This window comes from Sphaeramia orbicularis, chromosome 13 (assembly GCF_902148855.1).
Source record: "Sphaeramia orbicularis chromosome 13, fSphaOr1.1, whole genome shotgun sequence".
NCBI classification, from domain to species: domain Eukaryota; kingdom Metazoa; phylum Chordata; class Actinopteri; order Kurtiformes; family Apogonidae; genus Sphaeramia; species Sphaeramia orbicularis.
The window spans coordinates 1,602-145,780 of record NC_043969.1 but is presented as its reverse complement, the minus strand read 5'-3'; the positions used below and the strand labels follow the sequence as shown (position 1 = coordinate 145,780).

At 41.3% G+C, this 144,179-nt stretch overlaps 4 protein-coding genes, 1 long non-coding RNA gene and 2 other non-coding genes across 7 annotated transcripts; 3 read left to right on the top strand and 4 right to left on the bottom strand.

Annotated features, from left to right (window-relative positions):
* Positions 1–47,800: 47,800 nt before the first annotated feature.
* Positions 47,801–50,088, bottom strand: LOC115431707 (uncharacterized). Its single transcript, XR_003937129.1, has 2 exons — positions 48,764–50,088; positions 47,801–48,091 (listed from the first exon to the last, which is right to left on the bottom strand). It is a non-coding gene; the product is annotated as an uncharacterized LOC115431707 (long non-coding RNA).
* Positions 50,089–56,087: 5,999 nt separating this feature from the next.
* On the bottom strand, positions 56,088–78,145 carry LOC115432250 (dehydrogenase/reductase SDR family member 13). Its single transcript, XM_075353509.1, is given in 7 exon segments — positions 56,088–56,565; positions 60,439–60,705; positions 60,708–60,764; positions 61,353–61,370; positions 61,373–61,474; positions 72,320–72,459; positions 78,000–78,145. Coding segments are annotated over 7 exon segments (969 nt in total). The 5' UTR covers positions 78,128–78,145; the 3' UTR covers positions 56,088–56,308.
* Positions 78,146–81,686: 3,541 nt separating this feature from the next.
* Positions 81,687–81,757, top strand: trnaq-cug (transfer RNA glutamine (anticodon CUG)). Its single transcript has one exon. It is a non-coding gene; the product is annotated as a tRNA-Gln (tRNA).
* Positions 81,758–82,501: 744 nt separating this feature from the next.
* trnaq-uug (transfer RNA glutamine (anticodon UUG)) lies at positions 82,502–82,573 on the top strand. The gene has a single exon. It is a non-coding gene; the product is annotated as a tRNA-Gln (tRNA).
* A 5,110-nt stretch (positions 82,574–87,683) lies between these two features.
* LOC115431704 (probable RNA-binding protein 46) lies at positions 87,684–111,791 on the bottom strand. Its single transcript, XM_030152327.1, is given in 13 exon segments — positions 87,684–87,908; positions 92,083–92,282; positions 92,547–92,557; positions 92,695–92,774; positions 92,986–93,258; positions 95,451–95,542; positions 102,060–102,189; positions 103,038–103,141; positions 103,144–103,191; positions 107,298–107,420; positions 107,423–107,498; positions 107,763–107,885; positions 111,774–111,791. Coding segments are annotated over 13 exon segments (1,503 nt in total).
* Positions 111,792–119,778: 7,987 nt separating this feature from the next.
* On the top strand, positions 119,779–120,873 carry LOC115430958 (gap junction delta-2 protein-like). The gene has a single exon (XM_030151163.1). The coding sequence runs from the start codon at positions 119,779–119,781 to the stop codon at positions 120,871–120,873; it is 1,095 nt and encodes a 364-aa protein (XP_030007023.1).
* Positions 120,874–124,092: 3,219 nt separating this feature from the next.
* On the bottom strand, positions 124,093–141,115 carry LOC115430957 (NLR family CARD domain-containing protein 3-like). Its single transcript, XM_030151162.1, has 11 exons — positions 141,056–141,115; positions 140,749–140,828; positions 140,028–140,142; positions 139,705–139,824; positions 134,717–134,836; positions 133,513–133,736; positions 131,236–133,033; positions 130,434–130,589; positions 128,362–128,535; positions 125,566–125,736; positions 124,093–125,411 (listed from the first exon to the last, which is right to left on the bottom strand). Exons 2-11 carry the CDS (start codon positions 140,807–140,809, stop codon positions 125,402–125,404), a joined length of 2,949 nt encoding a protein of 982 aa, XP_030007022.1. The 5' UTR covers positions 140,810–140,828; positions 141,056–141,115; the 3' UTR covers positions 124,093–125,401.
* Positions 141,116–144,179: the final 3,064 nt, after the last annotated feature.

The window sequence follows — 144,179 nt, the reverse complement described above, 5'->3', positions numbered from 1 at the left end:
TTATTATTGTCTTATTGATATTTTTAATGAAAAAGGAAAAAAACAAGTTCTTCTGACTGATATTTTTATTTTATATGGAATTAAAATAGTTTTATAAATGGGTTTTTCCATGAAACTGGGTTTATTTTGGTATCTGGCACTTCACCAGATTTTTTAGACCCAATAATAAAAGGTAAATGTGGACATATTTCCCCCCAGGACGGACCTAATGATGACCTCAGGTAAATGCAAAAAAAATTATACTCTTGCTATGAGCCATCCTAAAATTAATCAATGTTTAATAAAATATTGAGGAGGTGTGAAAATCCCACTAGATCAGGGGTGTCAAACATACGGCCCAGGGGCCAAAACTGGCCTGCCACAGGTTCCAAATCGGCCTGCGGGATGAATTTGCAAAATGAAAAAAAGAAAAATTAAAAAAATAAATAAAAAAATAGATTGACTATGATCTGTACGTTGTGTTTATAATAAGATGATATTCTGAGACATAATATTGTTGAAACTTCCCTTTTTTTGTTCTTTTTTTTTCAGCTTTTATTTATTTAGTACTAGACAAATAGTGTGACAGGAGAAACACAAACAAACAAACAAACAAACAAACAAACAGACCACAAAAAAAAAAAGTTTATAAGACATGAACATTAGGCAAAACAAAGACAGGTGCAAACGTGTGTGTGTGTGTGTGTGTGTGTGTATGTGTGTGTGTGTGTGTGTGTGTGTTTGATTATTTATGGTTAGTTTGTGTGAGTTGGGCGTTTTCAGGTGGAAACAGAAGAGGGAATGAAAACAAAATGGACAATCTGGTACGTAGAAGAGTCAAAAGTGAAAAATCAGTAAAGGTTTTTTTAACAATGGTATAGAAAGAAACTTAAGGGGAAAAAGAGGACAGAAAGAAAGGAAAGGAAGAGGGAAAATGAGAGACAAAAAAAAAGCAAAATCAGTAATCCCAAATACAATAACAGGGACAGCCTTTACTCCCCCCCCCCCCCCCCCCCCCCCCCCCCCACCCCACACACACACACACACACACACTTATTTTTCTATAGAAACATCAGGTTGGTCATGGCTGTTCCGCTTCCTCACATTTTCACACTAAAACAAATGGAAACATCTGTATTATTATGTAAAGGTTATCATGTCTATTTCACTGGTCTACAATTTTTTAGAAATGATTTGCTTCAGACATTAAATGTGCTAAGTGTTACGTATTTTAATGAGATTAATTGGAAAATAAATGACAAAAGTGCAGGTTTGCTGATGTTTTCAAGGTATATGATTAAGTGTTATTCCACATATATATTGGTTTATGTACATTTCTATAATAGTTTTATAAATCTTCCACTAAATCGAACCTGTAAAGTGAATGTATTCTAATGTGCAGACAGTGTTTTGAAGTAGATCTTGTAGCTCTGACACAAATATTCCTTTGGAGTCAAACCCATTCTCTCGTTAATTCTTGAGTTTCACATTTTGACCCAAGGCTGTATCTTGGGAACTTCAGCCAACCAGCATTTTTGACTGGATTTTTCTTTATCAGTGACTCTCATGTGGTAAAGTTTCATTACTTTTATTCTGGAAGCATTTTCCTTGTAGACCAGTGTTATCTGACTGGTCCGGCCCACTTGAGACCACATTGGACTAACTGTGGCCCCTGAACTAAACTGACTGTGACGTCCCTGCACCAGGTCAACAGTTTGTGAAACACAGCCCTGTTCCATTTAACCCACTCCCCGTTCTGATGCTCAGGTTGAATTTCAGCAGACTGTTTTTTTTTTTACTATAGTCTGTGTGTGTGTGGCCTGTGATTGGCCTGTTCAACATTTGCATTAATGCACAGATACATAAGTGCACCTCATAAAGAGTCCTGAGAAAATCCTGTCTCTATCACCCCATTGTGTCTGTCTGCAGGACAGGTCAGATATCAGAACCCCCCCCCCCCCATCCCCATATGATTCTACTGACTTCCACATATAGAATATATCATGTATCCAACTCATTTTATATACGGGTGATTTTGGTCTTTACGAGACTAATCTTTCTGATTTGTTTTTCCTGAGTTATTTCACATGACAACAGGTGATTCACAGCTGTGATGACCAGTCAAACAAGGCTGGACTTTTACAGACTGGGTTGAAAAATGTCATGGTGTGAATGTTTTTATTCAGTGTTCGGCCGTCACAGTAAGAGTTACAAATAAATAATAATTACTCTCCTGTTTCTTTGGTGATGACACACACATCCTGTCACTAAAAGGTGTGGAAACAGTGGATGAAAGAATCAGAAAAGGTCCGCACAACCTGTGAGCTCCAGAAAAGTTTTATTCACCACAAGTAGAGTGACGTTTGGGGAGACAGATCATGACACACAGCTGTTTATGTAGAGTACGAACTGCAAAATTACATGACAGGTGAAGCAAATCATGTTATCTGTAACTTTTAAATAAGGTTAAATGTCTTTAAATACATAATTCATACAAGCATGATAATCAACTTTCTTTAAATTAATATAAATATACTGAGTTAGGGATGCACCGATACCACTTTTTTCCAGACCCAGTACAAGTACAAGTACTTACATTTGAGTACCTGCTGATACTGTTTGATGTCTGATGATGTATGTGCTTCCATTATCTTCTCTGTTCTTCACTGCAAAAGAAGAAAGGGTTCTGGGGCTGTGTGACTAGGTTTTGCTGCTGTCCAGAACATTGAACTCCATTTCATTTGCTGTACTGTACATTGTACTGTGGTGTCAAATGACAAATAAATTCTATTCTATTCTATTCTATTCTATTCTACTGATCCTAGTCCTTAATAATCCCATTCCAGTTGTTAGTTCCTTTTGTAAATGTGCTTTATTGTCGTTGTCATTAGTCTGACTGGAACAAAGTGCTGCAACTGACATTTAATGTGTTGGAATGAGCGTTTGTCAGTTAATCCACCAGGGGGCGCCGCTCTGAATTAACCATACTGGACAAATACCACGAAGAAGAGGAAAGTTTAATGAAGAAGAAGAAGAAGAAAGTCAATAATAACAAACCTGTAGACGACAGAGAGAACACTACTGTGATACTAATGTTAGTGTTTTCTCTGCTAAGGTTTAAAAGTTTAGCTTCAGCAGGAAGAGAAAAGACAAGTGAGTGACAGGTTTGGTTTGCACTTCCACTGGCGGCGGTCCGCACCGCTCCGTACCTCCATAGTATTATCAGTAGGATTTAAACCAGTCCAGTCCTGGGTAGTTGTCCTAAATGTGTCAGTAGTTTTTCTCTTTGAACAGATCCTCTACCTCCACAGTTCCGCTGGTATTCTGTGTCTGGGTACTCATCCTCCATCAGCTGGAAAACAGATGGAATGTAGTCAGATTACAGACAGAAGGCTGCGTCTGTATCTGTCTGTGTCTGAACGGTACTGTCAGTCAGCCTTTCTTTGATCATTTCTTTGGTTCACCCTCCACACTCTTCTCACTCACACACATTCTTCCTCCTCCTCGTACCTGCTGCACTGAACTGGGAATGGCACACGGACAGAAGTGGGATCGGTGCATTTGTATCAGATTACTTTTATGAGTACGAATACGAGTACACACACTGAGTATTGGAATCGGTGCATCCCTACACTGAGTCGTGCAAATGCATACAAACACAATGACTCCAAATTCATGCACACTCATAAACATTCGACAGGTGGTGACTGAACTTTGTGGGAGCTCACAGGTTGTGCAGACCTTATCTGACCCTTTCATCTCCTTTTTCTTTCTCAAGTGGACTTTCTGCAAGGACATATGTCAGACAAATCCTAAGTAGTTAATTTATAGATTTTCACTAAGAATCCCTTTTCAGATCACACTATGTTCTTATTACATTTGAGTTCAGACTCATCCTCTTTCACAGCCGTAGTCAAACCTCCTACATGATTTATTAGTCGTCAAATGATCAATTTGTTGCAGCTGATAATCCTTTAGAACCGGTGCTTTGTTCCAAACAGTAACGCCCTGAGATGACATGAGGTTTGTCCTCATATGAAGGTGCTCATATGAAGGTGACGTCACATGAACCTGAGTGAAGCTTCACATTTATTGAAAAATTGATTATGGACATGGCCTAGAAACCCTTTAACAGGCAGCTTTGAATGGCCTACATTCCACATGCTGACAGTCCGCCGGGTGCTGCCGTCCCCGGTGGAGTCTCAGTAAATGAAAAACAAGAAGCTTAGCCTGTTCAGATGGGACAGTTCAAGGATTTAAAGAAGCAAGGTCACTGAAACACAAACTGGGACTGCCACAAACAGGTGTATTTGATGGTGTATGTGTGCAGAAACAGAGGTACACAAAGTCTTGCAGGGTCAGCGGGGAGTCTGGGAAGGCAGACAGCTGTTTCTGTGTGCCTGTAATTGCTTGTCTTAAGAAACATGCCGGAGAGCTCCAGGATCTTACACCTCTAATATTACAGCTTGTGCTTGGATCAACAAAATCAAAAGCCCTCAAGTTTACAAGTGAGACACTTGACCTCACCATGTTTTCACTGGACTTTATGGGCCTGAAGCCTGAAACAAATGAATAAGCACTTCCTTACAGACAGAGGTTTTGGTGGAGGGAGTGGGGTAAAAAGGCTGCAGTGTTCGCCGCTACACTGAGCACACCTTCCACTGGAGCTGTTCCATGGACCGCCACGGGATTTACACAGTCCTAGAAAAACCCACTGGAAGTCCAGATAGACCGAGACAGTCAAGATCCAACTGATGCAGAATGAGCTGGACTTGGGTCTTTCTGTGGAACTGGGTTCATTTTAGTACCAGGCACTTTTCCATCTGTTTAGACCCAATAATAAAAGGTAAATGTGGACGGATTTCCCCCCAGGATGGACCTAATGATGACCTCAGAGAAATGCAAAAATATTATTCTCTTGCTCTGAGCCATCCTATAGTTAATGAATTTTTAATCAAATATTGGGGCCAAAAATAGGACCCAAATATGGACATTAAATCTGCCTAGGTGTCAGTGCATTAGATGTGAAAATATGTGTAAATGCTCTTCTATAGACTCTAAATACAGACACTGTGTTCAGTGTGTGGATCCTAGTGGTTTTTCTAATCCACACGTGGGTTTTTCATCAGTCTCAGTCTCATTCCAGGTTTGGTGTGGAACCCATCATGTCCACTGGTGTTACATACGGAACCTGCTCATTTAAATGTATATAAAACATGAATGATTTTTCACTAGTGGTCATTTTTGTGAAACACTCTGCTTTGCATAATTAGTTCAATCCCCCAAATGTACCTGTGAGAGAATAAAGAGATATTTAAAAAAAAAAAAAAAAAAATAGTAGTAATTTTCGTGTCCTTTTGACCGTGTTCCATGTGGACTTTTGTCTTAAATATAGTGTAAAATAATATAACAATGTGTTATATCTGAAAATAGTTTCTCTTTTATCTCAGTAAGTATTTATGTCTTAAATCAGACCCAAAGTTCTTCCAAACCTGCTTCAGAACATTCGTGTACATCTGGTTTGAATTTTTAGCCCCATGTCCTGTTTTTAGGACCAGTTTCATAGAAGCACCCTGTTGTAAATCTGATGTGTTTTTGTTTTTTTTTTAACTCAGGTTGAGGCAGGGACGGACTGAGACTCATTTTCAGCCCTGGAGTTTCATACCTCAGACCGGCCCACTTTAGATCACGACCAATTCTTATTAAAATCATGGAATTCTAACCTTACATGTTCTCTTCATCTGTGTCATTTGTGCCTAGTGGTTCAGGGTTGTGCTGCTGAGCTGCTCCTCTGTCATCAGAGTCTGTCATCATACTGTCTCACTTTTAATGATGAAAAATAAAACAGGTCAGGACTATGGTTTGGGTCTAGACAGTGGTTTTAGTGGAACTACTGCTTGTTCACAGTCTGTTCCAACAGCTCACCTTTTCCTTCCATCCTGACAGGAACAATCCCCTCATCACTACTGGCTCCTGGCTCTGCTTCTGACACTAAAGCACAGTTTCAAAATGCTCAGAATTCTCAGCACAAACCTTCTGTTTTCAAAGCCTTGGTGTCAGTTTCATTCATGTAGTGCAGAATCATCTCAGATACCTTTCATACTGAACAGGCCTACACCATACTCTTCATTGGAGCCTATTTCTTCTAATCCTCTTCCCTCTGTGATCAGTCCTACCTGCCCACTCTGGACTTGTGGGCTCATGGCTGCTGTCTGCTGCTGGATCTGCTTTCTGACTCTGAGGAGCTACAAGACAAAGTTTACCACTTCTGTGGCCTCGCATCATATTATTATTTAAACTGCATAACGTTATGTTCCACGCCACAATGCCACACAATTCACTGACTCGATAATTAACTAACTTGAAAGGTGGTTTACCCGGTTCATCGTCCTCATTAGTTGTTTCCAACCGGAGGTCGTTTTTGTGAAAAAGTTGCAGATTTTGTCACATTTGGCTGCATTTGCTTCCAGAGCTTTCCCCTTTTTAATTCTTGCTTCTCCACACCACCCTTGCTCTTTCTATTCTCCATGTTTCAAACAGTAAACACAGCTGAGCATCCACAGCCTACAGAGCACAGATCGTATATGCTCCACTGCTACAGTATGGAGCTACTAACTGTATGTAAGGACAGATTACATCAGGTCTCGGTGCGTCTGCAAAAAAGAGGAAGAAAAAAAACCAAATTGCTAGTAGAGGGGGTGGAGCCCAGGAACAGTGGCTGCAGATTACGTGATCAACCCAGTGCTATGACTGATCACCCCCCCTCCCCAAAAAAAAAAATAAATAAATAAATAAATAAATAAATAAAATATTAAATATGTATTTAAAGTAGGGCTGGGTATCATGGCCAATTTCCATAATCGATTCGATTTCGATTCATAAGGTTCTGAATCGATTAATCACGATTCGATTCGATTCAATATCGATTCGATTCAGTATTAATTGATTGATTCAGAGTAATTTAGTGATACCAAAGTACAATTCTGAGATGTAACCTGATTATTTAATATCACAGTCATGCAACACATCAATACTGGTATCAATATTGATATTAGAAAGGAAATAAATCTGACATTTCAGCAGTAAATTGCTGAATGTGTTCTTTAATAATTAACAGGACAGAAACATTGCCATGTTTTTACAGTGGTTAAGAACGGACTTCGTCACCTGTATTCTGTTTTATGGCTGGAGGCTTCTACTCACTGGGGGTGGGGAGGGGCTGGGGCGTGCACGCGCTCCGTGAATGTTGGTCGGGGGGTAGCGTAGCAGTCGGACATTGTCGCTTTCCTCTTCCTTTAACTCCATACTCAGCCGTAGGTGATAGTATGGATCCAAGTTATTATTCCAAGAACAACCGGCTTCTGCGACTCCCCGGGCGGCCACTTCCTTCACACTGCGGGTTCGAGTTTGAGGCCAGAGGAGCTCCAGTGGAGGGGGTTTCCCCTCCGCGTCTTTTTCGCGAGCGAGACCAAGTCTTCCCCAGGGGTTCGCAAGACGGAGCCACCTGCGGTTCTGCATACTCCCGGTCCTGCTCTGAAAAATCGATTTCATCCCCTATTAATCGATTATGCAAAATTAAAATGAGATCGATCTAAGATCGATTAAATCAATTTTTTTTCCCAGCCCTAATTTAAAGTGAACTCTGGCCCTCGCGGCCTAAATATTATACCGGCCCACCGGGAATTGTCCCGGTCCTCCCGATTAGCCAGTCCGGGCCTGGGTTGAGGTAATCCATCTTACTTTTTCAAACAAACATTAAATTGGATAATTTCCTTTTTCCAGATGCAAACATTTCATGATTACATTCAGTCTCCAGGACACCAGAGCTGCAAATAGAGTTAATATCAGAGGAAACTAAGCAGTACAGCCACTGCAGTGCACTGTAGGTTACATTATATTACAAATCATGTTCAAAGCAAATAGAAATACCCTGGCAGGCAACGTCCAGGAAAAGACACAAAGAAAAAAGAAAAAGTCACCACAATCTAAACAGGAAAAGACATCTTCAAAAAACTAAGATTCAGGACAAAACTGATGGAAGGTTGTATTTCTGTGAAAGGCTGAAAGATATAGCGTTATTGTATCTATATCTACATATGAACATTCAAGATATTAATTTTGAAAAAGCAACGATACAAACGATATCGATGTCCCCCGGGCTCACCCTGCATGTACAGCTCTAGAAGTCACAACAAATTTCATTTTTACAGCTGCCCTTGAATGCACCGCTAAGGCCAGCCAACCACAAACCTTAGTTGATGCTCGCTGTGGATCGACAGCTGAAGCCACTGCACTGTCCACAGTCTTTTGTATTATGATGTTTGTATTTTTCTGAAAAATGCTTAGTTTTCAGCGAGCCCGTAGTCATATCGTATCGTATCGATATCAAGATATCTGGCATGAATATCGAGATTTGAAATGTTGTCCATATCGTTCAGCCCTACAACTTATGGAACAATCAGAATAAAACCAAAACAACTGAATCAAATAATAAAATAATCAAAACTAATACATCAAGGAAATATAATGAAAGTATTAATTAAGATGTATTATGTTATATTAATAGAAATAATGTTTTATAATGTGTATTACTATATGTTGTATACACAATTGTTTTATAATGTTGTTATAACATCGTTTGATGTATTAATATATAATGTATATAATGTGTATGATATTGTACGATTATGAATAATGTACTATGATATGCAGTGTATATAATATATAATATGTGGAGTAATGAGAGCTTTAATAATGCTGCTATGAAATATGACATGATAGTTTCTGATATATGGGTTTTGATGTTTTAGTTTCCAACACAGTGGGACGCTTGTACATGATCCCATATACTGTCACCTACTGGCCAGACATGGGAAGTGTTTTTTTTGGGTTTTTTTTTTTTTTACTCATAACCAAGATGGCTGACAGGAAGTCAGAAATGCTGAAGATCCCAGGAATATCTTGTAAATCCTTCTATATCAGGACACCCCTGTAGGTAGAAAAATATGTGAGCATCCAGGAACATCTAAGGATTAATATCAGTGTTAAAAATTCCAGATATTTATTTCATATTAGAAGAAATTTGCGATTAATCAGGTCCGCTAAATTGGACGCCATGCATCACTGGCTGTATTTCAACTTCAGTTCATAGCATTAGTGTAACTTTACTGTTAATCGATTGATCTGCAGTAACATGTTTTAGTGTAAATCAATTGCTAATTGTTCTTAGAGTGTAATTAACAGTTGTTTTGTTTTGTTTGTTTTTTTTGCATAATATCTCCATTAAGTGAGTAACAACTAGTATTAGAATATGTTAAAATGTGATAAAACATCAGATTAGGAGCATTACAAATGTTTAATTGCATAGTCTTCCTGTAGTAAATCATTTTCTGATGTTGTTAAATACACATTTCTTTGCTTCAAAAGTTAAAAGTATGGTGGACATTTTTTAACGCCATGAAAAATAGGCTCATAAATAAAATATTAAAATAGCAATTGCATTGTTTTTACATGCCTAAAGACAAATAAAAACACTCCAGAAAAAAAATCTTGATTAAGGTTCTTATAATTCACGCATGAAAGAGTTAAACAATAGTCTAATGAGGCAAACAGAAAAATGTAATGTGTGTGCAAATATGCTCTAAAGCAGTTCTGTCAAACTCTTGTTAGTTCAGTTCCACATTCAGCCCAGTTTGATCTGCAGTGGACCCAACCAGGAAAATAATACCAGTGAAAAAAGTACAATTATATTATGGTCAGGTTTACATCTACAAAGTTTCCTTAAAAATCTGAATAAGATGAGCAACTTGAATCGTCTTAAGAAAAACAAGTGCAATTTTAACAATATTCTGCCGTTTTATCAGTTTATCATTTACACATATGCGTTACAATCACACAAAACATTTAGTAACAGACAGAATATTGATAAAACTGCATTTACTTTTCTTAACACATTTCCATTTGTTCATATTTGTTCAGGTTATTCACATTTTTTGTAAAAGTGTTGTTTGGTAATGTAAACATTTTCATTTAATTTGACTGCTTCTTTAATTTAATTTAATTTAATTTAATTAATTTCATTTAATTTCATTTCATTTCATTTCATTTCATTTAACTGCTGCTTCTTGTTTGACTACTGTGGTCAGACACACCTGGATTAACCAGTGTGTCCAATAATGAAAAACAGGAAATAAAGGAGCGGCCTTAAATTCAGGAAGTAGTGGGGCTGTGCACAGAGCCCACTGGCAAGAATCTGCCGATACAATACAAATCACAATCCTAGGATCATGATACAATATATCATGATACTTTTAAAAAGACAATTTTTTGTTTGTTTCTTTTTTTTAAATGATTATTTCCTTGAAGAATTGAATTACAGCAGAAATCTGCACAAATACTAAACACATGTTTATTTGATCCCAACAGGATCTAATGTTCTATCACCAAATGTTCAAACTGTGTTCAAATTTAAATTCAGTTTTACAGACATTCCAGTTTCAGATCCTGTTCAAATGTTCAGATTCTATTAGTTCACAACTAACATCAGAACAGGATTTTAGTGTGATACGAACAAAGGAACTAACATTATTGAATAAAAGAGTGTGAAATAAGAATAAATAAATTATAAACAAAAAAACAAAAAACAAAAAATGAACCTCCACAATATCTGCATTTGAATAAATACCTAAAAATATCAATACAGTACTTTTTAATATCGATACAATATTGTGAAATGAGATTTTGCGACAGACTGCAGAACCAGTATTTTCTTACAGTCCTAATAACTGACACACAGCTGCATGAACAGAATATGACACAACTGTCAGTCTTCACAACAATAAGGTCCTGAGCAAAAACACAATCCTGAATGGTAACTGTAATCCTGTGGTAGGAGTATCCAAACTAACCAGCCCCTCACACTAGGGTTAGCTGAGGTTTCTCACAAACTGACCCCCCCCCCCCAGGCTGACCTGGCCCACTAACACTGACCCTCCTGGCACTGGGTCCAGACTGGAGGCTTAATTTTGATTGACAGCTTCCAAATGACAGAAGTCCGCCACATATCGACCTCTGCTGCTTGTTCCCATGGAAGGCGTCAGCTCCGGACCTGGGCTGCAGCTGGTGACCCCGATATCAACACACACGCTGGCCCCGCCCCCCTTTTCCACTGCCACCCAAACACACACTGACACTACGCCCATCCTCATCAATACAACAGTCAATACATGGTGATTGATATTGGTGACTCCTCCTCTGTGTGTTCCCAGCAAGTGCCAATGAGTCACACACACACACACACACACACACACCCACAACACACACACATACACACACACATACACACCACACACATACACACACACACACAACACACACACACACAACACACACATACACACACATACACAACACACACATACACAACACACATACACACACACACATACACAACATACACACACATACACACACACATACACACCACATACAACACACACACATACACACACATACACACACACATACACACACACACATACACAACACACATACACACACACCTACACACACACACACATACACACACACATTACACACACACACCTACACACACACACATACACACACACATACCACACACAATACACACACACACATACACACACACATACACACACACATACACACACACAGCATACACACACACACACCACACACATACACACACAGCATACACACACACACACACATACACACACACATACACACACACACACACACACCTACACCACCATACACCACACACATACACACACACCTACACACACACAACATACACACACTACACACACACATACACACACACACACATACACACACACACACACACATACACACACACACATACACACACACACACATACACACCACAATACACACACACACAACACACCCACATACACACACACACACACATACACACACACACACACACACCACACACACACACACAACATACACACACACACACATACACACACACATACACACACACACACATACACACACACACACATACACACACACACACACACACACACCTACACACACATACACATACACACACACACACACACACACACATACACACATACACACATACACACACACACACACATACACACACACACATACACACACACACACATACACACACACACACATACACACACACACACACACACACACACACCTACACACACACACACACACACACACATACACACACACACACACACACACATACACACACACACACACACACACACATACACACACATACACACACACACATACACACACATACACACACACACACACACATACACACACACACACACACATACACACACACACACATACACACACACACACATACACACAACACACACACACACACACCACACCTACACACACACACACATACACACACATACACACACACACACATACACACACACACACACACATACACACACACACATACACACACACACATACACACACACATACACACACATACACACACATACACACACACACACACCTACACACACATACACATACACACACACACACACACACACTTGTTGAGGACTGCGTCCCTGCTGACCGACGGACCACACTGAAGATGGACAGTCACTCAAACACTGAACTGGACACTCAGATGTTCATGCACCCACAGACTCAACAACATGTTGGACCAGGACACAAACGAGCCGCAGGTTCAGAAAAAGAGGCGAGTCCGTCCGCTCCAGTTCAGGTGGAAATCACAAACATTCAGAATAAATCAGTGTTCAGCTCACAGCGACAACACAAATGCATCCAGTTCTGTGGTTTAGGTTTAGTGTCAGACTGTTGACCAGTTAGCATTAGCATTAGCATTAGGTGAACTGACTTCACTGACTTCACTTTGAACTAAACAGCTGATGTTCCGCTGACTACTGTTACAGCATGGAGCCAACTAAACAGACGTTAGTAATGATCACACATGTGCGAAGCATTGGAGTGGTGCCAGGGCAAACCAATCAGAGGAGACGTTGGCTGTGATGTCATGACATGATCAGGCCTTCAAAGCAATTCAGGATGAAAGAAAAGAGACTGTCTTACATTCAATGGTGAAATACAATTTATATTCCAAAAAAATTAGAAAAGAAACATTTAAAATAAACCTTAATTTTATAGTGTTGCCCAAAATTGTAGTTTACAAATTGAGTATTTAAACTACAAAAAAATATCCAAAAAGTGCTTGAACAACCTGACGCGGCACAAAATATGAATGCAGTTGAACTACCAGCAGATTACAGCCAAATGTAGTTGAACTCCATAGTTCTCTGAACTACAAGTCTCCCCAACACTGTTTATGAGGATGCCGTTTTTTCAAAAGATTATTTTAATGTTCAAAAACACTGTTTAGATTTCACACCTGTTAGATCCTAGGAATGTGGTGGACCAATCTGTGATGTTCCAGATATTTTTATGAGATCTTGCAACTGTCACTTTCGTTCAAAAATACTTAAAGTAAAAAACATCTCATGTCACAAAATTTAAGGAAGATGTAGGAGATTATATTCTAACAATGCAATGGTTACTCCTGATGTTTTTGTTCAGTGAACTTTTCAAACCTCTGTCTAAAAGCACAGGCAAACCTTGGTCTAATGTGTTTCGTTAAATACAACAGGTAGTGCACTTAAAAGGTTCTTTTCCCATTTCTATATAATTTGTAAACAGAAGCATGCATGTGACAAACTGCGCTGGCATTGGACAGAAAAGTCGGGGGCGGGGTGAATCAGAGACAGCAGGTGTTGATCAAAACAAACATGGAGGTCCTACATGACCACTGACCAAAGGTCCATGAGACATTCAGTGTCCTCATCGGTCCACGTCTGCCCACGGCTCATGGCTGCTGCTGTTAGCTCTGACTACCCATGAGGCTCGGCTTCTTCCAGTTCTGTTGATTACCCACAATGCTCCGGTGGCTCATCAAACACAAAAAGGCACATGGTTCCTTGGTTTGGTTATAAAGGGTTATTCAAAAAGAATGAACCGCTTCAGTTGTAAACCATGGTCACAGAATGAGTCAGTGACCGTTTGAAAGAGGAGTTTTCTAAGTTTGAGCTTTTTGAAAGTGTCCCAGTGATGGACTGGTCTGCAGGGGGCTCTACACCTTGCTCTTGGTGCTTGGCCTGTGAGATCCTCAGACCACACTGTGTGTGATTTCTTCTTGTGGGGATACGTCAAAGATCGCATTTAAGTTCCACCGCTACCCACTAACCTTAATGACCTGAAACATCGAATAACAACAGCGATCATCTCAGTGGATGGTCATCTGCTGACACGCGTCTGGGAGGAATTCTCTTATTGCATTGATGTTGTCGGTGCTGCAGGTGTGGACACATTGAACACTTGGAAGACAGGAAAGAAAAGCTGATTGTGAGTAGAACACTTATGACTTGGCTGGAGTTTTCTATTACTTTTCCTTATTAAAATATTGCGAAATGACATCAGTTCATTGTATTCACTCCAGAAGGGAAGCGGCCCAGAGTCCATTTGGACGCAGACTCAGACCATCTAGAAGAGGTGGTCTGCTTGTCTGGTTCAAATCAGAGTTTGCATGTTTGTGTTCAGACTTATATAAGTCTGTACTTTTGGGGGAAACTAAATTTGGTTGGTTTTAAACAGACCAAACAAAGTAGGTGTGAATACACCCTAAGACTCCCAAACAGGCTGACACACTGTTATTAAAGCATCAAAGTAAAAGCAGCTGAAGTAGTGACAACCAGTCAGAGCAGAATTAAACTGCAGGTCACCGACAGCAACAGAAGAAATCTAGTGGTTAAACAACATTTATGAGGCCAATAAATGAGAGTCAGTCGTTTCCAAGACTTCTGACGGGCTGCGGTTGATTTTTAATTTTTTAGCCAAGACACACTGAAGGCCTATCCTGTTTTTACTGATGGTCACTTTATCACTGTCCCGGTCAGAGTCCAGTGTTACCGCTGACCCCTCCCTCAGTAATCTGATTCCCTGCACCACACAGCTGCAGCCCCTCACCACCAGGAGCCAGTATATGAGTACAGACTCTCACCCCTCTGCTCTGACTTTTACCAGTTAGGGCGTGGAAACCAAAGGAAGCTCTTCTCTTCTGGTTGTGTAATAAAACAGACTGAGGCTCCGATGCTCAGAAATGATCGAAGACCACAGACACAGATTTAAACCACAGCCGGCAGTAGGAGGCAGACAGACGTACAACAAACAGGCCGATGTGTAAAAGGGCTGCACACCTGAAACACAATCACACCTCACAAATAATAATAATAATAATAATAATAATAATAATAATAATAATAATAATAATAATAATAATAATAATGATAATAATAATAATAATAATAACAATAACAATAATGAATAATAATAATAATAATAATAATAATAATAATAATAATGATAATGATAATAATAATAATAATAATAATAATAATAATAATAATGTGAAACAGTATGTTTGACGTCATAGACTTGTTTTTCTACAGTTAGGGTTTGGGACAGTATCTTCTCTTCAGTGCTGTTTTGTTTTTGTTTCTTTTTGACTTGTCCTTTCACAAACTTTTCAGCAAGTCAAACAAAAGACAGTAACAAATGAAAGAAGTCCTGCACCTCACCAGTCCTTTCTTCCCTGTTTTGTCTCCACTTAGATCTTTCTAAGAGTCCTCAGCCTCAGTATCAGCCTGAAAGCCTCCATTGATGAGTGTTGTATCAAAGTGTTTTGACACCAGAGAAAGAATCACTCTGAAAATGGTCACAAATTATTGGGTTCTATTAATAATTGCTGCTTTTTTAATCAAGGCCAAAATGTAAGAGACAATGCATGTCAGTTCCATCTGAGGTTACATCCAATGCACTTTTTTTTCACTCACACTGCATTGATACAAATCTGTGTGACTTCTACCACACCTTTTTGAATATGCAAATAAAGTTATTATGTTGTTAAAAGGTTTATTTATAGGCACTAGTGTAGGTTTATTTATTGTGCTGCATGTTTGAAATAAACTGAACTGAAACTTCTACCATCCCTCGTACATGAGCATCATTTCTAGGAGGCAGGTTTGGTTTGTGGTAAAATGTTCCATCATGTGGAGGTGAGGTGTCACCTCTAGACTTCAGCTGTGAGGATAAACTTTTCAAGGATGCTGTTCAATATGGTATACACGGCACATACTGCACTAACGGTGTGTCAGCCCAAGTGTTGTGTGTCCTTCTGTGGAACCTGACAGAGTTTGATGTTTTGTTCACCACCCTTCTAACCAACTCAAAGCAACAAGAGAGAGTTCAAGGCTATTCAGTGTCTTAATTGTGAGTGTATGTTTAATCTGTTCACCTCTTTACAGACGAAGTAAACAGAAGAAAGACAGAGAGCTGTTGTAAACAAACCCACATTACAAGGAGTACCGAATTCCTGCACTCAACTGTGAGGAAAAAACGCTCCAGATCCAACAGCAGATGCTTTCATGCAGCTATTGTATATCCAGGGTGGTGTTAATTGTGCAGAGAGCTGACTTCGATTCTCTGACTGCCAGCTCGAGAGTTTTGCTCTTCTCACCCTTCACAATCAGGCTCTAAATCAATGGCGGCACTCTTGTGGAATTTCTTAATCAATTTTCAATGAAAGAAAAGCCGATGTTGAGACTGAAGGAGCCATGTTGCCGTGTCTGCACCACGTCCCTGTTGTTGTGTTTGTATTCTGTCTGCAGCCTCACATAACACTGAAGCATCGGTACATTCAGTTCTTATGGACATATACAAGTGAAAAAATGACAGCAATAACAACAAGAAGCACCGTAGTCTTGGACCACATAGCTTTCTTCACCCGTGTGTGCTTGGTTTCTATCTCACCAGCCAATGAACGATTGCGAAGGCGCTGTGTCCTTCATGTCGTCTTCATTTTCATCATCGTTGGCAATTTCTTCAAACATCTTCTCTGACAAAACTACCAGTGGGACTCATTTCAAATTTTATATGTACCTTCAATGTCTAAAAGTTTGATCACAGTTTTGAGAAATTTAGATTTTTGGTAAATGGACTGAACTTCTAGTGCATTTTCTACACCTTCATGGTGCCCAAAGCGCTTCACAATTCCTCACACTCACCCATTCACACACACACTCATACACCAGTAGGCGGCTGCTGCCATGCAGGGCGCTGCCAGGCTCTACCAGGAGCAGTTTAGGGTTCAGTGTCTTGCCCAAGGACACTTCAACATGTGGACAGTTGGAGCCAGGATCCAAACGCTGACCCTTCGGTCAAAGGACGACCCGCTCTACCAACAGCTTTTTAAACTAGAAAAGCATTCGGAGAGCGCAGACCTCCACCAAGGCAGATCAGTGCCCCCCCCGATCACCACCAAAATTTAATCGATTCTTCCTTGTGCCAGTATCAACATTTACTGAAAATTTCGTGAAAATCCGTCCATAACTTTTTGAGTAATCGTGCTAACAAACAAAACAAACAAACAAACATGCATGCAAACACACAAAGCAAAGTGATCCCAACACCTCCTGGCGGAGGTAAAAAAAAAAAAAAAAAGAAGTCGGGAGGCGAACGTTGAAAGCATGTTAAGTTTAGTTTTCATTTTCACAGTATCGTAAGTGATGTTGTTTATGGACCGCACCCCCACGTACATACCCCATTAATTAATTAATTAATTGATTGACTGACTGACTGGACTGATTGATTGATTGATTACTCAATAACCTCAATTACAGCAGAACTGTCTGTCAAGAAAACATGTACTTTATTAAATTCACCCAAACTCAGCAGAACAGATTTGTTGATTAAAGCTGCGTCTGACTTTGATCACAAATGTCTGTTCAATGTGTCCAGCCCCAGTCAGACCTAATACTCACTAACCCATTAGTCTGTCTGTGCTTATGCACCTGAATCACTTCCCTTACGGTGAACAACTTTTTTTTCAGAAATTTTGTCACTAAGGGGCCGTTTACACGGCGTTGGATTCAGTCGACTCCGGGAAGATTTCATGGCGGATTAGCCTTCTGTTACCATGGAAACGGTGCATAGAGTGCCTGAATCGGAAACTTTTGATACCAGGGTCCAGGGTGGAAAGTTATCGATACGCTCCGCATTTCAGCTCCGTGTTAAGCGAGTCGGAGCGTTCTGGGGTAAAATATGACGTCACCGCATGCGCGCGCAGCCCATGAACCGCCAGTTAACCCACTCCGGGCCAGTTGGTGGCGGTAATGCGCCTCCAAGCTGGTTTGCCAGCCTCCATGACACAATAAAGCTGCAGAAAAAGAAGGAACAACCACAACAACAATGGCCGGTTTTTCAGAACAACATACGTGCTGCTAACTGTGCTCAGCTCGTCTGTCCAGACAAAGAAGTCCTGAGTCTTTGTACGACCACTCGCCATTGTTGTTTGTAAATAGTGTTGTCCGCCTCTTCTTCTTCTCCTCATTTAAAGGCTTGTCTAACCCGGAAATCGTTTGTGCGCAGGCGTGTGTTTTACCGCCACTGTTTCACTACAGCTCTACATCGCCAGCTACTGGTCTGGCATGGACCATACAGCGTATTCAGCCGTCCTCGCGGACTCATGTTAACGCAGATCGTTATCATAGCGGCTTCGTCTTAACGTGGAATGATTTTATAACGCAAAGGAGAAAATCTTTGCGGAATTGGATCTTAGTGTTGCCGTGTAAATGTAGCCTAAGTGCATTGTGGGAATGGGCATTCCACGCAGCTGCAGCAGGAACAAACATGGAGACAACAAGTAATGAGCCCATGTCTGTTACACGGGTCAGAAGAAGTGGAAGGAATCAGTGTAAGTCAATGGTCATCTTATAAAGGGGGGGTGTGATCATACTTAGACGTCAGTTTCATTGGCATTTGCAGAGTATGTATGTACAGGGTTATCATACTACAGTACTGTAAGGAGTGAGTGGCACTGAGGCCCCGCCCACACCCTGCGTGCTTGTGAGGCGTGTATGATAAACTGACACAACGACATTGTTTTACATTGTGACATTTACAATGTAAATGCCCTAAAACTGACGTCTCAGTCTGATCACAACCCCCCTTTTATAAGATCGACCATTGACTTACACTGATCCTTCCACTTCTTCTGACACCGGTAACAGACATGGGCTCATTACTTGTTGTCTCCCATGTTGTTGCGTGGAATTCCCATTCCCACATGCACTTAGCGACAACATTTCTGACAAGGCCCGAGTGATGTATCAGTTTGGTATGGTAAACAAACAGACTGTTTGTGATGGGTCATCTTCAAAGTCGTTCACTGTGACAGAAGTGAGTGTGGTGCCATAACAGATAATTAGGACTGACTGGGGTTGGACACATTTGAACAAACGTGATGAACGTCAGATGCTGTTTTAAAGTTGACATGGCGTACATCACAGATGAAAAAGTCAAAAGATTGGCACCAGACACTTAGATTAAATCCACTAAATTTTTCACCTCTGGAATGGATATAAAATCAGACAACAGTTAGTCTACATGGACAGAAACAGCTCCAAAGGCGACAACAGCTCATTATAATACTGAGTACTGTTGGACTTTTAGTTGAACGCTTCTTCCACACTAACGAAAAAGAACTTTGTAATAAGGAAAGCACAGCAGGGGACTGTTCAAGGCATCCTCTACAGTAGAAGTTGCTAAAGTCTTTCTACAGTTACTGTATATTCACCTCCATTTACACAGAAGCCTCCGTCACTCACTCCTATGTTTTATTCTTGTTGAGTTTTCAGTGCATTTTTCTGGTCAGTTCATCGGACGCCGTTGGAACCGGATGGATGGACATCACACAGATCACTTTACAAGCTGTTTTTCTGAGCTGCTAAGTGGCAATTTGTTACCATAGCAACCCACAAATAGCTTTTTCATTTCTAACTAATTACTAGTCTCTACAGCGGTAAGATCTGTGATATGTTACCGTTTTACAGTCTCTGCTCAGCAAGCAGCATTTTCTCATTATATTTACAAACTAGGGAAAAGGCTGAGAGGGCCTCATTTACCTAAGTGCTGGGATGTTTAAGGGCTGTTATAATACTGGAGGTGTTTTTTTTCTCTCCATGTGTGCTTCATATTGCTTCCCGACACCATGGGTAACAGGCAAGATAATTAAAACACCAACAAGACAAATGGAATAGTTTTATATGATTAAACTTCCATTAAACACCTGCACACTGACTCCCCACAGTAATGTGCACTGATTTTCATAAAACTGAAAATTGGTCTTTGTTTTCCGAGACAGACTTCCAGTTGAAAAGTGTGCACCTTGTGTCTGTATGCGTCCTATGGATATCAAGCACAGTCTTTTGTTGATGTATCTATGTAAACAGAAACGAGATCTGTCCTACAGCATGGAATATGAGTTCTATTGACATATAATGTGCAAATTCATGCCATTCAGTCAAGTTGGATTGCTTATGATTATCAGCACAGATCATGAATAAGGTCAGATAAATAAACTAAATTACTACTATCAAGTTTGAAGTTGTGTCTGAATAAATCCACTCTTCTGTGGAAACCCTAAACTAGAGTTAGGATTCAACAGAAATAGCTCTGAGTCCACTGTGCATGTTTTAGCTTCATTTAAAAGTTTCTGTATCTGACTGGTCAACCAGCTAAACAGCCACCAGTAACCAAAAGTGTCTCCGGATTTAAATGTTAAATTACTCTGGAACTATTAATTTCCATCAATACATAGAAATAATTCTGGTAAAATTCAGTTTCTCATCTTTTCAGCATCATCTGATCTGATCCACTCTGTAAAAAAAAAAAAATCTGTAATTTAACAGAAATTTTCACTGTTTATTTGACAGATTTTTCTTGTACTTTAAGATACAGGAAAATATCATGAAATGACCAAAACAGACTTTGATTTTACATGTCAAATGGAAAATACTGAAAAAACTGTAACTGTGAATAACCCTAAAATTTCCATTTTTAAAAGATTTTTTCTTTTTTCACAGAAAAATACAGTTAAAATACATTTGTAAATGTATCCTAATTTCACAAATATTTCTTTTCCTTTATAAGATTAAAACTGTTTATTTAAAGTTTAATACTGTAAAAATAATAATAATAATAATAAAACGAGATAAAAATTCCTGACAGTTAACGGTAACAGAAGTATTAGTTCTGTCAATTGAACCAGACTTGTTTGTTAATTGACAAATATATTGTGTAATTACAGGAGGTTTCACAAACAAAATGTTGAAAAAATTATATTTTTGTGAATGTATAACATGTATAAGCACTGATAAACTGTCCAAATACAGTTTTTATCAGTGGATTGGACAACTGAGTCTCACTGAAAATGATTTATATATATTTATAGGGAATTGGATTGTTTAAATACATGTAAATATTCTTTATTAAACATTAAAAAGCAAAAAAAAAAAAGTAAAATCTCATGTAAAGTTAGAGCAAAAAACTGTATTTGAATTATAGAAAATTACCGTATTTTATCAGATGGTTATTTTCCATTATTTTACAGTATGTTTTCGGCACCCTGCTGCCAGAATAATACTGTTTTTTGACTTTTTTTTTTTTTTTTACAGTGTGTTTAAAGTTTAGTTCTTCTATCGGTGACCCTGACCACAGGACTGATGATGAGCAGGAGTTGGTCCCTGAGTGCCTTCACTGGACGTTCATGCTCTTCATGTGTCTGCTACTGTATGTGCTAATGCTAGTGGGTAAAAATGCAAACGTCCCCACAGTGATAATAAAGCCATTCAACCTTTAATTTATATGTACCTAGTTCTGGTGGATTTGAAAACCTGCTCATGAAGGCAACCCGGCCCCTTCTTGTGTGGCGTAGGTGCTACCCACTACTCCACCATGCCACCCAGTCATATCTGATCATCATTTGGGTGTTCAGAGGCTCTGTAGTAAGTATGGACACACTGCAGCATTGACTGACCTGCAAACCCACAGTCCGACACATAACAGTGGACGTAGACGCTTGTTTTTGGGTTCAGTTAAAGGTGGGGTACCAGATCTTAGAAAAACGGTTCGAGCAAACTACATTTTGAAAATACTCAATTCAAAAGTCCAAACCCCTTTCTTCAGACGTCCCCCTGAAGCCACGCCTCCAGAGTACTGGCATGTGCAGTGCTTGTTCCTGAGGGTTCACGAGTGTTGCACAGAAACAATTCGCCAGCCCCGCCGAAGCTCAGGCTCCGGCCCCAGCTCTGTCCCTGGCTCCGGCTCCGGCTCCGGCTCCGGCTCCAGCCCTGATCCAGTCATACCTCATTCAGTCGTCCAACCCCCCCTTCCAGAACAGCCCCAGTTCAGACCGATGTGACTAATGTTTCATTTCCTACTGGTTGTGTGGTTTATGTGACTAAACAGTCTTCCGGTGAACTTTGTATCCTAATACAGCTAATACAGCCAGGTTCTGGCTCTGGCTTCATTTCCTGTACCGGTGCTTCAAGCCTCTGAGATTCATGAATGAAGAGGGGTACGAACAGAGGGGGGAGGGGGGATGACCAAATGGCAGTTGAGTTTGATAGACATATCAGCGTTCAGTGTCTTCGATTGGGCGCTCAAAATGATTGGATGGTGTTTTTCAGTCCTGTCCGTTCCACAGGTGACTACATTTTTTTTAATTTCTGTGTTAGAGCATTTAATTAATTGGTTGTATTGGAGTGTGAAGGGGATTTTAAGCAAAATAGCGAGAAAATACTCCAGGAAAACATCTCGCTCCCCACCTTTAATGATATACAACAGTACCTTGATGTACAAGTGCACCAACTTACAAGTTTTCCAAATTAAGAGCCGTCACTGGGTTGATTTTTGCTTTGAGTTGCAAGACAAAACCAGATCATGAGCGAGCTTCAGATATGTCGCCGCTGTTTGTCATAGGCCAATATAAAGACAAATATTGGAGGACTAGTATATGTCCTGCTGGTGGATGGTCCATGTCTCTGCTCACCACGGCGTCTTGAGGGGTACTGACGGGTTCCTCTGCTCAGTCCCCTTCATATATATCCAACTGGGCTCCAGAGACACAGTGGCTCTGTCATCCCTCTGCTGAGAGTGCCTGTGGTTTTGAAAAAGTTATCATGAGATTTGATTTCAACGCACTTATTTGAGTTTGTTAGGTTTTCTAAATTTGAGGATTATGGGGATACTAGAGCGTTGACCCATGGGACCCACAGGTTCTAGATGTGGTAGTTTATGCAGTTGTGGTTCATACATGCTGTACCGCATTTGTCCAACAGGCACTGCCAAAGCATTCTGGCCAAAGCAACGTGATTGTAAGGCTGTTGTATTCAAAATTACTAATATCTCCCAAAATCATGGTCCTATTAACTTGCTGTTTTGCTAATCTGTTCCATGACAAAAAAAATACATAAATGTGCCAAACTGCAGCAGTCAGCTGTGTACGGAGTTAGTGTGAATCCACAGACACACACACACACACACACACACACACAGAGGTAGGGATGGGAATCGATAAGAATTAATGATTCTGATTCTATTATCGATTTCGCTTATCAATCCGATTCCTTATCGTTCTCATTGGCTGAAGGAATAAAAGAGTACAAACAGGTGTGTTCGCATTAATTGTCTGTTACACTTCCATCTGCACAGAAAATAGAACATACACAGTATGAACTAATAATAAGAACAGATGATGCTGGGCCTGGGGGGGGGGGGGGGGGTGCAGTGACAGTGAAACTCCAGACTCTTCACTCATTCCTCTGTTGTTCCATTTCCACTGTGTGGAACCAGCTCGACTCTGCTCGTCTGTCGTTGTTGTGCTCCTCATTTCCTTCCCTCTCCCTTCAGAACCTTGTATTTGAGGGGGTACGACGTTTGTTGCCCGCACCGGAACCAGAACTGGACCCAGATGACGGCCTGGTGTTCACTCTGCTGTTTAGAACAAGCACCGCTGAGTAGAGAATCAGATGAGTCACATGTGGACGAATGTTGAACAGACTGGAGGGAGTCCACCTTTAGAAGAAATGGAAGCTCTGACAGAGTTCAACTGGACCTGGTGTGGTCTGTTTGGACCTGGTGTGGTCCGTTTGGAGCTGGGTGGTCGTTTAGACCTGGTGTGGTCTGTTTGGACTGGTGTGGTCGTTTGGACCTGGTGTGGTCGTTTGAAGCTGGTGTGGTCTTTTGGATGGTGTGGTCCGTTTGGACCTGGTGGGTCCGTTGGACCTGGTGTGGTCTTTTGGACTGGTGTGGTCCGTTTGGACTGGTGTGGTCCGTTTGGACCTGGTGTGGTCGTTTGGACCTGGTGTGGTCGTTTGGACTGGTGTGGTCGTTTGGACCTGGTGTGGTCCGTTTGAAGTGGGTGGTCTTTTTGGATGGTGTGGTCCGTTTGGACCTGGTGGTCGTTTGGACCTGGTGTGGTCGTTTGGACCTGGTGTGGTCCGTTTGGCTGGTGTGGTCGTTGGACCTGGTGTGGTCCGTTTGAAGCTGGTGTGGTCTTTTGGACCTGGTGTGGTCTTTTGGACCTGGGTGGTCGTTTGGACCTGGTGTGGTCTGTTTGGACCTGGTGTGGTCCGTTTGAAGCTGGTGTGGTTTTTGGACCTGGTGTGGTCTTTTTGGACCTGGTGTGGTCTGTTTGGACCTGGTGTGGTCGTTTGAAGCTGGTGTGGTCTTTTGGACCTGGTGTGGTCTTTTGGACCTGGTGTGGTCTGTTTGGACCTGGTGTGGTCTGTTTGGACCTGGTGTGGTCCGTTGAAGCTGGTGTGGTCTTTTTGGACCTGGTGTGGTCTGTTTGGACTGGTGTGGTCCGTTTGGACCTGGTGTGGTCTGTTTGGACCGTTTCTGCCTCAACACCATGTTTCTTCGTTCTGACCAAAACAATGCAGCATACGGTGACATCATCGCACATGCACAACGGAGGCGGAATCAAAAACAGAATCGTTAAACAGGCAAATGATTTCAAGGAATCGAGCTACTGGGATACGGTTCTCAAAAAGAACCACTTCTGGATTCCCATCCCTAACTGTAATGCAGTCATACACCAGTGAACAGGCCTTGTCAGTGGGGACACGGCACCACAGACTCCCAGGAGAAGTGTTCATCAGACTCGTTGTTGATCATGGGCTGCATATGGGAGTGTTGGAAAAGCTGAGGAAGGGGTGTGTGCTGGACTGCAGCAGCGAACACGCCGCAGCATATCGGTAAACAACCGTTAATCACAGGTTAGCAGATGGGAACGTTAATTGCAGCGGAGGAAATAACAAGACCCAGAGGATGCTTGTATTATCGACCCCCACTGTTACTGATAAGGGGCTGGATGGGTGTGTGTGTTTGTGGTTCATACAAAAGTGAGGGGAGTGTCTGGAGGGGGAGACAGAGGTCACACACACACTGAATGGATGCTCATCCACTCTCTGCTGGGCTGTCCTCACATCTTCCTATCTTTTCCTCTTAGTTTCCCGACACTCAGAGCGAATGAACCTTTTAAATGTTGTGGGTTCACAGAGGAAGGGGAGTCATTTCCTCTAAACTAATCATAATTAACTATTTTATAGTCACAAAAAACTTTGTTACCAGACAGCTGTGATTGTGGCCAAATGGTGGTCATCTGAAATAGAAGAAGACCAACAACAGCAAAGAGCCAAACACAGGACACACATACAGAGGAACTCAAACTGAGGTGGATTCAAACCCCCTGCATGGAGTTAGGAGTTTTCTGCCCTCTGGTTCAGGTATGTGTAGGACAACAGTACTGTGAGGACGTACGAGCAGGGCACAGCAAATCTGAGAACACAATTTTATATCAAAGACCAGTAAGCACAAGGGAACAGGTACAGATGATGTCACTACTGACTTCTGGGTCACACTGGGGGGGGGGGTTTACAGTTGAGTGGCTATGGATGAGAACTGTGAGAGCCAGGGTGGGATGAGGAGGGGCAGACATGAGACTGTACTGGTCTGGTGTGGTCAAGAGGAGGCGGAGCCAAAACACACAACCTTCCATGTATGGTCCGACACTCACCTATGGTCATGAGCAATGGGTAATGACTGACAGGATGGATGGATGGATGGCTGGATGTTTCAGTATCTGCATCCATTATCACATCATCTGACCAAACCACATACCAACAAAAACGACTGAAAACATGAAACAGGGCCTGTTTCTTTTTTTTTTTTTTTTTTATATTATTATCTAATGTGAGAATGAATCAATACGATGAAACATACAATACAAACTTATAAACATACAATTACATTCATGTATTTGCACATTTTCTTTTTTATACAAGTTTTTACAACTTTTCTTACCTTGTCATACAGTATAATATATTCCTCTTCTTCTTCTTTTAAAATATCTGTATTTTGTATATATATAGTCGTATAGTTCACTGTTGCTGGCAGAGACCACCTGTAATTTTGTTGCGCAACCTGTGTAATGACATTTAATGTCTGTTTCTATTCTATTCTATTCTATTCTATTTTACTATTCTATTCTATTCTATTATTCTATTCTTAATACTTCCACTTCAACCTACTGTTCTCACTTGTATTGATTATGAGATATCAAAACGAACTGATGACCAAGCTGTGTGCCTGCTCTACTAGAGTGCTGTTCATCAAACCTCCTATAATAATAATAATATAATAATAATAATAATATAATAATAATAATATCTATATGGATGTGGAGAACAAACCATGGCTCTGTGAGTCCAGAACACTGCCGGTTTCACTCAGATGTGCTGTGTTGTCCCCAAACAAACAATGTGCACACACCATTGAAATCAATCAGTGTGGCTTTGTGCATCCAATAGGCGTCTAATTGATGCACTAATCCAGTCAGTAAGTACTGCGCTCTGTGGAGTCTGCCCAAAGCAAACACAACATACCAGTCATCAGTGAGCGCCTGTCCACCAGAGGAGTGGAGCAGGAGTGGCAGAACATCTATAAACTATAGATCAAGGAAAAGGAAGTGTACGGTGTATGTCTGCACACTGGACGACCTGCGGCCTGACACAGCAGCCGATGAACTCCAGCAGAGGGAAACGGAACAGCGTTTGGCCTGACGCTCACAGATTAATAATAATACCTGTCATTACAGGAGTACTGAAGGTATGAGTACAGGTGTAGAGCAGGGCTGTCCAAGTCCATTTAGTTCAGCTCCACATTCAGCCCAACTGGATCTGGGCGTGGGCTGGACCAGTAGAAGAATAGAAGAATAACCTCTAAATTCCAAAAACGCCAAACTTTTCTATTTGTATTACTGTGAAAAAAGGAAAATTACATTATGAAAGCGTTTACATCTACAAACTATCCTTTAAAAAATGTGAATAACATGAAAAAACCTGAAATTTCTTTAGAAAAATAAGTGCTTTTTTAACAATCTTATGGCTCAGTTTATCGTTTACACATGTGCATTAGACCATACACAGTATGACAGCAGATCTGCAAATTCACAGAACATTTAATAACAGGCAGGATAGTGGTAAAACGTCACTAATTTTTCTTAAGACATTTTGTGATGTTCATAATTTTTTCATTAAATCTAGATTATTATGACAGTATTTTACTGCTGCATGTGGAACCTGAACTAAATAATTTGACACCCTGACTGTTAATATTTTTCAGTGTAATGTTTGAATGTCACATATTCATCCTACACATCAGATGGATCCTTGGGGGACGGGTTTGGCCACGGGCCATATGTTTGGCCCCTTGGTGTAGAGGTTTCTTCTTATAGTTGGGGTTTTGTGGAGGTGATAGCAGGGCTGTTTTAACAGCATTATGGCCCCCGGGCAAAGCAGTGTACTGGGGCCCCTATGACTACTACCCACAGGAATGATTATTGGAAGTCTGTGGTCTTCAGGATGTCATTTTCCAGCACTCACGTCAAAGCCAGTTCAGACCATGCAGCCCACGGTGCTACGAAGCAGACTTTGTTTACAAGTTTCAGTCTTGAAAGCGAATGTTCTCCTGTGCAGTTGGTCACCATCATGCACATGAACATGTGAATGCAATTTCAGCAATCGGGAATACACATTTCAAATTGTCGGAAATATTTTTCTGTACAAATTCTTGTACAAAATTTTGAAAAATCTGTTAACATCCATCCATCCATTATCCACCACTTATCCGGACATGGACATGGTCATGGACATGGTCGAACGCCTTCTCCAGATCCACAAAACACATGTGGACTGGCTGGGTGAAATCCCATGAACCCTCGAGCATCTGATGGAGGGTATAGAGCTGGTCAGTGGTCCACGACCAGGACGAAAACTGCATTGTTCCTCCTGGATCTGAGGTTCGACTATCGGTCGGATCTTCCTCTCCAGTACCTGGAATAGACTTTCCCAGGAGGCTGAGGAGTGGGATCCCCCTGTGGTTGGAGCACATCCTCCGGTCCCCCTTTATAAAGGGGGACACCACCCTGGTCTGCCAGTCCAGAGGTACTGTCCCGACTGCCACGCCATGTTACGAGTCAGCCAAGACAGTCCTGCACATCCAGAGACTGAAAGTACTCAGGGTGAATCTCATCCAGCCCCGGTGCTTTGTCCAACCACCTGGGTGATGGACCAGTCCACCTCTGAGACCTGGACCAGTCCACCTCTGAGACCTGGACCAGTCCACCTCTGAGACCTGGACCAGTCCACCTCGGAGACCTCAGCCTCTGCTTCCTCCATGGAAGACGTGACAGTGGGATTGAGGAGATCCTCCCAGTATTCTTCCACTGTCCGACAACATCCCCAGTGGAGGTCAGCTCCTCCACTTCCAGTGTAAACAGAGTTGGTGGTGCACTGCTTTCCCTCCTGAGGCACCGGACGGTTTGCCAGAATTTCCTCGAGGCCGACCGATAGTCCTCCTCCATGGCTCCCCAAACTCCACCCAGACCCGAGTTTTTGCCTCCACAACCGCTCAGGCTGCAGCTGCCTGGCCCCCGGTACCCATCAGCTGCCTGTTGAAACAATTATTGAACATTTTTACTTCAAATTTTAAAAATCTGTAAAATTATTGAAAAGCTCTAGTACAAAATAATCAAATCTTTATAAAATGATAGAAAAATTCCAGTACAAAATAAAACAAATGTATATAAAAATCATGGAAAAATTCAGAAAATAAAAAAATATTTAAAAATGATTGAGCAAAGCAGAAAAGAACTTAAATTAGGAATTAGTGAAGTAAGTATAGGCCTTTGACAGGTATGTATCATATATGATACGAGGGGCAGTGAAGGGTTCACATTCACAGATTAGCGTGGGGCCCTGTGCTCATGGGGCCCATCAGGCCCATGTGTTAAGACGGCCCTGGGTGGTTCTGTACAGCTGGAGTACACCTGATGCGGGGCCTGGTGTTTACAGGTGCAGGAGACTTTCATCACCAGGTGTTTCCTCAGATCTGTCCATCCTCAGTTTCATGAATCTGTTCGTCTGTCTGTCGTTCCTCAGTGAGTCTGTTCGTCTGTCTGTGGTTCTTCAGCTCAGTCTGTCCGTCTGTCTGTGGTTCCTCACCTGAGTCTGTTCGTCTGTCTGTGGTTCCTCAGCTGAGTCTGTTCGTCTGTCTGTGGTTCCTCAGCTGAGTCTGTTCGTCTGTCTGTGGTTTTCAGCTGAGTCTGTTCGTCTGTCTGTCGTTCCTCAGCTGAGTCTGTTCGTCTGTCTGTGGTTCTTCAGCTGAGTCTGTTCGTCTGTCTGTGGTTTCAGCTGAGTCTGTTCGTCTGTCTGTGGTTCCTCAGCTGAGTCTGTTCGTCTGTCTGTGGTTCCTCAGCTGAGTCTGTTCGTCTGTCTGTGGTTCCTCAGCTGAGTCTGTTCGTCTGTCTGTGGTTCCTCAGCTGAGGTCTGTTCGTCTGTCTGTGGTTCCTCAGCTGAGTCTGTTCGTCTGTCTGTCGTTCTTCAGCTGAATCTGTTCGTCTGTCTGTGGTTCCTCAGCTGAGTTGTCGTCTGTCTGTGGTTCCTCAGCTGAGTCTGTTCGTCTGTCTGTGGTTCTTCAGCTGAGTATGTTCGTCTGTCTGTGGTTCTTCAGCTGAGTCTGTTCATCTGTGGTTCCTCAGCTGAGTCTGTTCGTCTGTCTGTCGTTCTCAGCTGAGTCTGTTCGTCTGTCTGTGGTTCCTCAGCTGAGTCTGTTCGTCTGTCTGTGGTTCTTCAGCTGAGTCTGTTCGTCTGTCTGTGGTTCTGATGGTCTGTTCGTCTGTCTGTGGTTCCTCAGCTGAGTCTGTTCGTCTGTCTGTGGTTTCAGCTGAGTCTGTTCGTCTGTCTGTGGTTCTGCTGAGTCTGTTCGTCGGTCTGTGGTTCCTCAGCTGAGTCTGTTCGTCTGTCTGTGGTTCCTCAGCTGAGTCTGTTGTCTGTCTGCGTTTTCAGCTGAATCTGTTCGTCTGTCTGTGGTTCCTCAGTGAGTCTGTCCGTCTGTCTGTGGTTCCTCAGCTGAGTCTGTTCGTCTGTCGGTGGTTCTTCAGCTGAGTCGGTTCATCGTCTGTGGTTCTTCAGCTGAGTCTGTTCATCTGTCTGTGGTTCCTCAGCTGAGTCCCTGTTCGTACGGTCTGTCGTTCCTCAGCTGAGTCTGTTTCGTCTGTCTGTGGTTTCCTCAGCTGAGTCTGTCCGTCTGTCTGTGGTTCCTCAGCTGAGTCTGTCACGTCTGTCTGTGTTCCTCAGCTGAGTCTGTTCGTCTGTCTGTCGTTCCTCAGCTGAGTCTGTTCGTCTGTCTGTCGTTCCTCAGCTGAGTCGTTCGTCTGTCTGTGGTTCCTCAGCGGAGTCTGTTCGTCTGTCTGTGGTTCCTCAGCTGAGTCTGTTCGTCTGTCTGTGGTTCTTCAGCTGGAGTCTGTTCGTCTGTCTGGGTTCCTCAGCTGAGTCTGTTCGTCTGTCTGCCGTCTTCAGCTGAGTCTGTTCGTCTGTCTGTGGTTCCTCAGCTGAGTCTGTTCGTCTGTCTTGTGTTCTTCAGCTGAGTCTGTTCGTCTGTCTGTGGTTCTTCAGCTGAGTCTGTTCGTCTGTCTGTGGTTCCTCAGCTGAGTCCTGTTCGTCTGTCTGTGGTTCCTCAGCTGAGTCTGTTCGTCTGTCTGCGGTTCTTCAGCTGAGTCTGTTCGTCTGTCTGTGGTTCCTCAGCTGAGTCTGTCCGTCTGTCTGCCGTTCTTCAGCTGAGTCTGTTCGTCTGTCTGTGGTTCTTCAGCTGAGTCTGTTCGTCTGTCTGTGGTTCCTCAGCTGAGTCTGTTCGTCTGTCTGTGGTTCTTCAGCTGAGTCTGTTCGTCTGTCTGTGGTTCCTCAGCTGAGTCTGTTCGTCTGTCTGTGGTTCCTCAGCTGAGTCTGTCCGTCTGTCTGTGGTTCCTCAGCTGAGTCTGTCCGTCTGTCTGCCGTTCTTCAGCTGAGGTCTGTTCGTCTGTCTGTCGTTCCTCAGCTGAGTCTGTTCGTCTGTCTGTGGTTCTTCAGCTGAGTCTGTTCGTCTGTCTGTGGTTCCTCAGCTGAGTCTGTTCGTCTATCTGTGGTCTTCAGCTGAGTCTGTTCGTCTGTCTGTGGTTCCTCAGCTGAGTCTGTTCGTCTGTCGTTGGTTCCTCAGCTGAGTCTGTCCGTCTGTCTGCCGTTCTTCAGCTGAGTCTGTTCGTCTGTCTGTGGTTCTTCAGCTGAGATCTGTTCGTCTGTCTGTGGTTCCTCAGCTGAGTCTGTTCATCTGTCTGTGGTTCCTCAGCTGAGTCTGTTCGTGTGTCTGTGGTTCTTCAGCTGAGTCTGTTCGTCTGTCTGCTGTTCTTCAGCTGAGTCTGTCCGTCTGTCTGTGGTTCCTCAGCTGAGTCTGTCCGTCTGTCTGCCGTTCTTCAGCTGAGTCTGTTCGTCTGTCTGTGGTTCTTCAGCTGAGTCTGTTCGTCTGTCTGGGTTCCTCAGCTGAGTCGTTTCATCTGTCTGTGGGTTCCTCAGCTGAGTCTGTTCGTGTGTCTGTGGTTCTTCAGCTGAGTCTGTTCGTCTGTCTGCCGTTCTTCAGCTGAGTCTGTCCGTCTGTCTGTGGTTCCTCAGCTGAGTCTGTTCGTGTGTCTGTGGTTCTTCAGCTGAGTCTGTTCGTCTGTCTGTGGTTCTTTAGCTGAGTCTGTTCGTCTGTCTGTGGTTCCTCAGCTGAGTCTGTTCGTCTGTCTGTGGTTCTTCAGCTGAGTCTGTCCGTCTGTCTGTGGTTCCTCAGCTGAGTCTGTTCGCTGTCTGGCCGTTTCTTCAGCTGAGTCTGTCCGTTTGTCTGTGGTTTCCTCAGCTGAGTCTGTTCGTCTGTCTGTGGTTCCTCAGCTGAGTCTGTTCGTCTGTCTGTGGTTCCTCAGCTGAGTCTGTCCGTCTGTCTGTGGTTCCTCAGCTGAGTCTGTTCGTCTGTCTGTGGTTCCTCAGCTGAGTCTGTTCGTCTGTCTGTGGTTCCTCAGCTGAGTCTGTCCGTCTGTCTGCCGTTCTTCAGCTGAGTCTGTTCGTCTGTCTGTGGTTCTTCAGCTGAGTCTGTTCGTCTGTCTGTGGTTCCTCAGCTGAGTCTGTTCGTCTGTCTGTGGTTCCTCAGCTGAGTCTGTTCGTCTGTCTGTGGTTCCTCAGCTGAGTCCTGTTCGTCTGTCTGTGGTTCCTCAGCTGAGTCTGTTCGTCTGTCTGTGGTTCCTCAGCTGAGTCTGTCCGTCTGTCTGCTGTTCTTCAGCTGAGTCTGTTCGTCTGTCTGTGGTTCTTCAGCTCAGTCTGTTCGTCTGTCTGTGGTTCCTCAGCTGAGTCTGTTCATCTGTCTGTGGTTCCTCAGCTGAGTCTGTTCGTCTGTCTGTGGTTCCTCAGCTGAGTCTGTTCGTCTGTCTGCCGTTCTTCAGCTGAGTCTGTTCGTCTGTCTGTCGTTCTTCAGCTGAGTCTGTCCGTCTGTCTGTGGTTCCTCAGCTGAGTCTGTCCGTCTGTCTGTGGTTCCTCAGCTGAGTCTGTCCGTCTGTCTGCCGTTCTTCAGCTGAGTCTGTCCGTCTGTCTGTGGTTCCTCAGCTGAGTCTGTTCGTGTGTCTGTGGTTCTTCAGCTGAGTCTGTTCGTACTGTCTGTGGTTCTTCAGCTGAGTCTGTTCGTCTGTCTGTGGTTCCTCAGCTGAGTCTGTTCGTCTGTCTGTGGTTCCTCAGCTGAGTCTGTTCGTCTGTCTGTGGTTCTTCAGCTGAGTCTGTCCGTCTGTCTGTGGTTCCTCAGCTGAGTCTGTTCGTCTGTCTGCCGTTCTTCAGCTGAGTCTGTCCGTCTGTCTGTGGTTCCTCAGCTGAGTCTGTCCGTCTGTCTGTGGTTCCTCAGCTGAGTCTGTTCGTCTGTCTGCCGTTCTTCAGCTGAGTCTGTCCGTCTGTCTGTGGTTCCTCAGCTGAGTCTGTTCGTGTGTCTGTGGTTCTTCAGCTGAGTCTGTTCGTCTGTCTGTGGTTCTTCAGCTGAGTCTGTTCGTCTGTCTGTGGTTCCTCAGCTGAGTCTGTTCGTCTGTCTGTGGTTCCTCAGCTGAGTCTGTTTCGTCTGTCTGTGGTTCTTCAGCTGAGTCTGTCCGTCTGTCTGTGGTTCCTCAGCTGAGTCTGTTCGTCTGTCTGCCGTTCTTCAGCTGAGTCTGTTCGTCTGTCTGTGGTTCTTCAGCTGAGTCTGTTCGTCTGTCTGTGGTTCCTCAGCTGAGTCTGTTCATCTGTCTGTGGTTCCTCAGCTGAGTCTGTTCGTCTGTCTGTGGTTCCTCAGCTGAGTCTGTTCGTCTGTCTGTGGTTCTTCAGCTGAGTCTGTCCGTCTGTCTGTGGTTCCTCAGCTGAGTCTGTTCGTCTGTCTGTGGTTCCTCAGCTGAGTCTGTTCGTCTGTCTGTGGTTCCTCAGCTGATCCTCTTGCATTATTCTGAACAGAGGCTGCGTTTCCTCTGTGCAGTCGTCTTCCAGACATAGGTTTCTCTCCACTCCTCCCTCTCACACATTACAGGATGGTCGGCTCAAACTTCCTTCACCTCAACCAGAACAAAAGTGAATGTATAATTTTTGGCCTTTCTGATTGTCACTCTAATGCACCATCCACCCTCCTCCAGCTCCTGTGAGCCAGGCATCAGGAACCCAAGAGTGATTTCAGACCGTCAGCTGAAGCTTAATGAACACATTACTGCAGCTGTTAAAGCGAGAGTTTTCCAGCTTCATCTTTTGGCCAAAGTGAAGCATTCCTCTGTCGCAGAGATCTGGAGAGAGTGATCCATGCTTTTACCAGTTCACATCTGGACTACTGTAATGGACTACTGTAATGGACTACTGTAATGGACTACTGTAATGGACTACTGTAATGGACAACTGTAAAGGACGACTGTAATGGACTACTATAAAGGACTACTGTAATGGACTACTATAAAGGACGACTGTAATGGACTACTGTAATGGACTACTATAAAGGACTAGTGTGATGGACAACTATAAAGGACTACTGTAATGGACTACTGTAATGGACTACTATAAAGGACTACTGTAATGGACTACTATACTAGACTACTGTACCAGACTACTCTCATGCACTTTATTCTGGTCCCACCCAGTCTTTAACCCTTAGGTTTTAGACTCAGCTGTTCAGACTGACTTTAACCCTTAGGTTTTAGACTCAGCTGTTCAGACTGACTTTAACCCTTAGGTTTTAGACTCACCTGTTCAGACTGACTTTAACCCTTAGGTTTTAGACTCAGCTGTTCAGAGCAGCTTTAACCCTTAGGTTTTAGACTCAGCTGTTCAGACTGACTTTAACCCTTAGGTTTTAGACTCACCTGTTCAGACTGACTTTAACCCTTAGGTTTCGACTACCACCTGTTCAGACTGACTTTAACCCTTAGGTTTTAGACTCAGCTGTTCAACTGACTTTAACCCTTAGGTTTTAGACTCAGCTGTTCAGACTGACTTTAACCCTTAGGTTTTCGACTCAGCTGTTCAGACTGACTTTAACCCCTTAGGTTTTAGACTCAACCTGTTCAGAGCAGCTTTAAACCCTTAGGTTTTAGACTCACCTGTTCAGACTGACTTTAACCCTTAGGTTTTCGACTCACCTGTTCAGACTGACTTAACCCTTAGGTTTTAGACTCAGCTGTTCAGACTGACTTTAAACCCTTAGGTTTTAGACTCAGCTGTTCAGACTGACTTAACCCTTAGGTTTTAGACTCAGCTGTTTCAGACTGACTTTAAACCCTTAGGTTTTAGACTCATCTGTTCAGACTGACTTTAACCCTTAGGTTTTAGACTCAGCTGTTCAGACTGACTTTAACCCTTAGGTTTTAGACTCAGCTGTTCAGAGCAGCTTAAACCCTTAGGTTTAGACTCAGCTGTTCAGACTGACTTTAACCCTTAGGTTTTAGACTCAGCTGTTCAGACTGACTTTAACCCTTAGGTTTTAGACTCAGCTGTTCAGACTGACTTTAACCCTTAGGTTTTAGACTCAGCTGTTCAGAGCAGCTTAACCCTTAGGTTTTAGACTCAGCTGTTCAGAGCAGTCTTTAACCCTTAGGTTTTAGGACCTCAGCTGTTCAGACCTGGACTTTAACCCTTAGGTTTGTAGACTCAGCTGTTCAGACTGACTTTAACCCTTAGGTTTTAGACTCAGCTGTTCAGAGCAGCTTTAACCCTAGGTTTTAGACTCAGCTGTTCAGAGCAGCTTTAACCCTTAGGTTTAGACTCAGCTGTTCAGACTGACTTTAACCCTTAGGTTTTAGACTCAAGCTGTTTCAGAGCAGCTTTTAACCCCTTAGGTTTAGACTCAGCTGTTCAGAGCAGCTTTAACCTTAGGTTTTTTAGACTCAGCTGTTCAGACTGACTTTAACCCTTAGGTTTTAGACTCAGCTGTTCAGAGCAGCTTTAACCCTTAGGTTTTAGACTCAGCTGTTCAGAGCAGCTTTAAACCCTTAGGTTTTAGACTCACCTGTTCAGACTGACTTTAACCCTTAGGTTTTAGACTCAGCTGTTCAGAACTGACTTACCCTTAGGTTTTAGACTCAAGCTGTTCAGACTGACTTTAACCCTTAGGTTTTAGACTCAGCTGTTCAGAGCAGCTTAACCCTTAGGTTTTAGACTCAGCTGTTCAGACTGACTTTAACCCTTAGGTTTTAGACTCACCTGTTCAGACTGACTTTAACCCTTAGGTTTTAGACTCACCTGTTCAGAGCAGTCTTTAACCCTTAGGTTTTAGACTCACCTGTTCAGACCAGTCTTTAACCCTTAGGTTTTAGACTCACCTGTTCAGAGCAGTCTTTAACCCTTAGGTTTTAGACTCAGCTGTTCAGACTGACTTTAACCCTTAGGTTTTAGACTCACCTGTTCAGAGCAGTCTTTAACCCTTAGGTTTTAGACTCACCTGTTCAGAGCAGTCTTTAAACCCTTAGGTTTTAGACTCAGCTGTTCAGACTGACTTTAACCCTTAGGTTTTAGACTCACCTGTTCAGAGCAGTCTTTAACCCTTAGGTTTTAGACTCAGCTGTTCAGAGCAGCTTTAACCCTTAGGTTTTAGACTCACCTGTTCAGAGCAGTCTTTAACCCTTAGGTTTTAGACTCACCTGTTCAGACTGACTTTAACCCTTAGGTTTTAGACTCAGCTGTTCAGACTGACTTTAACCCTTAGGTTTTAGACTCAGCTGTTCAGACTGACTTTAACCCTTAGGTTTTAGACTCAGCTGTTCAGACTGACTTTAACCCTTAGGTTTTAGACTCAGCTGTTCAGACTGACTTTAACCCTTAGGTTTTAGACTCACCTGTTCAGACTGACTTTAACCCTTAGGTTTTAGACTCAGCTGTTCAGACTGACTTTAACCCTTAGGTTTTAGACTCAGCTGTTCAGACCAGTCTTTAACCCTTAGGTTTTAGACTCAGCTGTTCAGACCAGTCTTTAACCCTTAGGTTTTAGACTCAGCTGTTCAGACTGACTTTAACCCTTAGGTTTAGACTCAGCTGTTCAGAGTGACTTTAACCCTTAGGTTTTAGACTCAGCTGTTCAGACCAGTCTTTAACCCTTAGGTTTTAGACTCAGCTGTTCAGAGCAGCTTTAACCCTTAGGTTATAGACTCACCTGTTCAGACTGACTTTAACCCTTAGGTTTTAGACCTCAGCTGTTCAGACCAGTCTTAACCCTTAGGTTTTAGACTCAGCTGTTCAGACTGACTTTAACCCTTAGGTTTAGACTCAGCTGTTCAGACTGACTTTAACCCTTAGGTTTTAGACTCAGCGGTTCAGACTGACTTTAACCCTTAGGTTTTAGACTCAGCTGTTCAGACTGACTTTAACCCTTAGGTTTTAGACTCAGCTGTTCAGACTGACTTTAACCCTTAGGTTTTAGACTCAGCTGTTTCAGACTGACCTTTAACCCTTAGGTTTTAGGACTCAGCTGTTCAGACTGACTTTAACCCTTAGGTTTTAGACTCAGCTGTTCAGACTGACTTTAACCTTTAGCTCTGACACACTAGTAGGTTTGAATCTGTCTCTTTTCTCACTGTGTGTTGTGTCCTGTTGTTTTATGCATGTTTATGGGACTTAATTAACCTGTTTTTTAATCTTATAATTTAATCATGTTTTTAGATGTAAAGCCTTTTGGCTTCGTTATGTTGTAGTAAAGTGCAATAGAAATAAACTTTCATTAATTGTTTGAAGTTCAGACTCTGGAGGACACAGAATGTCCACTCCACCTGCCAGCTAGCATCGGGGTTGGACCGCCTCTCCTCATGGTGTCCAGCGTTTCTGGAAAAGTCCGCCTTGAAAGTGTTTTTTTAAGTATGTCCCAGAACAAATCCTTTTCCTCTCCTCCGTCAGCCACTGTGGGCGTAAAACAAATCCTCCTCAAATGTATTAACAGTTCAATGAGCTTTATTGGCGTGGATCAAAAAGAATCTTGTCAGACCTATATCTGATAATACTTTTGTTCTTACCATCCAACCAGCAGAAGGATAAATGCTGACGACACTGGAGACCAGCTGACTGGAATCTGATTAACCCTGGGAAGTCTGAACCATCCAGTCATTGACAGAAAAGTCCAGTTCTTTGAAACTGGAGCCTTTATGGGTCCTTCTGAACAAGACAGTTTTTTTTTTGTTTGTTTTTTTTTTTTATAAATATCAATTTCCATGTATGAGTTTCAGTTTTGTATCATATTTGATCCATCAGGTCTCAATGGTCAAATATTATTATTTTTGAACAAACAAAAACATAATCTAACACAAACATGTCAAATAAATTGTTAATTCCTTTTCTAAATGCTCCCAGTTCTTCCTCATTAATGTCAGTCTGTAGTGTCACTGAAGGCCTCTGGTGAATGAACTCCTCCCCCTGGTGGATTATCTGTGTATTGCATGGATCTAATTGTATACATCAGGTTTTTCAAGACAAAAATGTCACACTGATCATGTAGAGGGCTTCAAGACTCATGGATCAAATATGATCCGTTAGGTGTTCTAGGGTTAATGAAACAGTCCTGATGTTCTGCAGCTGAAGTTCCATGAGCCTTCACTACTCATTCTGAAGGACCAGGGCAGATTAGATGAACCCTGGCAACACACAGACACTGAAATCTGATTGGACCACATATCTTCCATCCACATCCATGAACTGGAACCAGTGCAGCCAACAGTAAGGCTAAGAAATGAGGAAGTAGAGTCTACTGGGAATAACGAATACAACGTCATGGAACTAATATTACAATTTAAGTTGTAAATGTAGGTCAGTGTTTGTGATAATGTTTAGGCCGGCAGAGAACCTGAACCTGAAGCAGACTGGTTCTTGGAGGCTCCAGGTTGGAACCAGTTAAGCACCGGCCCTGAACTGGCACCGGATTCTTTTTGGTGGAAACGGGGTAAAAGTGACCAACAAGAATCCTGTCATTTGGAGAAAACTCCTTATGTGTGTTACTAAGTTGCTTGCAGTATATGGACTTACAGTACATGAAAAAAACAGAAGAGTTGAAAGTATCACCTCATGGATGAAAGATGACGGAGATGAGCAAACTGAAGGGGTTTGACTTCCAGGTTAGTGTTTACGTCAGTTAAAAGTGAATCGGTTGCATTTTCTTTGTCCACATATTCAGATGTGGGCTGCTCTTCAGAACCCTGAAGGAACACGCTCAGTGTAGACTCTGGTTTCCTGTCGGGCTGATGTTGAACTTTTGGACTTGTGTCATAACTAGTTTGTCCAAGTCTGGAAAGAGCAGGTTCAGTGGTGCTGAACTGTTCAGAACAGACCGCCATTAATGCTGCTCCTCCAGGTTTACTTCAGAACAGACCCTAGGGGGGGGGGTCAAAGGAAGGGGACACAGCCGTAGTTGAAGCACCCACGAGATAGAATCGATCGTGGGAGGTGTCACCCCCCCCACCCTCAACGCTGAGGTGAAAGGAGAAGCCTGTGCAGAGGAATGTCCTACTGAGTAATTACCAGAGAAGCGCTCTTAACACACACTAGTGACCTGCCTTTCATGGACGCTGGTGTTAATAATCCACACTCATAATGAACAGAATCCAGGGGGCTGCTGGGTTAAGGTCTTCTACAACCTTCCTCCAAGCAACAGCCCCCATGAAGCAGCAGGAGACGATGCTGCTGCGCTCCGCTACTGCCCCCCGGTGGACACACAGACTACCTGTAGCAGAGGTTGTTCAGGTCCACGTTCAGCCCGGTTTGATCTGCAGAGGACCAGACCCGAAAAAGAACGACTTCATGACAAATCCAAGGTTTTCTTTTATTTCAGAACAAGAAAACCCCAATTAAATTATGAAAATATTTACATTTTACAAAACAGATGTGAATAACCTGAAAAAACAGGCATTTAAATTGAAAAATTTGTGAAATTTTAATAATATTACGCCTCAGCTTATTATTCCCTCCACCAGGAGTGTTGAGCCGCATTATGTCATAAATTCCCATTATGTCATAAAAGTTCAAAATGTGATAAGAATGTCACGTCATCTGTAATAAAGCCGCATTATGTAATAAACTGACGCATTTTGTAATAAATTACCTCAGTGCATTATGTAGTCAGTTATTACAATTTGAGAAGTTTATTACAAAATGCACTGGACACATTTTTATTTTCAGGAAAATGTATTAACATGGTTCATTATGTAATAACAACACTCAAGTAGATTTTTGCCCTCTTTAATTGAAGTATCCCTGCAGATTAGTAGTTGTAGTAGTGCTAATGATAGCCTACCTGTTAGCATTACATCACAATTAGTGCACACACTCAACATGCACACACAAAGTAGAAAACGCTGATGTTGAACAATAAACGGCTTTATTCGAAACAGAACCTTTTTAAGGCAGATTCAATATTTTGATCATATAAGGGTGTCTATGCCAGTTGAAAAAAAAACCCTCAGGAAAGGTGTCTTAACAATGTAAACAACATTTCTGGAGATAAAAAAAAAAGAGCTAAAACCGTCAAGCATCTTTGGTGGCTAACTTGTAACTAAAAGTATTTTGCCGATAAACACACACTCATCAGTGCCAATGCGTCTCTAAATGACTAAATGTGTCCAGTGCATTTTGTAATAAATTTCTCAATTGTAATAACTTACTACATAATACGAAAAATTTACGGACTTAATGCACTGAGTAGTTTATTCAAATGCGTCAGTTTTATACATAATGCAGCTTTATTACAAGATGACGTGACATTCTTATCACATTTTGACCTTTTATGACATAATGGGAATTTATGACATAATGGGAATTTATGACATAATGGGAATTTATGACATAATGGGAATTTATTAGATAATGCAGTTCAACAAGGAGGTACTGTGGTCGCTTTGGTTTGTGTGCGTGTGTGCATGTTTGTTTGTTTGTTTGTTTTGTTGGTTTGTTAGATACCTCAAAAAGTTATGGATGATTTTAATGAAATTTTCAGGAAATGTTGATACTGGCACAAGGAAGAAATAATGAAATTTTGGTGGTGATGTGGGGGGGGGGGGGGCTCTGATCTGCCATTGGGTGGAGGTCTGAGCTCTCTCTCTCAAGTGCTTTTCTCGGTTCTGTACGTGTCCATTTTCCACACAGTGTTCCATCAACATTTTAGGAACAGGCAGAAGCGTGTTCAAATGTTGGAGTTTGAACTAAAACTTGAACAGTTTCTCCAACATTCCATCTGTTATTCTGAACACCACCTGCAGATCCCAGTGGATCCATAAATGCACCAACATTTAGGAACAGGCAGAAGACTGTTCAAACTGCACATCTGGAGTTGTTCACTGTGGTGTAGCGGTGCTTCAGAATGATGACAAAAGTCGTATCGGTGAATGCCTTTTACTGAAGAACTCCCAGACGCATCAACAAACACACCCTCTTCTTCATTCATCTCTTCTGCCTGTGACCATCCATCTGTATTAGTTAACAGCACCACCTGGTGGTAGCACAGTAGAACATGCATTACAGAACGCCACATTCATATGTGTTTTATTTATGAATTTATTTTGCCTTTTATTGTGAAAGAATAGTTTTTTTTAAATGTAAATATTTTCAGTGTAATCTTATGTTTTTTCAACTTCAGTTTTTTCTACATAATTTTTTCACAAGAAAATGTGTGGTTGTCGTTATTTGTGGTTATTGTGTTGTTCTTTTGACTGTAGATCCCGTTGGTCTGTATTGTGGAACCTGAACCAAAAGGATTTGGAAAACCTGGACTGTTCAGGTTCATTTATGAACTTTCATCCTGCAGGGCCGCAATGGAACCTTCAGCAGGGGGGCAGATATGGGCCCCGAGACGCATGTTTGACACCTGTTGACCTACAGAGAGGTGTGTTAGGAGAACCAGGATGTGGACATGTTAGGAGAACCAGGATGTGGACCATGATAGGAGAACCAGGATGTGGACCATGTAGGAGAACCAGGATGTGGACCGTGTTAGGAGAACCAGGATGTGGACCATGTTAGGAGAACCAGGATGTGGACCATGTTAGGAGAACCAGGATGTGGACCATAATAGGGAACCAGGAATGTGGACCATAATAGGAGAACCAGGATGTGGTACCATAATAGGAGAACCAGGATGTGGACCATAATAGGAGAACCAGGATGTGGACCATAATAGGAGAACCAGGATGTGGACCATGATAGGAGAACCAGGATGTGGACCGTGTTAGGAGAACCAGGATGTGGACCATGATAGGAGAACCAGGATGTGGACCGTGTTAAGAGAACCAGGATGTGGACCGTGTTAGGAGAACCAGGATGTGGACCATGATAGGAGAACCAGGATGTGACCGTGTTAGAGAACCAGGATGTGGACCATAATAGGAGAACCAGGATGTGGACCATGATAGGAGAACCAGGATGTGGACCATGTTAGGAGAACCAGGGATGTGGACCATAATAGGAGAACCAGGATTGTGACCATGATAGGAGAACAGGATGTGACCGTGTTAGGAGAACCAGGATGTGGACCATGATAGGAGAACCAGGATGTGGACCGTGTTAGGAGAACCAGGATGTGGACCATGTTAGGAGAACCAGGATGTGGACCATGATAGGAGAACCAAGATGTGGACCATGATAGGAGAACCAGGATGTGGACCATAATAGGAGAACCAGGATGTGGACCATAATAGGAGAACCAGGATTTGGACCGTGTTAGGAGAACCAGGATGTGGACTATAATAGAGAACCAGGATGTGGACCATAATAGGAGAACCAGATGTGGACCATAATAGGAGAACCAGGATGTGGACCATGATAGGAGAACCAGGATGTGGACCATAATAGAGAACCAGGATGTGGACCATAATAGGAGAACCAGGATGTGGACCATAATAGGAGAACCAGGATGTGGACCATGATAGGAGAACCAGGATGTGGACATAATAGGATAACCAGGATGTGGACCATGATAGGAGAACAGGATGTGGACATAATAGGAGAACCAGGATTGTGGACCATGATAGGAGAACCAGGATGTGGACCGTGTTAGGAGAACCAGGATGTGGACCATGATAGGAGAACAGGATGTGGACCGTGTTAGGAGAACCAGGATGTGGACCATAATAGGAGAACCAGGACACAAAGAATTACAGAACTAAAGAAAACGGTCATATTGTCAACTGTTTTCATTCAAAAATCAAATGGTATGTGAAGACTTTCTTGTGCAATGAAGAATACAGACAAATACCTTCAGTGTCTCAGAATTAAAATGTAATCTACTTTTACTACCACTTTTTTTTTATTATTCATTTGGAGTATAGGGTACATTTTACAACCTTGCATAACACATCAGAATCACTTTATGGTGGTGACAATAAATGCAAAATAAATAAATAAATAAACAAGTAGTCATTCATTTCTTTTTACTTTTTGACATAGGCCACATCAAGGGTTATTATCCGTTAACGAAAGCTAACGAAATGACAAAACTAGAATTGTAAAAACCATTTTCATTTCACTGAAATGAATAAAACTATAATTAAAAGTAAAAAAAAAAAACATAACTATTGGTATGGTGTGTTTACAAACTAAACTAACTAAAAAAATATGGATAAATTCCCTTCATTTTCATCTTCGTCAATGTTGGATTGATATGGAGTCATTTATTTTCCTCGAGCAATTTTAGCTAGCAGCACCATATGATATTTAAGGGCCGTCACTTCTGGTTTAGAGTCGTCTTCTGGTTCCCACTTGACTTGGAAACATGGAGACTAAAGTTGGGAGAAAGCAGCAGAGTCCTGTCAGGGATTTATATGAATACGACGACAGAGAAAGAAGAGAAAAGACATAAAGAAACTAAAATTAAACTAAAACTAAGCTATTTAGAAAACAATGAAAACTAATAAAAACGAGCAAACCTGCTCTAAAAACTAATTAAAATGACTGATGAGAAAAAAAAGTCAAAACTAAATAAAACTAACTAGAATGAAAAATCCCAAAACTGTTCGAACCTAGAGCCCACTGAGCGACTGGAAAAGGGCCCCAGAGCCACAGGTTGCCCACCCCTTGGACTAGGCACAAGTTTATGTCTGTGTTCAAATGCTGTGAGGAATGCTGGAGAGTTTTCCATCATGCTGTCGTACAATGGCACCATGGGTACAATGCTGCTAGTTTGGTTAATGGGAGAATACATTTCTCGGGTTGGGACCCCCATGCAGTGGCCGATCCAGAGAACATGGAAGGGGGGTGGGGGGGCTATATACGGTATACAGGGTGGGGAAGCCAAATGTACACTGAACATTTAGTTGTTTTTTCTCAGCAGACCTACGTCAGTTGTTTTGAACCCAAACATATACTGATGTCATAATCATACCTAACACTATTATCCATACTTTTCACAAACTTTTGCCCATATGAGTAATCAGGAAAGCAAACGTCAAAGAGTGTGTGATTTGCTGAATGCACTCGTCCACCAAAGGAGATTCAAAAATAGTTGGAGTGTCCATAAGACTGTTTATAATGGAAAGAAGAGAATGACTATGAGCAAAACTATTACCAGAAAGTCTGGAAGATACTATTAAAGAAGAATGGGAGAAGTTGTCACCCCAATATTGAGGAACACTTGCGCAAGTTTCAGGAAGCGTGTGAAGGCAGTTATTGAGAAAGAAGGAGGACACATAGAATAAAAACATTTTCTATTACAGGGGTGTCCAAACTTTTTTTCAAGAGGGCCAGATCTGATAATGTGGATACTGCCAGGGGCCCAGCGGTCCCTTTGGATGTTTTATAAACAGTAAAAATTACATATAAAAGCACTGTTCTACAACATTTTATTTCATTGTCACAATATCATTTTTTTAAATGGCAATGTAACCAATCTAAGCCACTCAGGTGTGAACAAATTAAAAAAAAAAAAAAAAAACATTTCTGCCTTCCTTTCACATCTGGAGTCAGATACCATAGAACAAACTGTGTGGAGTATCTTAAACATCCAAAGAAGTTGATACAAATCTTAAACCCCACATTCATTTTAAACATGATTTATATGAGTAATCATGACTCATATATTACTCAGTAATGGCAAAGTCTGTTACATTCAGATGAAAACATGACTCTACTCTTGTCCTTTCACAAAATCATTCAGAAAGTAATATTTTGTGTCACATCTACAAGACACACACCAGCAGTTAGAGGCAACTAACCTGGCAACTTGGTCTCCTGCCCTGGTGGTGAGTTCACTGAAACTCAGGTTCACAATGCAGAGTCCACTGTTGTGAGTTTAAAGCAGCTGGAATGTGCTTCACTTTTTCAGAAACGCTCACTCCTGCTAGCTTGTCGTATTGCGTTTGCATGTTCTGTCTGCTCGGTCTCTTTACATTGATTCCTTAACAAGGCACAGTCTGTTGACAAATTAGGCAAACACAATCGCCTCGATTTTCAGGGAAAAAAAATTGTAATTCCCATCTCTGCTGGAAGCGGCGGCCCTCACTGTCAACTTTCGTTTTTTATTTACAGGCGCCGTGGTTAGAATTAGCGGAAAGGGTTCACGGTAAGGTCACAGAGCCAGATAGAGTTAGAGTGGTGCTGCCACCATGAGGTGAAAGGAGAACTGCATTTGAACCTTTTATGATTCATGGACCTCGGTCAACAGTCCAAACAGGCCATAAATAATACATTCTAAAACTGAAGCTGTGGGCCGTAGAAAATCTGACCGCGGGCCGTGATTGGCCCCCGGGCCGGACTTTGGACACGCCTGGTCTATTATGGACATTTTCTTGTGGCAAATAAATTCTCATGACTTTCATAAACTAACTGGTCATACACTGTCTTTCAATCCCTGCCTCAAATATTGTACATTTTGCTTCCCACCCTGTACATATATGTGATATCCCTTCTCTGAATTGTCCTATTGCTGCTCAGCAGGACTGCTTGCTTTTTTTACAGAACATACTATAGCATTGACAGAAAAAGCCGGTTTGTCGACGAGTCGACGTCTGCGGCACAAGTCGACGTTACTTTGTTGGAGTCGACTCGTCGTGTGTTTTCTCTCTCTCTTCCATCACCTGACAGTGTGAGCCTTCATTCAGCTCATGTCGGTACTGTCATCTTTCGACATGAAAACATGGAGCTAAGGCAGTGATGCGGATCAGCAGGACCTGGGTCAGGCTGGGGCGGGTCCAACAATTTAACTTTATTTGCAGGGCAGGTGAAATAATTTTACATTTACATTTATGCATTTGGCAGACACTTTTTTCCAAACGACTTACAGGGGAAAACCACTCAAATCAATCACATTTTATTTCTATAGCACCAGATCACAACAGAAGTTCTCTCATGACACTTTATATACAGAGGTGGTCAAAAGCAGACCTGAAGCCAGTTTACAGAAGCCAACAGAATCCTTAGAATAATTCACAAAAGCGTGTTGGAAAAAAAACAACAACCCGTGCATCACTACCACAAGGCCCAGACTGAAGAAGACGACTGCAGGATTATTAAACTGACTGTGATCTGTGATCTAAACTGTGGTCTAAGGTTCTGAACCATGGAAGCACCACCAGTACTGAAGAACACTGTGGACAGACAGTGGGTTTGGATGGTTCTGTTCATTTAGTTCATTCAGACAGTGTGTTCTTTTCTCTAATACACTGTGTGTCTGTTCTGCTGCTGTCTGAACCTTTAACCACTTTATGTTGTTCAGTTACATTTAAAAGAAAATTCCAGGTGTTAGTCTGTGTTTAGTTTGGTTAAATGTCTGAGAAGGACTGTTGATGATTGTGTCTTAGTTTTTTCTTCTGCTCTTTCTTGTACATTGTTCATGTTCCAGTGAACGTCAGTACGTCAGAACGTCAGTCGTTCATTGTTGAACTTCTGTGTCTGTTGTTCCTCCGCTGTCAATGTGATGACGTCATCATACGAAAAGTCGACTCAACTTCAACTTTATTGACAATAAGTTGATCTGAAAAAATCTGAAGTCACTAATGCCCTAGTACAACTGTGTATTACAGTTACTTTTTCACAATATACACTTTAATCTAAACTAACCCTGAAGCTTAGATGGAACAGTTCAGCAGTGGTTCCAACCTTTTTTTTACTCCTGACCCCATTTTAACGTCACAAATTCAGGTTTTAACTACTTCATATTTAACATCACAGACTTTTTTTTTTTGGCTAAAATTCATTTGTTTTTGATCATGTAATAGTTTGCTATACTGTAGCAAATAACTATTAATGTTAGAGGACATTTAGTCTGTATAATGTCTATTATTGTGGACAGAGGCAGGAAATCCAGGTGTAGATTAAAGGCTCAGGATCTGTCCAGTCAGTCCAGCTGGGATTTACAAGGAGGACAATTAATACTGAACAAACAAGAACTGAAACTCTGAATGATTGAAAGAGCTGCAGCATCTGAAACTGACCACAGTGAACATGTGACACAAACAGAACCACAGTTTGTCTGGTATGGACTGGGATTGTCTCTGCAAACTCACCATAGATTTTTTATTCGTGAATTTTTTTATTTTTTTTATTTGTTTTTATCAATTACTGGAAATTCAGGCAATTCCATTGAATTGCAGGCGACCCCATGTGGGGTCCCGACCCCAAGGTTGACAACACTGCATTACATCCTGAAAAGTACCAAGACAATCAGACAACAAATAGGTCGGTCCTTTGACCAACACAGATTTAGCTTAATTCTTTGGACTGCAACGCATAAGACCAGGGTTTAATTCCTGATCAAAGCAGCAACCTTTTCTGCAGATTTTCAAATGGGGGGGTGCGGCACCACGGGCACCGCTAGGCAGATCCACCACTGTCCATGTTTTCTTTTGGTGGCGTATCGGATGATTTCAGTATTTACTGGTGTGAAACCATGTGAGGTTTGTTGGAGCTGTTAACACCTTAAAATGTTGTAAATATGTGAGTCCAGCCTGGTTTCAAGGACATCACAAGGAAAAGTGTGGAAATCACTTCATTTATTCATTTACACTTTTATTTGAGCCTCAAAAAATCATTGAGGTTCCCTTCGTTCTGTGATACAGAAACATGTATAGACAAAAAATGCCAAACATTTTTACAACCCAGTAAAACGACAGTGAGGACAGCTGCAGACTGAGGGGGCGTGGTCTGACAGCGGACTTTAAAACGTCCAAAGGTAGTGCCAGTGTCCATGCTGACACTAAACACTGCTACATGTGTTTGGTTCACAAAAAGTGAAAGTGGTCTTTCCTAGTTCAGAATAAACCCACAGGATCAAAGCACTAGACCACAGGTGTCAAACATGTGTCCCGGGGGCCAAATCCGGTCCGCCAAAGAGTCCAGTCCGGCACTGGGGATGAATATGTGAATGCAAAATTACACTGAAGACACAAACAACCCCCTATTCAGGTTCCACATCACACCCATTCAATCTCCATTGGGCAGGACTGAGTAAAATACGATCATAATACAGAAATAATGACAACTCCAATTTTTTTTCTTTGTAAATGTAAATATTTTCATGTATTTACACTAAAACAAAGTATAATTTTGCAAAAATGTGAAATAACCTGAACAAATATAACAACCTCAAATGTCTTAAGAGAAATAAGTACAATTTACCAATATTCTGTCTGTTATGAAAGTTTTGTGTGTTTGTAGATCCACTGGGATCTGTACGTTCTAATGTACATGTGGAAAGGATAAACTGAGGCAGAATAGTGTTCAAATTACACTGACTTTTTTCAGTTTCTTTATGTTATTCACATCTGTGAAGGATAGTTTGTAGATGTACACCTTTTCATAATGTACTTTTACTGTTTTCACTCTAAAACAGAGAAAGTTTGGAGTTGACATTATTTCTATGTTATTCTGTTATTATTTTCCTGGTTCGGTCCACTGCAGATCAAATTAACTGAATGTGGAACTCTAACATGAGTTTGACAGCCCTGCACTAGATCATCAGTAGAGTCAGTACGGCTGAGTCCTACTGCGACGTCATGTCAGACAATTTCCAGATGAAAACCTGTCCCACATCTGTGCCTCACAGCGTCCACGTCTGGTGTTTATGGATCACCTTTACTGAATCTGAGAGATAAACTGAGGATGAGCACAGCAGCAGCTCTGGAGACCAGATGAATGAAGACAACATTCTGTGATTTATCTACAAATCAGATGAAAGACAGATCTGTTTCTTTATTTTATTTAAATCTTACTTCTGTCATTGGTTTTGTGATGAGATTTTAGAAACAGTTTTTAATATATACCCTATTACACCAGGATATTAAATTGTAAAAGCTTGTCCATCTATTATCCACATTAGAGTTCCCTGTAGCCTTTGCATCACATTAGGACAAAGAAGTCTGATGTCGTTCCATGTTTAGTTCTGTGGTATATAATGAATGCACATGCAGTTAGCAGGGTTTCATTTATTTCCACTGGTGCAGAAAAACTAGGGTGCATTAGTCTTCCTTTGAAAAGGCTTTTAAAAAGTTCTGACTGGTAAGTGTGAAATTTTACACAAGACTTTAACAGTTCTTCTCCTGCTTAACAACCTGCATCTAGTGAGTCATCATCATCATTATTATTATTATTATTATTATTATTATTATTATCATTATTATTATTATTATTATTATTATTAATACAGTATTAATAGTGCACAACATTAGTCTGTGTGAGTCGACATGTTGACAGGCTGGAATTTACTCAGATAAAAGAGCAGATATCAGCCCTCATCAACACACATCGGTTGTTTGTAAAGAAAAGTTCCTTTCAATTCACAGATATTTTGCCACCGACTGATATTTATTTGATGTTGTATTCATGGCTGTTTCCTTCAATTTGCAGGATTTAATTTGTGCCCATTCACAGACATTGTGATGAAGGCCTTGAAAGAAAATAACGTTGGTACAGATGAGGGCCAACGGTTCTTTATCAGTATAAGCCTAGACCTTCACAACCTGTGGATTTGTGTGCAGAACCAAACACCAGGTCAGATATGATCTGACTTCAGTATCAACAGACTCCCGTACTCACAGCAGACAGAGAAAGCATCAGTTTGACTATCCATAGTGTTGGACCATCAACCATTCAGGTTATCCCTAAAATACTGGCACTTAAATGGTAAACAATGACAACACGTCAAAATACTAGGGATGCATCGGCTCCGATACTCAGTGTGTGTACTCGTACTCGTAAAAGTAATCTGATACAAATGCACCCAATCCCACTTGTGTCCCGTGTGCCATTCCCAGTTCAGTGCGCAGGTACGAGGAGGAGGAAGAATGTGTGTGAGTGTGAAGAGTGTGGAGGCTGATCAGAGTAAGGCTGACTGACAGTACCGTTCAGACACAGATACAGATGCAGCCTTCTGTCTGTAATCTGACTACATTCATCTGTTTTCCAGCTGATGGAGGATGAGTACCCAGACACAGAATACCAGCGGGAGTACGGAGCGGTGCGGACCGCCGCCAGTGGAAGTGAAAACCAAACCTGTCACTCATTTGTCTTTTCTCTTCCTGCTGAAGCTAAACTTTTAAACCTTACAGAGAAAACACTAACATTAGTATCACAGTAGTGTTCCTCTGTCGTCTACAGGTTTGGTATTACTGACTTTCTTCTTCTCTTCTCATTAACTTCCTCTTTCTTCGTGGTATTGTCCAGTATGGGTTAATTCAGAGCAGCGCCCCCTGGTGGATTAACTGACAAATGCTCATTCCAACACATTAATGTCAGTAGCAGCACTTTGTTCCAGTCAGACTAATGACAACGACAATAAAGCACATTTACAAAAGGAACGAACACTGGAATGGGATTATTAAGGACTAGGATCAGTACTCAGTATCAGCAAGTACTCAAATGGAAGTACTCGTACTTGTACTCAGTCCTGGAAAAAAGTGGTATCAGTGCATCCCCACAAAATACCATAAAAAAAGCAGGTGAAGAAAGTAGGCGGAGCTTCCTAATACCCCTGGGCGCACAACACTTTGCCCCTCCTGCTCACTGACGCCCTGTCTACCCAGGGGTTAATTTTGAGTCTTAACTTTCATCTTTTTAAAAACTTTTCCAAAATTTGTAAAATAAAATACATTAGAGGCACATGTAAAGAACATGGATGGGCGGATAAGGTCCATAAAATCAGCTGGACCAAATTTTCCAAGTTGAAATGGCATCAGACTGTGCACTGCACCTCCCCAGCGCTAAAGAACACCTGTCACATCTGGAAAGAATCAGGTGAATAGTGTCTGAGAAATGGGATGGACGACGGACAAGAGTCTCAGACGGACAGACGTAATTCCTGGTCTATCTACATAGCCCCGCCTTCTGGAGCAGGTGGGCGGGGCTAAAATAATACTGGGTGGACCATCGTGACTGAGTCGTGCTCTGTCAGATTCTGAGTGGTGCTCGTCACCTCTACAACAAATTCAAACCGCTTGATTTTTGCTGGATGGTGATTGATGATTTGGGACCGCCCATTGTCCTCAGAATACCACTGCACAGGTTTTTCAGTGTGTGTATACAGGGTCTGCACATGCGCCACACCCCCCCAGGCCAGGCCACGCCCCTCTCAGTCAGACTGAGGGTCTTAAACCAACCTGCTCAGCATGGCGGAGTATAGCAGTAAACAGCCAGAGCAAAGGACCATGGGAAATCTGAAAATGAAATGAAGGACAGTTGGACTGGACATGGATCTGGACCAGCTACCAAAGAACAAGTGGTCCAGAACTAGGACCAGAACCAGCTGATCCAAAGGCTCCAAAACTAGGGCCCAGCACCAGCTGATCCAAAGGTCCAAAACTAGGACCCAGAACCAGCTGATCCAAGGCTCCAAAACTAGGGCCCAGAACCAGCTGATCCAAAAGGGTCTAAACTAGGACCAGAACCAGCTGATCCAAGGCTCCAAAACTAGGGCCCAGACCAGCTGATCCAAGGGTCTAAAACTAGGACCAGAACCAGCTGATCCCAAAGGGTCCAAAACTAGGACCAGAACCAGCTGATCCAAAGGGTCTAAAACTGGGCCCCTAGAACCAGCTGATCCAAGGCTCCAAAACTAGGACCAGAACCAGCTGATCCAAAGGCTAAAACTAGGACCAGAACCAGCTGATCCAAAGCTCCAAAACTAGGGCCCAGAACCAGCTGATCCAAAGGGTCTAAAACTAGGACCAGAACCAGCTGATCCAAAGGCTCCAAAACTAGGGCCCAGAACCAGCTGATCCAAGGGTCTAAAACTAGGACCAGAACCACCTGATCCAAGGCTCCAAAACTAGGGCCCAGAACCAGCTGATCCAAAGGCTCCAAAACTAGGGCCCAGAACCAGCTGATCCAAGGCTCCAAAACTAGGGCCCAGAACCAGCTGATCCAAAGGGTCTAAAACTAGGACAGAACCAGCTGATCCAAAGGCTCCAAAACTAGGACCAGAACCAGCTGATCCAAAGGCTCCAAACTAGGGCCCAGAACCAGCTGATCCAAGGGCTCCAAAACTAGGGCCCAGAACCAGCTGATCCAAAGGCTCCAAAACTATGGCCCAGAACCAGCTGATCCAAAGGCTCCAAAACTAGGGCCCAGAACCAGCTGATCCAAAGGGTCTAAAACTAGGACCAGAACCAGCTGATCCAAAGGCTCCAAAACTAGGGCCCAGAACCAGCTGATCCAAAGGGTCTAAAACTAGGGCCCAGAACCAGCTGATCCAAAGGCTCCAAAACTAGGGCCCAGAACCAGCTGATCCAAAGGCTCCAAAACTAGGACCAGAACCAGCTGATCCAAAGGCTCCAAAACTAGGGCCCAGAACCAGCTGATCCAAAGGCTCCAAAACTAGGGCCCAGAACCAGCTGATCCAAGGGTCTAACACTAGGACCAGAACCAGCTGATCCAAAGGCTCCAAAACTAGGGCCCAGAACCAGCTGATCCAAAGGCTCCAAAACTAGGACCAGAACCAGCTGATCCAGAGGGTCTAAAACTAGGGCCCAGAACCAGCTGATCCAAAGGCTCCAAAACTAGGGCCCAGAACCAGCTGATCCAAAGGGTCTAAAACTAGGACCAGAACCAGCTGATCAAAGGCTCCAAAACTAGGACCAGAACCAGCTGATCCAAATGGTCTAAAACTAGGGCCCAGAACCAGCTGATCCAAAGGCTCCAAAACTAGGGCCCAGAACCAGCTGATCCAAAGGGTCTAAAACTAGGGCCCAGAACCAGCTGATCCAAGGCTCCAAAACTAGGACCAGAACCAGCTGATCCAAAGGCTCCAAAACTAGGGCCCAGAACCTGCTGAATCCAAAGGGTCCAAAACTAGGACCAGAACCAGCTGATCCAAAGGGTCTAAAACTAGGGCCCAGAACCAGCTGATCCAAAGGGGCTAAAACTAGGGCCCAGAACCAGCGGATCCAAAGGCTCCAAAACTAGGACCAGAAACCAGCTGATCCAAAGTCTCCAAAACTATGGCCCAGAACCAGCTGATCCAAAGGCTCCAAAACTAGGGCCCAGAACCAGCTGATCCAAAGCTCCCAAAACTAGGGTCCAGAACCAGCTGATCCAAAGGGTCTAAAACTAGGCCCAGAACCAGCTGATCCAAAGGCTCCAAAACTAGGGCCCAGAACCAGCTGATCCAAAGGGTCTAAAACTAGGACCAGAACCAGCTGATCCAAAGGCTCCAAAACTAGGACCAGAACAAGCTGATCCAAAGGCTCCAAAACTAGGGCCCAGAACCAGCTGATCCAAAGGCTCCAAAACTAGGGCCCAGAACCAGCTGATCCAAAGGGTCTAAAACTAGGGCCCAGAACCAGCTGATCCAAAGGCTCCAAAACTAGGACCAGAACCAGCTGATCCAAAGGCTCCAAACTAGGGCCCAGAACCAGCTGATCCAAAGGGTCCAAAACTAGGGGACCAGAACCAGCTGATCCAAAGGGTCTAAAACTAGGGCCCAGAACCAGCTGATCCAAAGGGCCTAAAACTAGGGCCCAGAACCAGCTGATCCAAGGCCCCAAAACTAGGGACCAGAACCAGCTGATCCAAAGGCTCCAAAACTAGGACCAGAACCAGCTGATCCAAAGGGTCTAAAACTAGGGCCCAGAACCAGCTGATCCAAAGGCTCCAAACTAGGACCAGAACCAGCTGATCCAAAGGGTCTAAAACTAGGGCCCAGAACCAGCTGATCCAAAGGCTCCAAAACTAGGACCCAGAACCAGCTGATCCAAAGGGTCCAAAACTAGGGTCCAGAACCAGCTGATCCAAAGGGTCTAAAAACTAGGACCCAGAACCAGCTGATCCAAAGGGTCTAAAACTAGGCCCAGAACCAGCTGATCCAAAGGGTCCAAAACTAGGGCCCAGAACCAGCTGATCCAAAGGCTCCAAAACTAGGGCCCAGAACCAGCTGATCCAAAGGGGTCTAAAACTAGGGCCCAGAACCAGCTGATCCAAAGGCTCCAAAACTAGGACCAGAACCAGCTGATCCAAAGGCTCCAAAACTAGGGCCCAGAACCAGCTGATCCAAAGGCTCCAAAACTAGGGCCAAGAACCAGCTGATCCAAAGGCTCCAAAACTAGGGCCCAGAACCAGCTGATCCAAAGGCTCCAAAACTATGGCCCAGAACCAGCTGATCCAAAGGGTCTAAAACTAGGGCCCCAGAACCAGCTGATCCAAAGGGTCCAAAACTAGGGCCCAGAACCAGCTGATCCAAAGGCTTCCAAAACTAGGGCCCAGAACCAGCTGATCCAAAAGGCTCCAAAACTAGGACCAGAACCAGCTGGTTCAAAGGGTCCAAAACTAGGGCCCACAACCAGCTGATCCAAAGGCTCCAAACTAGGACCAGAACCAGCTGATCCAAAGGGTCCAAAACTAGGACCCAGAACCAGCTGATCCAAAGGGTCTAAAACTAGGGCCCAGAACCAGCTGATCCAAAGGCTCCAAAACTAGGGCCCAGAACAGCTGATCCAAAGGCTCCAAAACTAGGACCAGAACCAGCTGGTTCAAAGGGTCCAAAACTAGGGCCCAGAATCAGCTGATCCAAAGGCTCCAAAACTAGGACCAGAACCAGCTGATCCAAAAGGGTCCAAAACTAGGCCCAGAACCAGCTGATCCAAAGGCTCCAAAACTAGGGCCCAGAACCAGCTGATCCAAAGGGTCCAAAACTAGGGCCCCAGAACCAGCTGATCCAAAGGCTCCAAACTAGGGCCCAGAACCAGCTGATCCAAAGGCTCCAAAACTAGTGCCCAGAACCAGCTGATCCAAAGGCTCCAAAACTAGGGTCCAGAACCAGCTGATCCAAAGGGTCTAAAACTAGGGCCCAGAACCAGCTGATCCAAAGGGTCTAAAACTAGGGCCCAGAACCCAGCTGATCCAAAGGGTCCAAAACTAGGGCCCAGAACCAGCTGATCCAAAGGGTCCAAACTAGGGCCCAGAACCAGCTGATCCAAAGGGTCTAAAACTAGGACCAGAACCAGCTGATCCAAAGGCTCCAAAACTAGGGCCCAGAACCAGCTGATCCAAAGGTCATTTCCAGTAGGTCGTGGACTGACCCCAGTGAATCTATGCATGATCTACTGGGACTGAGCAGATTTTCTGAGTCTAGTTCAGATCCAGTCCTTTATCCAACACAGATACTACTGCTGTGGACCAGCAGGGCACCACTGCATTCTGGGAAATTAGCAGATTTACACCACCTGGTTTAAATGAACACATTATTCTGAGAATATTATGGCTTTATTGTCAGAATTGACGACTTTAATCTCATAAACCAGTGACATTTTTTAGTTTTTGTATAACTACAACTTTATTCTCATAACATTGTGATTCTTTTTGTATTTGACTTTATTCTGATAAAATTCCAGGTTTTATCTCCATATTTTCTGACTTTCTTCTGGTAGTGCCCAGTGTTTTCTTTTTCTTCTGTGGTCCTAATACTCCGTCGTAGCTTTATTCTCCAGTTCCCCGTATTTGTAAAACTAGGTTGGCCTCAGTTTCAGTTCGTTTACTAATCATGTAGGAGCACAAGGTTCACAATCACAAAATGAAGACAAAACCAGGAAAGATCTGATCATGAAACCAAGAGCTGCACTAAGGAAGGACCGTTAGCCAAAACAGTCGGTCATTTCAGGTCTGATTGGACCCAAAAATTCAGCATAAATGAATGTTAGCTGACACCAAACAGGACCCACAGATCTAGGTTTGGTTTCCTGGGTTTGTGGATCCATCTCCTTCTCTTTTCTTGTCTTTGGGTGTCTGTAAACGATAGCTCCCACTGCTTTAAGAACCTGAAAATACAATCAACCAACAACAGCTCTGCAACATTTTGGATTCATATTGTTCTTCAGTTTAGACAGGATTGAAGCCGACGCTGTCACTCATCTGCCTCTGTCTGACACTCAGTGGGCGGAACCGCTGTGACTTCTGCTAGCGCTGACGTCACGTACAGACCCTCTATTAGTGGACAATGGGCTCTTATGGACACACCGTCCTCATGCCGCTGTCTCTGATTCGGCACAGAGCTGTTCCTCCTCCTCCTCTCATAAACCGGACAACCTCTCACTCACTTCCCACAGCTTCTTTGCCAGTGCGTCGTCTCGTCCCTTGGCTCCGACTTGTTGCAGCGCACAGTTTGAAAAGTAGCGTCCGCTCAGAGGCTCGATGCCCTCCTGGAGAGCGCAGTGCAGGGTGGTCTGGGACCCCCCCTCAGGGTCCAGGAACAAGAGCTTAGCAAAGGGCACGATGAGGATCTGCAGCCACGGACTCAGACTCCGACACAGCTCTGTGTAGACAACACCTGTGGATGAGAAAGGACACAAAACAGTTTCAACACGTTAAGGGTCGTTTTAAAAGGATCAACAAATGAAGCAGGGTACATACTTAAAGATAAAAGGACTGTTTTTGTCCTGATTTTCCCCCTTCCCGACAAGGATGGCAAACACTAGATTATTTATGTCTTATCAGATTATCCTATCAGATTCTCCGGTGGTCTGAGGGTGTGTTTACAGTGAATTTGTCCCAATAATCGGCTCTGAAACGGGTCAGGGCTGACAATTGCAAAATATTAAACTTGTTCAATATTTACAACAAAAAAAATCTTCATGTGTGGGGAAAGACGACAACCTCCTGAGCAGAGTTCTGCACGCGTCCACTTTCCAAACCCGCATCCGCCTGTACCCGTGTATGTTAGACCCACAACCTGACCCGACCTATTGTCTACACATAACTCACTTTTAAGGGCTTCATTTTTAACCTAAAACGCACGCCATCAATACATTTCTAGTACAGTGTTTTTCAACCTGGGGTCAGGACCCCATGTGGGGTCGCCTGGAATTCAAATGGGGTCGCCTGAAATTTCTAGTAATTGATTTAAAAAAAAAAAAAAAAAGAAAGAAAACTTACTAATAAAAAATATATGGTGAGTTGAGAAAGATAATCCCAATCCATAACAGACATGACAAACTGTGGTTGTGAAACTGCAGCACTGTGGTTCTGTTTCTGTGTCAAATGTTCACTGTGGTCAGTTTCAGATGCTGCAGCTCTTTCATCATTCAGTTTCAGTTCTTGTTTGTTCAGTTTCATTGTCCTCCTTGTCAATTCCAGCTGGACTGACTGGACAGATCCTGACCTTTAATCTAAACCTGGATTTACTGCCTCTGTCCACAATAATAGACATTCTATAGACTAAATGTCCTCTAACATTAACATTTATCTGTAACATAAGATAGAAAACTATTACATGATCAAAAACAAATTAATTTGAGCAAAAAAAAAAAAAAGTCTCAGTTTTGAATGTCTGGGGTTGCCAGAAATTGTGATGTCAAAATAGGGTCAGGAGACAAAAAAGGTGGAACCACTGCTCTAGTATGTGCTGCTCAATGACGTCTGTGGCCGGATGTAACAGACGTGAAGCTCACTTCAAAATAAAACAAGCCGGATGTGGATCAACCACGGTGAAATTAGATGATCATCATCATTAAATGTCCTGCAAATTAGTTTCGTCCATGAATTTTTATTTTTCACTTCCTTGCCCACTACCCACATGCATTTCCTTTCATTTTACCCGGGCCCATACCTGCAAAAATTCTTCTTTATTATTTTCCCACGTTTATGCAGGTTACCCGACCCGATGCAAGACCCTGCTCCGGAGTCCTACTATGTTTCTTCTTCTTCGTTTTTATTTGATCACATCTGATCATGCCAGATTTCTGTCTTGGAGGACTAGATTGTAGATCGGTGGTGGAACAGAATTGTTATGTGTGTGGTGTGCTGTGTTCAGATAAATGGAGCCCACCACATAAAGTACGATCAAAACTGGTTCAATGCCTGATTTTTTGTCTTCATGTGTGGGGTCTGGAACAGATAAAAAATCTCTTCAGATGTAGAAAATCCTTAGGTGTGTAACCTGCTTAAGGCCTAGTTCATGTCTCTGTACACATCTACTCAGTTATTCATATTTATCTTAACTATTCTCAGCCATTGTTGTCCTTGTCTCTAGTCAAATGTTTGTCTATATTAGGTCTATGTTTACAATGTGTTCGGGTTTATGTTGAAATTGCACGTTGTGAGCGAAGAAAAACCGAAGCCAAATTCCTTGTATGTGTTCACATACTTGGCCAATAAAGCTGATTCTGATGTCAAAAGAAGTATGAAGGACAATCCCTTTGCTTGAATGTTGCCATAGATACAAACATTTTGTGGTTATTTAGCCGAGTTAATGCTCCAGATAGGATTATGTAACTAAACTGGGTAAAAGAAGATATTTTCTTATTTTAGACCAGCTTCATGTTTTTCTGCTCCCCATGGGGCTGTCATTACACCCAAGTTGTTGCATTACAAGGCAGTGGAAGGACAAGCTAGTGTTTTTGGTTATCAAGTTAAGTGATGGTTCATGGTAATAAAAAACACAACAAAACCCAGATCAAACGTCTACAAAGACACATCGTCTACTACATTTTAGAGGAAAATATGTATCATTAATTTCTCTCTATTTACGTTACAGCTTTGATTAATAGTTATTTTTCAGATTTAGGAATTTGTCACAAAAAAAAAAAAAAGTTGTATGACATGCTTATATTGTATAAGGAACTATTTGTTGGAAAACTGTATCAGAAAGCAGAGCTGAAACCCATCTGTTGGTTGGTACAAAGCAGCACTGGGATGGTTTCAGCTCTGAGGTTGTTTTCTGAACTTGTAAAAACCATTCTTTTTAGGCAGTAAGGACACCAGGAACTTATTATGACTGTGTCTGCAGCAAAATAGAGCAAACAAAACATTACAGTCCACAAATGGCCAGTGTGTTAATGTTGTAGCTGGTTATGACTTAACGACCAGGGAAAATGTGTCCTAAGATGACATGTGATGAGATCCAGTCACGTGACCTAAAGGATCAGCTTTAAGGCCCGTTCATGCTCTATGTTAAAGAAGCATACATACACAGACAGAGCGTTCTGTCCATTCTCTGGGAGTTTGTGGATGAAAAATCCAGAGAACACGGAGCAGTACCACTGGGAACCACAGGGGCAGTGTTGAGATTTGAAGAAAATAATTTCCAGTAACGGCTGAACTTTTCAAAGAGCGCCTGTGTGAGTTAGTGAAAAACTACTGACATATTTATAACAACTACTGCTCTACAGATCAACATTAGTATCCATATTAGTCAAACCTCCACTGTCACCATGTTTGTAATTACTGACTTCCTTCTTTTCTATTCTTTATGGTATTTGGCCAGTATGTTAATTTAGATCAGGGCTGTCAAACATGCGTCCCGGGGGCCAATGCGTCCCCCCCAAAGGTTCCAATCCAACCCCTGGGATGAATTTACGAAGTGCAATAAATTCCACAGTCCAGGCTGTGGAACTCATTTTAGTTGTGGTTCCACATCCAGACCAATCTGATCTACAGTCCAATAATAACAGCAGAAGAACCCACACAAAAGAACGACTGCAGATTTACTACTGGGTTTAATGGGAAAAAAATAACACCAGATTATGCCTATAAATAATGACAACTGACTATTTTTGTCTTTGTTTTAGTGCGAAAAACATAACATTAAATTCTGAAAATATTTCCATTTCCAAACTCTCCTGTACCAATAAAATGTGAATAACCTGAACAAATGTGCCCAACCTGAAATGTCTGTATTAAATTCAGTCCAGTTTGAACTCTTTTCTTCCTGTTCCTCAGTGTTTAGTGTCTTTGTAGATCTGATCCAGAATGCACATGGACTAATGAGACGTGGAGGAAGAAGATTGATAAATTACAACTGATTTTTCTGAAGAAATTTCAGTTTTTTCAGGTTATTCACTTTTTTTTTGTTTCGATAGTTCATAAAAAAGTAAGTATTTTTGTAATTTAATGGGGTTTTTTTGCACTAAGACAAAGAAAAATTGTCAGTTGTCATTATTTATAGGTTATTCTGTTATTATTTTACTGATTCGACCCACTGGAGATCAAATCAGGCTGAATGTGGAACCTGAAAGAACAGGAGTTTGAGAGTCCTGGTTTAGAGCATTGCCCTCAGGTGGATGATTGACAAACGCTCATTCAACACAACAGACGCATCTGAGTATAAAGGTGATGATCCTTGACACCGTTTGAAACAGACAAACCTACGTACATACGTAAAGCGAGCATGAACGGGCCTTTCCCCTTGACCTGAGGCACTGACCTGGGTGGAGGCTGTAACAGGACACAGCGCTGCCCTCCAGGCGGTTGGCCAGCTCCCTGGTGAACAGCACATTACACAGCTTACTGCTGCAATAGGCCTGAAAGTTGTGCCAGGTGGACTGGCCGGACACCAGATCCTTTTTGGAAGCCAACAGAGGGAAATCAATGTTTCCAAAGCGGTGAAGTAGTGCAGCCACATTGATGATGCGGCTGGGGACGCAACGCTGCAGACGCTCCAGCAGGAGGTTAGTGAGAAGGAAGTGACCAGGTGGTTAACCCCAAACGCCATACCAAGGCCGTCCTCTGTACGACCAGGACCCATCATACCTGAAACACACAAAGGAACAAAGAAAGAAAGAAAGAAACAAACAAACAAACAAACAAACAGATAAAGAAACAAACAAACAAACAAACAAACAGACAGATAAAGAAACAAACAAACAACAAACAAACAGACAGACAAAGGAACAAAGAAGAAAGAAAGAAAGAAAGAAAGAAACAAACAGATAAGAAACAACAAACAAACAAACAGACAGATAAAGAAACAACAAACAAACAAACAGACAGACAAAGGAACAAAGAAAGAAAGAAAGAAACAAACAAACAAACAGATAAGAACAAACAAGACAAACAAACAACAAACAGACAGACAACGGAACAAAAGAAGAACAAACAAACAACAGATAAAGAAAGAAGAAAGAAGAAAGAAAAGAAAGAAACAGACAAAGAAGGAAAAAAGAAAGAAACAAGAGACAAAGAAAGAAAGAAAGAACAGACAAGAAAGAAAGAAGAAACAGACAGACAAACAGACAGACAGACGGACGGACGGACGGACGGACTGACGGACGGACAGACAGCTGCTGTAACCCTTCCTTTAAACTCGGCTGTACTGGGTCAGAAGGACCGTGGCCTCACCTGCATTGTTGATGAGAAGTCCAGTCTGGGTTCACTCTTCAGGAAACTTTCAGCAAAATTTCGGACAGACTTGAGGCTGGCCAGATCCAGCTGCATGAACACCACCTGATGGTTTCCACTCTCCTGAAACACAGTAACGCTGAGTAAATCCTGGCTCTGACACACATGTATAACACAGCAGTACTATGCAACAGTTCAGTCCAGTCCCAGTAACAGGATTCCTCTGTACATAAATGTGAACAGGAAGAGTACACACTGTTCATCACTGAATATATTCAATAAACTGAGCAACGGAAGATTTAGTGTTATTCATTCATTCACTCACTTTCCAAACCAGGTCATGTGGATGCCGGAGCCCATCTGGGCTAAGGCGGGGGGGGGGGGGGGGGGGGGGGACACCCTGGACAAGTGACCAGGTAGATCAATGATAGAAATACATGGTAGAAATACATGGAAGAGCCACAGATCCAGTCCACTCAGGACTTACAGCATGAAGTTATTCACAGTCATACATACATACAGGTACACTACAAGAACAGATTACAAGGATTACTGTTTAGCCAAAAACTTAGGCATGGGGAGTTTATTTATTCACTTTTATTAGTTGTCATTCTGCATTTGGTTGAGACTCAGGCTCAGAGTAGAGCACATTTGGATTGAACACCAGGGGCAGCACGACTTCAGAGTGGAGTTTAGTTTGAGTCTGTGTTCTGTGGACTCAGCCGGTATGTATTCATTTAATTCAAAGCAGGGTGGGCTGCGGTGTTGTTCCCTCATCAGTGTTGGAAAAGTTTGTGTGAAGAAGATTAGAAACACCACTGGTACATAAAGCACAATTATTTAACTCTTATTTAATTATTAACTGATATTGTATGGTTTAAATTACTGATGTTTCTTATTACCTCCGCCAAGGAGGTTATGTTTTTGCCAGGGGTTTGTTTGTCTGTCTGTCTGTCTGTTTGTTTGTCTGTCTGTTTGTTTGTTTGTTGTCTGTCCGTTAGTGTGCAAACATAACTCAAAAAGTTATGGACAGATTTGGATGAAATTTTCAGGGTTTGTTGGAAATGGGATAAGGAAGAAATGATTAAATTTTGGTGGTGATCGGGGATGGGGGGGGCCCACGGGGGGGGGCCACTGATCAGCCTTGGCGGAGGTCATGCGCTCTCCGAGTGCTTCTAGTTTATTATCATTTATTTGTTGTGTTTGTAAGGTAAGTTTATTTAGATAAATAATGCTTAAAATGGCGTGCTGCTGCTGGTGGTGATTCTGCGTACAGTAGACGTGCAGAGCTCAATACATTTAAATGATTATTGATCAGAAGGATTCCTAATTTGTCTGACTGAAAATGTTTGGAATTGGGTTGGAAGTGGTGGTCCACACCTGCCGTAGGAGCTGTGGGTCTGCTCCACTGTGGAGTTTGAATCTAATTTGAGTCGGTTGGTTCTCAATGTAGTGGAGACAAATATGCGTCTCAGTATTATTTTATGATTTAACATGAACTGATTGAATTCATTGATTCTTAATTAAATGCAGAACAAATGTAGATTTCATCAGTATGTGATGAGTCATTTATGCTGCTTTTGTTAGTTATGTGACAATGTTTATTAATCAACCTGTTTTCTCTTCCTTTTTATTAAAAGTTATCAACCTGTAAATGCTCCTAATGACTGAAATGCTGTTAAATAAAGGTCATTAACTGGATTGGACTTGTCCAGGTGGAACACCAGATAGGAAACAAAAACTGAAGGAAGAACTTGAACAATGACACTTAAAGCAGAAGCGATGCCAGTTTGGGTTGGACAGACATACTGGTCCTTTGGCGCCGATCAGGGCTGGTGAGTATTGGAACCATCCACAAAGTCTGTCACTAATGACACCTGTTCCGTGGGGGATATGAGCTCCCTGCCATCAGGACACAAGTACAGGAGCCCTCCTTACACACCTCCTATGGCCACAGACCCTTCAAACTTTACCTCAGATCTCTGTTATACAAAATCCAATCTGTGAATGCATTGTCTGAGGTGACAGCACTAGACATGTGCCTCTGCCTGTGCTCAGTGGGACTGTGCACTTCTGTGGTACAGTGGTGAATATGTTTATTACACTGTGGAATGGTTTGGATTGGAGGATTCTGCTGGTTCTGTAAATTGGTTAAGAGTCGGGTTAAAACCAGTTCTATATGTGAAGTGTCACCAAGATAACTTTTGTTACGATTGGTGCAATATAAATAAAATCTGACTGATGTTTGTTTGTTTGTTTGTTTGTTTGTTGTTGGTCATTTAGTTTTCTTACCACTGCTTGGTGTTCTTATTACTTATAAATTATAATTATCATCAGTAGTTGTGCTATTATTAAACTAAAAAATAATAAATGAATAAATATATTATAAAAGAAAAGTGGCCTCTGTGTTTGTCATACTCATGTATTTTTGGTAAAGGAACAGACTAGGAAAACTGGCTGCTGATAGTACCAATATATTGTCAGATATTGGTCATTTTGAATACAATATCCCAGTGTTTCCCAACCAGTGTGCCGTTAAAAAATCATCAGGTGTGCTGTGGAAGATTATCCAATTTGACCTGACTGGTACTGGAAGAACAGCGTGATATAGATACATACGACTGTACGCACTAATGATCCACTCACCACAACAGTCTCCTGTTTGCCTGTGCAAAATAAAAAAAGTGAAAGTGAACCAGCCCCGTTGCGGTGCGATCTGCTGATAAAGCCCCCCCTCACTAGTGACGCACAGATTAGTGAGTACCCCCAACCCCAGGTATCAGGTTGGGGCAGGGGGATATGCCTCCCCATACTGTTACACATCGGACTTCAATCCGGGGGTTCGTCTGAGGGGTCGCTGACGAACCGCTCTCAGCTTTCTTGTTCCAAACACTCTGTGACAATGTCGTCCCCCCCCCCCCCCCCCCCCCGAAAAAAAAGAGAGAGACTCAGAGCTGTTGAGGAATATTTGTGTGTGTCTTTTTCAGTTCCTGCAAGAATATGAGCTTTGTGTTCAACTAAACAGGTCCAGGTTTCACACCCAGTAAGTACATTGACACTAGATTTGTATAATATTCAGTAAAAAACACTTTTTGTGACATTTTTGTTTTGGTGGTGTGCCTTGTGATTTTTCTAAAGTAAAATATGTGCCCGTGGCTCAAAAAAGGTTGAGAAACACTGCATATCCTTACATAGTTAGTTTCTATACCCAGAACACTTTGGCGGTGACTGCTGGACAAATGTGGGTACAGCATGCACAAATACACAACAGCATAAAATGACCACATCTGGAACCTGTGGATTCCCATGAGTTTAGACGCACTAGTTACAGTACTTTTATTTCTATGAGTACTTTATAATGTGGAATTGCCTGTTTTTACTACTATTTCTGGAGCTCTTGGTATTTTCTTTCTTTTTTTGTCTTGTAATATTTCTTATATGTACACATTCAGTGTTGTGCTATTCTGGAACCTAAATTTCCTCGGGCTCTACCCCAAGGGATCGATAATACTACCAAAATCTAATGTACTCTGGCACTTTGTTGCATTGGACTGTTTGTGAATGTGATGTCGCCTGTTGGTTGTGAACAATCAGTTTTGGATTAAAGCGTCTGTTCTGCTGTGGTATTTGTCTGACAGTTACCAATATGAAAGACAATTTCATAATGACAATGAAACCAAATAACGAGCCAGAAAAGTTCCACTACTGACTGTTATCTCCATCCTCCTATGCACTCCCTTCTTTCTCCTCGCTGTGGTCACACCTGCAGCACATTCCCCTGGTATCACTGACTGTTCACCTTCATTATGAGTCCAGGGGTCTATACCCTGGGAGTGAAGATCACAAACCCACATTCAACTGACACAGCTCACTAATGACAAACAGGACACTTTTGTTCATCTTCCTCTGTAAGTCACTTTGGAAAAAAAGCATCTGCCAAATGCATAAATAATAAAATAAATAACAGTCATGATTTTTTGGGGGTTTTTTACTTCTTTAACACTGCACATGATTAAAACACTGACCTAATTTCTTGGAGCTTTTGGAGGTCATACTATGTTTCACTTTGCTACTGGTAATTTCTTCAGAAAAGCAAAGTTTTATTAGATTTCATGAAGGCAGAGCAAATAATTTAGTCCTTAACTGTAATAACCTAGAAAATCTGAATGTTCTGATGAGAAAGATGCAGATCTGATAGAGCGTCACAGACCACTGATGGAACTCTATTACTGACTAATGCATCTGCGTTCTAGTCCAGTTGGACCGTGGACACATATACTGACACCTGCACCTGGTTTCTATGTGCTGCTCTGGGCATTTTAGCTCAACCGGCTGATTGGCCATGAGCTGTAGTGAAGGCTCTGTGTCCGGCATCGTCTTCATAGAAATTCCTTCAAACATCTTCTCTGACAAAAAACTAATTGGATTAATTTCACATTTTTTATGTAGCTGCCATGGGACAATGTCTACAAAAGTTTTTTCACAGTTTTATGAAATTCAGATTTCTGAAAATTTTCTTAAACATTAGAAATGTGTCCTTTACTCATAATGGGCCACATTTTGATGGTTTATAATATGGAAATGGTTTAAAGATATCAGTCCTACAGGGGTTGGACAAAATAATGGAAACACCTTCACCTCAAGATGATAATGCCCCAATCCATACAGCTAGAATTGTTAAAGAATGGGATGAGGAACATTCTAATGAAGCTGAGCATCTCGTAATGGCCGGCACAGTCCCCAGACCTCACATTATTGAGCATTTATGGTCAGTTTTAGAGATTCAAGTAGACGTCGATTTCCACCGCCGTCGTCTCTAAAAGAGTTGGAGGGTATTCTAACTGAAGAATGGCTGAAAATTCCTTTGGAAACAATTCACAAGTTGTATGAATCAATACCTCGGAGAATTGAGGCTGTAATTGCCGCAAAAGGTGGACCTACACCATATTAACTCTTTCAGTGGCCATGGGCCGATTAAATCGGCTTTACGAATACAACCTTTAAAGTGCCACGGGCCGATCAGATCGCTTTGGAGAACAACGCCATATTTGTGTACAAACAAACCATCCACCCCATTTCTTTCTCACATTTCGATGACGTTCTTTCTGTGTCCCCCTTTTGAGACCAATCAGACGGGAATTTGAGGTCACGGCGACCGAATAAATTATGCAAATTACAATCAATAATGAATCAGCTGCGTCCGGTGCGTTTGGAATCTAATTAGCAATCGGTCGGATGTTACCGAGCGGTTTTTGACCAAGGAAGAGCTCACGTTTCGTTTTCTGCTTGGGAAATTACTGAATACTGAAAAACGGCCAAATTCTGTGGCACTTTTAAGGCTTATTAGCCCCTTAACTGTCTGGCACCGAAAGAGTTAAATTATATTTTGTTGATTTTTTAAGGTGTTTCCATTATTTTGTCCAACCCCTGTAGTTCCTATTGAGCACTGATAGAAGTCATATTTGGACTTGGACTGAATTATTTGAGTTCTCCTCCAGGTAAAGTCCCGCCTACTTCTGTTGGGAGGTTGATCTGCATCCAGACCACAGGACTGGAACATAGAACAGAACCAGACAACCTCACACATTCAACTGGGGCTGGATTTGGATACATGTAAGTAATTGGTGTAAATACGCATTTGCGCATGCGTGGCGTCTGTCAAACCGCCGGCGGATCTACTCCTAGAAATCCAGCCTTTTAACTACTTATTTCTTGCCTTTCAACGCTTACTCACTTGAACCCAACCTCTTAACCGTGTCTTTTTAACTTGACGCCATCAATCCAAACCTTCATCAGGACAGGTCAGTATTGTCAGTGGATCCTTACCTCTGGTTGTCACCCATCGCTTCCCGCGCTCTGCCCGGTATCTCGCTGTTTCCACCATGGCGTCATCCTCATCAGCCGGAGATAGTCCTCTTGTCGAAGCCAACAAAACCCTGGTAAAGGCTTACCAAACTATCGCGGACCTCAAGAGGAAACACTGCGCCTCTCCGCAGAACTCGAGGAGAAAAATGCCCAGCTCTGTGGTTTCTCCAGCCGCCTTCCCACACTGTCCAGTCTGTTCCTGAAAAGCGCAGAGAAGCCCAAAGCCTCCTGTGATGATACGGTGTTATGGGATCCTTCCTCTGCCTGTTCACGCCCCCCGTGTTCTACACCCTGGTCTGAAGTGGTGATTCGTGGCCGCAAAAAGAACACGAGCAAAGACTCACCACCGCCGACCATCAGCACATCAAACCGCTTCGCCGTCCTGTCCGTGGAGGACGCTCCGGCTCCTCCCCCCGCGGCTGGTGTGCCCCCCATCCCACCTGGCTCTGTCCCGGAACCGGCTCCTGCTGACTCCGTGGCTGCCACCGAACTGATTACCGGCGACGGTCCTAAAGCCGGTCCTCCTGTGAAGCCGTCGAACAAGGGTCCCCGCTCCTCGGTCCGCTCCTCTGCCCGGCGCCGCCTCCTCCGAGAGGCCGTCCGCCGTCACTCCGACGGTCCACCCGTGGAATGTCTACCTAGAGAGACCAGGAACCCTTCACCTTCAACACTGTCTCCTCGACCACTTTTCCCTCCGACCACCGCTATCCTCGGGGACTCCATCATCCGTCACGTCCGTTTCTTTAACGCCATAACCAGGTGTTTTCCTGGTTCCACCGTCACCTCCATCCTCCATGAACTCCCTCAGCTGCTGCTCTCACTGCCGTCCACCGTTACCCGGATCATAGTTCACGTGGGCTTCAATGACACTTCTCTTCAACAGTCCGAAGTGACGAAGGTTCATTTTAAAAACCTCTTTGATAAACTGAAAAGATCCGGGAAGGCTGTTTTCATTTCCGGGCCCCTCCCCTCCTTTGCCCGTGGTGTGGGCCGTTTCAGCCGACTCCTCAGCCTGAACACCCGGCTCCAGTCCGCCTCTGCTCTGAACGGCTTCAGTTTTATTGATAACTTTAATCTGTTCTGGAACCGCTCTTCCTTTTACAAGTCCGATGGCGTCCACCCCTCTACACTAGGCAGCAGCGTCCTGGCTCAAAACATTCAACACGCTGTCCAGACTAAAACCACTCCCACACCTATGTGACTACGCTCCCCGTCTTCTGCTGCAGTCACCTGCTCCCCCTGCTGGTCACATCAAACATCACCACGTTCAGAGTCTCCTGTACAGTCTGTAGTCAGACTGAATACCGCCCCAGCTGATCTCTCCTCCTCTCCCAGCCCCTCACTAATGACAGTTACACCCCTCACTCACACCAGCTCACCTTTGAGGAACAATCTCTCTACTGGTCACCATCCCATTCCTGTTATTTTCAGTTCACGTATGGGGTTTCACACTGCTAAAAGGCATCGTAATATCACCAATCTCCGCCCATTAATATACACCGCAGTCATTGGTGCGTCCTTCTCTATAGGGTTATGGAATTGCCAATCTGCAGTGAACAAAGCAGATTTTATTGCTGCCTATGCCAACCATCACACACTGGACATCCTGGCTCTCACTGAAACCTGGATTACGCCTGAAAACAACGCAACCCCAGCCGCACTTTCTATCAGCCACACATTCTCTCATACCTCTCGTCCATCTGGATGAGGAGGTGGTGTGGGTCTGTTAATTTCCAACAAATGGAAACACAATCAACTCCTACCTTCAGTCAAATACAACTCCTTTGAATACCATGCCATCCTAGTGACAGCACCAGTCAAACTTTATATAATTGTCATTTATCGTCCACCAGGGCAACTGGGTGATTTTCCTGATGAGCTTGACACTCTGCTTTCCTCCATCCCAGAGCATGACTGCCCCATGCTAGTCCTCGGTGACATGAACATCCACTTAGACAATCCCAGCTTCTCCGATTTCATGTCACTAATACTCTCTTTTGAGCTACAGCGGGTTTGCAGTCCTCCAACCCACAAAGCTGGTAAAGAGCTCGATCTCATTTTCACCCGAAACTGCATCACAGATGCCCTCACAGTCACACCTGTACACCTGTCTGACCACTATTTCATTCAGTTCAGTGTGTCTCTCCCTGAAAAACACTCTGCTCCCTCCCCCATGGTCTCTTTCCGCCGCAACCTCCGCAATTTGTCCCCCACCCACTTCTCCACTGTCGTAGCCTCCGCTCTCCCTCCCCCCAGCACTTTTTCCTCCTTAGAGGTTAATGATGCCACTGAGTCTCTGTGCTCTACACTTAGCTCCTGTCTGGATAATCTGTGCCCTCTATCTACTAGACCCGCTCGATCCTCCCAGTCCCACCCATGGCTCAATGATAACCTCCGGTCGCTGCGTACCAACCTCAGAGCCGCAGAGAGAAAATGGCACAAAACAAAAAGCTCTTCTGACCTGATCACATTCCAGTCACTATTGGTATCCTTCTCATCCAGTGTCACTGCTGCGAAGAAGGCTTACTATAATAACAAAATTCATTCTGCCACCGACACCAAGAAACTATTCTCAACCTTTAAAACACTACTCAACCCTCCACCGCCCACTACTAATCTGACAGCAGACAATTTTGCTTCATTTTTCACAAATAAAGTGTCTACTATCAGCAGTCAGTTCACTGATCCACCCATAGACTGCACGCCTCCTTCTTCAACATCATCATCATCACACACTGCTTCCTCTCCCCTGACTATGGGTACTTCTAACTCAACTGATAAAAGCCCAACTGCGTCATTCCCCTCATTTACTCCCCTCACAGAGAACGAGGTGTCTAAACTCCTTTCCTCTAGCCGTCCTACAGCATGCCTGTTGGACCCTATTCCATCCAACCTCTTACAGTCTGTTGCCCCTACTATCACAGCACCAATCACACATGTGATTAATGCTTCACTGACTTCAGGAACATTTCCTACAGTATTTAAACAAGCGCAGGTAACACCACTACTCAAAAAACCTTCCCTCACCCCCACTCAAGTGGAGAATTATCGACCAGTCTCACTCCTCCCATACCTTTCTAAGATCATCGAAGGGCTGTTTTCAAACAGGTCACAGAATTCCTCTCCCAAAATAACCTCCTTGACATCAACCAATCTGGCTTCAAAATCGGCCACTCCACTGAAACAGCTCTGTTGTCTGTGACAGAAGCCTTGAAAGAGGCTAGAGCAGCAGCCAAGTCTTCAGTACTCATTCTACTGGACTTATCAGCAGCATTTGACACTGTCAGTCATGATATCCTGTTATCCATACTCTGGAACATGGGCATCACAGGCCACGCCCACTCCTGGTTTCAATCTTACCTCACTGGTCGGTCCTTCAGTGTGTCCTGGCTAGGGCACACATCAGCAGTTCACCGCCTCACCACGGGGGTCCCCCAAGGCTCTGTGTTGGGCCCCCTCCTTTTTGCCATATACACCACCTCACTCGGTCAGATCATCCACTCACACGGCTTCTCATATCATTGCTATGCTGATGATACCCAGCTCTATCTGTCATTCCCACCTGATGACTCCACAGTCTCAGTGCGGATCTCAGATTGTCTCTCTGACATATCTGCATGGATGAAAGCCCATCACCTTCAGCTGAACCTGTCCAAAACTGAACTGCTGGTCTTCCCAGCTAAGCCAACCATACAGCTGGACATCTCCATCACTATTGACTCCATACCTCTGGCTCCTACCAGTGTAGTACGTAACTTGGGAGTCATGATTGATAATCAGTTGACCTTCACGGATCACGTTGCCTCTGTCACCCGATCATGCCGTTTCACTCTGTTCAACCTAAGAAAGATCAGGCCATACCTAACCGAACAGGCCACCCAGCTCCTGGTGCAGACTATGGTTATCTCCACCCAGCTCCTGGTGCAGACTATGGTTATCTCCACCCAGCTCCTGGTGCAGACTATGGTTATCTCCACCCAGCTCCTGGTGCAGACTATGGTTATCTCCCGTCTTGACTACTGCAATGCTCTTCTAACGGGCCTCCCAGCTTGTGTTGTCAAACCACTACAGATGGTCCAGAATGCAGCAGCGCATCTGGTCTTCAATCAGCCTAAAAGGGCACATGTCACCCCCTTACTCATTGAGTTACACTGGCTACCCATAGCTGCCCGCATCAAATTCAAATCTTTAATCCTAGCCTACAAAATTCTCCGTGGGTCTGCTCCTGTCTACTTAGGTGCACTAATAAAAGCTTATGTCGCCCCACGACCACTCCGCTCGTCTGGGGAACGTAGTCTGGTGGTCCCCAGACCTTGTACAAGACAATCAGGCTCCTTTTCATGGGTCGTTCCACGTTGGTGGAACGCTCTACCAAGTGCTACAAGTAAACAGAGTCATCCCTGCCTATCTTCAAGAAGCTCCTGAAGACCCAGCTCTTCGAGAGCACCTCCTATCCTAGCACTTTCAAACATTCCATTTTAAATATTCTAATAAGGTTTTTCCCAGGATAACCACAGATTCTTTCACGATTATCTCTGGACCTGCTGCGATGGTCCGCCCTCTTCCCTGCCTCATCATCACCACTCACTTATCCGCAACCGCCTCCATGTGTCTCCCCCTACTCCACCCCCTTCTCCTCCCCCATCTCCCCCAGTCCCTATCTCTATCGCTCTCTCTTTTTCCACTTCTCTACTCTCTCTCTTTAACCACAACTGGTCCTGTCAGTCGTCCATCCTCCAGGAGTCTGGGTCTGCTCCAGGTTTCTGCTGTTAAAGGGAAGTTTTTCCTTCCACTGTCACCATCACAAGTGTTTGCTCCTGGAGGATTCTGTGGGTTTCTGTAGAATTGGACTTAGAGTCTGGTTTTGATCAACTCTATATATAAAATGTCAAGAGATAACTTTTTTGTGATCTGGCGCTATATAAATAAAATTTGATTGATTGAGTGATTTAATTGGTTTTCCCCTGTAAGTCCGCTTTGGAAAAAAGCGTCTGCCAAATGCGTAAACATAAACATAAACATAAACATTTGGGACAGAACTTGACGCTGACATACAGGGACACTGGTTCTATGTTTAAACACAGGACGGTGTGGTTCCTTACCCCTGCGGATATCAAAGGCAGCAGCCTCAGCTTTCTCCTTGTTGCGACAGGCCAGAATAACCCTGGCTCCTCTCTTGGACAGTTCCAGGGGCCGTGGCCTTGCCAATACCTGTGTTACTTCCTGCACAAGGAAAACAATCCATACCAATAATCAATAATAAAACTGATAACAGCACAATATCCTTACAATAAATTATAATAGTGAAGAATACGTTTTGTTCTAGTTGACTTATGAGTCACTTAAGTACAGTGGTAAAATTTCCTAGTGGTAAAATAAACTGGTGTGTGTAATGCTAGAGCTGAAAAAAAAAGGAATAATGATCTGTTAATTGCCAGAAAATGACATGAGTTAAATGAACCTGATCCCAGCATCTTACTGTGAAGAGGGGCAACTTGTCTCAACAGAAATAGTAAAGCATTTATTACTGTTGTCAAACTAAAGAGAAGAATAAAAATACACATTTATGCTTGTGTGGGACTTTTTGGACATATAACCATCACATTAATGTAGTAGCAACAGAAATCCAAAACACCACAGGACCCTAACCCAGGAGTGTCAAACATGGGCCAAAATGTCAGTGGACCAAAAAGGTTCCAAAAAGTACAATCAGTCAAAGGTGTCAAACTGGTTTGAGTTCAGGCTCCACATGCAGACCCAATATGATCTGACGTAAAACAATAGCATAGGGTCAAACCAAGGGAGAGTGAACATGTGCTAATGCTAATGCTAATGGTTTTCCTCCTGCCAACGACACTGAAGCAGTAAATGTTCAGTCTGTGTTCACTGAAGTTCAGACCCAGCACCGTCCTCCTCAACCAGAACCAGTCGACTGAAGTTAACAAGAGCTGAGTTCAAGAACAGGCTGCACAAATTCAGATGTTTCTGAGGTTCACATCATGAGACTGAACATGAACAACTCAAAAACTGTGTGAGCCAATCACACGCTGTCTGATAAACATTTGAAATGATCAGTATGCTGTCGGAGAAACCTTAGAAACATGAAGAAGAGTTGGAAGACTGATGTTTTGTTATTGTAGATTATTTATTATTTTATCCAAACTATGGACCACAGAATATTTGTTACGGTTGTACTTACTTTTATATATAATAAATAAAGTGATCAAGGATTTGTACATTTTTATTCAGTATTAAGTCCTCCATTAAATGTTGCCTGCGGACTACGTGACATAACACGAGTGTTTTCGCTCTAATTCAAAAGGCAATCATATTTTGCACACAAAACTATGCAGTCTTGTAGATAAACAGGTTCTCTAAAATACCAATGTCCATTTAGATCAATAGTTGAACAGGAACAGCGTGTTATCCACTTTGGCGTAAATCCTAAAAAGTACATGTACTTTTTCCCGTGACTGGAACATGTTTTTGTCATTTCCACATAACAAAGCAAACTCAGGCAAATTATCATACACACCTACACAGAAATATAAAACAAACTTATTTGTGTCATTTAGGTAAAAAGTCACAGGTCACTGACCAGCAACTTTGTGCCTACGTGACCGCTTGATATGACCCCATAATAACCTATAAATAAATACTCCACATGTTCTTCTTGGTTTAATGTTGAAAAAAATAATATTACATTATACCTATATATGACACTCCAAATTTTTCTATTTGTTTAGTGCAAAATGTAAGATTAAATTAGGAAAATATTTACATTAACAAAGTGTAATTTTAACATATTCTGCCTGTTACTAAATGTTTTGTGACTTTGTAGATCCAATCTGTAATAAATGCACATGGACAAATGATAAGTTGATGCATAATATTGTAAAATTGCTATAATTTTTCTTGAGAAATTTCAGTTTTTTCATGTATTTACATCCTTTTTTGTTTGGATAGTTTGTAATTGTAAATATTTTCATAATTAAATAATTTTTTGCACTAAAACAAAGAGGAAAACTTGGAGTGTTCATTATTTATTGGCTATTATGTTATTATGTTAACGGTCCACCCGCTGGAGATCAAATTGAGCTGATGTGGAACCTGAAAGAAAATAAATTTGACATCCTAGATCTGATTCACAGTAAACCACTGAGACAGAACACTTTTATGTACACACGACTACTTTTAGCATTATAGAAGTACACCCTCTTTTATTTGTAGAGTATTTAGAATATTTCTATCTCAAATTTGACAGTAATATTTCCTGTTTCTGCTGTTTTGACAGCAGATTTATGTACAGGGTTTGTACACATCTTTCAAGGTCAAATTCAAGCACTTTTCAAGCACAGTTAAGGGTCATTTTCAAATTTTTCCAGCACATCACGTTATTGCTCAGGGGAAATACTGTGCATATCGACAGGAATACATACACTCACAAAACTTTTGTTTTTCAAAATGTACCACCTCTCTGTAAGCAGTTTTTAAGCGTCTAACCTGTCAGACTTAATATTATGGAATACATAAATAAAATCACATGACACAAAGATTTTGCTTTCAATAAACTCTTTTTAATCAAAATATTTTCTTTGTTTTAGGGTAGACAAGCAATAAGACCTTGTTTATTGCCTATTATTGCTTATTAAAGTTTTGCTTGTCTCTGTTGCTCCCTGTTTGGCACATACTCGTGATCATTTCACATGCAGTGTTTTCTCTTCTTTTACTACCTGAATTACCATATCAACGGTCATGAAATGTTTCTGTTCCGACAGCATTTCACTTTGGGCTGATATTCACAGTTGGTTGTCCTTAAAATTGAAAATATTCTGTCTTTTCCTTTATGTGATATTATTTATTATATGGATTCGTTAGAAGTTAACATCAAAAATATTGTTAACCTTATTATTTGGGGTGAATTTCATATTCATTGTTGCAAGTGGATAAACACGAATCCCTCCTTTAATTTGTTTATATGTGATTCCTCAAATATTACAGAACATTGAAAATATGTCCAAAAAAAGCCAGAAAACTGTATTCTTGTTTATCTAAGTCCTTGCTGTTTAAATGTACACTCTATATCCAACAGTATTCCCTCTCCTGCTTTGACTCCCATATGAATGTCAGGTCCATCCACATTCCTAGTCTATGGGTTCAGTCTGACGTGGCTCCACCCTTTGCAGCTCTAACAGCTTCAACTCTTCTGGGAAGGCTGTCCACAAGGTTTAGGAGTGTGTTCATGGGAATTTTGGACCGTTCTTCCAGAAGCGCATTTGTGAGGTCCCACACTGATGTTGGACAGAAGGCCTGGCTCTCAGTCTGCGCTCTAATTCATCCAAAGGTGTTCTATGGGGTTGAGGTCAGGACTGTGTGCAGGCCAGTCCAGTTCATCCACACCAGACTCTGTCCTCCATGTCCAAATGGACCTTGCTTTGTGCCACTGGTGCACAGTCATGTTGGAAGAGGAAGGGGCCGGCTCCAAACTGTTCCCACAAAGTTGGAGCGTGGAATTGTCCCAATGTCTTGTTCTGCTGAAGCATTCCCAGTTCCTTTCACTGGAACTAAGGGGCCGAGCCCAGCTCCTGAAAAACAACCCCACACCATAACCCCCCCTCCACCAAACTTTACACTCGGCACAATGCGCTCCCACAAGTATCGTTCTCCTGGAGACCGCCAACCCAGACCCGTCCACCAGATCGCCAGATGGAGAAGTGCGATTGGTCAGTCCAGAGAAGGCTCCTCCCCTGCTCTACAGTCCAGGTGGCGGCGTGCTTTACACCACTGCATCCACCGCTTTGCATTGCACTTGCTGATGTATGGCTTGGATGCAGCTGTTGCCACGGAAACCCATTCCATGAAGCTCTGTGCGCACTGTTCTGGAGCTAATCTGAAGGACACATGAAGTTTGGAGGTCTGTACCATTGACTCTGCAGAAAGTCGTCCACCTCTTCACACTCTGCGCCTCAGCATCCGCTGACCCCCGCTCCGTCAGTTTCCGTGGCCTACCACTGCGTGGCTGAGTCGCCGTCGTTCCCAAACATTTCCGCTTTCTTATAATCCAGCTGACAGCTGACTGTGGAATATTTAGGAGCCAGGAAAGTTCACCACTGGATTTGTGTCACAGGTGGCATCCTATCACAGTTCCACGCTGGAATTCACTGAGCTCCTGAGAGAGACCCATTCTGTCCCAAATGTTTGTAAAAGCAGTCTGCATGCCTAGGGCTGGATTTAATACACCTGTGGACATGGAAGGGACTGGAACAGCTGAGTCTGAGGATTGGGATGGAGGAGACCAGACTTTTGGCTATATCGTGTATCTTGCCTTGGTCCTTTGTGCTCTATTGTCCAGTTTTTTTTTGCTTTCTCTTTTTCTATTTTCATTGCACTTCAAATGTCTTAATCTTTTGTTTGTTTCAGATATTTGCAATAGATCTGTGTCATCATTCCACCATGTCTCTTCATGTATTTCTGTTTTACTCTTCTGTAACATTTTCCCATCTTGATCTGTAAATTTGCTTTGTGCCAACAATAATAATAATAATAATAATAAAAAGATTCCATTCCGTTGTACAACAAATATATCTTTCAGTTGTGGATACAGTGTCAGAGTATGTTTGTTTTAGGCTTCCACTTTCTGTGTGATATAGTTGACTGTAACTGAATATATTTTATTAAAAAATCATACGCAAAAACAGAGTTAATATATCAATATACATCTAGAATTTTTTTTTTTTTTACATTATATACACAGATGTATAATTTGGAATTTAACCCTTTCATAGATAGTGGTCACTACAGTGTACAGTTATTTACAGCTGTTCTCATATATTCATGGGTTTCGTTGTTTTAGTTCCATATTAGCCCACACAGTGGACACTTAAATGCATCGTCTCATACACTGACATTCACACCATTAATGTAACTTTGCTGTTCTAGATAAGCCTGATCTAGAGTAACATATTTAAGTGTAAATCAAGTGCTTGTTATTGTTAATTAACAGTTTGTTTGTTTTTTTAAGTTGTGCGGGTTTTTTTTTTTTTTTTTTTTTTTGGCATATTATCTCCATGAAGTAGAGCACTGACTAGTAATTAGCATGTTTCAAATGTGAGAAAACTTCAGATTAGTAGCATTATAAATGTCTCCTAAAGGTTTCAGACTGTCTTCCAATATAATTTTTGTAGATAATTCATTTATCAGACATACTAGCAAAGAAGTAACAAACACCTACCCCTGTCTGAGACATTAATTACCTATAATAAGCATTAAAAACGTTTTAATTTCGTAGCTTTCACACATATACCAGTAAATACAAGTTTATTTGCTTCATCAATTAAATGCATGGTGTCCAGCTGAGTGGACATTTTGCAGCTCCCAGAGAAACAGGTTCATAGAAATTTTCTTTAATCGTGTTTTTTTTTTTTTTTTTCATGCCTAAAAGAAATAAAAACACTCAGGAAAAAAAAAACTCGATTAAATGGTCTCATAATCCATGCATGAAAGGGTTAAAGTGATAATAATATATTATATATAATGTACAGTCTACCATTTAACAAGGTTAAAACTGAATATATTTAAAGAAAAATGTAACTTAAAAATAAGACTTCATATTCAATTTAACATAACTCTTCAATAAAAGGATGAGAACAGTGCCTCCGAAATGTCACGAATGTTCCCGAACACTCCCGACAGTAACTCGGTCCAACCTGTTGAAGTGTATGTGCTAATGCTAATGCTAACACGGATCCAGCTAACGCCACATTAGCAAGTGGAAGTAATTACCTGTAACAATGGGCCGTCTTCCCGTTCAGATGGACTGGACTTTGACATCTGGCTCCTCTGAACACAGTGTAGTAAAGTAAAATGTAAAAGGCTACAGCTGCTGCCAAAACACAAAGCACAACAGACATGTTTCCTGTCAACTCCTGTCAAAATGGCGCCTGAAGACATCAGCTGCTTCCGGCCATGACTTTCAAAATAAAAGCATGTCTACTGTTCATAAAAAGTAATCAGTTTGCTGAACCTGAGGAACCACAAACTGTTATAATTAAACAAAATCTTAGAATGACGGAGCTATTTGTACAAATGGCGAAATAGAGTGATACTAACCTAAGTTTTAAGTTCAGTAAAATTTTCTGTTTTATTTTGAAGGACACGTCAAACTCCACTTCCGTCAGCCATGGGTTCCAGTTGTTGACCAGCAGATGTCACCATCCTCATCAGGATGAAAATTCTGCTGGTGATGGCGTGCCTTACTGATTTTCTTGAGATTCAAGATTCAAAACTGATTGTCTTCCACACAGCAGAACGTGCATAGTTCCCGTCACATGACAAAGATAAACAAATAAACTAGACTAAAATTGAAATACAGGAAATAAACTGTACACTTTTGTAAAGGGATTTTCTTTTCAGAAAAAACCAGTGGGTTGATTTTTGTTTTTAAAAATAGAACTTAGAAATTGAATTTCACGGAGGTCTCTTTCAGTGTCAAAACAGATAAAGTAATTTAAAAAACGAATTGATAATTTTACTACCTGACAGAACTGGAAAAACGAACCAAAAACACCCATTTTCTGAGACCGGATGTTGTCATTTTCAAGGAAAGAGCGCTAAGCCTAGGTCACAAAGATCATACGAACAATGGGTTTGTTAGAATCTTTCCTGTCCTTGCCTTAAAAGTGACAACAGCTAGTAGCAGAAAATGAAAAAAAAACCACAAAACAAAAAAATGGGTGTTTTAGTTCATTTTTCCAAAGAAAAACACCTTGAAATCCACTTTTAATTCTTCTATTTTAAAACGAAAATCAATTAACCACTAGTTTGTCTTTTGTCTCTGAAAAAAAAATCCAATTACCAAACTAGAAAGCACTTGGAGAGCGCAGACCTCTGCCAAGGCAGATCAGTGCGCCCCCCCACCTGATCACCACCAAATTTAATCATTTGTTCCTGTGCCAATATCAACATTTCCTGAATTTTTTATCCAAATCCGTCCATAACTTTTTGAGTTATGTTGCACACCGGACAGACAAATCAATGCCTGGCAAAAACAGAACCTCCTTGGCGGAGGTAAAGATACACTAACCACTAAGCACGGAAAAAATAAATAGGTAAAATGAAATGAGTGAGTACTATGCAAAGAGTATGTGGCATCATGGTGCAGAAGAATAAAGACTGATTGTGTAAGACACAAAAGACTGTCACAGTGGTAAGACACTGAGTGTAAATATTATTACTGTTGTGCAAATATTTAAGGGTATGTCCAGACAGGAGGTGCAGTCAGCCAGTGGTTCAGTAGTCTGATGACCTGTGAGGACCTGTGAGGACCTGTGAAGGACCTGTGGAGCGACCTGGGAGGACCTGTGGAGGACCTGTGAGGACCTGTGGATGGTCCAGGGGTCTTAGTACGTATTATCCCCCATCTGTTCTAAGGGTTGGCTTCTTCTTTGGTGCCCTCTTGCATCACGTATCATTCAAGAACTTTTCATTCACTTCGCAGCTTCTCTACTGATGCACGTGGATCGTGCATGCTCGTGTCTGCGTACGATACGTATCGGATAATCTTCCCATCCTAGTCTGCAGCCATAGAAGCTTTGGTCTGCCCCAGTACTGCCCTTCCTGTCTATTTCTGATACTGATACAATAGTATGGTTATCAGAGTAGTTCCTGGATATGACAGGACTTGGAGCATACTGGACGTTGTACTTTAACCCTTTCATGCACTGTCCGCTGAGTGGACAGTTCTTCTCCAGCTGTTCTCTTGTATATTAATGGGTTTGGTTGTTTTAGTTCCATATCAGCCAACACAGTGGACACTTCTGCACCATCCCATACACTGTAATTCAGATCATTACTGAATCTTTACTGTTCTTGATAAACCTGATCTGCACTAACATGTCTGAGTGTAAATCAATTGTTATTGTTAGACAAGAAGGGTTTTTTTTTGCACATTATCTCCATGAAGTGAGTAATTACTAGCATTAGAATATGTTAAAATGTGAGAAGACATCAGATTAGCAGCATTAAAAATGTTTTTATTTCATTGTTTTCATATCACTTTCTGATATTGGGCTTTAAACACATTTCTTTACTTCAAAAATTAAATGCTTGGATATTTTTGTAACTCATAGAAAAAAAAACTCGATCGCATTGTTTTTTTCATGGCTAAACACTGAAGAAAAAAATCTTGACTAAGGTTCTCATAATTCATGCATGAAAGGGTTAAGTACACTGTGTAGAATGTGAACAAGAAGGGAGTCAGTACACTCCCCTGTGGAACCCCAGTGATTCCCTGATGGATTGTGGTCTCCTGTCAGGTGGTCTGTGATCCCACAAAACAAAGGAGGGCTCAGGGGTAATCCCTGGAGACTGAGTATGGAGGGATGGACTGTGTTGGTTGAAACGCACTTGAAAACTTTTTCATTTTCATTTCATTTATTTCATTCATGGTTGTGCCATTTCATCAGGCAATATAATAATACATATTCTGCTTCCTGCCTCTGAAGAGTGCACAAAAATAACTAGCATTTAACAAAAAAAATGTGAATAACCTATACAAATATGAACATAGCTGAAATGTCTTAAGAGAAGTAGGTGGAATTTACCAATATTCTGCCTGTTATTAAATGTTTTGTGTATTTGTAGATCCACTGTGATCTGTGAGTTGTGATGCACATGTATAAATGATAAACTTAGACATAATATTGTGAAAATGTATTTTTCTTCAGAATTTTCAGGTTGTTCATATTTGCTCATGTTACGTTCAAGTACAGTTTATAGATGTAAACATTTTCATCATGGAATTTTACTTTTTCACTCAAAAACAGAGAAAACTTTGGAGATGACATTATTTCTAAGTTCTTATTCTATTATTCAGATTATTTTACTGGTCCGGCCCACTTTAGATCATATTAAGCTGTATGTGGCCCCAGAACTAGAATCAGTTTGACAGCCCTGGTGTAATGGTTAGCACACTAGACTTTGTCTTTAGTGATTGAGTTCAAATCTCAGTGAAACCTGTGTGCAGTTTTCTGAAAAATTAGAACTGAACTCCACATCAGTAAAGTCTCATTTATGACACAGATCTTGCATTTGTGTGATCAAATGAGTCGCCACAACACTGAACTGAGATACAGTATTAAGCTTTACAACCCAAATGTGGAATTTCATTGCTGTTTAAAAAGGAGCAACTGAAAAAACATGCAGAATTATATCTGACAGTGTGACAGTGACAGTTTTTGTGGCGTCTGTGTAAGTTGTCATTAGCCTCAGTCACTGTTCATCTTTAGTTGTTTTCGTAATTCAACTGTTTTATTCTTGAAAATGTTTCATCTCTCATTCAAGACACTTGATCAGTTTCCTTTACTGGAGGGGGAAAGCAGGCTTATAAACCTGAAAAGGGAGCAAGTGTAAAACTGGTGTTTCCTATTGTTTACAGGTCTTTGAACACAGCCTAATTCCTCCTGTTCCAGTGGTTCCATGGTGTAATGGTAGCACTCTGGACTCTGAATCCAGCAATCTGAGTTCAAATCTCAGTGGAACCTGAATTTAACTTCTTGCACTCAAATATATCGAGGAGGTGGTGCGTCATTGTCCGAGTCCTTCAGGGTTACTCGATTGCTCCCTGGTGAGTCCAGGTGTGAAAGGTTGTCTGTTGGGGGAGGCGTGGGCTCAAATCCCCCTTCTGACACACCTTTTCACAGATCTCACAGCTGTTCTTCAGTAACACCTCGTCATAGAACACAGTACTTCTAATGCAAAGTCCCTCATTAATCCACACTACTTCATGTCTGAGCTTCTTCCATTTGTGAAGTGTATCACAACAGTAGTGCATCTGATCCACATCAGAAGGTTATGTGTCGAATCCCATTGGAGTCAGAAACTTCCCTGTTAAACGCCTTCAGACCTTTCTCAACTCTTGAATACGTCCTCAGCTTCTTCCACCGTTTACAAGTCTTTGAGCACACGTGATAGGTTCAAGTACACTGTACCCAGAAGGACTTGGACAATGGCCCACCCTTTCTAAAGAGTCAGGATCAGTCCTCTACGACCATGACCACTGTTCCTGTTGCACAGCGATCTGAATGTGCATTTCCACCATTGACTTTTACGATCAAAGATGGCATTCACTGGCAACAGGACAAACTACGCAAATGTGGAAAAAGACTAGTGTAAACAGAAAAAGGCAAAATATTCCTGTAAAAGAAGTGCTGTGTAAAAGGGGCTTAAGTTTGGTGTTTCCTGTGTTTACAGGTCTTTGAACACAGCCTAATAACTCTTTCTTCAGAGGTTCCATGGTGTAATGGTTAGCACTCTGGACTTTGACTTCCAGCATCTGAGTTCAAATCTCAGTGGAACCTGCATGAAGTGAGAACTGAACTACACATCAGTAAGAGCTCATCTGTGATCTTGTGTTTGAGGCGTGTTAAACATAGAAGCACAATTACATGCAAACACCCATTTTACAGATTCATTGATGGTAAACATACTAACTGGATGCAGATGCGCTACTTTGCACCTTTGAAAGATGCAAACCTTAGTGCGCACTGTTAGTAATCAGTTTGTACATTTTTCTGCGAGTGCAATGAGTTTGCACACATTTTAATACACGCAAACCTTTAGTAGATCCGGCCCATTGGTGTTAATTGTAAATAGGGTTAGAGAAAATAAGTCTGAACTTCAGCCTAAACCCTATGGGTCGCATTTTATATGGAACAATGGATATGTTGTTTTTGTTTGTTGTTTAAAGTAATTACAACCGAATAAACTACTACTACTACTACTACTACTATTACTACACTGCCACCAGAAATAACATTACCAACTACGTTTTTAATGGCTACGGCAAAACTGTGGCACAAACCATGACAAATCTACAGACAGCAGATCATATCACAGTGGTTCAGCTGGTACATGTCTTGGCTAGGTTTTTTTTTTTTACTTTCATTATTATTTGGTTCTTTGACCCATGTCAAACTTTGTCTTCTGTCAATGAAGATGTAATAATAATAATAATAATAATAATAATAATAATAATAATAATAATAATACCATTATACCCCACTTTTGAATATCAAGTGTTGGAATTTTTCACATATTTTGGAATCAACCAAGAAAGTTGTGAATCATTGCATCTGGAAGAATATCTAAATATCCAGAAGAGTTTCTAATGTTTAAATGAAAGACACTTTTTCACAAAGTCAACCAAATACAAACACAAACGTATCCAGATTTGTCAGTGTCAGATTTGTTCTGCCTTAAGTGACAATACAGAACAAAATGATATAATAAACGCACCTGTAGACAGACGAACCCTGACAAGACGCTGGTCCAAGAGGGGAGGAGTTTCAGACTTAGTTTCCTTCGTGAATTGCTGAGATTGAGTCTGAAGATAAAATAAAAGCTGCAGAAACACAGGAGACAAGTTGTACAGCAAAACACTGCCTTCATGCTGCAGAGCAACTCTGAAATCACAGATCATATAAGACATAGTGATATTTCACTGGTTTCTTTAAAATAAAAGAAACGAAGAGAAAAAGGAAAATGCGATGGCTGTGAAGTGGTCAACAACAGAGGCAGAGTTTTATTCCAGACTGGACAAAAAGGAGGTAAATTCAAATACTTAGAGAATGAACGTCAGACATTTTCACACAACAAATTATGTTTACATTGTTAAGATTATATTTTTTACAACAAATCCTTAAATTTTATGTGGGATTACAATGTGTCACTGTTTAATAAATAGTCACAGCTATGAACACTTCTTATATTACTGATTATTATTTTGATTGTTAAATAAACAGGTGTTTACTGCATTTGGATTATTGGATTTGAAATAAAAGTTTGAAAAGTTATGAAATGTTTAGTCATGTTTTTAGTGACTGAAATAATGAACCAATTCTCTGCTGCTATTGTCAGATTCATCCACAAACGAACCAAACTTCAGACTCCAAAGTGAATCCAATCCAACATTTATTAAAACATTAAAGCCAAAAGAATAATACGAATGCAGAACACTTAAATCAACACATAAAAAAAACACATTTACCAAGAGGAAACGGATTAATAAAAATGTGCCTGAAAAATTGGTTTTTTTCTTTTTTCTTCACAAGGGCAGAAGTTCAGAGGGTCAGACAGTCCTGCCTTCAGCGTCTCCACAGCTCAACTCTTCTGTAACGACACAGGAAGGATGGAATCACACCCATCAGACCTACACTGACACTCTGATTCAACTGTCCAGATGTTCAGTCACTGACCCCTGGCTTAATGAAACCATGAACCCAGTGTAAACCACATCTATTGGAACTCGCATGTTGTGGTGTTCAAAAAAATACGGGATTTCAGAGTTATGAGTGTTTTTAACATATAATGGGTTAGATCCAAATAGTTGCCAGAGTGCTGAAATCATTATGCTTTACCGACACAGTGAAAATGCTTCTTCAAGATGACATGCCTGGGTGTTTGGAACAGATATGCATCCAGCTATATTTATAATGTGGTCTGAGCAGCATGCTTCAGTGGTTGTGAATTTATTAACATTCTAAAGCAAACTAACTGAAACTAGTCAAATTTGGTATTGGGTAATGAAATGGGAAATGAAGGACTGGAGATTTTGTTACAAAGCTTCTCAAAATGAAGCCAAACCTAGATGTGAGGTACAGTGAGCTTCAGTTTGTAATTATGGCGAATCAAACATGAAAAAAGTCACCGTGCACTTGGCATGAGAAGTGTACTAGTCTGATGTGTAAAGAGTTGACTGTTTCCAGATCAGTCCAGAACCACCAGGAAACGCCTGGTCAAGATCAAGTTTCTTAGGTTTTCATAGGATGTGGTAGCAAAATGTTTTCACATCTTTGATCCCTGACTGTCAATGTAGAACTGCCATGTCCAAAAGTAACATGGCATAGAAGAGACAGCGTAGTGTGCCAAATCCTAACACAAGTTATCTGATGACACTTTACATTTAGAGCTGGTCCAGACCACACTCTTGATAAGTTAATTCACAGAAACCCAATAGGAGGAGCTGGACTGGAGATGGTGGGGGGCGTGGCCAAGGGAGGGGTGGAGGTGTGTGGGGGGGTATAGCGACAATCACAAAAAGCTTCACTGAGGAAGGACGAGTCTGAAAGTCAGGAGAGACTTTCTAAAACCTCTGTTCATCATTAAACGCAGAGTTAATCAAAGATACTTATACTATACTGAAGTGCATTCTGGGAAATTCAGTGTACAGGTCAGCATGATTCTGTTAATTTGAAAATGTACTTTAAAATGAACAAAAGTGTATTTATGAAAAGGATTTTATCTCAAATCAAGCCATCTGTCATAACAGTCAGTCTACAAAACGTCAGGATATGTCATGGAGAAAGGGCTAAATCGTAAACTACGTTAAAGCCAAATTTATTCATTTATTTTTTAGAGTCTTATTATACGTAAAACACTTACTTCAAGTTTTTATAGGCCTCACCAAATTACAGTCCAGGAGTAATGAAGAAAACTGCAGAGCCATTTCACTTTACACTCAGATCATGTTGGATTTGTACTTAATCTGTACCATTTGTTCGAGTTCATGGCTGACTACTGTATGCAAATGACTTAGAGTGTATCTTTTATGGCAAAATCAAATCAAAATGCCAAGGCATGTCAAGTTAACCCTTTGAAGACTGTCATTATAACTGGCCGCCTAGACGTCTTCATGTTTTATTTGCAATAAAAGTATCAGAAAATCAGGAAGAACTTAACTTTCTAAATCTGACCATTCAATATTCTAGACACTGTGGATGTACCTGAGTGAATGTTCTCCCTGACATTAGAAGACTGAGGAGCAGGAGCAGGACTGTTTATGCTCAGAACATAAACTAAAAGAAACAGAAAAACTCTGCTCAGATTTGTCTGCCTCTCCAGAGAGAAAACCTGTGGCATCTATTAGCCTGGAGTGACAATGGTTACAGTGGAGATAAAGGCTGTGGAAAGTGTGCACCACGTTTTGTTCATCAATGAGCAGACTGATTTTACATTTCCTCAACTTATTTTTGACATAGTGGGAAAATGTCAGCCCTAAATTCCTGAAAGTGTTAATGCACAAGCGGCAGTGGATAGAAAAGCTCAGGCTGTCGGCAAAACGACTGGTTTGTAACTGAGCTGAAGCTCCAAGGTGAAGCCACTGCAGAACTATTCAAATGGTAACAGCGCTGATGAGGGGCCAAGTCCCCAATATATTTTTTTCTGAAGTCAGTCTGGTCTCATGTGCTTCATTTGGAGCCTCTAGTAAACATTCCAATTCCATACATATCACATACATACTGCATATCACAATCCTGTGTATCCATATAGAGAAAAGTGAAGTCCTCTCCCCTTGGCTGTGCCACATGTCACTTTTTCTTTAGAAAAAAAAAAAAAAACCTTGACAGGCAAGTCATTTTTTCCATTTTAAATTGTGCCATCATTAATGTGTATAATGTTTGTCGATTTAAAAGATAATCTCAAACTGCTGAAGAACCAGCCTATGACTATTAGTCTGACTAAAACTGGACTTAATATGTACATGTAAACATCTTAGCTTGACTGAAATGGAAGTTTTCCAAGTGGGACTAACCAACCCAGATAATGTGTTTGGTATTTTATCCACTCTGCATGTACACAGACCAGTCAGACTGAACTGAACCAGGTGTTCTGACCCAAATCCTGACCTTGAACCCAACAGCATCTGGGTTATTAATTTACTAACTCGTTATTGACTACTATTGTCTTCTGTGACATTGCAGCTCAACTGAAAATTGCCCAGTACTAGGCTGAAAGAGTGGATACCACCATCTGTTCTAGCAGAGGTGATAGGATTTCCATCATACATCGATTCCACTCCCCTCCATGTGGACTGGAATAAAGACACTAGTCCCATTAAACAGCTCCAACTGTAGCTCGACTAATCTGTGTATGTAAATGCAATGAGTGACCACATAGTCTGATCAGTCACTGATGATGTTTCTGCAGCTTCAACATTATCACATTCACCCCTAGAACAATGAGATAAAATGTGCCAAGACAAAAATAACAACACCTTGTCTGTTGCCACTGACGACAGTTCATTTCCTTTTTTTTTTTTTGTCAGAAATAAGGGCCCAAGAGTTATATTGGGGCATGACTTCACCTCCCTATTAATTACCATTCACTGTCATGATTCTGTTAGATGTGACTACTGTCAACTGTTTTCAAAAGTGATGTTTCTTTGCCCTATATTGCATCTGGAGTTGGTGCTACTCTTCTCATTCAAGCCCTTCACAGCTCAGGTCAGTTCAAAGCCTTTGAATGAAGACTGGGCTGAAATACAGATGGACAAACCAAAATAGTCTGTAATCCATCCAGAGACTTTGGCACAGAGGCATAAAAACACATGAACAGCTTGTGCACCAGCTGTAATAAAGTTAGAATGGATGTTACCTTTCTGTGGTGTTACAGTTCACTCTACTGCCAACGTTAACCTGGTTTCACCTCGTCTGCACACTCAGCTAACAGGTACATGTGTTTATACATGAAGCTAACTGCTGAAGACACATCAGCCATCTGTATCTGAGCGGATGTGAATGTGTGTGCAGTACCCAGGTTCCACAGAGCAGTCTGCGCTGCCAGCTCTTTGGCATCTTCCAGCAGCAAACACAGTTTATGAGGGAAGTATGTTGTCTGAGTGGCTGAGATCACTACCTGCAGAGTGACAAACATACACAAACACAGTCAGATGATGCATGACTAGCATGTCTGTTACAAGCTTGTGGAGAATTTGTTGCCATGAAACCCCCAGGAAAAAACACAGTTTAAAAATGTATGAATTCACATGACCACATTGTCCGCAAAAAGCTGTCGATTTGCGTTCTGACCCTCACCTATGGTCAAGAGCTCTGGATAATGACCAAGAGAACGAAATCACGAGTACAAGCGGGCGAAATGAGTTTCCCTCACAGGGTGGCTGGGCTCAGCCTTAGAGATAGAGTGAAGAGCTCAGACATCTGGCAGGGACTCAGTGTCGAGCTGCTCCTCCTCCACATCCAGAGGAGCCAGTTGAGGTGGTTCATCTAGTGAGGATGCCTCCCAGACGCCTCCCTATGGAGGTGTTTCTAGTGCAGGGATTAAAGCAAAAATTTTTCATCTGACTGAAAATTTTCTTCTGGTCAAAATCATTGGCCACTATTAAAAATGATGCAATACAATACTACTATAGCGTACAAGTTTATATAGTCAAATTTGGTAATACTGTAAAACAAACTGAATGGGAGAGTGTACAGGTGTAGAAGATTAGTAACATGGATAGAAAAAATGTCATGAGTGGTATTGGTGGGGGGTCTGGGGGTCCTCCCACAGAAAATTTTTAAAGCTTCAGGTCAATTTTGGTGCTCTCTGGTTAATTTTAAAGGGTATGAAAACCTTTGAAGCAAGTGAAAACAATAACTAGAAGAAAACCTTACTGCAAAAAATGAGTGAAAAACTTTTGATTTAACAATTTAGGAACTCCTAAAACATAACTCCAACTCCAACAGCACATGAATTTTGGGGAAAATGTCTGTGTAAATGTAACCCTAACCAACTAATCTTTTATTTTTTCTGCTTTTTGGCACTGAAACCAATTCAATTTTATCTTCGTACTGTACCACACAGATAGAAATAAGATGCTAAACGGGTCAAAATAAAGCACTTATGCAGTCGGGCGCGTAACCGCGTAAGGCCGCGGCGCGCACAGCCGCACGCACGGGAAGGGCACATACACACAAACACAAACAATAGTCATATACCAGCAAGAGGAGATAAGCTATTAACCCAAACATGAAGGTCCATGTAGATCAGTTCTGTCTTCTTCCCTTTTCGCTGTGGTTCTTTCATAATGAAAGCTACTTGTTAGCACTAAACTAAAGTTAGCGCCTGGAGGCTGAACTTCGGTAAAGCTGAACTTGTCCATGTGTTTCTGAGACACATAATGAGCAGCGTTTCCTTCCAAAGATAAATTGTCATCAATCTCTCCTCCAGACATAAAAATAAAGAAGTCATCTTATTATCATCACTGTTAAACCTATCAGCCCCCTGTGCGTAGCGTGCCTGTGTTAAACACCTGCAGATTCAGGACAGCAGACCCAGGACAGGATCGCGGTGCCGACTGGACTCCGCGAAACACGTGGGGAAGTTACTTCAATATGACTTTTTTCCCTCCTCAATTTTTCCATTTGACGGAAATCTGTCGTGGTGACGGAGAACTTTAATCCCTGTTCTAGTGTGTCCATCTGGGAGGAGACCTCTGGGGCCGACCATGGACACGCTGGAGGGATTATATCTCTGGGCTGGCCTAGGAACGACTTGTGATTTCCCCAGGAGAGCTGTCAGAAGTGTCTGGGGAGAGGGCTGTCTGGGCCCCCCTGCTGAGGCTGGTGCCCCCGCGACCCGAACCCAGAAAAGAGGAAGAAGACGGTACAGTACAGTATCACCAAGAAGGTTATGAACAACAACCTTGCCCCCCCCTTACCTGGCTGATTTACTTAACCGCCACTCCCCTACTCGCCGCCTCCGCTCTGCAGATGCTAATCTTCTCGCCCCCATCACCAAGACTAAGTTCCGCACCTTGGGTGACAGGGCTTTTGCCATCGCCGCCCCCACCCTCTGGAACTCTCTACCCATTCACATCCGGAACTCTGACATAATCACCTCATTCAAAAGCCAACTCAAATCCCACCTCTTCAGATCATCATTCGAAACTGACCGCCCGCTCAACCTCCTCCACTCTCACCTACCTTCTTTTGTGTTTTTCTTTTGTCAGTATTTGTCTCTGTATTTGTTGTTCGACTACCATTTAGCATTAACTTTGTATCTGCTTACCCGTTGGATGTATGTTTGTCCCTTGGTTGTTTATTGTAAAGCGTCTTTGAGTACTTAGAAAAGCGCTATATAAAACTGACGTATTATTATTATTATTATTATGAAGTGTGTGTGTCCACCCAGGGTTTAGAATAGAATAGAATAGAATAGAATAGAATAGAATAGAATGCCTTTCTTGTCATTATACACATGTACAACGAAATTAAAAGAGACAGCTCTCTTGTGGTGTGTCATGCAAAACAGTTTAAAAGAAAAGTGTAAATATATATATATATGGAATAAAGACAAGCATGTCAACCAACCAAAAAAACAGTTTGCTGAACATTGAGGATATATGTTACATATATATCCTTACTGGAGGTATTGTCACTATAATGTGTTCAGTACTCGTATTGCTCTTGGATTAAACATGCTATTAAATCTGGAGGTGTGGGCCTGGATAGATCTGTACCTCTTCCCTGACAGCAAAAGTGAGAACAGGCTGTGTCTGGGATGTGAACCGTTGGAGGTGATGCTTCTGGCCCAGCGCAGACACCTGGTGTTACAGATGTCTGACAGAGAGGACAGCTGGACTCCCATGATGCTCTGGGCTGACTTCCTGACTCTTTCCAGAACCTTCTTGTTAGACTGACAGATGCTCCTGTACCACACTAGGACGTTGTGGGTAAGGATGCTGTTCACAGAACATCTATAGAAGGACAGCAGCAGTTCCTGGGACAGGTGGACCCTTCTCAGTGACCTTCAAAAGTACAGACGCTGCTGTGCCTTTTTCACAAGGGCACTGTTGTTACTGCCCCATGTGAGGTCCTGAGGAATGTATCTACCCAGGAATCTGAAGTCACTGACCCTCTCCACGGTGCCCCCTCGGATGGGGGGGGGGGGGGTCCTCCCTCTTCCTCCTGACGTCCAGCCCCAACTCCTTTGTTTTCGAGGAGTTGAGTGCCAGGTTATTGAGGGAGCACCAGATAGTGAGGTTCAGGACCTCCTCTCTGTAGGTCGTCTCTTATTTGTTGTGAATCAGCTCCACCAGCGTTGACACCTGGCAATCAATCAAACGTGCAGGTTGAGGTCAGCTGATTCTAAACAGTGTCCACAATGATGTGCAGTATTGAGTTCATATTCTGATCAACACAGTTTTCCTCATTCGTTGATTCATTTTCTGAACATCTTAGTCACTGTAAGGGTCATGAGGATGCCTTTTACTTTCTCTTCTTTATTTTATCTGCACACTAACGTCCACAGGATTGTCTAAGACTTGGTTTCCAAAATTTAGGGTCAGTAAAAGATGCAACAAGACAAATGGAGTCAGAGAAAAACAAAAATCATAAAATACATAAAGAACATAAAAAGGCATAAAAAGATAAAATGAATCTCAAAGACGCAACACGACTAAAACATAAAAGAAACATAAGGAGACAAAAAAATGAAGATGAAAAAAGATAAAAAAATGCTAAAAAAGATACAAAAAGGCAAATAAGAAATGGATTTTCACAGACAAGATCAACAACAATTCATGACATATTCCTGTGTGTTTGGTCCCAAAAAATTTGACCACCCTTACAACTTCAACACACAAACTGTGTGAGAACAGCTACGGTTCACCACAGAACACTTCCAGTTAATCTGTTTTACATGAACTTTAATTCCCTGCTGGACAAGCAGGAGGGTTAAATGAAAATGAAACAAATCACCATGATGTTCAGTTTAAGTGCTCAGGTGGGGTGAGAAGGTGAAATGATGATAAAAGAGGTAATTGATCAATGGTTTTGGGGATATTTCAGGAAAGCAGGGTGGATATTTGTCAAGATTTTAATTTTGCTGTACATATGTATAGTGACAATAAAGGCATTCTAAGATGGAAACAGGAAGCTCATTGAATAATTTTACCTGGACTGTGGGGAAAACATGGACACAATCTCACAATCATCTGACATTATCCCTAATAAAAAATACTAGTTCTAGTGCTGGAACCCTTGGAACATGTGTAGATGTTTAGAAGCAGCGGTGGTCATGAATAAACCTTGTAGAGCAGCAGCAGCATCCCGTCCTGGCCCGGTGTGGAAAACAGGTGGTACTCGGGCTGGGCCCAGTTGTTCCGACAGCAGTAGAAGTCCAGGAGGCTGACGGCGGAGCAGATCTGAGCCTGTTTGACCGACAGCAGGCGGGTGGGGGTCAGCGGGGTCCCGGGGAATAGGGGTAACATACACCTGTCTAGATGATCTGACCATACAAAGCACAAAGACACACTGGGGTGACCAACGTAAGTGCTAAACAACATCCAACACACTTCAGTGGAAGCTCATACAAGCGCATAGGAATTATTATATCTACGGATGGAAAAAGTACAGCAAAAAAATTACCACCATGCAGACATATATACAGATAGCATATTTAGACCTGTGGTAATGTGTTTTTGTGAGTACATCCTAAAAGTCTGAGGGTCAAAAAGTCCACATTCAAAGGTAGGTGATATCAGTCACTCACTCTTACAGCAGCTGCACAAAGGTGGAAGGGCATGAGGCCAGTGTTAGTAAAGTCCAACCCAAACGTTTAGATCTCTTATTACCTGTTGATACTGTAGCAGGTCATGGTCATGCATCTTACAGGTGGGTGTGAAAAAACAGGTTCTCACCCAAACCTTCTTAGACTTGAGGTCCCAGGATCAAGATGAGAGACACTTCCATTGCTGTTAAAGGCCACTGGAAAATCTAACTATGTACAAGAGAGTTAAGGAGTCTGAACTGTTGTAGCTCTCACCTCCTCCTGTTGAGTAGAAGAGGCTTTCCAGGCAAGGTGAGTAGGTTCTGACTGGAGGGCATCCTTCCCCAGCTGTTCCCATAATCCCTCCATTGTCCTTGTGAAAAGCAAAAGCCCCTCCTCCTCCTCCTCCTCCTCCTCCTCCTCCTCCTCCTCCTCCTGTGGCATTATTTCCCAGGTATCCTTTGTTTCTGTGCTTCCTCCCAGCCGCACCCCCTTCTTTGATGCCTGGCATTTTGGCCAGTGTCACGCTGACCATGGCCCCGTCGATCACAGCTCCATTCATGTGGCTGAGTGCAGTGACAGCATCATGACACGAGCGGTAGTAGATGAAGGCATAGTTGGTGAGCTTCCTGACCCGTTCAACACTCCCCGGTTTGAAGTGTGAGAACTCCTGATGAAGAGTGTCTTCTGTGGTGTTCAGCATTAGGTTTCGTACCTGAACAATAAAAACCAACAAGCCCATTTTCAATCACCTTCAAGAGAAAGTTTAAACTTCTAACCAATGAAAGCTTGACTTTCAAGATGGATGGTTTTCACACTGAAGATAAATACTGTACCTCGTGTAAAAGTCACAATCAATTAGGTGATGGTTCCTGTTTGAAACAGAACCAAATAACGACATTTGGCAGTCACTTGAAAACCTTTATGAGTTCATCCATAAACTCAGAATTTTCACTCAAAACAAATCACACTGATTCTGTCTCCCTAACACAGGCTCTGCATCGCTTTCAGAACTGATTTTGATTTTTAATTAATTAGTCTTAATAAGCCATGGCCCGATTTGTTCATCAGATATTCTGGTGCCCTGTGTTAAAGCAACATGATGCAGTACTGTGCAAAATTCATAAGGCACCATTAGCTTTATTGTTTTAGCAGAGTTCTAAAGGTTCCTGGGTAAGGTTGACTCGCTTTAGTATCCCAATAGGAAAATGCTGTCTGCATTTTACCCATAATACACACACAGAGTCCCAGCTTCAGCATTAGCAGTAGTACATAGTACACACACATTAGTATCAGTGAGCTGCCATTGAAGGCCTCAGGGTCCAACTCCAGATCTACATCACCATGGTCAGGGACACCGACAGGAGAATTAACAGATATGTACAGGTATATGTGTGTGTTTTTAATGGGGGGGGGGTTCTTTGTCAAATTACAAATAGAATTTGCATTACAGACCAGAGTGATGCACATCTTTAATGGGTTTTCAATGTCTTAAGCACTTGTGTGGATAAGATGTGACTTACTGCACCAGTCTTTGGCAGTTTTGCACCACGTTTCATGTCGTGGGACAAGTGTGCGTCACACACTAAATACTGTCTTTTGCCTGTAGTTTTAAATTCTTGTTTGTTTACAATTTCTTGTTGTGGCAGCATCATTATTATCATAAAATGTACAATGTCATGAAAGGTTATGCAATTCAAATATATTAAACTGTGACTTCAATGAAACTACTGCTTGAAAAACAGTTTTACTCTCATTTGAGGTTTTAGATTTGTTCTTGAGTTTGTTATAATGAACAGGCCTACACAATTCATTGACTCCCATTTGTAACATCAGCCTGTCTAACTCTATAATCTCAAAATACTGCTATTTAAGGGCCAGTGGATGAACAGAGACATGGCAAAAACACTCCAACTACAGCTAAAAACTGCATTAATGAACATGCCAGCAACAGTAAATCCCAAAAATCACAATTAATTTAGGTTGATGAATTTACCGTGTCAGACATCTTTATAATTTATGCACCAGGTACTCTTTTCGCTTTGCTCTGACTTAAACTGCGTGCCCATGCGAAACACATGACTGTCGGTGTTTCTCCACCTTACTCCAATACTTCCGTAAAAACGGCTGTCCGGTTAAATCCAGGCTGCCCCAGGCCAAACCAGGAGAAATGAAGAATTCACCAAAAGAAGAGTTGAGGTTTTAAAAAGTTAAAACAGAGCTTGATTTATTGCTTCAGGCAAAAATAGAAAAAGTTACAAAAAAAGAAAGAAGTCAGTTATCAATTAGTCTTGCATCAAACACACTATTCGTCTCTGCCTTTGTCTCTTCTACATGAAAATCTTCTTCATTACATTTTATAGTCTTCAGTCACTTGGAAGACTTCCATATTCGGTTCATTATCTCAATATTCACATATGATTGGTCTGACAGTTGTTGCTGGGTAAAACATGTCACAGCTTACGTCAATAACTCCACGTACGCTAATTCTAAGAAAAACCCCATTTGAAAGTTCACCTGAGTAATCACACCTTGGTTTGACATTTGCACCAATAATTTAGCTTACACTGCATATTTTAACCACAAAGAGTTTCCGTAAGTACGTCTAGTTCTAACACTTGTGCAATTCTTGACCACAGAAAGTCCCTAAGTTCATAATCAAGATTAACTCAGCTTGCTTTTACCACAAAGCTGCTAGATAAGATCTTTTTCTTAGAATCTGACCTTTTCTCCAAGTTCAGCACACACGAACCTGAAACAACCCTGACCTTTCACTGTTCACTACACATAAAATATCGGTTGCACGCACTTAGTTCACCCAGGGATGGGGGGGGGGGGGTTCATGCTTGTGTGTTTCGATCAATAACCGCGCTACAGAAATCCAATCCATTATTATTATATACATACATAAAGGACTCTGACACGTTGCATGACGTCCACGTTCTTCTCCGGTTCAGCCCAGTTCACCTGGATGGAATGACCCCACAGCTGGAAGGCACCTGGTAAAACACACACAGACAGAGGGAGCTTTCACTTTTCATAAAAGGAAAAGGTTTTCCAGGTGTTATGAAGGACACCTTGAATGAAAAGACTGCGTTCATAGTTTTGCAAATCACATTTGATACTAGGGATGCAACGGTATTTGGAAAACCGTGTACCATTCCGTCTGCCCTGCACAGGACGATCCACCTTTATGGACCGCGGGATTTTGATTTTGCAATTGATTCTGCGTTGCCGCTTTATATACTGCTCTCTCTCTCTCTCTCTCTGGATATGCATGTGAGCACGCAGCACAGGGAAGCCCCGCCCCCCAGTGAGAGACAGCGGATAGAGAGGTGGCTTTAGTCTCAACATTCATCCTGCACAGATCCACCAGTTTTCCAAACCTGCACCCACCTGTACCTGCGTACATTAGACCCACAACCCAACCCGAGCCGCATTTCAACACAATGTCTGCATAGCAACTCACTTTTAACTACTGAGACACGCTATTACAAGGAAATGCGTACGGCAGATAGCCATGGCGTTTTTATACCGCCATTTTCTTTTACTTCCCTATGCAGAACAGGAATTTATTTATTTTAAAAAAGTGCCCTTTGAGCCTTATGTGTGCATGAGTCTGTTTTATACGACTGTATACAAGTAGTCAAGGAATAAGAAAGGGTTCTATTGTTCAGGACAGAAAGTGTTATTTTATTCAGTACAGTGATATTTGTTCCTTCTGAAAAATTCAGATTTTGCTGATGAGCAAATAAAAATAAAATTTTGAGAGAAAAAAAAAATGTTCTCTTTAAGCACAAAACACGTACTGAAATGGAACCAAAACATTGGCCCAAAAATTGAGGAACAGACCAAACCATGGGCTACCTGTACCGTTGCACCCCTATTTGATACATGTATACAAACCCACTGGGTGTTAAAAGGTCCCATATTGTACAAAGGCACATCTTGACCATCACCATGAACCATTAACATTGTTTGACCAAAGGCAAAGCTTGGTAATTAAGACTCAGACTTAAAACAAATGTGAAAACTTTGAACAGTGCTTTAACAGCCCGTTAAGTTACTGAAAAAACCCCGACACCAACACAAAAGCACAAAAACTATGATATCAGCATTATATATCATCCACTGGTCATCATGTTCTCTGGACATAAAATACCTATATTGATCCGTCAACAGGGACAGATTTTAGCCTCCCAGGACAACAGTCTATGAACTGGTGAACAACTTCAAGATAAGTGGTCCTAAAATGTCTCCAGACATCAGAGTGTTGCATCATCAGAACCTGAAAGGCTGCTCCTCAGAAGCTAAACTCATATACTTAACACCATTAAAAATGCACGGTCCAAACATGTGGTGCAACTTCCAGAAAATGATTTGCTCAGGTGCCTATTTTGTATATGCTGCTCACAAGATGAGTAAAACAATGAATACCTGTATTTTTTTCATTCCCGACATGCGCGACATCTGCATTTGGACTAATGTCGGACATTGAGTCGAATCTCTTGTACAGAGTCACGTTTGACTGGTAACTTTAGGTGTGGTCAATAGCCAGTATAAAGACAGCAAAGAAAACACCGAAAGGTTTTTTGCTCAAAATGCCACGACTTACAATACTACAGAGAGAACATGCCATTAGCATGTTACCAGCAGGTCTGAGCTGTGAAGTCACTTGCCGTCTACGCTGTACAATCAGTCGTCTGAGTGCCAGATCGGATCGGATCCCTCAGAACAGTTCCATGTGTCGTCACTGCACTGCTTGTTTGGAAGCCAGAGGAGTACACACCCGATACTGAATGATGACACTTTCAATTTATGAGTACCTGTCTTCAGTGACTGAATAAACGTGTTAAGTAGATCACAATTTGTCCACAATTTATTCTCTAATGACCAATGCTTCCCTCTTTAATATGAAGGTAACCCCACACCAATTAATTTAATATATCTCCAAATATACATATTATTCTGACCTGTGCAGTTTTGATGGCCCTAAGTATATATTTTGTCTACAGTGAAACTCCACTGAACTAACGGGGTTTTTACTGCACAGACAAGGGTGAGCATCCACCTCCAGCTCTACACAACACTCTGAGAGGTGTCTTCATGGAAAACATCTTCTAACAAACATTGCACTGAGTGAATTTCTGTCATTTGTAACTGCATGTGATGTAATGCATTAAAATGGGAGTAAAGTGCACAGTGATCCAATGTTTTCTGTTATTGTCTGTCTAAACTGTAGGGTGGACATAACATGGTTTTTACATACTTGAATAAATATTTGTGTGATGAAGAAAATGTAAAACTGACAACCACACTGATTTAACATGATAACTGTTATTATGTGTAATTATATACATATTAGAACTTATCACATACGAACATAGTTCCACAACTTGGACGCATTTTAGCTTTTTTCTTGCAGAGCTGTTTCTGCAGTGCACTATCGTTGCCATAACAGATAACTTTTCTGCAGTCGGTTTAAACTGTAGAGATAACAATAACCTGCAGGGGAGCATATAAGGCCTCTCCCCTCCCCACCTGGGTCTCTCTGATCATATCACTATCATGCTGAGACCTGGATAAAGACCCAGAGTGAGAGCCATCAGACCAACACAAAGGGAGGTACATGTGAGGCCAGAGGGGCTGTATGCTCTGAAACACACTGCCACTCAATAAACCCACAGACACTGAAGAGTACACAGAAGCTGTTACAGCATACATCACAAAAAGCAGTGATGATGTCACTCACTGCAAAACAATCACTGTCCATGCTAACCAGAAACCATGGCTGACAGGAGAGGTTCACAGGCTCCTGAGGGCTTGGGATGCAGCCTTCAGGCCAGTGACACTGCAGGCCTAGCAACAGCCAGAGCCAATCTGTCCTGTGCACTCAGGGAAGCAAAACGATAGTACAGCAAGAAAACATCCGCACACTTCAGCAACACCAGAGAAGTAGTTTCTCTGGCATGGCATGTTAGACTCTCAAAGACTACAAACTTTCACCACGGACTTGTGAGAGTGACATCTCATTGCTTAACAGCCTCGACAATTTCTTTGGCTGCTTTGAAACACGAACCAACACACCTGCTCAGAAGACCACTCCTCCATTGGACGAGCACACCCTGTGTCTGGCTCCAGCCAGTGTGAAGAGGACCCTCTCCAGGATCAACCCATGCAAGGCCGCTGGACCAGACAACAGACCTGGTGTTCTGAGGGAATGTGCCGAGGAGCTCAAGAAGCTCCTCACCGGCATCTTCACCCTCTCCCTGAGCCAACCTGTTGTCCCTATGTGTTTCAAAGCAGCAACAATAGTACCACTCCCGAAGAAACCTTAACCATTCAGCCTCAATGACCATCGGCCCACAGCATTGACCTCCATCATCATGAGGTGCTTCGAGTGCATGGCCATGCAGCACATTATGCCAACACCCCCCCCACCCATGACCAATTTCAGTTCACATATAGGTCAAACAGATCCATAGAGCACAGTTTTTCAACCTTGGGGTCGGGACCCCATGTGGGGTCGCCTGGAATTCAAATGGGGTTGCCTGAAATTTCTAGTAATTGATAAAAAAAAAACAAAAAAACTTCATTCATTCATTTTCTGAACCCGCTTTAACCTCACTAGGGTCCCGGGGGTCTCTTGGAGCCTATCCCAGCTACATAGGGGCAAAGGCGGGGTACACCCTGGACAAGTCGCCAGTTCATTGCAGGGCTGAAAATATAGAGACAAACAATCACTCTCACACCTATGGGCAATTTAGATTAACCAATTAACCTATTAGTGCATGTCTTTGGATGGTGGGAGGAAGCCGGAGTACCCGGAGAGAACCCACGCAGACATGGGGAGAACATGCAAACTCCACAAAGAAAGGTCCCACCCCCCGTCGACTGGTGTTGGAATCGAACCCAGGACCTTCTTGCTGTGAGGCACGAGTGCTAACCACTGCACCACCGTGTCGCCCCAATTACAGACTAGTGGAACCGAATTTAATACACCGAGCTACAAAAAAACTTAGTTAATAAAAAATCTATGTTGAGTTGACAGAGACAATCCCAATCCATAACAAACTGAAATTGCAGCACTGTGGTTCTGTTTATCTGTCAAATGTTCGCTGTGGTTGGTTTTAGATAGGGGTGGGTATCATGGCCAATTTCCATAATCAATTCGATTCATCAAGTTCTGAATCAATTAATCATGATTCAATTCAATTCGATTCAGTATCGATTCCATTCAGTATTAATTGATTGATTCAGAGTAATTTAGTGATACCAAACTACAATTTTGAGCTGTAACCTGATTATTTAAGTACCGCAGTCATGCAACATGGGGGGGGGTTCCGTGATTGTTGGCCAGAGCGGAGCGGGGATGGGGGGTGCACGCGCTCCATGAATGTTGGTCGGGGGGTAGGGTAGAGGTCAGACATTGTCGCTTTACTTTACTCTTCCTCTAACTCCGTACTCAGCCATAAGTGATAGTATGGATCCAAGTTATTATTCCAAGAACGACCGGCTTCTGCAACTCGCCGGGCGGCCACTTCGTTCACACTGTGGGTTTGAGTTTGCGGCTGGAGGACCTCCAGCAGAGGGGGTTTCCCCACCGCGTCTTTTCCACATCTTTTTCGCGAGCAAGACCAAGTCTTCCCCAGTGGTTCGCAAGGTGGAGCTGCCCGTGGCTCCACGTACTCCCAGTCCTGCTCTGAAAAATCAATCTCATCCACTATTAATCGATTACGCAAACTTAAAATGAGATCGATCTAAGATCAATTAAATCAATTTTTTTACCCAGCCCTAGTTTCAGATGCTGCAGCTCTTTCATAATTCATAGTTTGAGTTCTTGTTTGTATAGTATTAATTGTCCTCCTTGTAAATCACAGCTGGACTGACTGTACATATCCTGACCACGGAAAATCAAATTCTCACTTGTGCAGTAATCTACACCTGGATTTTCTGACTCTGTCCATTATAATATAAATTTTATAGCCTACATGTTGTCTAAAATTAATGTTTATTTGCAACATAGTATGGTAAACAATTACATGATCAAAAACAAATTAATTTTACAAAAAAAAAAAAAAAGTCTCAGTTTTGAATGTCTGGGGTCGCCAGAAATTTGTGATGTCAAAATGGGGTCACGAGCCAAAAAGGTTGGGAACCACTGCCATAGAGGATGTTATGTCTGCTGCTCTTCACCCAACCCTTACCCACCTGGCCCAAAAAAAACTCATACTGTATGTGCAAATGGTGTTCTTAGACTTTAGTTCAGCATTCAACACAATCAACCCCCAGCAGCTAATACAAAATCTCGGACACTTGGGACTCAAAACCCCTCTCTACAACTGGGTGCTGGACTTTCCCACACTGAGGCCGCAAATGCGGGTTGGGTGTGTGTGAATGAAATGAGCCAACTGACCCTGTGTTGTAAGGACAACACTGTCCCTGAACGTGAGGAAAACCAAAAAGATTGTGGTCGACTTCAGGAGAAGACACACTCGCAGCACCCCCCACTTAACATCTACAGTGCTGTTGTGGAGAGGGTGAGCAGCACCAAGTTCCTCCAAATCTTTGAATAATATAATCTATCTGCAGTCACATTTACATTTTACTTGAAGTGTTTGTTTAATGAAGTGATGAACAGTAAAACCAGTTCTCATGAATAGCCATTTTCCTCAATAATATAATAATCAGAGCTCCTACAATATGCTGCTTATAAAACCCTTGAGTCAGTTGAAGGCACAATAAACATGACATGGAAAAAAAAAACACCTGAATATGGAAATGAAAGAAAACAAGGTTCTGAATTGCAAAGAGCTGAGTTTGAGCTAATGGGAAAGTAAACCTCCCCCCTCAGCTGTAAATACAACAAAGCATACATAAATAAATGACAAAAAAAAAAACAATTTTTTGAAAAAAGTCAACATGACTTTAACAAATTCCTCCTGGGAATGCAGAGAGGACAGGATGAAAGTGAATCCTTCCATAAACTCTGTCAAACACACGAAAACTTTGACAATGGTTCAACTTGAGCAGCAAAAGCAAATGTATAAGGCCATAATTTAGACATCAGCTGCTTTATTTACTACAGTAACCAAAAAAGACTGGAGCTGTTGTACTACCATATGGAAGTGCATAAGACAACCAAACTGAAACGTGTATTTGTGTTTTATGTACTGAGGTGACTATAAAACCAATGGTCGTACGTTGTCGTTGCCTGTTCATTGATTATCAGTGCTGACTGTGGAATACACCAATGCTCATGTAAACAAGACTCCTGTGAGTTATAAAGCACACTGTGCATACTGTTCTCTCAATTCTGAAAATCTATACATGTGTGACAAGTAAGATTGTGGATCCAAAACTACAGCTGCAGTTTTCTGTGCTCTGCCGCCCTCTGCTGGTCAAACACAGGAACACACTATTAAAACAGCTCTGCGCCTTAGCTGTGTGGGTGTGTATAGATGAGTTTACATGTTTACTAACAACAGTGAAGTAAATGAAAATGTGTTGGTGTACCTGATTTGAGCTTCCGCCTGGCCAAGGCTGCAGCTTTGTGAGATTCAAACTCAACAAAGGCAAAACCTCGATTAATGGTCTTATCTGTGGAGCTGGGGTAGACGATAACATCCACGACACCGTCCGTCACCTGGGATACACAAACAGGACATCTAATTAAGAAGTGAACTTTGACAAGACCGTTACCACCCACAGCCCACCACCCATCCAATCACAGCCCACCCAATCACAGCCCACAACTCACCCAATCACAGCTGACCCGATCACAGCCTATCCAATCACATCCCACATCCTATCCAATCACAGCCCACAACTGACCCCATCACAGCTGACCCGATCACAGCCTATCCAATCACATCCCACAGCCGATCCAATCACATCCCACAGCCGATCCAATCACAGCTCACAACCAATTCTACAAACAACGTGTTGAATACCAAATTGCTTTTGTATAACTGTGTTGACATAAATGTGTTTTTCAGATATCTGCAGATTTAATTTAACAGTCTATTGTAAACAAACAACAAAGTTAACTGAAAGTGTCAATGACAGAACTAGTTTCCAAGCACATTCATTCTCTGAGGGTTTAATAAATGTGGGAGCAGTTAATTACAAATCCTGGGCATAAACACAGGCCAGTACCTCAGTACATTCACCACACCTGATATCTGTCCACAGGTGTGCATGAGCTCACATTTATGGGTCCCTCTAACCTTTGTAAATCCTAAACTAGTGTTAAAAAGCAATAACTACAGGAGCCTGCAGTTCACAGTGAGTTTAGAACATAAATATCCAAACCATGTTTATACTGGGATACTCCATGTTCTCAGACAGGAAGTGGGGCCCAGTTACAAAACAAACTACTGATCAGATTAAATGGAAAAAAAACACACTCGGAAAATCTGTGACTCATGTTAAACTTATAAACACTATAATGCTAACCAGAGCTCCTCAAACTTTGGAGAAGCTGAAGTGTACCTTCTTCATTTCCTCCATGATCTGGTCCTTCCATTTGTCCTTGGGGATGGAGCCGATGAAGAGGCGGCAGTTATCCAAACTCATACAGACGCCGACGAACTTTCCGGTCTGATCTCATAGTTGTCCAACGTCTCGATGGCTCTCTGAGCTGCCTCTCTAACCAACAACACATCAGAACCTGGTCAAACACTACAGCTTCAACTTCTTATTCACTCAATTGTGCAAGTTTTTAGTGGTTTAATATGACTGCAGAATAACATGTTTCATACATCAGTCATTTATGATTGCAAAAGCACTCATTGAACGAAGTATCTGTAATATGTGCACTTACTTACTTACTGCACTTTAAAAGTTGTTCTGTCTCATAATTATTCAGGAACTTGTCAATGCATTAAACATTACATGAAACACTGAAGAATAATGAAAGCAAATTTGAACTTACATGTTGATTTTTTTTTTTTTTTTTGCCTTATGCTAAGATAAGGCAGAGGTTATTTTTTTTAGGTTTCCTTTTATGCTTATTTTTTTGAGGATTCCAGAAAGCTTTAATTTATATATTCACATGAGTATTTTACTCTGTTGTTTGTACTAAACACGTAGTATTGTGGTATTTTCAGGTCATGCATGTAGTTTTTTGAAATTGATAACACTGTTTTGTTAAATAATGGTTACTTCAAGCATCCTAAAACCACTTCTTACTGTCTGAAAGAGGCAGATGTTAGTTCCTTTGTTGGGATTTCACAAAAATAATGTTATGATGTTGGATGATTCAGGGGCTGTACACTATGCATTCTGTTCACAAATGATAGAATTTGAACATTTGAGCAACATCTTAAACTGTAATGTTGTAAAACATAGTTTTATTTAATTATTTTGTGTGTATGTGTGTGTGTTTGTACTGGTGAAGCCAGATGTTAAAACTTTATCTGCAAAGAATGTAAGTCTTCACAGAGGAATGTTTTGTGATATAATGTTAGATCCTGTTCTGATCAAATAATCTGTTTGGTATTTGTGCATATTTCTGGTGTAATTCAATTTTTCCATGAAATTATCATCTAAAAAAAGAAACAAAACAAAACAACAAAATATCACCACATTAACAGTATCGTGATAAAGTATTGTGGTCCTAGCATTATGATTTGTATTGCCAGATTCTTGCCAATGCACCACCCTTGTGTACATGATGATGGTGTTACACACATGTACTTGTTGGTGTACATGACAAAGGCAGTACACCACACCCAAGGTACAATTTGCTGGAGGGGTGGTGGGGATCAACCCCCCCGGTTTTTAGATCCCTACTTCTGCTGAATGAATTACATCCTTGGGGGAGGGACAACCCCATCAATGATTAAAAAAACAGTGAATAACAGGCAGGTTGTGAACTGACTTTTCTTACACGTATATCCTACATTACTGGCACTAACTTCCAGCTGAACCGAACTGTCGGCAGTCTCAGAATTTGTGAACGTCCCCGTGCACATAAATACTTCATATACCTTACTTATCTCTCTCTATATGTATCAGTGTGTCTCCCCCCCCCAAAGTCACTCGGTTAGCACAGCAGGCTTTACGGACGGACATCTGCAGGCGCCAATGTACATGCTCAACACATGAAGTCCGACATCAGACCAACTGTTTACTCAGTCTAATTAGCTGAATTATTTTGACATGATGTGGAATCTTAATCGATTAGATGTTACGTTTTACAGTCTGACAGAGTTACCCATTTGCCATAAATCCTCTACCATGTCGGTGTGATCGGCCCTTATCCACAGTCCTGCACCTTAATTAGGCCACCTCCCCAATCGCAGGTGTGGCCATCGCAGAACATTAACTGTTTCATGTATTTTTACTAGGGCTGCAGCTATTGATTCTTTTTGAAGTCAAGTATTCTACCCAGTATTACAGAGATTAATTGAGTAATCTGATTTTTAAACAACAATACTATTGCAACTGCAGGTGGGTCTGAAGAGGGGCAGTTTAGATGAAATGGGCATTCTGCCTGCATCACTACCTGACAGGATGGAATGCGATTTCAGCACGGAGGAGGTACACACGAGGGAATAATCTCCAGGAGCGGGGAGATGCAGTGCCCCCCCCTCCGCTATTTTCCTGTGGCCACCAGGGTGACCGCCTTATATACTATGGCCCGGATCAGAAGCCTGGATGATGTTTTCAACTCCTGTCTCTCTGTCCCAGATAGTCCAGGTGACCGTGGACTAGACCAGCTTCCAGGGAAAATGCTCTGTCCGGGACTGGACCGATACCACACCCACATATGTGCACGTATTTGGGCTCCTCCTGCAGACGGGGTGTACTGCTCCCACAACCAGGTAACCTGCAGCAAGTGGGACAGACGGGCTGGGGTGTGTTTCGCTCCACCATGCCCCTAAAGTGATTCTAACCCATCAGTTTGATGACCGGCCATCCTGGTCACGGCGTCACAGCGTGGACAGGCCGGCAGACTTCACACAGGCGTGGACAGGGTGACTCCCCCTCGATATTCAACCTCAGCCATGAAACCTGTGTGGATGAACAGCTGGTTCCCCACCAGGGCCGCTGCTCATTCCTCAGATTCACCTGGAGGGTGTGTGTCTGGGTGTGCCACTTCAGTGTGTGCTGAAGCGGGGGAGGAGCGTGCCTGTCCCAGGTACCAAGCACCAGGACCTGGCAGTGAACAGCAAGTCCAAGCCGGAGCTGCTTAATGAAATTAATAATCAAACAAATAATCGAGGCTAAAAAAAGATCTGATGATTTTTTGTACTCGAATTATTTGAGTGCTCATTGCAGCTCTAATTTTCTAATTTTTAGTTTGCATTAAAGATGAATGTTCAGCTGTTCGACATGTAATTGGGCCTTCCGTTAACATAAAAAAATAGTTAGGACTGTTGATTGCTTGTTTTTTCATGATTAAATAAACAAAAAGCATCACACTGTTTTTTGACTAATTGTACCCTGCAAACACATGTATCTGTTGGTGTACAAGATGAAGGCGTATCTACTAAATACCGACTAATGAACTAAATACACACACAAATGCGGGATCGGTATCGGACTGGAGCGTTTTCCCTGGAGGTTGGTCTAGTCCACGGTCAGTGAGACAGAAGTTGAAAACATCCTCCAGGCTCCTCATTCGGGCCACAGGTATGTAATGCATTTGCGAAGCTTCAGGAGGTGGGGAAAAGATAATGAGCGAAAAGTTTCACTTTCACTTTTGCGGGGGCACAGACTGCACCGTACCCCCATAGTATTAGAAGTAGGACAGAAAGTGATGCACGCTCGTGTGCGGTTACCAACCGACACACGCATCCCCCAGCCGCACTGCGCATGTGTGAGTACCACCCTGATGAAACGCACGCACATGCACCTACCCACCGACCGGCGAAACGCACGCGCGTGCACCCCCCCCCCCCTACATGGCGCCACATCAACAGATGAATTCCACAGGAAACACTGACTGTATCCAATGGTTCAATAAATCAATCATTAAGGAATATGACATGTTTTTTTTTCCTTAAGTGTATAAACAATATTTAGCTTTGATTTTTTTTAGACCGTATTGAAAAAGAAATTCAGGTTCTCAGGAAAATCACCGCTTATCAATTAATCGTTAATCAATCGATAAGGGCAACCAACTAACGATTAGTGAATTAATCAATAATTTGCATCCCTAGTTGGTGTACATGATGAAGGCATTACACAAATGTGTAACTGACAAAGGCGTTACATGTGTACGTACCTGTTGGTGTACTTGACGAAGGCGTTACACGTATACGTACCTGTTGGTGTACTTGACGAAGGCGTTACATGTATACGTACCTGTTGGTGTACTTGATGAAGAAGTTACACGTATATGTACCTGTTGGTGTACTTGACGAAAGCGTACACATGTACGTACCTGTTGGTGTACTTGACGAAGGCGTTACATGTATACGTACCTGTTGGTGTACTTGACGAAGGTGTTACATGTATTAGTACCTGTTGGTGTACTTGATGAAGAAGTTACACGTATATGTACCTGTTGGTGTACTTGACGAAAGCGTTACACATGTACGTACCTGTTGGTGTACTTGAAGAAGGCGTTACACGTATACGTACCTGTTGGTGTAGTTGACGAAGGCGTTACACGTATACGTACCTGTTGGTGTACTTGACGAAGGCGTTACACGTGTACGTACCTGTTGGTGTACTTGATGAAGGCGTTACACGTGTACGTACCTGTTGGGTACTTGACGAAAGCGTTACACATGTACGTACCTGTTGGTGTACTGATGAAGGAGTAGCCGCGGTTCTCTCCACTAAACTCCATCATCAGTCTGAACTCGTAGATCCTTCCAGCCCTCTCAAACAGTGGAACCAGCTCATCTTCATACATGTCTCTGGAATCTTCCCCACAAACACCTCGCAGCCTCGTGGGGGTGGTGGCCCCTCCCAGTCTGAAACACACAGCGGGTTAGTCTGTCACTGAGCCTGTGTACATGACACAAATAATCCAACTGTAATAATTGTAAAAATCCGATCAGATGTGTTTAGGTGTACTTCAAAAAATACAATGAAAGAAGAAAGAACTAAATAAATCAGATTAACAGTTATACATGCATGAAGACATGGGAGAACTGGGGACAAATCATGGTGTGTTAATGTGATTTCTCATAATCAGGTTATTGCTGTTATCTGATCAAACGTATCCCCCAGTCCCCAGCCCCGGTACTGGCGGTGGGCTCCATACTTCCTCTGTCCATTCTCCTGCAGTATGTCATAGCCAGTCTTCTCCATCAGAGCGCGCAGAGCCATCTCTCTGGCACAGGACGCCTTAAAGATTTCTTCACTCACGAGTGGGCTGACCTACTAGAACCTTCATCCACCTCTCCATCACCATCTGTCCAATGAACAGCATGGGAAAACAGTCATGTGATCATATACTAAGTGACAGCAGCATTCTCCTCCACACCACCACACAGTGATCCATGAAATCTTCAGTTCAAAGTCAAGTGAAATCTGACACACAATTACTGCAATTTAGGATATTATTGTCTATTCTGTTAATATTAGAACAGTGTTGTGCCAGGAATCAGGATAAACAATCAAAATGAATCATGTACAACCACCATAAAAAAGGAATCAGAATTTAGATGGAACAGATAGAACTAAAATATAGCAAAGCCTGTTACTGAAATATTCAACAGATATAAAATCAAAATATCGATTCAAAGAGGCTCAAGCAGCGGTTGATAGAGGTCAAATTTATGTAAATTAGTGTGATTATGTAATGCTTGTGATAGGCCTTCACGCTACATGTTTCACATTAGTGTTATCACTAATAAAACATCCCATAATCAGCTACTGATCAAGGTCAAATTGTATCTTTATGCGTCTTAGTCTAAATAAGACTGTAAAATAGAGGTCTACTAATAGTGAACTTTTACAGGCCAATAAATAAACAGTTTGGAACATGGTTGGAAATGTACAATTTCTTAGTTTATTAGAAACTAGGCAACTGTTGAATTTAGGATCTAAGGCAAGTAATAATGACCAAAATACATGAACACCAATAATTAACATCAACTGTCAAGTAGAGAAGGTCTAAATGGGGCACTGTCAAAGCCCAAGGTCTGCAAATACTAAATAATAGTAAAACATCCAGTCTCCATTGACCTGTTTCTGCTTTAAAGGCTGAGTCACATTCACACATGTGAGTTACTTGCACTAAAGTTATTGAAAGGTGTTTGCTTATCAACATGGCACATCAGCAGATCATCACCTGTGCTCAGAGTCCCTCTGCCACCATCTCCCATGGAGACACAAACTACCCTACACACCCTCCTGACCCCCCCATGGAGCCATTAGGGCACCAGAGCACTTTGAGGACACCATCACATGACATACTGATTCATCAAGAAAATAATCCCTCATTTATTTACTCAATTTCAACATCACTTAGTCTTCAAGGGGGTTGCCGGGGTAACCAACAGGTGAAGGCTACGTAACCCTGGATATGTGGCCCATTCATCACAGGTCCAAGAAAATGATCAACAAGTTAATTAAATAATAATTGTTAGCTGCAGGGCGAGGTCAAGGGTGTCACAGATGGACCGCTCACTACTTTTTGATTCATAACTTTTGAACCAGACTAGTTTAAGACACATATCCACATAATTGTAAAGGTCTAAATGCCATCTTAAACAGACTCAAAGGGCAACATTTACTTTCAAATATTATTAAATGAAAATATATATAAAAAAAAAAACTGCGTCATGGATGGACAAAAAATTCACGTCTATTTTTTGCAAGAATTCCAAAGTTCTCCAAAGTGAGTTCCTCTAACATTTTCATCCTCAAATATATTCAGTGTAAACCTTAAACCCTATTTTACAACCCAATAAACGGTTATAGAGGAAAAAAAATATTTGATCAGACCTAAATAGCAAGAGTTTTGAAAAATGGCAGCATCATGGATGGACAACAAAAGTAATATCAAATTAAACATTTTTTATTTCAATTATCAGTATCATATACTTTTTTTTTTTTGCAGTATTTACAACTACAAATAATATTCACATTATATTCCAATGTATTTTGCATAGATATATGCATTTATTAATTTTAAACCTGTGTGTTTAGATATTACATCAATAATATAATACTCAAATATCAATGTATTTGGAATAAATGTTGTTTATTTATGAGTGTTTATAAAATGAACCCAGAATGACGGCACAAAATTTTGTCACTTTACAAACATTTCACACTCATAAAACTCCTAAAAAAACGTTTTCCACAATTTTTTGTCATTTCAAATACATTTTCCTGAAAATCCTTTGCCCTACAGTACTTATTTGCACTAATACACAAGACTGCAGCTAAGTGTTTCCACAAAATGCTAACTGTACACAATTAAAATCGCAATTCTGACAATGATATCAACAATAACTTGGCATTTTTTTCCATATACTCACCTCTCCTTACTAGATTAAAATATTTCATTTGTGACTTTTTTATGTACCTCATATTGCTCATCGAACTCAGTATTCATGGACAATGACAATAAGGTACTGATTGAAAGCAAAGCCTACAGAGATCAGAAGATATACCACAGGTATCTTTTTTTTTAATATGTACCAGCCGACAGGTATCCACAGCGCCCACTAAAACAAAGTCTAGTCCTTGAACAGTAAGTATTTCTCTTGGTATCAAGCCATTATATATGATATCTATATTCGTCTCAGGAAACAGGAAAATGCAGTGAAGTTCCCACAAGATTCAACATAACAAAGCTCATGTTTCCAGGTCAGGCACAGGCAGCAAAAAAGCTGAAATCAAACTCCATCAGCAGTGCACTGACAGAGTAAAAGTGACCAAGAAAAAGGAGGCCAAATAAAGTGTAAACAAACTGGTAACAAAGGACCAGAACCAACCACCTTAAGGTGTAAGGAGGTTATCTTCATCATAGTCACTGATTAAATAGCTTTTCACAAATTAACAAAGCATCAAGGGGGAATCATCCTTTCAAAGCCATTCTACCATTTAATCCACTAGCTTCAATTATAATATAAATAACTTATTTTATATGAATACCAAATTCTCATTTTCTTTTATATCTCATTTCACACTTGTTTTTGTTTTCTACTTGTCTTTTTCTTTGCACTTGTGTGTTGTATGTTGCTGTTGTTAACTGTAAAATTCCCCATGGTGGTATCAATAAAGTATAGCTTATCTTAAAGACTGTGTAAATGTAATTTATTGACCCTTTGTACCATCATCACAGTTATCATGTGACTAGGGGTGCAGCACCACAGTTGACGGCAAAAGCGACACAGCAAACAAAAGAATGAGCGATAGATTATGGCTACAATACTGAAAATAAGTTTTGGAGTTGTCCTGCAAAGTGACTTACCTTACTGGACGGCACAAAGAATGCTATTGGAGAAGCTGCAGGGCTAGCTACCGACCCATACCTTCTCCCTCCTGATGCGTTTATGGATCTAGCAAAATCCTCCAGTCTACTGGAGTTTACAGCACATGATCTGTCCCATTCTGTTCTAAATGCAGTGTCCCCCATACACAGGTGCTGATCTAAAAGCAGACTAAAGTCTGGGTGATCCCAGTTCTTAGTCTCAGGTTCAATTACTGAGTCCCTGTACTGCGCTCACGGCAGAGGAATGTCTCTAATAATGGTAAAGGAAGATACAGCTAATGTTAGCTAGCTACCTGTGTATGTTTTTAACATGTTTCCCCTAGCATGCCATCACACTCAAACAGACTGGAACCAAAAGTAGCTCTAATGAACTAACGCTGTGAAATAATGTTAGTGTGTCCTCAGTATCCTACCGTATTAGCTCTGCTACTGAAGTGTCTGCCTTTCTACTATCTACACACAGTTATATGTACAGTTCCACCACTAGAACAGATGGACCAGAATCAGGACAATAACAGTCGGACATAGAACATAGTGGAGCTGGTCCAAAGGCAGGACACTACAACAACAGAGCTAATACTGAAGGGACTGATGACAGACACTGGAACACAGTGGATCATGGGAGTTAACCCAGTCTACCACCTAGCTAGCATTTGGTGGAGCTAATTGCTAATGCTATGGACCCAAACAAAGCCTGTTCTATCTGTAATATCAGCTCCATCAGATCCAGGCTCTGTCTGTCTGTTAAAAACGAACAAAAAGGAGAAGGTTCAGATCAAATTCGACATTAGCCGGTCTGCTCCACTGTGCAGTCCCACACTTCCGCCGTCCGTCATGGCGCTCGTTTGCGGCGCGAACAGAGCGTGACGTCACGTCCAAAGGATCAATAGCTCAGTTAGCCAACACAGCCTTCACAACATGTTAATATGAATAATCCTGCCAATAAACGACACCGACTACAACAGAAACTCATTTACTGACTGTTTAGTTCAACAAGTACTGAAACATACATAGCATTAACATGGAATGAGACACTAAAAATACACTTTACTGAAGCCTTTCTTCTTCATGTTAGCTAAATGTATGCTAGCGAACCTAACTTTAAGGTTAACTAACCGATTTGTTTTATCAAACTGTACCAACAAGCCGCGGTTAGCTGTTTAATGTAGCTAATTATCGCAGATTAAGACTTACCTGCTCGGTCTTTAAACATTTCTTGACACAGTAAAGGTTTCAGCCCTGATTAAAATCACAGAAAAGTCTGCTGTGTCACACTTTAGCTGACTTTTACCCCTAGGATGGAGGAGGCGGACAAATTATGATTGACAGGTCAGTGATTCTCTCTAAGCCAATCAGTTCAGACAGACAGACAGACAGACCAGACAGACAGACAAGATAGATAGATAGATAGATAGATAGATAGATAGATAGATAGGATATAGATAGATAGATAGATAGATAGATAGATAGATAGATAATCGTCTGTATTTGGTTTTTCAGTGAAAATCAAGTATTTCTCCTGTATTTAATTCACTGATCATGTAGATGTTCATAAAAGCTCGGAGTAAAGTTGAGGGTTAATTAGATCAAAAACAGAGAAAACTGAAGAAAAAGCAACTTTTTCAGTAAATCTCTCATTAACTGAACATAAACCAGTGTGTCCATCCACTGTCATTGATCCAACTCCATGGGTTTGACTGGAGAATCAACGTTATAGTAGATGATGGTGTTTCCATGGTAACTACGGAGCCTCTGAACGCCCAAATGGGTCATATCTGATGACCATGAAAGATGAAGAACTGTATTTGACACCAGTTATTTCCATGGATTAACAGGATTAGTGGATCAACAGGATGCTTGGGTCTTTATAGGTTCAGTGCAATTTGTGGACAGTATTTATTTTCAGATATTTATTGCAAATCATAGTGTTATTGTCTTTTAATTGTTTTTATGTTGATTTTGTACTGCCTATATCGTATAACTTGTTTTCTAATTGTATCTGTTAATCTTTTATACTTGATAGTGATAGACCTCTGCATAATAACTCCTATGTACTGATGAAATATCCACATCTGAAATTGTCTGCTCTGCAGAGGAGGAGGGAGGACGGCAGCCTGGCCACTCCTAACTTGGAACTTTATTCTTGGTCATTGTGCTCAGACCCCTGTTCTCCTGGGCCTGTATTCCTAAAGCTTCTTAGTGCAAAGAGTTACTCCTAGTGCCCAAATTCTGAGAAAACTCTTAGAATCATGATGTTTTCTTTGAATTTCCCCTAAAAATTAAGAGTAGATCCTTGTAAAAAAATAAAGCTATTCCTAAAGAATCCTAGCCGTTAAGAGAGCTCCTAAGGTGAGATCTGCTCAGAGCAGCAAGAGGATTTTTAAGGGCTGAGGAGTTCCCTCAGCAGAGGACAAATGGCAGACGGAAGAGGCAGGAGAGATATTCTGCACACACTGGATGACAGTGAATTAATAACGCTACACATTGCACTGTTAAAAAAAAAAAAGGAAAAAAAATTGTATTATTCTGGCAGCAGGGGTGCCGAAAAAATACTGTTAAATAATGGAAAATAACCATCTCATGAAAATACAGTAATTTTCCATAATTAAAATGCAGTTTTTTGCCCTAACTTGACATGAGATTTTGCATATTTTTTTTGACTTTTTTCATGTTTAATAAAGAATATTTACATGTATTAAAACAATCAAATTCCTATAAATATATATATGAATAATTTTCAGTGAGACTCAGTTGTCCAATCCACTGATAAAAACTGTATTTGGACAGTTTATCAGTGCTTATACATGTTATACATTCACAAAAATACATTTATGCCACATTTTTGTTGTGAAACCTCCTGTACTTACACAAGATATTTGTCAATAACAAACAAGTCTGGTTCAACTGACAGAACAAATACTTCTGTTATGGTTAACTGTCAGTAATTTTATCTCATTTTACTATTTTTTTACAGTATTAAACTTTAAAGTAACAGTTTAATCTCATGAATAGAAAATAAATATTTGTGAAATTCCGATACATTTGCAAATGTATTTTAACTGTATTTTTTCTGTGGAAAAAAAAAATCTTTAAAATGGAAATTATATGGTTCTTCACAGTTACAGGTTTTTGTGTTGTTTCACATTTGACCTGTAAAATCACAGTCTGTTTTTATCATTTCATTGATATTTTCCTGTGTCTTAAAAATACAGGAAAAATCTGTAAAATCAACAGTGAAAATTCTGTTAAATTACAGATTTTTTTTTTTTACAGTGTGCCAATTAATTTGAGCAAATAAATAGAACTCTCACTCTGTGAATCCTGTGCCAGTGGGCCTGAGTGCTTTCACACATTTTGTCGATAATTTTAAAGTATATCTTACTATTCACTGAACAGATCTTTTCTTTTATGTGAAATATTATTTACAATTCCACAGTCTTCATCAGATTAGATTCTATGATTCAGTTTGTCCATTTGAGGCTCCATCCTTTGCCCATTATCACCAAAAGTGTAGTTTTTTTCTCGCTTTTAGGATCAACCAATCACAGCTTTTGGAATGATGACTCATACCTGTCAGCAGGTGACCACACCTCCTCACTGACAGGACTTTTTGTCCATTCTTTGCTCAGAGTTCTCTGGACAGTGTTCTGGAATCACTTCCTAAGATAAGACTCCTTGCTGGGAATTTTTAGGTTCAGTTCGGAGCTGTGAGAGGATTCTGAGAATGTGTAGGACTACAGGCCCAGGTCTGACCCTCATCCCTCTGTCTGTGTACAAATGACAAATAAACTATCTCATTATCTTATCTTTTCCCATCTTATCCTATCCTGTCTTTCTTATCAGTTTGTGTAGAATGTGTCTTGCTGATTATATTCTATTTAAATCTTTTTAATACCAGTATTTCTGTGTGTGTGTGTGTGGTGTGTGTGTGTGTGTGTGTGTGTGTGTGGGTGTGTGTGTGTGTGTGTGTGTGTGTGGTGTGTTATTTGATGTATTTTATAAGCGTGTATTCGTCCACGGTAGATCTGTAACCTCCTGTACTTTTTGGCGTACAAGATGCAGACCCACAAGGAATGAAAGCTGTTTTTTAGGTAACAAATCAAGACCACTTAAGACAGCTGTGCATTAAACATACTTTGAACTGTTGTGTTGAGGTTCTGCTCACATCTGGCCACCCTGCGTTGTTTACCTTTGTTCTTCCTTGCTGAACCTAATCCAGCCTTTCACTAAGTCTACACAGAGAAACAATTGAATTCCAGCCCAGAGCAAACGGCGCAGTTTGTCTGTAGGCAGCACAGAAGTCCGGTACATGAGACTGTGGGTTTACAGGTACTGCAGGTGCTGTGGTGGACAACAGCTGCTTACTGAGAGTCCAAACATTTCCAGTGCACTGCTAATTAAGATGATGACAGCTGACAAAGAGACAAACTGGAGAATACGGAGGCAATATTTCTTCAGTACCCGAGTGGCTCATTGTATCTTTTGACTCCTTTTCATCTGCAGTACTTTGGACTTGTTTACCTGTAAAACAACACAAGTATTTTAGACTGTGGATTATATGGTAAGACTGAAGAACAGGGACATCACTGTGCAAAAAAAATAGAGATGTTGAGTGTTTTATCGCTCTGTAACCAGATAAAAACAGAACCTTTGCATAGGACCGTATTGTGTCGCTTTTCCAGCTCGTTCCAAATGGTTTTTGTTTGACTGTTCCCGGTCATTCAGAAACGAAACAACCCTCATGTGTTTGGAAATCTTTTTTTTGCACTGTACATGCCCTGCTTTTGTAGCTGCATCGTACAAAGCCAGTCTCAGATAGACTAGCTCAATATGTGATGTCAGCATATTACCCCTTTAAACACTCATTCTGATTAAAAATAGCAATGCAAAGTGTATGGCAGAGTTCTAAGGATTTATCCAGGAAGCTCAAGGATACGTTAAGGTGAGTTCAAACTGCATTCTGTCTGCTGTGTGTATGTTTGTGATGTGTGATACCACAGATGTACAACCCAGTCTGGCATAACAGTATTTATAGACACTTATAGATGAAATCATTTAAAATCAATGAAGTATTTGTAAGAAAACAACCATTTTGAGTTTGAAAATAATGGAATTGAGAAATATTTGGTTGAATTAAAAGGTGTTGATCCCAGAGATACAAATGCAAGCTGGACTGATTTACTTCGGTATATTTATTTTTACTGTCATATTTGTGTATATGTGGATAAGAGAGCGTTCTGGAGTTTTAAAAAAGCAGGAAAACAAACTGAACTTATTGTTTATACTTTTCAATCTCGTTGAATTTGAGTTGAAAAAATCTCCGTCTTTTAATATACTGTATGTAAAAAAGCATCTGAAGCAAAAACTGTCTGTGCTTTATGTTTGTTATAACTCTATACGGCCTAATGAACCAAAACAACCATGTACACATAAATAAACAGAGCTACTTCAAAACTATGCCTGAGCCTGAACCCCACATGGCTGTTATAGAAATCATGTCACCTCTTTATTTATGTGGCTAAAGCCCATGTCTGACTATTCAATTATCTGAGAATACTGGAATATGCTCACTACAATAGGACTCAGAAAAAGGAAATGAAATTAGGTAGATAGGCCAATATTTTAAAACATGTTTGTAGTTATTTAGAACATGTGAATTTATTAAAGATTATAATACAAATTGTGTATAGTACAAATTATGTATGTTTAAGGGCCCCCATTTCTAAGCTGAGGACTGCCTCTGGGGTGTCCTATTACTAAATGTATCTTGTAAATCACAGGTGTCAAACATGCGGCCCGGGGGCCAAATCCGGCCCATCAAAGGGTCCAGTCTGGCCCTTGGGATGAATTTGTGAAATGCAAAAATTATACTAAAATGTTAACAATCCTTTTAGCTCAGATTCCACATTCAGACCAATTCAATCTCCAGTGGGCAGGACCAGTCAAATACTATCATAATAACATATAAATAATGACAACTCCAAATTTTTCTCTTTGTAAATGTAAATATTTTCATGTTTTTACACTAAAACCAAAGTATAATTTCACAAAAAATGTGAATAACCTGAACAAATACGAACAACCTGAATTTTTTTTCAGAGAAATAAGTGTAATTTTAACAATATTCTGCCTGTTAAATGTTTTGTGTATTTGTAAGTAATAATGTACATGTGTAAATTATAAACTGACGCATATATTGTTAAAATTACGCTTATTTTTTCAGTTTGTTCTTGTTAGTCACATCTTTTGAAAGGATAGTTTGTAGATGTAAACCTTTTTCACAATGTAAATTTACTTCTTTCGCGGTAAAACATAGAGAAAAGTTTGGAGTTGACATTATTTCTGTTTATTATGTTATTATTTTACTAGTGCGGCCCACTTCAGATCAAATTTAGCTGAATGTGGAACTGAACTAAAATGAGTTTGACACCTCTGTTGTAAATTAACTGTTGATCTTTACTGTTTGTAATAATTTTGTAATAAACTGAATGACTGATTGATTGACAGGTGATGGAGTGAGAACTAGTTCCTCTTAACTGGGTTTTATTGACGTTAGATCCTGGTGAAGGTGTTGTTACCTTCTACTGTGTGCTTTGTTGATGGTGAAATGCAAATGAACCCAAAATTATGGGGTTTCGATACCAACATTTTAACATGAGTATCAACTGTGTGTGCTGGTTCATTGTGCCTCTGTGATTAAATCTGTGATCCTATGGTTAGGCTGAATTACAGAGCGCTTAGACGCCTGGCTGTGTTTAACCCATAAAGACCCAGTGTTACTTTTATGTCAGTTCCCAAATGAATTTTTGTCTATATTTAACCTTTCTTAAGTGATTCATCACCATTTTATTAAAACATTATCATCTGTATTTAGCATTTTTTCAGTGAAATTCAGTTATTTTCCTATAATTAAATCACTGATTATGTAGATGATCATAAAAGTTCCGATTAAAGCTGAGGGTTATTATATAAAAAACTGAAGAAAAATGACTTTTTCCATAAAATATATCAATAACTGAACATAACCATGTGTCTCCACTCGCTGTCATTGATCCAACTCTATGGGTTTTGCTGGGGAATCAATGTTGTAGAAGATGACGGTGTTTCCATGGTAACTACAGAGCCTCTGAAACGTCCAAATGGGTCATACCTGATGACCGTGAAAGATGAAGAACTGTATTTTACACTAATTATTGACGTAGATTGATCAGATGAGTGGATCAACAGGTATTAAACATTTTTGATCACTACATGGTGTTGATTGCCAGTGGTTCTTTGGGTCTTTATGGGTTAATAGTAGGGCTGAAAGATCTACTGTTATTGTATCGATATCTATACTGAACAAAAATATAAACGCACCACTTTTGTTTTTGCTCCCATTTTTCATGAGCTGAACTCAAAGATCTAAAACTTTTTCTCTGTACACAAAAGGCCTATTTCTCTCAAATATTGTTCATAAATTTGTCTAAATCTGTGTTAGTGAGCACTTCTCCTTTGTCCTTTGCTGAGATAATCCATCCACCTCACAGGTGTGGCAGATCCAGATGCTGATTAGACAGCAGGATTATTGCACAGGTGTGACTTAGGCTGGCCACAATAAAGGCCACTCTAAAATGTGCACTTTACTGTATTGGGTGGTCCAGGGGGGTCAGAAAACCAGTCAGTATTTGGTGTGACCACCATTTTCCTCACACAGTCTTCTTCATGAATTCTCTGAAACAGCTTTGGAGATGGCTTATGGTAGAGAAATGAACATTCAGTTCACAGGTAAAAGCTCTGGTGGAGATTCCTGAAGTCAGCATGACCAGTGCATATTCCCTCCAAACTTGTGACATCTGTGGTATTGTGCTGTGTGATAAAACTGCACATTTTGGAGTGGCTTTTTATTGTGGCCAGCCTAAGGCACACCTGTGCAAAAATCCTGCTGTCTAATCAGCATCTTGATCTGCCACACCTGTGAGGTGGATGGATTATCTCAGCAAAGAAGAAGTGTTCACTAACACAAATTTAGACAGATTTGTGAACAATATTTGAGAGAAATAAACCTTGTGTGTACACAGAAAAAGTTTTAGATCTTTGAGTTCAGCTCATGAAAAATGGGAGCAAAAACAAAAGTCGTGCATTTATATTTTTGTTCAGTATAGATATGAACATTCAAGATATTATCGAAAAAGCAACGATATAAACAATATAGATTTCCCCTGCGCTCGCCCTGCATGTACAGCTCTGCAAGTCACAACAAATTTCATTCATTCGTACTTTATGTTAATGTTGATGACTGGCAGTGAGTTCTTATAAATAAAACTGCACTTTCCACATTCTTTTGTTTTATGATGTTTGTTTAATTCTGAAAAATGCTTGGTTTTCACCAAACCCGTAGTCATATCGTATCGATATCGAAATATCTGGTATGAATATCGAGATATGAAATTTTGTCCATATCTTTCAGCCCTAATTAATAGGTTTGCAGTAGTCTGAAAATGTGGCATGCGGACTGTTTTCCTTGGTTTTGACTTTAGTTCTTAATTAGAAGACGGTCTGTGTTCTTTGTGTTTTGGTTGTGTTAGTGCAGTTAAAACTTTTCAATAAAAAGTAATCCACAAAAAAAAAAAAAGGAAACAAATTTTACTGCAACAAAATCAAGGTGGAGAATAGATCGACTAGAATTTAATGATGCTTAAGTGTTAGTATTTAGTGGTAAAAGTGAAATAAATGTGGCCTTAAAAGTGGTATGAGAGCGTGACTGACTTAGTTTTGGAATCCCACTCCAGATGTTCTGTCACTAAACTGACTGTCTAACTTGTTCAGGTATCAGGCAGAACCATGGGGGACTGGTCCATACTGGGTCGCTTCCTCTCAGAGGTTCAGAACCATTCCACAGTGATAGGGAAGATCTGGCTCACCATGCTGCTCATTTTCCGCATCCTACTGGTGGCCTTGGTGGGCGATGCCGTCTACAGCGATGAGCAGTCCAAGTTCACCTGCAACACCCAGCAGCCCGGATGCAACAACGTCTGCTACGACACGTTCGCTCCGGTCTCACATCTACGCTTCTGGGTCTTCCAGATTGTGCTGGTCTCTACGCCCTCCATCTTCTACATTGTTTTTGTTCTGCATAAGATCGCCAAAGATGAAAAGCTGCAGGGTCAGAGGTCACAGGTGGCGGCCCAGAGGCCTCCCAGACGGACGGAACGAGACGCCATGGAAGCCCTTAGGGTCGACATGGCCAACTACTATCCCTGTTACAAGGAGGAATGGAACGCAAGGGAGAGGGGCGGAGCGGAGCAGAGCATAGTGGAGGAGGACTACGGAGAGCTGGGAGAGGACCCCACACACCAGTCCAACCAGGTCCTCCTCATCTACATCCTTCATGTTTTACTTCGATCTGTCATGGAGATCACATTCCTGGTGGGCCAGTACTTCCTGTTTGGGTTCGAGGTGCCTCACCTGTACCGCTGTGACACCTACCCCTGTCCGACTCGTACTGACTGTTTTGTGTCACGGGCCACAGAGAAAACCATCTTCCTGAACTTCATGTTCAGCATCAGCTTAGGCTGCTTCGTGCTCAACATCGCTGAGCTCCACTACCTGGGCTGGATCTACATTTTCCGCATCCTGTGCTCGGCCTGCTCCACCTGCTGTTGTCAGGAGAGGGACACTGTGGAACTGTACTCACATCACAACCCCCTTCTGCTGCAGCTCAGGCACTCGCTGAGGGGCCAGCTGGTCCTGCAGACCCCCGCAACCATGATCCAGGAAAAGGCAGGGGGGCTGCTCGCACACGCTCCGGCCATCTCCTTTGAGACAGACTCAACTGTGGAGTGCACCTCCAAGAGAACCCCAGAGAAGAGAGACAAGGTGAAGGTGAAGCTGGCAAACATGGCCCGAGTGGGAAGGACTAAGAAATCATGGCTGTAGAAAGGACCAATGAACTGAACTCCAAAGACAGAAACCTGTTCCATACACCTAACCCTGTCTCACAGGAAATCATTCACATCGTTAGCCTCATAGCAAAACTGCCAAAGTCATACACAAATGGACAAAAATATGTGGACGCATTGAATTCAGGTGTTTCTTTTCTAACAGGGGTCTGGGATACAAAACAATAATGACACGTCAGGATGTAGTTTTATGTACTAGTCAACATTTGCTAGGGATTAGTTTTATATTTGCACAGTAATTGATGTTGTATAATATTTTGGGTGACTTCATATATTATGTGTGTACTTTGGCTAGTCATGTAAAGAAAAATGGACCAAAAGGTAAAAAAACATAAATTTTTATTGCACTTTCAGGCAAAAGGGTGATACAACCCTAGAAATTAGAGTTCACAACAATTACTCTTCCAATTTTGTTTTCACTGAAACCACTCAGAATGTTCTGAAACACATACGGTGTGATGTCAATAATGTGTGTGGCCACCATCCGCATCCACAGGCTGCACTCCACAGGGAAAGTCCATTTTCAAGTTTCCAGAATTACACCCCCGAATATAGCAAAGTTATAGTCCTGATCCCTAGCAAATGTTGACTAGTGGATTATGGGATAAACAGGACACCTGACAGCTGTAGACATGATGTGTCCCAATGTTTATGTCTATATAGCTGATAAACATCAATACTTCCTTAAAGTTTAATGGCAGATTTTTCTTCCTCAGTCAGATGTGATGACAGTAGATGGTTAGATGAGGAAGAAAATTATTATTTACAGTCAGAGCAGGAAAAATATTATAGAAATTTAGAGGAAGAACATTAAAAAAATCATAGTTATGGATAAAAAACAATTAAAATAAATAAAATCAGTGTTGAGAGAAATTAAGTAAAAACCATGTCTGAGGCATTTTAGAAGCAAAGATAACAATTTAAACCAAACTAACAAATGCAATGATATCTATCCCATAATATAAAACTCTATTCTGACATTAGTCCTTATTGTTTTGGATCCCAGAGCCCTGTTAGAAAACAAACACCTGGTGTCCACATACTTTTGTCCACATAGAGTATGACCCAGTCAATTATGCTATGAGACTAACGATATGCAAATAAAGCATCATTGTAATTAGTTGTTTTAAACCTAACATTGCCTACACTGTGTTTTGATGGAAGATTCCAGGTCCAGTTGTGTCCTGTGAGAGCTCAGGGTGGAAAACATGTATCACAGTCAGTGGTTGTGATTTCGAACCCACTGGAACTATGCATTATTTACACAGACGGTGTTTGTCACTTTAAAGGATGATTGTACAAGTCATGAAAGTGTCAGTTTGTTCTAAAGTGCAGAGTGTGAAGCGTCTGTCCCTCCTCCGCTCTGCTGTGAGTGGCTGAACACGTCTGGTCAGAGCTCAACATGACAGGCGTCCCTGTGGAGGACAGGTGTCAGATGTTCCTCATGTGGTGTTGGAGGTGAGTGATGGGACACTGTGCACCTGCTCAGCTGCTTTACACTCAACTGCAAATACTGTACAAGCTTTAACACCAACTGTGACGTTCCTGGTTTGGAAACTTGTAAAAGATTAAACATCTCATCTTATTTATTACTTTAACTTCATTATTACCACTTTGTTGTATCTGCTGTACTTTATAATGTGCAATTTTCTGTTTTTTCCAATACTGTCTCTCTTTTTTTTTTTTTTGTTATTGGTTTCTTGTGGGATTTCTTGTGTGTATCTGGTGTTTGTGCTGCTATTGGAACCTCAACTGGACTGGACTGTGAGGGCTCTGCCCAAAGGATTAATACAGTTCTGTCTAATGTCATCAAATCATCTGATCTGATTTAATCTAATTTAAATTATCTAATCTGATTCAATCTAATATAATGTAGTTTAAATTTATCTAATTTAATCAAATTTAATATAATGTAAGTTAAATGTATCCAATCTAATTTAATGTAATCTAATCATCTATCCAATTTAATCTAATCTGATTAATCTAATCCGATCTAATCTAATTTAATCTCAGAACAGCTATATGGTAGATTTATTACATTATTTATTCCACTAACTAATCAAAAAATACTAGGCAGTCGTCTGCCCACTGTGACTAATTACCAGTTAGCTTCAGCCGCTAACGACCTCGTTCTGCAGCCGTGTATTCGTTCTCAGAAAAGTTGGATCGACTGTTTTACTGCAAATTAATGTCATTTCTGCGACAGCGTCATACATGAATAGTGAAATACAAAGAAAAAACTCCACTCAGACATTCTGAACATGAAGTGTGCCACTTGGAAGTGCATTCAAGAGGAACCAGGTTAAACCGGGTTAAACCAGGAGAACCAGGTTAAACCGGGTTAAACCAGGAGAACCAGGCTAAACCAGGTTAAACCAGGAGAACCAGGTTAAACCAGGAGAACCAGGTTAAACCAGGTTAAACCAGGAGAACCAGGTTAAACCAGGTTAAACCAGGAGAACCAGGCTAAACCAGGAGAACCAGGGTTAAACCAGGTTTAAACCAGGAGAACCAGGCTAAACCAGGAGAAACAGGTTAAACCAGGTTAAACCAGGAGAACCAGGTTAAACCAGGAGAACCAGGTTAAACCGAGTTAAACCAGGAGAACCAGGTTAAACCAGGTTAAACCAGGAGAACCAGGCTAAACCAGGTTAAACCTGGTTAAACCAGGAGAACCAGGCTAAACCAGGTTAAACCTGGTTAAACCAGGAGAACCAGGCTAAACCAGGTTAACCAGGAGAACCAGGTTAAACCAGGAGAACCAGGTTAAACCAGGTTAAATGACTCTGAAAGTGGATTCTTAAGTGTTTCCTCTCATCTGTGTACATTATGCAATGAAAAGAAAAGTACAGACTATAATTACTGTAGAATACCCGTATAACATAATTAGAAATGAGAAGAGAAAATGCAAAATATCACTGACTGTTTTTGATAATACAGTCATTTAAGTCCATATAAAAGTACAATGCACTGAAGTTAATCTATTATGGTCATGTTCCCTTAGTATTCACATTATTAACACATGGGTGAAAGCAGCGACAAAGAAATCCAGAAATAACTACTACTACTACTACTAATAATAATAATAATAATTAATAATAATAATAATAGTAATTATTAATAATAATAATATAACAACAACAACAATATACCTACATATTTATTTATTTTCAATACAAACATGCACATTTGTTGCATAAATGCAAAAAAAAATCACTTTTTAATCTTTTTAATTTTTTTTTTTTTTTTTATTATTATTTATTGATTTATTCTTTTATTGACAGCTTTGGTCCTTCCTTTGCGTGCATTGTGGGTAACACACACACACAGAATTCAAGCATTACTGTAGTTTTTCATTTATAAACCATCACAGAATTGAAGGTCATTTGTTTCCCATTCTGTTGCATACAGTATGAAGACTTGGACAAAACTTTTTTTAATATTGTTATTACTTATTTATTTTTTTTACTGTCAGCTGTTTTCTTTGTCTTCTTGAAGGTTAAATGTTTCACCTTCAAAGGGGCATGAATGCAGATAAATGTTTACCCTCGTTTATCTGTATATAGGGTATATGAGAACGTGGAATTTTGCTGATTGTGATTTTTGGAATTTCAAAATAAATTCATTTGAGTTTTTAGAAACATTTTGCTATTTTTAGGGAGCCACCAAACGTAATAAGTCTCCGTATACCTCTGATATTTATCGACTACTTACTTGAATTAAAGCAGTTGTCTCAGTGAAGTACTGATAGTTTTGCTGTGCATGTTACTTTGTCAATCCTCCATTCTCATAGAATGGGTTTGTATATGGTATAATCAAATTTTCATTCTTTTAATGATCACACCAGAGGATGTAAATCACCATCACAAGTCTGAATATTATTTGAATATTGAAACAGTGTATATACAACAAATAAATTTAAAGTTTACATTTTAAATGTAAGTTTATTTTTTATTTCATGACAGTTCCATTTCTGACAGTCTGTCATTAAGTGGTGTCAGCATAAATAAAACTGAACTGAAAGCCTTTCACTGTTACATGTCATTCTGCCACTCTATTATGGAACAGTGAACATCATACACACCGTTTGTCTCTATCATTATATACAATGTGAATGACAATATACAGTAAATCAGCAAATATTTCAAATGTAAATTATTACAAAAATACCTATGACTGTGTTGTTGAAGTGTGTATTAAGTGTTTTTTTTTAACCCTGAAACTGAACCATTAAATCATTGTCAGAAAATCCCAGTTCTTTGAAACTGGAGCCTTTACTGGTCCTTCTGAACAACCAAAAAAAAACCTTTTTTTTTTTTCAAATATCAATTTCCATGTATGAGAATTGTAATTTGAACAAACAAAGACATAATATAACACAAACACTGTGGTTCTTCCTCAGGTTTAGGAGAAGAAGTGAGGATGTGCTGCTGCTTTAACATCTGTCGATCATCTGGACTCAGCTGATCCTCACACAGTCCTGATCACAGTGACTGTTCCACAGATCACCTCCATCTGAAGAAAGAAGAAAATACAAACAGATCAGAAAGAAATGTTTACAGAGACATTTCTGAATTTATTCAAACCACAGAGGAATCACTAAAAATAATCAAACAGACTTCTAATCATGGAGGTGTTCACCAAACCAGCACAAACTGACATTACTTACAGTTTCTCCAGTTTACAGTGTGGACTCTGAACAAGGTCCTCCAGTTCTTTAACATCTGAATCCTTCAGGTCGTTCAGACCTAAGTCGAGTTTTATCAGATGTGAGGGATTGGACTTCAGAGCTGCTGCCAGATAAGAACAGCTGATTTTGGACAAACTGCATTCATACAACCTGAATAAAGAAGAAATGATGGAGATTCAAATTAATGAACATTCAGCCAAATATATTTAGGTTTTCAACATGAATGTGAAATATTCAACATTCATTTCAACCAAACAGTTTTTACTGACTGTAATTTTTGTAGCTGACAGAAAAATCCAACATTAAATGGTGTCGACTATACAGTGGTTAGAAAAACTCTGAACCCTCAAAGTTTTCTGCATGAATTGCTCATAAAATGTGATCTGCATCTCAGTCACCAGTATAGACAAACACAATGTGTTGAACCCAAAACCACACAAACTATTGGAATATTTCATCTGTGAATTGTGCACAGTTCTGAAACCCTCACAGTGGAACTGGAAAAAGGAAGTGAACCCTGAAACTAACGACTGTAAAAAGAGATAACGAGGCTGACGCTGTCAGAGGAGGATTAGAGTCCAGAATTCCTCCACATGAATTGTAATCAATGAAAGCAGATGTGAGCCGTGCATGGAGCCACTGGGACTCCTAAAAACACTCAAAGCTCTGCAGTTGGATGTTCACAAGAAGCATCTGCTCATGTCAACCAGATTTCACAACACAGATCTGAGAAGAGCTTCAATCCAGAGTTGCTGATTTGCATGTGAGTGAAGGGGGCTCCCTCTTCTGCCTGGTTTCCTCTTCCACTTCCTGCCTTTGATGCATAGTAGTTGGTCACATCTTTAACTCATCACTAGATCATGCATCACACACACTGTATGCTAGGAGCAGTGGACTCACCATGTCAGGCACACACACAGCAAATGGGGGTTAAATGCCTTGCTCAAGGGCACATCAGTCAAAAACTCTCCACCAGTCCAGGGAATCGAACCTGCGACCCTTCAGTCACCAGTCGACTCTCCAGCCAATCCAGGCCACGGCAGCTCCAATCATGGAGGACAAAATGGAATCCTGAGTTTGTCAACATGTAAACATAGAAGTAAAGTGACTAGAGTGGCTTCAGAAACAGAAAAAGCACCTTTTGGAAAGAGCCAGTCAGAGCCCAGAGCTGAATCCAATAGAGACGCTGTGGACTGAACTCACCAGAGCCATTCACAGCAGACATGCTCAGAATAGAGCTGAGCTGATGCACTTGTGTCACAAAGAATGATCCCAAATGTCCCTGGACATTGTGCAGGTCAGATCAGCAGCTCCAAAAACACTGGTTTAAGGTTAATGGTGCAAAAGGAGCTTCAATCATTACATTCACTGGGACTGTTGAAGAGTTGTGCTCAATAAACACATGAAATATTAGTAGTGTTTGTGTGCTATTAGCTTAAACACATTGTATTTGTCTGTACTTGTGACTGACATGGAGATTAGATCAGATTTTATGAGCAATTCATGTGGAAAACGACAACATTTCAAAGGGTTCACACGACTGTTCTTGGAACTGTAAAACAACAGAATGGATGTCAGTTCTGTTTGTTCATAAATGAGGTTCAGCTGCTCCTAAAACAGAACTCTATCAAACTAACACTGAACTGACCCCAGATCCTGTAGTTTACAATGTGACATCACCAAAAGTCTAAAGCTTTGCCATTGGAGCTGAAGTACTGTCCTGCAGTAAATGCACATCATTATTCCACCACTGTCACTGATGGAAATGTTTGAGCTGAATATTCCCTTTCTCTCTGATGTCATATTAGTTGGAGTGAACAAACACTGAAACTAGGACTGCTTTTCTTTGGAGTCTTTCCACCTATACATCTGTAGTTTCAGTTCACAACTCTCATCTGTGTTGTTGTTCATTTGGGAGCTTTGTCATTAATGGCTCATCTTTTCATGTGGGACAGATCATCACACTCATATGACTGGACTCCTCACTTTCTGGACCTGAACAATGACTGGACTTGTGGGATTTTCATCCTACAACCTTCAGACGTTCTACACACATAAAGGTGAACACTCCAGACTTACTTGTAGTTTGGACATAGTTTGGAACTTTCACCTCCGTCATTTTGGCTCATGCTGTTTTACACTCTTTAGAGTTTCTGTCGGATTTGATCTGTGGTCAATCACATGTTTAAAAAAGCACTTTTACAGCTTTAGATTCACTTCAGATTCCACAATTTCCACTTGATGATCATCTTGTCTATTTGAACAGATGCAGTATTTGATCATGTGTTGATTCTTTCTTTGTTGTCAACACAAAGTAAACTCTTCCTCCATGTTGAACTGTTGTCTGAATACAGTTGGTGAACATTTGAACAACAGTGTCTTCCTGTTCTTCGTGTTCTTCAGTTTCTGTCAATTCTTTGTGTTTAGATACTGATGAATCTGTCATGACTCTATTGTACTGATGGAGTGGATTCTGATCAAATGGACATCATTATATTTCAGACAATTCCATTTTCAGTGTCTGTCAGTGCATCCATAAACACACACACTGTTTATGTTTATGGTCATTTCAAGGTAAAATATATTTTCAATTTTATTTATTTATTTTTTTTAAAGAAAATACAGTACAGGTATTTTGGATTTCATTTTGATACGTCTCATGATTTTTTTTTGCTTTTTATTGTAACACGTTCCTTCATATATTTGTTCTCATCTCTGATGAGGCTCTGTCGTTAGTAAAACATATAAACTCTAGAAAAGTAACAGTGAACTGACCACAGATCCTGTAGTTTACAATGTGGACTCTGCAGGAAATCACACAGCTCCTTCACTGATGAATCCTGGAGGTTGTTTCTACTCAGATCCAGTTTTATCAGATGTGAAGGATTGGACTTCAGAGCTGAGGCCACAGAAGAACAGCTGATCTGTGATAAACGGCAGTAAAACAACCTGAAGAAAGAATAAATGATGTAAATTAAATCCATTAATGACACACATTTTATTTATTTATTTTTAGGGCTGTGAAAATTAACGCATTAACTCAGATTAATCCATCATCATGATTAATCTGATCATAAATGTTAACGTCATTAACCCATCTGCAGCAGAATGACTGTGAACGTCTGCTCCAACACATTTGGGTCAGTTTGTCCAGTAGAGTTAGAACAGAACCAGCAGAACCCACCCATAAAGAACAGAACCAGCAGAACCCACCCATAAAGAACAGAACCAGCAGAACCCACCCATAAAGATGGAAGAACAGAAATATGAGGACAAAAAAAACCCAGACGAACAGTCGACCCACAGAAAATCTTGGACCCACTCTGCAGAAGGAGTTTTCTATTCACTGAAGCACTTCCACATTCAAATACCACATTAACACCAAGCAGACGTTAGTCTGGATTCTGCCAACACTTGGGCTGACAGAATCCAAACTTGTGACAAACATGTTTAGTGCAAATATATTGAAAAAAACATAAAGTAAGGTCCGCACAACCTGTGAGCTCCCAAAGAATTTATTAACAGACATGAGGCCAGTCTGGCCTCAGCCCAAAACGTTACTTTCTTACTTTTTTTTTTTCATCCAATGTTTCTGGGATCCTGCACACCCTTCATTTTCTGGATATGAGTGTCGATCACCTCTAGTGCAAATATATTCCCTTCTTTCTTCAGTCTGTTTGCTCAAGTAAAATGAAACACCATTAATACAGATAAAAAATGAAGGATATTTAATCATGAGTAATCCAAACTAATCCACAGCAACCCTGTGATTAATCTGATTAAAACTTTTAATTGTCTGACAGCACTATTTATTCTACGATCAATACAATATGTAAAGTACAAATACTAGATTCCTAAAGTCGTTCTCATTACAAGTAAAATGTAATTAAATGGTTTGAACTCATAATACTTAATGTGCAGGAAAATTGTTGCTGTCAGTGTTCTTTGATTTATAACTCAGTCCAGAAATGAAACAATTCATGTTTCAGTTTATTACAAATATTTCAACTCAACCCATCTGCTGATCTGTGGGTTTCACTGTATGGAATATGTACATTTATTCAATATTAGAAGATGATGTTCTTGTTTAATGTTCAATCCTCTGATCTGAGCTGAAAAGGTTTCAAATAGAAAATGATAAACTCAAGAACAGACATCTGATGACAGCTTTTCTTGGTGTTCTATTATTCTTTTACTTTGCGTTCTCTTATTTTTATCAGTATTTGGTATTTCATCGTGGTGCTTTTACTTGACTGTATTAAAAGAACATCTTCAACTCATCATATGATGGAAAATAAAGGATGATGATGGGTTTGTATGACACAGGTTTGGTTGTTTAATGCTCACACATCTGATCATGTAAACGTGTGTGAACCTTACATATGAAACATTTACAGTCTTTTTAAAAACATCTCTTTCATCGTAGGTTTTCAGTGTCAGTTTTGGTTGTCTGAGATCAGATCAGGAACAGCTGTTGTTCCACTGGACCACATGGTGCTTCAGTAATTAGCACTATGGCCTCTGAGCAGGAGGAGGATTCCAGCACCAACTGTGTGTACCTTTGTGTGTGAGCGCTGCATGTTCTACCCCTGTCTGCATGGGTTCTCTCTGGGTTCTCCAGGTTCCTAACATCCTCCTTCTTCATAGTTTCAATGGGAAATCTAAATCCCTCATAGGTGTGAATGTGAGAATGAATGGTTGTTTGTGTGTGACAGTACTGCAGTGAACAGGGTGGACCCCACCTTCATCTATAGGTAAGCAGGATCACCTCTGGCACCCCCATGACCCTCAAGAGGAAAAACACATGGATGTGTTTGGACTGAACAGTAGACAGTCAGTGAACTAACCTCAGAGTTTCCAGTCTGCAGTTTGGACTCTCCAGTCCAGACGCCAGTTTCACTCCTGAATCCTGTAGGTCGTTGAAACTCAGATCCAAAAGTCTCAGATGTGAAGGATTAGACTTCAGAGCTGAGGCCACAACTTCACAGTGAGTCTGTGAGAGTCTACAGGAAGAAAGTCTATAAATACAGAATTTACAGGAAATTAATTCTGAACACATTTATTGAACATCTGAGTCTGAACGAGGTCAGGATATGGTGTTGTGTGACACCAGTTTAATGAACAGTTCGAAGGTTTAAAAAAGACAAGAAAAGCAGATGAATAAAATAGACGAGTATAAAGACAGATGGAATGACAGCTTCCAAACAATAAAACCAAACACCCTAGATCTGCCCCTAGTGGCTGGATGTAGTATAGTTCAGACTGTTCTCCTGTTCTATGGGACTTCAGACAAACTACACAGTCAAAGTATACATCCAATAAATGTTCATTAGGCTGATATTTATTCAAGAAATCATTTGACTAATTACTTAGATTTGAATAAGTTACATGATGATCTTAAAATGAGTGATCGACCGCTTCAATGACCAATCAGTGTCAAGAATCCCTCAGAAACACAAACACAAACCAATCAGTCATCTGGTGGGTGGAGCTCACATCCCAGTGTCTCTACTCCGTTGACTCTGATCATACAACCATCATGGCAGTTCCCATATTTCACTTTGACATAAACACAAGACAGAGGGTCATGTGATCCATCTGTAGATTCAGTCTATGATTCATACTCTTCATATTCTCATCAGTACTTACTCAGCCTTTCTGCAGTTCCTCACAGCTGGGATCAGTCTGCATCTTCCTTCATCTGATGTGTTGTACTTCCGCAGGTTCAGTTCATCCAGAACCTCCTCTGACATCTGCAACATGTAGGCCAGAGCTGAACACTGGATCTCAGACAGTTCCTTCTGTGATCTGTTCTCTGACTTCAGGAACTCTTGGATCTTCTGATGGACTGTTTGGTCCTTCATCTCCGTCAGACAGTGGAAGATGTTGATGCTTCTGTCAGGACAGATGTTCCAAGTGTTCATCTGCTTCAGGTTCATGATGACTTTACGGATGCTCTCTGGTCTGTTCTCTTTTGGACCCAGCAGACCTCCTAAAAGTCTGTGGTTGGACTCCAGACAGAGGCCATGAAGGAAACGAACAAACAGATCCAGGTGTCCGTTCTCACTCTCAAGGGATTTCAACATGACTTCAGCGAGGAAAACATCCAGGCTGTCACTGAGGCTAAAAGTGACTCTGAAACGCCTCACGCACATGGAAGGTACGTCTCCTACCAACCTCTCCAGAACCTCATTGTTGTTGCTGGTGTAACAGTGGTAGATGTAGACTGCAGCCAGAAACTCCTGAACACTCAGGTGAACAAAGCTGTAGATTGTTTTCTGGAAGATCACAGTCTCTGTTTTGAAGATCTCTGTACAAACTCCTGAGTACACCAAGACCTCTGTGACGTCCAGACCACACTGATCCAGGTCTTCTTGGTAGAACATCATGTTTCTTTTCTCCAGTTGTTCAAACGCCAGCCTCCCCAACTTCAGAAGGACTTCCATGTCTGCCTTTGTCAGCTCTTCTACACTTGTTTCATGTCCTTTTTTGTACTTGTTCTTCCTCTTTGTCTGGACCATGATGAAGTGTGAGTACAGGTCTGTCAGGGTCTTGGGCAGCTCTTCTCTCTGCTCTGAAGTCAACATGTGCTCCAGAACTGTAGAACTGATCCAGCAGAAGACTGGGATTTGACACATGATGTGGAGGCTCCTGGATGTCTTGATGTGTGAGATCATTTTGCTGGACAGATCTTCATCAGTGGATCTCTTCTTGAAGTACTCCTCCTTCTGGTCATCAGTGGTGAAGCCTCGGACCTCTGTTACCCTGTCCACACATGAAGGAGGGATCTGATTGGCTGCTGCAGGTCTAGATGTTATCCAGATCAGAGCTGATGGAAGCAGGTTCCCCTTGATGAGGTTGGTCAACAGGACGTTGACTGATGACTTCTGAGTGACGTCTGAAACAACCTGACAGTGGTGGAAATCCAGTGACAGTCTGCTTTCATCCAGGCCGTCGCAGATGAACACAAGTTTGCAGACGCTGATCTGCTCTGCTGTGACCTTCTGTAATGTTGGATGGAAAACATGGAGCAGCGTCAGCAGACTGTACTGCTCATCTGAGACCAGGTTCAGCTCTCTGAAGGACAGCGGAACCACCAGACTGACGTCCTGGTTTTCTAAACCCTCGGCCCAGTCCAGAGTGAACTTCAGCACCGAGAAGGTTTTTCCAACTCCAGCCACGCCGTTGGTCAGAACCACTCTGATGGGTTTCTGCTGCTCGGGTAAGGCTTTGAAGATGTCCTGACACCTGATTGGCCTTTCTTGGATCATCTTCTTGGAAACTGTCTCCAGCGTCCTCACCTCATGTTGGGTATGAACGTCTTCACTCTGTCCCTCTGTGATGTAGAGCTCAGTGTAGATCCGGTTTAGACGGGTTCTACTTCCTGTTTCCTCAGTTCCTTCAGTCACACATTCACATCTGCTCCTCAGACTGAGTTTATGTTCAACTGCAACCAGACAACAAACACTTGAAATAAACACAGCTGGGTCAAAACATCTGTTCTCATCTGTCAGTGAATGTTAATACTATTTCATATTGACAACAGTTTCCAAATGACAAACCCTAGACCTGTTACTATGGAAACCACTGATCAGACATGGATCTGATTTGTACAAACAGGAATCATTCCAAAGCAGTTTTAACAACACGGACAAGATGATTGTCACTGACCAAATACTGAATAATGGGATTGAATTTACAGAGAATCAGTGAGTTACTTTGACCATCATCCTCTGGAAAACATTGAATTTGATCAATAGGAAATCAAATCAATATTTCAGTTGATCATTTCCAACATTTGATAGAAAATGTAGTTCAGTCTAATGCAGTTCAGATGTTCTTTGTTGTGCTGCTCAGTCAGTGACAGTTGAACACATGTTGTGTTTAGTGAAGTGCAGACATGTTCAGACAGATGTCCAGTCTTACTTTGGACAGAGCTGTGGATCTGCAGCTCAGCTCTTGTTCTGGATGTTTCTTCACACTGGGGACAGGAGGAGTCTCCTGAGGAACCAGACTGGTCCCAGTATGAAGTGATGCACTGTCTGCACAACCAGTGTCCGCAGCTGGTCCGGACCGGATCACTCTGGACCTTCTGACACAAAGAACAGGACGCTGGGTCCACCTCAGGAACATGAGTCCTCTCCGTCTCTCTGTGGACATCAACACATTATTTAGAAGAAGCTTCTTCAAAGTTCTTTCAGATCAGCTGTTCAAAGGATCACATCTACACTCACAACTCTGTGCTGGCTCAAGGACCTGGTCTGGTTGGGGATCAGACCCAGGACCTTGTTGCTGAGCGGTGCCAGTGTAAACCACTGAGCCGCCTCAACTCACAGTCTGTCTGAAAATGGCAGCTGGAAGGAATGATGAGCCTCCATTTCAGCTCACATGTCCAACCCAATGCACTGCTTGATTCTTCTGAAGCCCATGTTCAGTCAAACCCACCAGACCTGTGACCCAACAGCCTTAACCCAGCGCTCGGGTTCTGAAAACAACCCAGCATTTCTAAGTGTGTCCACACCACACAGAGGACTTCCATCTAAAACTGCTCTGGTCTTACTGGTCTGTTTCAGAGCTGATTCTCACACAAACATGTGTTTAATGTTCATTCAAATGAAGAAAACACTTCAAGCAGAAAAACAGGCTCTTAGTGTCTGAACCTTTACACACATTTGGTTCAGGATTGAACGTCTTCCTTTTTGTCACATGTGAGTGAGTCTCATGTGTTTCACAGACTTTAAGGCTGTTGTTCATCTCAGAGTCTCAAACATCTTTTATTCACAGCAGCTGGAGTCCAAATGAGGAGTTTAGACCATTTCACTAAAGCTGGACTGGAAACTGTCAGTTCTACTCACACACCTGAGTTTGATTTGAACCAGTTACTGACAGGAACTGATCACATTTCACCTGCAAACTTCATCAACATACAAGCAAGAAGAGTATTAACAGTAATAGTAGAGGACTGGATATGATCAAAAACACACACAACTATGAACGTAGAGGGTTCGGACTAATGGTTGCAGCTGTCAATCAAGACTTCAATTAGATTAAAAATTCTTCTGTCAGATGAATTCATACATGTCAAATAAAGATCAGAAATAATGTTTCATCTGTAGAAACAGTCTCTTACTCTGTGTCTGAAGGTCCAGGTTCACGACTAAACAATGGAGGACGACTCATGGACCAGTCAGTCTTCATGGACAGACATGTGGACACTGGAGACTCTGCTCTGGGTCTGTTATACTGACCTCTGGAAACAACACAAGTCCAACAGTTGGATTGGACAGTATGTTAGTGTTATTCACATGTGAACACTTCATTTTCTATCACCTTTGGTTATTATTCATGTGTGTTTTTATTCTGTCTGAAGGACACATTTGGACTTTAAAGTGGACACATCATGTCCTGTTCTGTCTCTACTGTTGTTGAACCAATAAAGTCCAACTAGAATCAGTGTCTCATGTTTGTTGAACTGTGACAACCTGTCAACTGGTAGTTTACGTCCATGTCAGAACATGTGAAATAAACAGATGCCTCCAGACTGACCAGCTCGGATTTGATTCAGATTTGATGAAAACTGTTATTAATCCTAGTAAACATCAGAAAAACTGAGCCTGATATTTTCATTATTTATTGAAAAATAATCAGCCACAGTAGAACCACAACATGTGAAATAAATATACAAATTGGACAGATATGATTTGCTCAGATGTGGAAATACACCAGGACCAAACTGCTCCTGGATCCTAATAAATACATAAATCAATCAATCAGTCAATCAATCAAAGCTTTGATGCTCAAACGACACATTAGTGTGAGTTTTCATGTAGTTGTAACTTGGTACAGATGCTGCTGTGGATTTTCTTTTCCACACGTTAAAGACATCTGACACTTTAGATCAGACCTGGGCATTTTACGGCCTGCGGGCCGGATGCGGCCCTTTGGTTGACTCTGACTGGCCCGTGTAAGGTTCGTAAGAAATTACAAAATAAATATATTTTCTCATTTTACCTAATGTGTGGATTGAATGTGCATTGCTTTTATTTTGAAGTTGTGTTTTTTTACGTCGCGCATAGGTACGTAAGGTATGTAAGGTATGTAAGTGATGCGTGTTACTGAATTGACGTTGTCGTAGGCAGGTTACGGGTGTCAAGACGACTTTCGCCCCCAAAATGTCGACTAAAAAAAGAAAGGTATATGCTGAATGCAGGGTTTTCCAGAAGACATGGACTGCTAAGTATTTATTTACTGAAGTCAGAGGTAAAGCAGTGTGTTTGGTTTGCGGAGACCAGATTGCCGTGTTCAAAGATTACAATTTGAGTCGACATTATGAGACGAAACATTCGGAGAAATATAAAAACTTGAATGATGCTGAAATCGCGCGGATATCGGAAGATTTGGTTGCTAAGCTACAAAAGCAACAAGGGTTTTTTACCAAGCTTCACACATCCAGGGATGCAGCAACCAGGACCAGCTTTGTAATATCCCACAAAATCGCTAAAAAACAGTAAGCCATTCTCAGAGGGAGAGTTTGGAAAAGAGTGCTTGGTGGACTCTGCAGCATTAATATGTCCTGAAAAACAAGAAGCATTTGAGCAAGTCCCGCTGTCCAGGCGCGCCGTGACCAGAAGGATATAGGACATTGCTGATGTGACTGCACTAAACACTAGACTGCAAGGCAAGGGCCTTTTTGTCCATGAAATGCACAACCTGGTGAAGGCTTTCATGACGAAGTTACAGTTTCTTTCTAGGCAACTGGAGAGCAACAATCTCACTCACATGCAAACCCTGAAAGAAGTCGCACCATCAGATGAAAATCTCCGCAGATACTCATCTATGTTAGGAGCACTGCATGGTGAGTTTTCAAGGCGAGTTAAAGATCTCAGAACAATGGAGAGTGAAATGCACTTGATTTCCTCTCCATTTACCTGCAATGTGGATGATGCACCTAGTGATGTCCAGCTGGAACTCATTGACCTGCAGTCTGATGCAGTACTGGCAGAGCACTTTAAGTCACAACCACTGCTGAAATTCTACTCTTCTCTTAAGCAAGAGAAGTTTCCAAACATGAGGAGACATGCTCAAAAGATGTTTGCTCTCTTTGGCTCTACCTACATATGTGAGCAAACATTCTCAGTGATGAAGTTTAACAAGTCCAGGTACAGATCCTCTCTTACTGATGATCATCTCTCAGCTGTACTTCGCATCTCCACCTCAGACATTCAACCTGACTTTGATGCACTTGTTAAAGACCAACAGAGACTAGATTTCTCTCACTGAACAAGAAAAAAGAACTGAAAAACACAGAATTTGTGATGAGTGTGAATGTGATTTAACCACAAATGTAGGCATCATTATTTTCTATGATGCATCTTACTGAATGTGGCTGAAAATGGCCACTAATATGACTCAAAAACTATTCAAATGTTCACATTTTGTTAACCATTGTTTTGAGAAATTTTATTAAGTAAATGTCATTTCTTCTAAGATAACCTCTCTTTTTCATTGCTCAATTATAACATATACTCTTACCAGTCTTACCAACTTATCAAAACAATGCTATTTACTCCTTTATATAAAGAAACAATTAATATTATGCGGACTTTAGTTCAGCCTTTCGGTCCGGCCCTCCATAATATTTTCTTGTTCTCATGTGGCCACATGTAAAAAATAATTGCCCACCCCTGCTTTAGACCAACTTCTTGTCCATGTGTCCTTTAGTCCTTACCTCTGTCTGTTACTAATTTAATGGCATTGACTGTCAATCTAAAGTGTGTTGGAACCACTGTTGGGAGTAAAGCAATATAAAAGTAATGCATTACAGTAACAGATTACTTTTTGCTGTAACACAGTAGTGTCAGGTATTACCATTCAGTTTTCAGTAATATTTTACTCAGTACATGTTCAATAGTACTTGTGTTACAACACACTTTTGTCCATAATTTACTCACATGAAACAAACAAAATAAAACTGGAAGACTGTGAGACCTGAAGGAATCCAAAATGTGTCTCCAGTTCTATTTCCTGTTGGTGTTCAGCCAATGGGTGCAGACGGCAGAGGACAGTCCACTATCCACATGGACGTCTGCTCAGTACTAAACCTAACTCTGCTTTAAGGCTCCAGTAATGCATTACAATTCTGAGTTAGTTTAGTTGGATTTCCAGCTCATAGAATCATCAGAAAACAAAGAACCAAACAACATGGTCAAACTCAAGTTTTCAGCGCTCCAAAAGGAGTGGGAAGAAGTCGAACTTATGGACTCCACCCCCTAATGATTACATTCATTCTGCTTCCACTGCTTTAACACACTTTTTTTCTATATATTTGTATAATAACACAGAACATCCATACAAACCATTCACATACACTTCTTTTAGTCACCTCACACACAATCAGATTTGAATAATCAAATGGTTTTAATATAAACTAGAATATTTATATGCACTTTAAATATTTACTATAAATACAATCATTAATAAATGTGATAATATCTCCTAGTCTGATACAGTAATATTGTAATGTAAGGAATTACTTTGAAGTAACAGTAATCTGTAATGGATCCCAGTTTGGCAGTAACTTGTACAACACTGGTTGGAACAGCCAAATGCATGTCAGTTCTTCTGTCAGACACTGTGGTCCACAGCCCCTCCCTCTGCAACTTCCTGTTGCACTCATCCTGTTTCCTGCGTCTGAGTCAATATAAAACTGAAGGACTTTTGGAGTTGTCTTTACAGGGTAACACAGTTGACAGGTACAGTTGACATTTGTGCTGTTTTCAGCCCTAAAACCAACAGAACCAGAACACCACATGGCATTTTTACACACAGATTCTTCTAAATATCATATTGTAGCGGCTGTTTGTCACCAAATGTAAACGACTGAAAAGTCACTGAACTGCAGACTTGAACAGAACTCAAATAACCACTAGATGCACCATGGGTTTACATGGATTCCAAGGGGTTTATTTTCAGGCTTTCTGCAGGAAAACAACAACCAAGACCTTTCTGCTGTCTCTGCTGTTCAGACTGGACTGGACTGGACTGACTGGTAGAAAACCAGAGGCCCACCCAGGTGCATGATGGTCTAAGTTGGTGCTGCCTATTTATACCCAGGTGCCCACGGTCTAAACCAATAAGAAAACACAAAACAAAAAGGAGCTAAATACTAAAGAATGAAAGAAAGAACCATGAAAATCCAAAAATATATGTTCAATATGAAACAAACAAAAAGCAAACAAACCAAAAATCAACAATTAGTAAAAAATACTAAATTTCTGAACAAAAAAGGTCAATTAACTTTGAACCCAAACTAAACAGACAAATAGCTCCTACACATATATAAAGTCAAAGTCACATTGAAAGTTATTTATACAGATATTGTCGTAACACAGTTGACATAAAAGTGCCATAAATACACACTTGACTCCCACACTACTGTATATGAAATAACTCAGACAGAGGAGACAGAACTTGGAGTCTTTTCAGGGTTTTCTTCAGGAGGAAATGACATCATGTGGAGCAGGTCATGTGATTTGGAATAAACACACTTCCTTCACAGGTGCTTTTGTCATGGGTAACTGAGATGAAAGTCATTTCTGACACAGATACAATTTGTTATTTTTCATATAAAATTTGATATATTGTCAAAAAAGAAATATCTGTCATGATTATCTCAACTAAATAAAAAGAACACAATCCAAACAGTTTTTGAATAAGTTCATTTTATTATTGTTTATCTAATTAGAAGGTGGTTGTTATTAAATTTGGACGGTTCTTTAGTTGACATTTTAGTCTATCCAGTCATTTATTAATTATTTATTAATCATTTATTAATAAGTGATTGCTTCCATCATTAAATAATTATGGAATTTTTAAAGTCATGATCATAATGAACATAAAATAAATATATTATTAGTTTTTTACTTTTCCTACAGATGTATGTAAGATCTATCCCCAGGACTTCCACAGTCCCTCAGTTCTATATTGACCCGTCTGCATCGAGGCCTCTGTCAAACAGCTTTAATATGAGTTAAATGTCACAATAGACTCTGGATGTGAAATGAAATCACTGCTAAAACGTGTCCTGCAGATCATTTGAAAGAATAAACAGTCTCTTACTGTGTGTCTGAAGGTCCAGGTTCACGACTAAACACTGGAGGTTGTCTCATGGACCAGTCAGTCTTCATGGACAGACATGTGGACACTGGAGACTCTGCTCTGGGTCTGTTATACTGACCTCTGGAAACAACACAAGTCCAACAGTTGGATTGGACAGTATGTTAGTGTTATTCACATGTGAACACTTCATTTTCTATCACCTTTGGTTATTATTCATGTGTGTTTTTATTCTGTCTGAAGGACACATTTGGACTTTAAAGTGGACACATCATGTCCTGTTGTGTCTGTAGTCAAATATTAAAGGTGTGTGACAGTGGACTCACTGTGGATCAGAGGGTCCTGGTTCATTACTGCCCCCTGGAGGTTCCTTTATGGCACTGGTTCTCAGTCTTTTTCTCTCAGGCTCCCCTTCGGAGGATGAAAAATCTCCATGCCCCCCTAAACCCCACAACATTGTAACAGTGGTGCAATTGTAACTTTTATTCAAAGAAACATCAGTATTGTAACTTTTTTTTTTGCTTTTCCTTTAATAATTTTTGTTCAAATTAAAAATATCTTAGATTTTTGCCTGAACAATACAAGTCAACTCAACAGGACTGCTCCTTCAGATGAAATTTTTCCAAATAAAAATAGGAAATCTGCAATTATCGTCCAACTATGACAATAAAGTAACTATTTTTTTAGAACAACAAACACATTTTGGTAACAAAGATGAACATTTTAACAATATCAGTGACTGCAGTGTACCTGTTTACATTGCATATCTCAGAACATTAAAGTGCAAACTGTACAAAATCTCAGCTCTTCATCTAGTCTAGTCACAGATCACCATGGCACTAGATTTGACTGTTGTACGTCCCTAAAATGAGTCCAGGGTGCTCCAGCGCTAAAACATTAGTTCCACCTGATACATGTTCTAACCTGAAGAAGAAAAAAATAAAAAACACCCACGAACAATCCCATGCCCCTCCCCCTCAGCAGTCCTTCACCCCTCCCCTCAGGGGCCCGCCCCACAATTTGACAAACACTGCTTTATGGACAAACCCCTGTTTGTATCATGGGATAACTCTGCTCCGTCCTCCTCTTCATCCACACTCAGACTCATCCTGTGAACTTCAGTCAGTCTGAAAGGACAAACAGGAAAACTACTGTGAGCTCACCTCACTAAAACACTGGGTTCATCCGTCACAAACACTGACACAACAGGAAATAAGCCAGTGGACACAGAGTCCAGTAAACCTAGTGGACACTCAGCCTGGAAGGGACTCCATCCATGTTTACAGTTCCAGTCCACACCCAGAAAACCCACTGAGAGACTAGAACAGGAAAAGGATCTGAATGTCAGACTCACCCTGAACCAGACGTCTTCTGTTCTTCTGTCAAAATGGAGTCTGAACTCTGAATACTTTCACTTTCACATGGAACTGGCTCACCAGGTGACTCCTCCCCCTGCCTCCCCCTCCCTCTCTGCATTTACTGGAAGTCATGTGTTCAGTCTTTGCTGACACAGTTTCAGTGTGAGGCACATAAAACCACCACAGGATGGGTTTGGTGTCATTCTTCTCCACATTATAGATTAATACTCAGAACTATGAAGTGACACATGTGCAATTCTAGAATAGACCCAAAACAGCCCAGAAAGTGTTTGATCTTTTAGATTGTTCTAAGTGGACCCCCTTCTGCTCATTCTGTCAGATTCAGGAGGTCAGCTGGAATGGTTCTCCACCAGTTCTGAACCAGTTCCCAGAGGTTCTGAGAACCTGTTGGATGTTTTCCCTTCACTCTGTGGTCCCACTCCTCCAGACCACGTCATGTGGGTTCAGGTCAGGTGGACGTGGAGGCCAGGTCATGTGACGTAGACTCCATCACTGTGTTTGTTGAACAGACGGTTGAATGTTCAGTCAGTGAATAGAAAAGAATAAAGAACAGAACAGACAGACTCACAGTGTCACAGAGCTGACAGAACATCAGCCAAATACAGCTGTGTTAAAAATATATGAGTCACCTTGTTATGGAAAAAATATTACTCTACTAATTCGTCTATAATAAAGAAGGATCAGTTCAAACGTTCAGTGTCAAAGAAATCCCTTTATTTGGAGCTCCATAGAAACAGATCCCCCTCAGACTAAAGACTGAGACGCTCTGAACCCAAAAATACAAATCACACTGTAGTCTTCTGTCTGCCATGAGAACATGATGATGTGTGGAAAGTGTTCTGGTTAGTGTCAGGAACTGAGAGATCAGACCCCTGTGAGAACTGTGGGTTTGGCCTTCTACTGTGGACACAACACACAGAGGTCCAAACTGCTCTGGAATACACAGGGACAGGAAAAGATCTGAAATACAGTTAGAAGCCTATATGACATATGAAATATATATGAATATATATGGATAGAAGTAATTTAGCCATTCCATACTCCCCCCTTTGATCAGTCATTGATCACTAAGAATAAACCAGAACAGACAGACCGATGACACACATCCATCCCTACACCCCCGACAAGGTTTAAGTACAGATTTCCTAAACCATCCCAGAGGAATGCTTTGTTTTCCCAGAGGACAGACTCTGAAGTAATCATCAAGCAAAGGAAGAGAAAACAGAGAGATGTTCATATTTACATGTGAACAGGTTTACCAAGTACCAAGAGAAACAGGCTCATCATCTGGAAAAAAAAGAAGTTGTTTAAGGAACATGTGAAACAGACAGTATCTGCAAACACTTGTGTGCACTGTGTGTGTTTGTGTGTGTTGGCCTATTCCACAGAGGTCATTGGACATATGGACAGGAAAAGGGACTAAAGGTCAACTCAATCTGCAACAGGACCCAAGTGCAACAGGAGTTTGGAGTCGGTGAGGTTCACCGGAAAGGATCTGAAATATGATGTGTGTTCACTTTGGTTTCATTTGGTTTCATTAGGTTAAATTATAAAAATGGGTGCTTTTATTTTAAAAGACGCTTTTATTTTGAAGGCGGTAGGAAGGAAAAAGACGTTTATACTGGCTGCCTCTGGACGAAGAACTATAGCCTCATCTTAAACTAATCACTTGTGTTTTGAACTGAGTTAGAAACCAGATTATTGTAATCAGTGAGATCAACTAAACCTGTGTGAGCGCCGTTAAAAACCAAACAGATCTGGACCAGTGGAGTCGGATCTAGTTCAAAGGAGGGGCTTGAAGTTCTGGATATCAAGAAAAATAATTAGGGCTGAAAGGACTAACTGACGAATAACATAAATAATCAAAATTAATTTGTCTATCGACAGGTCTAGTGATGTTATACACTTTTGTCTAAAGGAAAGTTCTGTAACTCTTGAGTATTTAGTTGTGTTTAAACTTTGTCAGACTCTGTAATTATTAATCACAAATGCACTTTTGTTGAACCCATACAGACCCAGTAGGATTATTGCCCCACTTCCCAAATAAATGTGTCTCTATTGAACCTTTCTTCAGTGATGTCGCAGCTTTAACTGTCATATTATCCTCTATATTGTGCAGTTTCACCATAAATCATGTATTTTCCTATTTTTAATTTAAATCTTCATGAATATTCACAGTAAATTCAAAGGTTATTTTATCTAAACAGAGAAAACTGAAGAGAAAAAAAATAAACAACTTTTCATAAACCCAGTGTTCCCATCTACTGTCACTGATCCAACTCAGTGGGTTTTACTGGTGACTTAATGTTGTAGAAGATGACAGTGTTTCCACGGTAACTACGGAGTATCCAAATGTGGTCTGATATGTGATGACCATGTACAGATGAAGAACTTTATTTGATTATTGATAGGATCAGTGGATCAGCAGGTGTTCAACAGGTTGGATCAGTAGATGGTTCTGGTCACTGGTTGTCTGGGGCTGTATGAGGAAAGGGGGAAAAATGTCACTGCTGCTGCAATATGGTTTGAATTTTGAATAATGAACGGAATATTTGTTCAACAAACTGTAAGAATTCAAATTGTTGTGCAATAAGTGTTCCCATTAAAGGAAAGAAAATGTATTTAATCACTGCAATAAATATAAGTCAGAGCCAGTTCTGCTTTTACCCACTGCACCTAGAGTTGAAAAAGCACAAGGACTGTCAGTGTTTGTGTTATTTGTGTTCAACACTGAGTCACATCAGAATTGACTTGAGAAGTCTGCAGAGTTTGTCTTTAGTAGGCTTTTATTTTTTGTGGGATTTTTGTGGGAGTTCTGTTGTAGGCCTCATATTCTAGCACTGTACTGGAGATCATCACTGTTCAAAACGGTTAAAAAGGCTCATTTCATAACTTTATTTGAATAGTAAAGTTCATTCATTTTCAGACTTCAGCCTCAACAGTAAAATGTATTCCTTCGTGAACCAATGTTATTGGAATATTTGAAGTCTCAAAGAGATAGAATGTTAAAGTAATATCTGTTTTTTATTTCCTTCTTAGATCTTATGGTGTGTTCGGAGCAAAGGTTTCAGAGTTACAGTGTTGTAATATAAAGATTTT

Bases quoted from the DNA above. Each gene is read 5' to 3' on its own strand.
- LOC115430958 (XM_030151163.1), top strand. From the start codon at position 119,779: ATGGGGGACTGGTCCATACTGGGTCGCTTCCTCTCAGAGGTTCAGAAC.
- LOC115430957 (XM_030151162.1), bottom strand. From the start codon at position 140,809: ATGAGTCTGAGTGTGGATGAAGAGGAGGACGGAGCAGAGTTATCCCAT. The intron at 140,143-140,748 runs GTTTGTCCATAA...TGTGGGGTTTAG, and splicing joins ATCCCATGATACAAACAGGG to GGGGGCATGGAGATTTTTCA. The intron at 139,825-140,027 runs GTGAGTCCACTG...TGTTGTTTCCAG, and splicing joins CCAGGACCCTCTGATCCACA to AGGTCAGTATAACAGACCCA.